At 30.6% G+C, this 101180-nt stretch overlaps 5 protein-coding genes across 8 annotated transcripts; 3 read left to right on the forward strand and 2 right to left on the reverse strand.

Annotated features, from left to right (window-relative positions):
- Positions 1 to 5732: 5732 nt before the first annotated feature.
- On the forward strand, positions 5733 to 19458 carry LOC112692388 (NADPH-dependent D-xylose reductase II,III-like; the record flags this gene model as incomplete). 2 transcript variants are annotated; one of them, XM_025567046.1, is given in 8 exon segments in its annotated part: positions 5733 to 6225; positions 6463 to 6486; positions 17409 to 17576; positions 17682 to 17867; positions 17973 to 18217; positions 18296 to 18455; positions 19090 to 19187; positions 19245 to 19458. In XM_025567046.1, coding segments are annotated over 8 exon segments (990 nt in total). In that variant the 3' UTR covers positions 19291 to 19458.
- An 8966-nt stretch (positions 19459 to 28424) lies between these two features.
- LOC112692468 lies at positions 28425 to 29204 on the forward strand. The gene has a single exon (XM_025567143.1). The coding sequence runs from the start codon at positions 28425 to 28427 to the stop codon at positions 29202 to 29204; it is 780 nt and encodes a 259-aa protein (XP_025422928.1).
- A 13833-nt stretch (positions 29205 to 43037) lies between these two features.
- LOC112692320 (3-hydroxyisobutyrate dehydrogenase, mitochondrial) lies at positions 43038 to 85525 on the forward strand. Of its 2 annotated transcripts, none has more exons than XM_025566950.1 (7): positions 43038 to 43267; positions 49196 to 49281; positions 68638 to 68810; positions 78959 to 79080; positions 79925 to 80135; positions 81698 to 81824; positions 83060 to 83268. In XM_025566950.1, exons 1-7 carry the CDS (start codon positions 43210 to 43212, stop codon positions 83060 to 83062), a joined length of 780 nt encoding a protein of 259 aa, XP_025422735.1. In that variant the 5' UTR covers positions 43038 to 43209; the 3' UTR covers positions 83063 to 83268. The 2 variants fall into 2 exon arrangements, with proteins under 2 accessions (XP_025422735.1, XP_025422734.1); XM_025566949.1 differs by lacking the exon at positions 83060 to 83268 and adding an exon at positions 85223 to 85525 and having other exon boundaries at positions 43039 to 43267.
- Positions 85526 to 85608: 83 nt separating this feature from the next.
- Positions 85609 to 93075, reverse strand: LOC112692319 (INO80 complex subunit D-like). Of its 2 annotated transcripts, none has more exons than XM_025566947.1 (8): positions 92725 to 93075; positions 91677 to 92407; positions 91287 to 91578; positions 90891 to 91125; positions 90568 to 90823; positions 90304 to 90471; positions 90013 to 90221; positions 85609 to 86313 (listed from the first exon to the last, which is right to left on the reverse strand). In XM_025566947.1, the coding sequence occupies exons 2-7, from the start codon at positions 92359 to 92361 to the stop codon at positions 90040 to 90042; spliced, it is 1818 nt and encodes a 605-aa protein (XP_025422732.1). In that variant the 5' UTR covers positions 92362 to 92407; positions 92725 to 93075; the 3' UTR covers positions 85609 to 86313; positions 90013 to 90039. The 2 variants fall into 2 exon arrangements, with proteins under 2 accessions (XP_025422732.1, XP_025422733.1); XM_025566948.1 differs by lacking the exon at positions 92725 to 93075 and adding an exon at positions 92468 to 92718.
- Positions 93076 to 95549: 2474 nt separating this feature from the next.
- On the reverse strand, positions 95550 to 98081 carry LOC112692352 (40S ribosomal protein S27). Its single transcript, XM_025566998.1, has 4 exons — positions 97972 to 98081; positions 97566 to 97618; positions 97273 to 97492; positions 95550 to 95652 (listed from the first exon to the last, which is right to left on the reverse strand). Exons 2-4 carry the CDS (start codon positions 97569 to 97571, stop codon positions 95624 to 95626), a joined length of 255 nt encoding a protein of 84 aa, XP_025422783.1. The 5' UTR covers positions 97572 to 97618; positions 97972 to 98081; the 3' UTR covers positions 95550 to 95623.
- Between the last annotated feature and the right edge of the window lie 3099 nt (positions 98082 to 101180).

Here is a 101180-nt window from a genome sequence, read left to right on the forward strand (position 1 = left end):
AATAGATATACGAACATTTATTTATATTATATATTCGGTTTACACGTGTACGTGCGTCGAAAAGTTGAACCGGAAATGAAACAATATACCGTCCGATGATAACCGATATCATAAGTCAATCGTCTATGAAACGATCGTTCGTCACGCCACATTTTCGTGAGATGACTATAAGGCGGACGAAAAAAAAAAACTATATTATTATGTACTCACATAGCGCACGACAACATTATTTGGCAAAATATGACCGAACAGATCATACACCGATTGACATAATAATATACAAAACACGTACGTGCGGCGGTGGTTTTGAAAACGAAATTTAATTGCCCTTTCGATTTTTGATTATTTATTTTTCGTTTTACTGTCTCAGATAACATTAAGCAGACTGTTCACGCAAACATGGTCAAAATGTAATGACCGGGTTACAGTTGGTAGCGCCGTATAGACAAATATGTTCGATCAGCCCATAGAGTAATATTACTCTATGGATCAGCCGAACGACCGTTAGGGGCGGTTGGCAATATTTAAAAATGTCGTTGTGACGCTGTGCTTCGACGAAAAACCGTCGCCGTTGTTCTTGTTTTTCTTGTTCTTTCTCTCACCTCCGTTACGAACGTTGTCATTTTTGGTGTGCGTCAGTGGCATAGCCAAGGGGGGGCTAAGGGGGCTATAGCCCCCCATGGGCCGTGTTTATATGTATAATGTATCTTGACTATTTAATAGAATCAATGGATGCTCGTTTTAATCAAAGGCTTATTGATGTTATGCCACTTGAAGGACTTATTCCGGCCAATTTAAATATGTATGACGATAAAAATATTATAAAAACTGCTAAAATATATGTCCAAGATCTCCATGATGATACCTCATCTACAATCAGAGCTAACCTGTTCATATGGAGGCAACAATGGAGTCAAAATACTATTCCAAAACCGAATTCTGCTCTTGATTCACTCTCTCATCACACCAATCTTCGACCTAACATTAAAATACTTTTACAATTATTCACTACGTTACCAGTTACTTCTTTCACTCCGGAAAGAACGTTTTCAGCACTTAATCGCTTAAAAAATTTTTTAAGAAGCACCATGTCGGAAAACAGACTGAATGGGTTAGCTATGGCTAATGTAAATAAAAAAGAGCAATTCGATGAAAGTGAAATAATAACTGAATTTGCCAGAAATTCGCCTAAGAGGATGCAGCTGTCAGAGTGGAGCAAGTGACTGAACACTGAAACTAAAATTATTATTATTATTATTATTATAAATTATATATTAATAAATATTTTTTAAAACTATACTAAAATGCTTGAATTACGTTTAGAAACTTGGTGGTAGATGGTGAGGGGGGGTAAGGCTGAATTCTCATATCCTCTCTTACCTTACTTATCCAAAAAAGTAGTTAGCCCCCCCCCCCCATTTTTAAATCCTAGCTACGCCACTGGTGTGCGTTGGTTGTTTTTCTTCACGGAGTTGTCGTGCGTTGTGGGTCCACGTAGTTGACGTACCGTTGTTCCACGTATGTTGACGAGGATGTAATATCTATTCTTACAACGGAAGTTGCCGCCCAAACCGTCGTTCCGGTCGCCGTCGGTTCCGGCCACGTTGTTCTTGATTCCGCCGTTTTGCGGTACGCCATCGCCGTTTGTGAGTCGCCGTCGTTCCGGCCAAGTTGTGCACCCGCGAATCCGCCGTTGGCGATTCACCGTCTTTATATCGACATTATCGGGTTTTGTTTATTATTTCCTTTATATATATATATTGACGAATATGTTTTAATTTATTATATTGTTCCCACGTGGTTTGTTTCTTGTTTTGTTGATATTTATTGAAATGTACTTATGTTATTATTATTATTATGTAAATACCAGATTAAGCCTTATTCAATCTCCAGACACTCTAATCACAGGGGCCAACTGCCTAGTAAAGAGCTTGTGTGGTGAACACAGACTAATCAAAAAAATTTGTAAACCCATAGAAATCCACGTATGAATTGAATAATTAATCGTGTAAACTTGTTTATCGGTAAATATTATAGCATAAAGTTTAAATGATATTGTTTTCTGTTACTGCATCAATTTGTATGTAAAAAGAAGAATGCACTTAAACACTAAAAATAGAAAGTACATTATTACTCAAAACAGCACTTAAATAGTCATTGTATTTCAACATAATTATATAAACTTATTGGAATAATTATAATCAAAGCCAACATTCAGTATTTAATAGATCCGTTAAGTATAAGTTATCTAACTACCACAGAGATACGGAGCCGACATTACTTTTTTACTTTTCCCGTCAGTGTGTTATAATAATAATATTATTTCCGTCGAACTAATTTCAGTAATGACCATAACGAGTTTAATTAAATTATCCGTTGAACATAAAAAAAAATCGCAACATTTGTTTCGTCTAAACAAATATCGTTTATAGCGTCATCGGTTAACGTGGAAAACAAATCTGTTATCGCAACGAAATTCGTGCGATCCAAAGAACAATCGGTACAATCATCGACATTATATGGTTGAACGTATTCGATACAACGACTTAATTTTTACGGGTCCCCTCTATTATCGTCATAAATCGTTTCTGCTGCAGTTTGGATGAGATTAAAACTATAACGTAAGAATACGAATATAATTTATCAGTAGGAACGAAATTTGAACAGCACGCTGGATAACACAACCATAATGCAATTATAAAGTATTTCATCCAATAAGCCGCGGCACCGTTCGTCTACTACAATTATACAAATAATAGTATTAATGTCATTATGAGTCGATCAGTCCCCATAGGTCGTCGGGCGACGGTGGATTATTATTAAGTAATAAGGCCCACGGCGTGTAATTAGGACACTTTTTTTATATCATATTTATAGCGTGTGATTCTCGGCCGACTTACATAATACGAACTAATTTAGTTGATTTAAGAGAGAAGAAATAAAGAAGATTAAATAAGAAATAAAAAAAAAATGATACTCTTGAATATATATTGCAAAATAAAATTATATTATCATGATTTCTTGACCTGTGTACCCGTTATACATCCGCAAAAAGCGTTCATATGTTATAATTGCCTTGTAATCCTTATTTTTTTTTTTTACTTAATCAGTCGAAAACTGTGTGAAAATGTTTTTCTTTTAAAACTATATTATGGTTTTCCATTAGAATCTTATCATGTAACTAACTATCAAGTTATATATAGGTATGGCTCTTATACGACTTATGGTAAAAATGTTCAACATGAACTCAGGAAACGGCTTAGAACACGGAAAGATTAATGTCGGTTTTATACGGTTTTTAATCACAATCGTTTAACAGTTTTAGATATATATATATATATTTAATTTCTTTTGTAGCAAAACACGAATATTTAGAAAAATTATATGAAAACCTCCAGTAGTGTACAAGATTAGTCATCATCATGAATCACTGATCAAAAATCAACCATCATTTTATTCCAGCTATTTGCTTGGATTATCAATGATAGATACAAATAATGAAGTATAATGCGAATTTCGAATTGTAGAAACATTACAGACTACTATGATTCCTATACCATTTTGTAAATACAATTATATTGAGCTTACGTTGCAATTATAGTATTGCTGGGACCCCGAGTAATTTACTATTATTTGAACTGTAGCCTTCAGTTCAATTAACAAAGTTATTATTAAAATTATTTTTAAAATCACACCAATGAAGTTCCCCGCAATATTTCAATGAATTAAAAATTATGGAATCTTAAGTAACGATATTTTTTCACACGAGTGTGATATTCACGTGTTAAATATGTATACCTTTTTTATATGGAAAGTTAAGTTCAAAATACATAATACATTTATCGAATATATTGTTATTTATAAGCCTACTCGTAAACCAATTATATTTGACCTCAAAAAATAGGCGACCAAGACAAAACCAATACAATTTAAATACTTTTTTAAAAATAAAAGTATTTCGTATTTTTAGTCAGAGGGAAAATAAAATGGGCGTTAACAAATAATTTATCGAAACTCAAAATTATAGGGTGTGTTGTCCTTATTTTAAATACGAATAATTGATTAAAATTCGGGTGGACAATAAATATTATTATGAACAGTATAGTTGAAAAAACTTGATTTTATGAAACTCGAAAAACGTAATTAAATAATAGTTTATTTAGAAAATGCAATAATAATTAGGGAAAACCAATTCAAATCAGCTCAATCAAATTTATATTAACGTTTATGCTAATATATTAATTAAATAAATTTAATGAATTTTTTTATAGTCATATTTCAAAAGCATTAAATTCATATCTACATTTAAAATTTAATTTGATTTAAGTATATATCATAATTGAAGTATTCATTAAGAGGACTTCACACCCGCATGTGTTGTCTCCATCTGACATACATACAACATAGCAAATTTGCGTTCAGTGATTCAAATGTAGTGATGTTAGTTTTAATATTAGAATAAGATGGCCCATAATCTAACTTTAAGGGAAGAACATTATCTATGTTTGTTGGTTGGTTTTTCCGATATTTTTATTTTTAAGTGTGTTATGATTATGTAAAATATAACAATTAAAAAAAATATCAAACCCAGTGTATCTAGCGTGGAAGACAAGATCACCGAAACGGTTGTAGCCGAATTAGTTCCCGTTTGTGTACAGGTAAAATAGTGACAATTTTAATTTTTAACACAATTTACCTACACTATTAAAAAATAAAATCCTGCGGGCCAATGCATAGAAAGAAAAAATATTATTTTAAAAGCTATATGTATGACATATAGACACAATTACTGTATATATAGTATAGAAATATAATACACTACAGATTACTAGAGGCTAGAAAATTATCGATATTAAGAAAACGACTGAATTTTAGCATTCGGACACTAAATTATATTAAATTTCGAAGTAATAATCAAAGGAAACTTACTAGCAAACAGGAAAGAAGTAACAAATATTTGGAAAATTGTATGACTGACTACATTAATAAAAAGATTACAATAATTGAATATTTAAAGAAAGTTAGCTTCAAATTTACAAATCAATTGTTTTAAATTGTATTTATTATATTTTATTAATTGTATTTAAAGTGATGACAATTGATTTCCAAATCAACGATTTAAAATTATAGATATTTTATCTTTTTTTTTTTTTTTTTTAACACATTAACGCACATTTTTAACCAAGCCTACTTTAAAGTTGATAGTCCTAAGACTGTAAAATTGAAAAGGAAAATGTTAGTAATTAAACGGGAACCAATTCGGCTATACCTAATAAAATACCTTTTTCAGACGGGGACCAATTCGGCATGTGGGTTTGGAGCTCAAAAACCAATTTGATACCAGCCACCGAAACATCATTGCGACTCTCTCGAATGATTTACCCGATGCAGTAGACCAGGGGTGAGCATCTGGCGGCCCGCGAGCCTTTTTTATCTGGCCCGTGCTATGTTTTCAAATTACCTACATCAAACAATTTTGAAGTTTATCGTCTATACTTTATCTTATCGATATATTAATTACTATCCGTTATTAAGCATTGTTAAATACCTAAATGTCATATGTATGTTTACGTACAGCTTTCAAACAGCTATTTGTACCGAACTATCAGTTTCTTTGTATCATTCGTGTTGTGCTGTCGTGTCGGTTAAATGTATTATTTCGGTGTACATAAATGCTAATTAAAATTCATATTTTAATTGGCCTTTATTTTTCCCTATGCTTTAGCCCGCTGGATTTTAATTTTCTAAAAATTGGCCCTCTAGTAACTTTGAGTTGCCCGTCCCTGCAGTATACCAACCGTGCACCGACGGTTGGCCGGAACGAAAACGGAAAACCTAATCGGAAACGTATCGAAAAAGAAAAATAACACGGCGTCGTCCGCGGGAAACGTTCGCGACGGACTGCGTAAACCCATCCGCCTCCTTAACGTGCCGACCATGGAGGTGGGTTAAACAGGTATAAAAACTGCGGTATAAGAATCGCGTTCGTCACGTGCGTGCGTGCGCTTTGTATCGACCTTGGACCGTGTATAGACGACGCGTTCGCCCGCTGAAGCCGAACGGTACGTGTACGCGCGCGACAACCTAACAGTCAACGTTCACTCGTACACCAGACACGACGACCAGCAGACGGACGACGCGTGACCAGCCGAATAGCCGACCATGAAGTGCTTGAAGTTGAACTCGGGCGGAAGCATGCCGATAGTGGGCTACGGGACGTGGCAGGTGAGTCCGTACAACATATACGCGCGTAATCGATACACTACCGATGTGTTACTGCCGTAATGGTGACGGTCACAATTTTGTTGACGACGATTTGTTTCCGCTGTTTTGCATACAATTGTCGGCTGCTGCCCGTACTGCGGTTCTTAATCCGTCTGCGAATCATCCTCGGACATGCCGGCTGACCGTATACCGCACACACGTATTGTTACCGTTGTTGTTGTGTTCTAACGGGACCAGGTGGAAAAATCCGAAGACTCAGACGTAGGTGGAAAAAATAACACGCACGGTAACATTGTACATACGTATACGATCACGAGCAGCAAAACAACAACAATTTATTCGCGTAGACAATTTCAAACATGTACGTGTAAATACACTGTCATCTCATGGCGCATTATAAAACACAAACCATCGAAACGATTCGTATTTTACACTTGTTAAGCGTGTGCGCAACGTGTCCCGACGACGATTTGTTACGACTTAACCCGATCTAATGGTTTTCGAACCGGTATGTCGTGAGCATTCGGTAGATGTGATATTTTTAAAATAACTAAACGATGATCTAAAAAGTTGTTCTGACGTGAGAGACATGTGCCGTGAAAATATCGAGAAAATCACGGAGTTTCGTATTTAAAAATAATTCAAAAACAACCGATAGCAAAATTAACAATATGCACATCTTCGTGTGGCACCCTATATAGTATATATTATACTACATGTCATATTATGTATGGTAAACGATGCCACGCCATATACGATTTTTTATGATATTATTGTATAATAGATCTGTATGTCTCGGTACGTCTCGGTGCGCAGAAACGACGCGCGGAAAAAAAACAATATTAACTCGTCCATTTGTATGCACCAGAACGAATTGGTAAAGATTTTTCAAACAGTTGTTTGTTTTTGTTTTTTTTTGACTGGCCATTATTTTATTTTTTATTATTTTTTTTTTTTTTTGTGAATTAACAGCAAATTAGTGCCGAAATTAAATTAAGGTGTTTTTAAAGGATTAGGTTTTAGTAAGAAATTTGCATTAAATATTACATAAGCCTCTATATGTATGCACTTTTTAAATTAATAAATCTTTGTGAAACAACCGGTAGTACGTGTCATGGTGGTGACTCCTATAGGGGATGTTATAGTTATTCCTATTTATAAATGAACAACTATAACGTCCTTGAAATTAAAATCAAGTTCATCGGTGGACCAAGTACGATTGATGTCTGACTGTAAAAAAAATGTGGAAGCACCAAAATATATTTAATCCTACTGGGTTCGTCTTTTTTTTTCGATTTTTAATGAATTTACTCACATTCAAATTATTAATATATTGTGAAAACAAATCAAGTAATTCATTTGAAATTCTGAACGTTTTACAGAAATCATTTCACATTTAGGTTAGTATATTATATAGGTTATCAAATATTACGAGTTTATTATAATTGGTGGTTTTCTGATGTTTTTCCTACATATCATCTTGTCGTTAAAACCGTTAGTAAAAAAATCTCTCACGACGAACTACTAATCAAACTATCTAATTTATATTTTAACAATTAAACACGTACATGAATTTTATCATTATTATAATATTTACTTATAGGAAAATAATACAATTTTTGATAAATATTATAAACTACAGATAACTCCGACGAATAAACCACGTCGTTGCAGGCGATGCGCTAAAAAACTTTACGACTGATATTACATTAATTTAACCGGTTATTCACATACATTTATAATATCACGAGAATACAAAATTTTAAGTTAATTTTTCTATAGGTTTTTCAATCATCTTCTATGTAAGTTTTCAAGGAAAAATGAGCTCAATCTAGATCTTACTTCCTTGGAAACTTGAGAACAAGTTATTTTTTCTAAAAACAATATTTGTGTTTCGTTCGTTGCGCACGAATCTATCCAAATCAAAAACAGGGAAAACATTTCTAGTAACCTTCAATTAAACCTTCAAATAAATTATATGTTTATTTCAGGGCTTCAAACCATAATGATTTTTTGTGGTTAATGGTTTTAGTTTATCTACTATTTTATTCGGTTTTTAAAAATAAAAACTGGTTTTTAATGTAATAAAACTGGTTAATTTTGTTTTTTTTAAAAAAATATATTTTTTATAATAATTTTGTACCTCAGACAATTCATTGCCATAATTATGAAATAATTAATTAGAAAATTCAACTATCGTGAGATATTCTTAAAATAAGTTCATAATTTATATATTTATAATATTTTTTTTTTCAGCTTTAGAGGACGTATATTAATAAACAATAAATATAAATATGATACACATTTTTAAGCTCTTATTACAATATTAAATATACAAACACTCATGTGTTTATGCATAAACGACATAACTGCAATATTTATTATCGAGTAGGACAAAAAAGAAAAACCATATTAATTCAAAATGTTGAATAAATTTATAGATATTTGAAACAATTTAAGATACACCATCGTCCATTAAAAGCGGTATTGTAACAATAAACAATGTGGTTTCTGGTTGTCATTAATCGTGTTCACGTATTATCTACAGTATTGTGGGGCTACAACGAGTAGTCCCACTTACCAACTGTTCAATTATTAATTTGCGAATTATTTTATATTTATCTAATAATTTTTATCTGTCTTTTTTCAAACAAAATAGGCTGACCAACTTAACAAAATGCGTAAAAACTAAAATTAAATATTAATTATTTTTCGTAATTAAAAATGTATTTATTTCCGTTCGAGAACGAAAAATATTTTTCTGGTTAACTATTTCGTTTTCGTTCTATAAAATTAGTAATTGTGGTTCCATTTTTGTTTTCGTTTATACACATTTTCCAATAAAACCGGTTAATAAAAAAAAACGGTTTTAACCGATTTGAAGCCCTGGTTTATTGTATCTACATATCATAGGTATATGCGGGATGAGTAGGTACTTGATATTTTTGATTTATTTAAAAATTTGATTCAAATATAATAAATCGAAGTTAATATATAGTATACCTACCATAATAGTGTATCGTGAAAATAAATTACATAAGCATTTTTTAAATAAATAACTACATAAGTCACGTAAAATATTCATACACCAATATCAAAATTGATTTCTAGTATTTTTTTTTTCATGTAACAATATATCTGATGAATAATAATTAAAAAATGAATTGCAATTATTATAATTTAGAGAAAATATTTATTGTACTGGGTTGTATTCGAACAAGGAAAAAACCCTATTGGAACAATTTTTTCTGCACACACCGAATAAAATTCCTACGCGCATTTACACTACGTCGTAACTTAGAGCTTGTCGCAATAATTACCGTCCTAAAAACAGAGCCTCCGTACATACCACTGGAAATGTAATGCGCAACGTATTACTACACAAATACAAGTTTTTCTACTTTTTTCTATCGAAAAGGGTATATTATGTACGGAAAAACATTATAATAATATAGTAGCATAATTAACAAATAATAACAATAATAAAATCGTGTGCTGCTTGAAATGATCGTAAATTGTTGTATTCTGAATCATGTATAAGAAAGGCGTATCGCGTATATACTATTATACGAATGATCTCGATAAAAACAATACAATATGCAACATGGGTTCCCTTTAATGACGTATGATTAGTGATCGTATAATCGTTTTGTGAAATCGAACGCGACCACATTGCTGGCCGTACGTTCGGACTCGCGTTCACTTCATTCATGTTTTACCGTCAATCGTATATTATTATTTTGTGAATTATTGATTACGATTTTATTTATTCGTCTAACAGAATAATATAACTGATTAAATAACCTAATTTATTTGTCACGCAAACGTAGTATCATTTTCAAATGCAACTAAAGGGCATTAAAACTATGTATTAAATGCTTTAAAATAATAATTATTCATTATTCACTTGTCATTTTTAATCAAAACCAATTAAACGGCAGAAGAAATTGTTTACAAAAAACACGTCATAATTATTCAATTGTTCTTATTAGAATATCGGTATATATATTTTTTAATTACTTGCATGTTTATTTCTCTTCAAACATACCTATCATGAGTTATTTTATATTTCGGCGAGAAATACATAAATATTATTATATTAGTATTATGATAACGAGTCAATCGATATAATTACGAGTGTCAAAGTTTCATTAAAAAATTTATATTGTTTACAATAGTATATAGACTTCTATATTGTACCAGGTGGAACCGTTAAGGAAAAAAGTGTTGTGCTCTAGTATACATTAAAAACGTGAAGAGCTTTAAAAAAAGCAGATAAAATTGAGTACTCAAATAAATTTTATAGTTTAATCAATAAATTTATTCAATTTTATCGTTTCCACACAGTATGTTTAATCTTCTGAGATTAAATTAGTTCATTTCTGAATGAACAATTTTTCAGAAATACCAATGAATGTCACGATACTGGATTAAAAAGTAACTTTCGGTAACAAATTAGGCAATACCGTTAATCGATATGAATAACATATTAATGGCATTCATATTTTTTTATTTATGATTTGTTCAACTAATTTTTGGGGACTTGGCTGATTGTTTCCATTATTTTACTCACTAGTCCAAGACCATTTCACTCGATCCGTGGTAAATTATTTCTACCTAATTATTATAAATCACCATATATAATTTTGACAAGGAAATTAAAAATGTTTATTACAGATTATTAATCGAATACAATTGTTTGTTATTTTCTATTTATTTTTTCAAAAAAAAAATATAGAGATGAGCCATATTGTTGTTTGGACCAATTTGCACGAAAAAAAATTTTGAATACGTGACATCTCGTATAAAGTGAAGTTTATAAATTATATTTTAATTAATTATGCATACTTTGGTTAATACCATTTACTAATGAACCATACAGACCAGGTATGAAAAAGATCCTGCACGTTATTTTTTAAATGTCTCAGCAGAGGAACTGTTTGTGCTTAAGCGTAAATATTAACTTTTTTCTTAATCCTGCACTGGAAATACAATTAATTTTCCAAATTATGTATAACATTTCAATTATATTTTAACAGAGTTAACTACAATAGTTAGTAATTAAAATCATTAATTATAGTTACTGATAGAATAAGTAAAAATAATTATTGAAAATTTCCGATATTATTAGCAAATATATTTCCACCAATCAATTTCCTGTCATAACAGTATATCAATATGCAAATCGATAAAAGAACATACTAATTAAAGTATTTAATATTTGAAAACTGAATAAGGCTAATAAGAATGTAGCCATTGAGAGATTTAAACCTCTTAATCCTGCTATTCTAGCGATCGTATTAGAATTTAATATTGAGAATATCAAGCTTATCAGGATCGCACACTATCTTTCAAAAGTCACCTCGAAATTACTATCCCCATACTTAGGTTCAGAAACAATATAATACATAAACTCTGCGGTACATCTTGGGGTGCCTCGGCTCTTGGTCTGGTCTATCCAGTAGCTGAATTCTGCGCATTCGTTTGGCTAAACAGCGCCCATGTGGCAAAAGTTGACACCCAACTTAATACTACCATGAGACTAGTATCTGAAACAATAAAATCGACACTTTCTCACTGACTTCCAAAATGAACAGAAATTGCCCGACACCAATTCGCCGAGTGAATGCCTAAATTAAAGAGTTCTCAAAAATAAATCTCAATCACGAATTGCCCATTAATATTTTATTGATGATGCGACCAAAATACGATTGAAGTTTAGAAACCCCTCATCAAAAACATCTAATTAATTAGATCTAAAGATCTAATCATTACAAACTTTGATATGATGATGAACTGAAAACAAACATGAGCAGCCACAGTAGAGAACGACAATATCCTAGATACGAGTAACATATCACCAGGACATATATCCACATGATTTGACTTACAGCACAATCTGTGGTACACACTTATTAGAATAAGAACTTCGCACGATAGATGTGCAGATTCCTATGTGGCATGAGAAACTCACCAGAATATGACTGTGAAGCGGAGAAGCAGACATCCACCACATAGCTTTTTTATATCCTATACACGCCTATCGAAGTCCCAGATTCGACTGTTTCACAGCCTCCTTCCATATTTATTAAATTGCTGAAGGAACTAGAACTTAAACTCTATTATCAAATATACTGTTTTGGTACTTTACCAATATTTATCTAATATTGTTCACTATTAAATATACTACTAAGTACCCTACTTTCGTTTTATTTTTTTTTATTCATCTGTTATACACTAATTCAATTTACTATACGTTACCATATAATATTTAATATAATGCATGTAACCACCATAAACCATACGCTAAATAAATAAATAGAGAATATAACAGATTTAGAATGACTTAGGTATAGTCCAATCAGTCACTGTTTAGTTGAGTACCTGTAGTTTTTGAATATTGGTAATATTATTGGTTACTTTTAATTTATTCATTTGTATAAAAATTATGATAGAGTGAAATATACACAAAAAAAAAAAAATAGAATTTTTCATATTTGATTTTTAATGATAATGTATGATATATCACCATAATTTTTGTCGATTAAATAATAAATAAAATTGTTTGTCACATTACAGTATATGTCATGCCATTAGTATCTACCGCGTTAAATCAATTAAATTAATTAAAAATATATTTTCACGTAATAATATGAAAATTAATGAATTACATACTTTATGAATAAACAATTTATAAAAATATCACATAATTTACTGGGAAATATAATTGTTGATACCTTTAATTGCTTGATTATAGTTACATGAATAAAATTAACTGTAGTGAACAATGTAATAACCTCGAAAAGCATTGAAAAATCGATAGAAAAATATTTTTTTTTTCAAACAAGTGATTTTTTATAAAATTAAAAGCATACAAGTTCAATATAATATATTTAACGTTAAATTAATGATTTACAAATTTTCACACAATAAACATTTGACCTAAATAATAATCTTCACAATATATTGTTACATGTTTATTAATTATTTATGTTTTTTTTCGGGCCACTCGGCATGATATTATTATGAATTTGGTAGTTCAAAGATATATGCATGTCATATATTTAGATAAAATATGATGATGCGCCAACAAAAACGTATTGTTGAGTTATAGTCCCACGTAGAGTAAGCCAACATAATAGCTATGGCTTACGTGTACAACAACAATGTGATCGGTACACTTTTATTATTCATCGGTTCCAACTATATATTATACTAATGAATTGGAAATAAATTACTTTTTTTTTTTTAGACTTGTCAGTACAAAATTACTTTAAGTATCGTTTTATTGTTAAAAAAAAAAACTGACAACACGTTTGCCCGGCCAATATAAAATATGATGACGAATGTAAGCCTATATAATATTATGTGTGCTACTCGTGAAAGGTCATCGAATTAATCTATTCATAGACTCATACTTTGGTGTATCTATATCTGGTATACTTAGATATGGAGGTTTAACCCCCCCTCCATTGCCAAAATCGCAGCTATTAAATAAATTGGTAATAACAAGAATAATTATTACTTAAATACATCAACCCCCCTCTCCATAAATAATCTTTACCTACACTCTTAGTACTATATATTACATTGCAATTAACTCGGTTGATCATATTGCATTTATCTGATTCCCTATTTTTTAGTCAAATAAAAAACTCGTAATTCCAGCTAAAATATATAAGCAACTATAAGAATTATTTTATTGTCCAGCTAGCGTTACTCAAATAACCATAAAACACATAAGGCCACAATGTTGTATGTATTCAGATAATATAATGTCGATAAATATACTTGAAATTATGAGAGTCTCTCTATGAAAATTTTACCTTACTCGCAGTTATCGTCGAATTTATAAAATAAAAATAATAAAAGAAGCGAATCTACAAAATAAAATATAGAAAGCCATATTGTAAATAATTATTATCTTAATTAGTTTTTCTTAAATTTACACTTTACTGTATATTTTATTATTCTCTAGTTTGTTTACACCTATACACGCCCATTATATTATACTACTAAGTCTCAAAAAGTAAATATCAATGTGAAAAAATTTGTAAAAATCTTAGTATTTAAGCGAAGATTCATGAGCCTTATTATATTATTAAATCTTGTGCTTTGAATGGTGCCTATGGTGCTGCTGGTTATTTAAAAAAAAAATAAAATATTTCATATAATATTTTCACCTTCAGTCTATAACTTTGCATACTTATTAAAGAACGAAATTTAAATATTTAAAGATGCTAAGTAAACATAGAATTAAAAATAACATTATATTATTATTAAAAATAATAAATGTTGAATTATTCTTTTAACCAGCTTAACGTGAACGAATGGTGTGATTCATAGATTATACACGTATACGACTAATTTAATTTGTTGATTGGTTGGCTTAAAAGCAAATTAAAATTGCTAAATATTTATTAAAAATTAAAAAATCAAAAAAGTTTAAATAATATTTCTTAATTCAAACGTTTTGGTTTGGATATCAGTTAGTATTAAATATTAAAAAGGAAATGGTATAATTATATCATATGTAACATATAGTTAAATTTCGAGTTGGTAAAATTCAATACTCGTATGACATGATGTTTAAACTTTTCATTTTTGTAAAATATTATGAAAATCCTAAATGTTCTGTCAGCAATGATAATGGTTTCATGTAATTCAAAAATGTAAAGTTGTATAATATGTTTATGTTAAACTTTAAAAATACAATTGATCACAGTGTGAACCAAAAAACAATAAATAAATTCAAATATAAATTGAAAATTAAGTTTGGTCGATAAATATTTTGTATTAAAATATATGACAGTTTATAAAATGTAATTATAAAATACGTTGTGTTAAAAGTAAAAACTGATTTTATTCCAGTGAATAAACAGAGAAAAATAAAAGTACATGCAAACGAATTAATATATTAACAACTGAATTATTTTTTATTCGACTAGGGAATATATATGTGGTCATTGAACATTGAATAAATTAGAACTTCATTATTTTTCCAATTATTTACATTTGTCTATTTCCTGAAAAATAATAGTGTTATGAAATCTGTGTGATTGGATATTTATATTTAAATTAATATTTTCCAAAATAACTTGTATATATTTCCCTCACATCTTGACAACATAAGGGTAAAAGGTGAAAAAATACAATTTATTGTTATAATAATGTGACAAATCATAACTTCCTTCAAATGTAACATATAAAACATATTTGAAAAAAAAAATATCTGGAACTTAAATAAAACGTTGGTATAAATAATATGAATGACAATTCAAGTTGCTAGATTTAAAAGAAAAAGTTTTAAAAGAGTCCGAAAAGTTTCCCTTAACCCCCGAATCCATGTGTTACCGTATAAGCGACTGTTTTTGAAATTTTCTATAAAACTTTAATGACAATCCAAAAATGACCTCTTCGAAGCAACATCTGTGTTGAATTCCTCACTTTAAGACGAACAGTATGACACTTTTGAAGAGTTCCTTTCATTCAAAACGGTATTTGCAAACGCTCGAATAAACTAATAATAAAAACGCATCTTTGTAAAACCAATATTTTCTAGTTTCCCGCAAAACCAAAAATGATTTCGGTAAAGTATATACAAAGTTAGGTTAGGTGTACACGCTTTATTCAATTGTTTTTTTTTTTATATATATATAAATAAGAATAGACACATTTTTTCTTATTTATTTAAAGTGTTATTGTATACATCCGTTCTATTACAATATTTTATTTAAAATATACATTTTGTTTTACTTTTTTCTTCATACATTTTTTTTTTTTTTTTTACTTTACGAACGAACAAAACAATTAATTTATATCATCATGATATGATATATATCAAAACAAATAATAACGATTTTTTTTAAATTTTGTTTAGTTTGAAAACTTAAATATATTAGTATTACACATCAAGTTGTATTTTTAGACATTTTTGATACTCACCAGTTTTTAATTAGAAATATTCTTTCAATAACTGTAATTGTGAAGTACAAACTTGTACAGTCAAAGGTGAGATCAAACATTTCAATTATTAGACTAGGGTAAACATATAACCATCATAAAAACCAATTATTTTAATAAGCATAGTAAATATAAAGATGACAGTTAAAGACGAGAAAATATTTATGTTACTCCCATTGTCTTGAATTTACATAGGTTTACAAAGAATTTTTTCTCATTCATATAAAAAGTATTTTAGGTATTAATTATTTTTCAACACCTTCAATTTAATTTCTATAACTAACGTACTATATTAATAATTTTGTTATTGAATTTTAACACAAATTAACATGAAAACAATGATAATAATATATTTTCCTTGTCTAATTAAAATATTAACATCTTATTCAAATCTTTAATTTTAGAAGAAGTTTTTAGATGAAAACGTAAACCTACAACTTGTTCTTGAACAATATAATCGAACATAAAAGTCCATGTATAGACACACAAAAATACGAATTTCATTTTTCATATCCTATTAAAAAGTTTAGTTTTGCTCAATATAATCGATGGCAATTTTCTATCAGTTTTTATTTAAATTTTCAAATTATTTTTCAAGTTTCTATATATTTATAATTTCTAATTGATTCTTATGTTGATTTCTCATTAATTGTAATTTAATTGATACTTTTATGGTTTCGTCATATTTACTGAATACAGTTATCAAAACAATATCACTTTATACAAAAGTGATAATATTATGTTATAATAAAAACATTGTTTTGATATTTTACATATTCATAGAAATAAATCAAATATAATATTCACAATTATTTCTTTTTATTACTTAGCAAATAATTTTAAGGTAAATTTCAAAGCGTACTCGCTGGTAAGTTAAAAAAAAAAATTATAAAAACATATTATAAATCTATGTTGCATGATTTAATATATTGTACATTAAAATGATTTGTAAACTATATATCATGTAAATTTAAGGTTAGACACATTTATTTTGATAAATTTTCTTTTATTGTTTTGAACGGTGTAAATAATGAAAAGTTTTTGCCATTGCGTAGATCAAGTATTTTACACGTTGAAATATTTACTGAAAATTAGACAATATACAGTAATAATACAAATAAAATGCTTGTATTTATTGCATGACCACCGTACATAAATGTATTAAAAATCAAATGAGTTGTTTGATATCAATTATAATATTTTTTATAATTATGTCACAGGCTTTAGACGACGTTTTGGAATCAGCGTTAAACGTTGCTCTGAAAAGTGGTTACAGGCATATCGACACGGCCGTTGCGTACAAGAACGAGCATGTCATTGGGAAGGTTATCAATGAATGGATCTCGTCGGGCAAAGTGACCAGGGACGAGTTGTTCATTGTCACCAAGGTATATGATCAGCGATTGGAATTGGGTATTCCGAACACTGATTGTTATTGTTGAACATAAGTACAAAGTGTAAGGCATATCTATAACCGCCGAACGTATTTGCAGCTTCCTCCTTTCTCGAACCGTGCCAGTGACGTCGATAGAGTTGTAGAGAAATCACTGAAAGACTTACAACTGGACTACATCGACTTGTTCCTGATACACACTCCGTTCACCGTGATTGCGGAAGACGAATCGAACTACGGCACCATGAAAATAGACCCCAGTACGGACAACTTGGCTACGTGGAAAGTAAATAACGGACCTATGCGATACCATAATTGATTTATCGTTATCTGTGTCGATCGTATAACGTGATCGACCGACGAATTTCATGACCACTATTCTTGTTTCTAGGAATTGGAGAAACAAGTGGACTGTGGTCGTATAAAGGCGATCGGCCTGTCGAACTTTAACATCAAACAGATACAAAACGTACTTGACAACTGCAGGATCAAGCCCGACAATCTGCAGATAGAGCATCATCTGTACCTTCAGCAGCCCGAACTTGTGGACTTCTGCAAGGACAACGGAATCGTCGTGACCGCGTACTCGTGCTTGGGATCGAAAAACAACCGGGAAAAGATGGCGATCAATTGGGCGTAATAACATTAGCAATTAAGCAGACGAGTTGCGTTGACTGTAGGACGTTCAATAACTACGAGGGTATATTGTTTCAGGAAAGAATTACCGGAAATGCTGGAAAACGAAGAGGTGTTAAGTATTTCAAAAAAACACGGCAAGACTCCATCCCAGGTGTTGTTGCGGTACATCGTCCAGCGGGATATCGTGGTCATACCAAAAAGCACAAACCCAGAACGCTTGGCGTTAAACATAAAGGTTCGAATAACTGATTATGATGTATGGACTGATGTATGACATTAATAACTAAATAGTCAACTCGTTTTAGTTATTGAAATGAGTTCTAACATATGTAAGCGAAACAAGAGCGATAGAGGAATACATAGACGTATCTGTATAATATCGATATTTCAATATCAATTATCGATAAAAAATAAAAATGTATTATAGCTTTCCACTATCGTTATTGTAACTCATTTTAAAACTACACTGTCCATTTAAGTTTTATTTCAACGTATTATACTGATATTGCCATCCAATTCATCATCATCATCATCATCTAAAGGCCTCGCCTTGTCGTGATAACCATAGGTCTCTGTCTTTTGCCATGTTTTTCAATTTTGAATATGTTGTGACCTCCATGAGATGTTTGAAGTCTTGGAAATATGATGTTCTTGGGCGTCCTCTAGATCTTTTTCCCAAGATCTTTCCTTCAAAGATATTTTTCATAAATGTGTTATGTCTGAATAGGTGCCCCATTAATTTCGTTTTCCTTCTTAATATGTGTTTTATTATATTCTAATTGTTAAATAATATTATAATAGCGGTTATAATATACTGCGTGTTAACTATGTACCACTGCAAATAGTTAATCGTTTTGTTTTCCTAAAAGCTTTTCGACTTTGAGTTGGACGCGGAAGATATGGAAACTCTAAAGAATCAAGATGCAGGAGAACCCGGGCGGATTATACGGTTTAACTTCTTCAACAAGTAAGATAATCCCATGACGAAATCCACTGTATAGTTAATCCATTATTTTGTTTCTAGCATTTTCGATCATCCAGAATATCCGTTCGAAAAGATTGACTGCTGATTGTGCTACGTGCAGACATTATAGTATATCATTGTAGTCGACAACAATCGGTTAACGGTCGAAAACGATTCGAGCGATACCGTGACACGAAACAACGAAGGTGTATGAGATTCTTAGAACATGTCTACGCACATTTTGGCACGCGATGACACAATTCGTCCAAATATACTCACGGTAAACACGGGGATTTCGTCAAAAATTTTAATATTTAATATAATATTTTATTTCATACAACTATATTAATAGAATATACGCGTATGTTTAACAAATTACTCTTTACATTTTATTTTGTAAACAATAAATCGCAAACAATAATAATTGTAAGAATTTGTTTGATTAGAAATTAGTTAAATATATTATAATTAAAGAACCATTGTATGTTATTCCAAACAAAGCCTTGATATTTTGTACTCTTTATTTGCAACCTCCAATGCTCCCAAAATCAAAAGGTAAGTAAACAACAAAATTCTATTTGACTAGATGAAAACGTTACCCCTTGTAATTATTTAAAACGGCTTCTGAAAATTTACGGATTACATTGTGATCGGTTATCCTACTGATGTGTCTCTCTTTAAAATTATACACACACTAAAATCCCGAAATTATTTTCAACTACTCCAAGCAAATATAACGTGAACCAAATTATACCATACTGTCGAACCGTTCGTGCGGTTTGTCTATGGTTTGTCTATCGGTTTTTGACTATAAATGTATTCAAATCGATTTCTCCATTGGATAGAGATGAACTGATTATGGCCACTATCGCTACGGTAGTGTATTAAAAAAAATTATAAAAATATTTTTGATTGTAACACATCAGATTATATAAATTAATGTCGAAAGCCAATAACTACATAATATGGATTGAATAGTAAATGAATAGCGTTATTGGCATTGTAAGTAGAACGCGTAATGTAGGGAACCATGTTGAGCAGTAGTGTCATCAAGTCATATAGGTACCCAACAAAAACTGTGGTAGGTACCTATACTCCGAAAGACATGCCGGAGTAGCTGAATATCGGTTCATTATATTCGATCGCTAAAAAATAAAAAACAAATGAAAACAATACAAATATAATTTGATAAATGGATATTCCGACAGTTATGTATTCTATCATAATTTGCCACTGTTTGAACGATTAGTTGATAGTTACAACGAAGTGTCATTAAAACTCGCTAAAAAGTCACACTGAGATTACATACATTTAATGTTGATTCGTTAAAGTAGACTTAACATAAAGTATGTAAACGGTACAGTACTGCGACGGTACAACAAGTGCTATGGTATATCCGCTACAATCGAAAACCGACAGTGAACAAAGCGATGCGGGTGGTGTTCATCGAATAACAGGTGAAGTGTCGCTAAGCTTAACGGTCCATTAAGGATCTGCGTTGCCACTATTAAGTCTCTCCATTTTTAAGTCTTATATCTTTTTTTATATACGTCTATATACGTCGAGAAAAACCCCTTGAAATTTTCGAAATAAAATATGTAGTTAATTAAAAAAAGCGAGTGGTGAGTTAAACTTGAAATAAATCGTTGGTGAATAAGTCGATTATGTTATCTCAAGATTGTAGATGGGTAACAAAAAGGTAGATGAGAAAAATAAATAAACACGATTGCGTATGAAATTGTATGCAACGTTGTCAAATTTACTAATTTCACCGTATTATATCTAAAAAATATAGAATATATATGTTATACCGAATTTATGAAATTGTTGATTTCATGAAATCAGCAACGTTGTCACGGAATACATGAAATCGATACTCAAAGTACATAATACTGCCGATTGCGTGAAATTATAAAGCATTATTTAATTTAAATAAATGTATAAAACGCTGGAAATATAATAAAATCAAATTGTAATAATACAATTTATTATTACAATATAATATATATATATTATTATATTATAATATTTTAATATTTAATATTAATTGTATAAATGTGTAAAATACCGGAAATATAAAAAAATAATAAATACATTTTAATGTGTATAAAAGGTAAATAAAAAAAAATTGTATTTTATTTAAATATTTTGGCAATTATGGCCTGGGTGACACGCCGAATTACACATTATATTATTTTTTTTACATGTGCACTTTTTAGATGTGCAATTCGTACAACAAATACGTCAATATATTGCCAATCAATAGCCTTGTTTGGTCTCAACTTACCCCAATCTAACAAGTTCCCGTAATTCGTGAATATTAATTTTGTTGAACGTCTGCAGTCTTCAGGGAACAGTACTTTGTAGCTGCAATAGTGTTCCGTTCCAGCCATATGCTTAAAATCCCTTCTTTAGGGATTCTTTTTCATCTTTTTCTTCTATGATAACTGCAAAAAGGTTGGCTGCATCACCTCGCCCTCGATCCACAAACGAGATTGACACCAGCACATTGTCACCAACTTTAAAAGGAGGGAGGAAATTTTCAATTACTGCCATACGCCACTATTTGTAATTATATCATAATAATGTGTTACCAAATTCGTGCAAACAGCAGAAATCAAATTTACGAAATCAGCAATCACAATTTCCCGACTTCGTGAATATGGTAGCCAAATTGCCCATTACACGTATTCTGCGATAACGTTGCTGATTCCATGAAATAAATTAATAAATAAATAAAAATAATAAAATAAAATAAATAAATAAATAAATTCGGTGTATTCATATATACAGTATAATACAAATAATAAAGTTAACATCTATAATCTATTACTTGTACTTAAACTCGGAAAATACCGTATAATATAACAAAGATAACGACATTTTGTTATATCTGATATATTTGATATCATATAAATCATATATCAATAAGCATTAGTAACAAAAGCAATAAAACACAAAATATTTATTAACTTTTTTAAGTTCTCTCGTATAGGCATGTGGTATATACCAATACTGGTATGGAAATTGGTATCGACGTTTATACCTTCGTACGCAATCGTGTAGCTTAAAAAGGTATCGCCGATATGGCGTTGAAACTTTTAACGAACTTGCGTCGAGCACGTCAATGTAGTAAATTCGTATTAATCGCCATTAACCGACTTTTTCATCGTTAAAGTTTAAAAACTTTTCGCTTCTGAATATACTGCGAACCCGGTTGAAATACCATGCGATGACGTAGTTTCGCTGCATGGACGAAGTAAATATTATCGTTTTCAAAGGTCATGATTAAGTCTGGCTGATATGATAATGTCGATGTAAAAGCTCGTTGACACGGCTTGTGTTATAGTCGTGAGTTATGGCAGAGGAGTTGCGAAAATGATCGACTAAAACCTTACTGAGTTCAATTCTTGGCGAATCTTTGTATGTATGTACATGCAACCGATCCAGTTTCAATTTAATCTTGTCGCATCGGATCGTCCGAGAACAGAATCTGCCGTTTTGTTGAATCGTAATTATAAAAATTAACAATCGACATGTCCACCATATGATAAAACAAACGCATGAATCATTTACGCGTCTCAGTCATATTTTATAACGACCTATAAGGCTTATCTAGTAAATCAACCCCTCTTGAATCGATTGTATTCTTTTATGAAATGAGGGCAATCAACTTCGATTTTGTTTTTTAACTTTTTTTTCGAATCTATGATTTTTTAACATAGGTAGTGAACCACAGTAAGTTGATAACATGGTTACAGACTTATTCTTTCCACCATGTTACTGATATCGGAGCATCTTGGTATGTAGATATACACGTATATTCAAATGATTTACCACAATTTTGAATTTTAGATTCTTTTTCATTTGGTAATTTATTATTAGTCAAACGATCTTTCCTTACGCTCCCAAGAGATATTATTCCATTTCCGTATAAATATGACAACAAAGGTGTACTTGCATAATAATTATCAAAATATAACTGGTGGTTTTTATTTTTGTCTACATTTCGAGGCAACCTCAAAACAATATTTCCACAAGCACCAAGATCAGGCTCGTTTGCCAAACGGAAACGTTGTTCATTTTCTTGTCAACTATAAATTTCAAATTGGAAGAAAACCCATTGACGTCACTAAGAACAAACAATTTGTATCCTCATTTGTAAGGTTTAGTAATTATGTATAATAGCTTTTACCTTTAGTAGCGCAAAATTGTTCATCAATAAATAAGTCTCTTATTTGCGGTATATAATTAAATTTATTATTTAGGTGATGAATATAGGGTATATAGGGTGGATTTTATGTAACCTGTCATAATTTGGGTCATTTCTCGATAGCATTGAGGTATTGTCGTTAAAATGAAAATGTCGTCTTATTTCTATAAATCATTTTTGACTAAGTGAATTATAAACATTCCCAGATGGTCACCCTAATAGTTTCTGATGTTTAGAATAATACACAAAGAATTGTAAATGCAAATACCTAAGTATCTTTTGAGCTCATTTGACACAAATGAACTGTTTATATTTATTTGTGAAGCATAAGGTTCACTTTCATGTTTTATTTTTGTTAGTATGTCTTCATCAAAAAAATAAGAAAAAACTGGTATAGTGTAGTCATTTGTGTAATATTATTATTTAGTTTTTTATCATTGTGACTTATAAGTGTAGGATAGTTCACTAAATTTCAGTAGATCATTGTGTTTTTTTTATAATTTTAGGAGAAGCACTTTTAGTAATGTTACTATATAAGTTCACTGAAGAACGTAAGAAAGTTGGTTTTATATTATTATTTGATGTTGATTTTAGAACTGTAGACATTTTTGGTATGTTTTGTTCTGATGGTATAGTCAGGGCCGTCCTGAAGAGGAGTCTTAGGGGGAGTGTTTCACCCCCCCCCCTCCCAACAAAAACACCGGTCGGCAGTCGGACTTGTTTTATTAATTTTACTTGCAGAAAGCAAATATTACATACTTTGTAATATAGTGTATACACGAATAAAATTTATATAACTACTTATTATACGTATACAATATAAAATATTATTATATATATATAATTAAACTGTCAATTTTAAAAACGTGCGGCATTGACACATATATATACATATTAAAAAGTAAAAATACGACTACTATAGTTAATTATACTACATACATTCAGTAAAAAAATTGTAGTCGGCATTTTTCATATTATTCACCCCTCTTCATTTTAATCTTCGGGACGGCCCTGGGTATAATGGGTGTAAACGAAGTAGGTGTGGATGTTTTTAAAGACAAATCCGGTATGGGCAATGGTGAATCTGACTAGGCTTCATCAGGTGTAGCATTGTTCGAATATAGTAGATGGAGGAATATTGTGGAAGAAATGAAAGTCCTTCAAAGACCGTAAAATCTTGAGAAGAATAAGAATAAATAGTAATAATTATTTTAATTGAATTTTATAAATGTTTATGTTTATAATTAGTAGGCTTAGGGACTTTGGGACTAGCATTTGCATACTTTTTTTAATTATTGTTAAATATAGCAGAATGCGAAATAAACTCGTATCTCGGTGCCATGATATCAGATCTAAAATTTGGATGAGCATATTTTTGCATATTTGATAGATTTTGCAGGAGAATGATTATTTTAACATTATTATGCTTATTTTGCATATTTTGATAAATTTCTCAAATTTTATTATTTAAAATTAAAAACTATAGACACATATAACTAGAGCGCGGATTTGTATGCACTTAAAAGTATCGAAATATGCCATATAATATGCAGTAAAAATCATGAAAATATGCAAAAAATATGCAAGAATTTTTTATTTATTTAAAATTTATAGTTCAACTTATAAAAATTAATTACTTAAATACTTAATATAAAAAAATTTAGAGAATTTTCTAAACTTAATTTATTTTTAAAATTTTATTTATTATTAAAATAAATAATCATATGCATTTCAAGTTTATCTTCTGTGAAGCTGTGTTATTTATCGGTTAACATATTTTTAAAGACTGAAAACGAATCCTCGATGTCAACCGAAGTTATTAGGGCATATTTGAAGCAAGTAGTATGTCGATAATCGACTGACACAGCAAGGGCGATTAAGTTTACGCCGTAATCGATTATTTATTTTATAACTAAATATATATATATAAATTATTATTTAGTGACTATGAAATTTATTTTTTATTTTTCTATTAGACAAAATATTATTTTATACATTTTTTTTTAAATTTTCACTCCAATATGCAATAAATTTTAAATTTTGCCAAAATATGCAAAAATATGCAATAACCTCTAAATATGCAGAAATATGCAAAAAAAAATTTCACCATTAACTTCAAATTATGATAATTCGTGGAGATAACTGACAAAAATCCAAAAATATTGAAAGGAAAAAATATGCGATTGCATAGAAATCCGCACTCTACATATAACTTTATACATATACATATTTCAACCGAACGAAAAAAAAATATACTAAGAGGACTTAATACTTCCAGTAATATGCTATCTGCAAACTACCTCTCATATCTCGTTATAATTTTTGTGTAAGTATAAATAATACTATAAACCCGTATCGACCGTATAACACGCTGGATATTGACCGGTTGTTGATAAAGATAATTATAGTAATAATAATAATAATAATAGTCGATATAGAGTAATAGATTATTTGTTTAGTGTTCAGTTCAGTTGATTATCCGTCGTTATTTTTGCATCTCTCAACCACACAACGTCGAATCATACGTAAAACGTCGTACGCGATAATTTGTATACATTGTGTTATGCCGAAAGTACAACAATTTACGAGTAGTCGACTACAAAGTTTTGTTTCAGAGTTTAAAAATATATTAAATCCGATGGACACGTTTTATTTTGTGTACTATCTGATCATTTTTTTTTCTTTAATGCACATAAATGCATATTATAATGCATATTTGTGTATTTTTTAGAACTATAAGTCCCTAAGCCTAGTAATTAGTAAACTTCTAATTTTTTAATTTTAGAAATGTTATTATGGAAGAAGTAATTGAAAAACATGTAACACAATTGTCTAAATAATTATGTTTATGTATGCTTTCTTATAAAGTTTATCCTGATTTAAGCATTTACCTATTACATTTAAATACATTTAGTTGTTATAAATAAAGATTTATTAATTAATTCATTTTTCTTGTATATTATGAACTAATTATTTCTCATTCTTACCCTATAGAGCGTATCGTTTTACCATTACAATTACTCGTTTTAATTATAATTACAAATGTACAATGTTAGTTGTTAATGTCTAATAAAAAAAACAGTTCATACTTGTATGAATAGTACTCACTGATTAGTCGGCTCGAATAGCGAGTCGTCCGAATCTCATGGCTTTGATATAGATTGTGGAAAATTCTATTCAACCCATGATATAACTTCGAATAAGGTTTGAGCGTAAATTTATCAATATAAATTCACTAAAGGACATACAATTAGTGTTCGAATTTCGATTTCACTGTTCAAAATTGTATAAATATAACCAGGTTCAACGTTTTGAAACAAATCAAATCACCAACCCAAAGCAAATAAAAGCACAGACTGCAAGAAAAACGCTTTAGTTTAAGTGGAAAACTCGCGGAACACCCTAACAATCATAACCGACAAATATAATGTAGTGTATAAGTATAATAAAATATAATTGTGTTTGATCGATATATCATAGTGAACTTTTGTTTTATGTCCGTAAATGGAAAACGATCTAGAGATGATTACGAATTTGAGTGCACGTGCATTATGTGTTTGGTCGCATGACATTTTATATTATAAGAATATTATATTGGGTTTCTCACTGGGATTCTTTCATTCCGATTTGGGATTAGTATACGCTAACGTCCGCCGGGACTCCTGGGTAATGCCCGTTACGGTTTACATCAATTTCAATAAAAGTTATCTTATAAAGACTCCCATTATTACACTGCGAGATATACGCGTATTTTTGCGGATAGTGAACGTGATCGATAAATCCGCTATAGTGATATCTAATTGAAGGGTACGTAGGACATAAACATAATAAAAAAGAAAGAAAAAGTAAAACGAATACCATGACAATACGTCTATAAAATAATATAATTATTGAACCGCATAAGATTTTGAAAAATCCTGTGCCCAAACGAACACACACAATACAGAGCAGTGGTGGTTCTCAATAGGTGGACTGCGAATCGATTTTACGTGGTTGCGTCCGAAGCGGAAATATCAAGCTTGCAGATAAAATTGGACTGAATTGTAAAAAAAAAAATAGTTTCGATTGTCTTAAAATATTCAAAAATCAATTCATTCTAATTCATTAATTCTAATTTGAATGAATCATAAAACTTCAATTACGTATACAATAATTGGATTCACAATCCGATTCTAGCTAAGGGCTTCATACTTATGGGAATCCTTGAGTACTCAATAACCCTTCTATATTTATAAATGTAACTACTCAGTAACTAAAAAATATGAATAACATTACCTTATAGAAATGCGTGTGGCGAGTGTACGTCTCCATCCCCTGTTATTATGTTATAACATCTGTACGTAATATATCATTGCATAGGACTCATGTCGTCAGTCTTGACACAAAGCAGTCGACGCTGTCTAATGAGTTATACATTAAAATATCAATAAATATTCGGTATATATTCGGGTTTCCGACTTTATAGTAACCACGGACCACGGACCACGGATATGGAGAACACATTACCCGCCTAGGGTACACGACACCGAATTTCTAATACTCTACCGAATTCATGACTTATACTCCGAAGAGACTTCTTGGATCGTACAACTGTCCCGGATAGATGTTTATATAATGGAAAAGATAGTGATTTTGACAACAGTTAATAAATAGAAGTTGTAAAGACCGATTAGTCTCATATTTCTAATTCCACACAATTACGTCGTAATAAATTGCACACTTCTTACTTTACTTTATCCATGTAAGTAAACAAAAATTATCGTTCCGATTTGGTACTTTCGAAATCTGTCAACCCTATAAACTATATAAAAGAAATTATGCACGTATGTAAATATATCCCATGACTAAAGAAATGAGAATACTATAACAACCTGTCCGATCGTGTCCAGTGGGTTAAAGTGCTTGGATCAAAATCTGCTGTCGTTCCTGTTCCATCTGGTGTTCCCCAAGGTGGTCACTTGTCTCCCCTGCTTTTTTCGTTATTTATAAATGGAATTACGAAGGCTGTTCCTAATTGTAGATTCCTTATGTTCGCTGACGACCTGAAACTTTTCCGAAAAATCGAATCTGAAGCTGACTGTCTCGCCCTTCAGAATGAGTTAGATTCCATTAGCTTATGGTTTAGCACTCTTGGCCTCCAATTTAATACTAATAAATTCAAAGCTATGTCCTTCACCAGGCGCCGGTTGGCAATCGATTATTCTTACACTATCAATGGTTCAGTGATTGATAGAGTTACAAGCAATAGCGACTTGGGCGTTCTTTTCACTGCCGACCTGAACTTCCGCCCTCACATTGACTCCATCTGCTGCCGAGCCCTCAAATCGCTTGGCTTCGTAATGCGCACCATGAATGAGTTCAAGCTGTCTGGATCTCTCAAGACTGTCTACTGCTCTTTAGTCCGAAGCATGCTAGAGTATGCGTCTGTGCTCTGGGACCCATTTGTGGTAATTGATTCTTGCCACTTAGAGCGAGTACAAAGGCGCTTTCTGTCGTCTGCAGCTTACATGCTAAAAATTGTCCATCCTCCTCATGACTATACTCCAGTATTGCGCGCACTTAGCCTTACATCTTTAGCAGATAGGCGCGTTAAAGCTAATCTGGTCTTTTTAAAAAAGTTAATCGATGGTTCATTAAATGCCCCTTCACTGCTCGTCCAAGTAAACTTTAAAGTTCCACATCGGGCCACAAGGTCTCGAGTTCCTTTTACTGTACCTCTCCACTGTACCAATTACGGTAAAAACAAACCAATTGACCGCATGATGCGGTTGGCTAACGAGGACCCCTCCTTTCTCAGTTTACCTTAAATTGTGTTATTTTTGTACATTTATTGTATGTAATTTTACTTGTGTCCTAATTATTTTATTTTATATTTACTGTACCTGTAATTCTGCTGTATTTTAGGCCATCGCCCCTTGTATATGTTAGCTATCTTATTTTACCGAATTATTATTGTGTACTGTACTAAATAAGGAACTTTTATTCCGTTAATTAATTAATAAATAATAATTAAATAAATAAATAAACATTTTAGAAATGCATACGAGTTGTACGGAGATTTTTTTATTCGGTATAACTTTATTCGTTTGTAAAATATTATTGTCGACGCTATCTTTAAACATCACATTATAATATGAGTATATTAAAGGTACGTAAATTATGTGCGTAAATGCGTTCGTAATAAAACGCTCTGTGTACGAATAGCACGTGAAAAAATCTAAATATCATGCTGATGCTGAAACATACATGTATACAATTTTAATACTCGAAAATGAAACACTCTCATCATTTGTGTACGAACACGCAGATGCCTCGACATTGAAACATTTATTCAGGTGCTGCTACAGTGAATTTGATCGAAAAAATATTGCGCTCGTATATCTATATAAAATGTGGCCGATTAAATACGAGTTTCATTTTGTTGAAAAACAAAAACAAAAAAAAAATAAAATAAAATATCAAACTCTGGATCGCAATATTTTTTGAATAAAAGTTCAAAAAATATTTATTTTCCTGGAGAAAAAAATCATATGCGAAAAGTAAAACCCCCGCCACACTATAAATGCTGCTGTTATGCAACAAAGTGGCGTATTTTAATATATTTTGTGAAGAGGGTTTAACATATTCTAAAACAATAAGTAATTTTATAATATATAATATACATTTAAAATATAAATTAGTAACTATATTATTCTATTATTATTATAAATACAAATTAAATTATTTACAACCACATGATAAAATTAATCCTTTCTGTGCCTTTGTAACAAGTCTTTTATGACTTTTAAACTTTTTTTTCTTCTGGAGAGAGGGTCAAGACTCGGAATTGAGATTCCTTTACTATACCTCTACCGAAAATATGCCATCCTATAAAGATAACAGGTAGTGTTCAATTTTTGATATCATTCTCCTCACATAACTATTTCAAGTTCACTAATGTCACATACATATTTTCATGCGTGGTCAATTGTTATCTCTATTTTTAGTTACTAGGAACATTATATATCTATTTTCGTTTTTAAAATAATTAATATCGCTATCATTTTACTCGGTGGCATAATTGATTATTGCTACATTTTTATTTTTGTAACTTATTTATTCCGTCCTTAAAATTATATTTTTTAGTTATTTCCGATACTAAATTATACTCTACTGGTACGTTCGTTAAATCTCCTATTGTTTCATTTACTTTTCTATTTACAATTAAGTGTGTTTTAATTTTATTAATAAAATTGAAATAATTGTCATCTTTAATTTCTAAAATTGTATACATTTGGTTTAATGCTTCTACATTTGAATTTTGTACTCCCAGTTTGTATCTAATCTCATAATCATATTATTCTAGTTGTATTTGCCAACGTGTTAATTTAGATAGTGGGTCTTTTAAATTAAATAACCATTTCAATGGTCTATGATCACTCAAAATAATAAATTTTCTTCCGTATAAATAAGGTCAAAATTGTTTTACACCATATACGATTGCTAAACATTCTAATTCAGTAATGCTTTAATTATTTTCACTTTTATTTTAAGTCCGCGACGCGTAAGCTATCGGTAAATATTTTTCTATTTCCTCTCGTGATAAAATTGCTCCTAATGCTTTATTATTTGCAGGGCCGGATTTAGGACTAGGCTACCTAGGCTATAGCCTAGGGGCACCACGACTAAGGAGGCGCTAAGCCATAGATGTTATAATTTTTTTTTTTTTTGAAGATACTAGGTAATATAATTATTATCTGCGAATTTAAGTTACTATTTACGAGAATTTATATAGTTGAACTTAAATATTAGTAATGAATAATGTTAATTATTATAAATTAGTTCGCTGTTGTAAATATATATATATACATAATCTGATTGTGCATGGTAAATGTGGCGTGACAATCACCGTATCAAAAGTGATACATTGAAAATTGCATAAAATATAAAAACAGGTTTTTTTTTGTGTCTATAAATCTAATTATTTCATAATTTGAGCGGCAGATTATAATACTTTCGACGTTGACGGCCGTTTTAGTTAAGTGGATTTATTTATAGCTTATTTATCATTTTGGGTTATATTTTTAAAAGTTTAACGCATTAAGTCCGATTCACACTGGTACGACACGTCACGACATGACATCAAAAATTTTCTGTCGGACATTTATAATCTATGACACTAAATAATTGATATTTACCCAATTGATCTAGTATTTCAGTGATATTAGAAAGTGGATGAAATTCGTTTAATGTTACTTTATTTAAAACTCGAAAATCTACAACTATTCTATACTTTTGTTTTCCCGTTGCATCTATTTTTTAGCTACTAATAAAAGTGGTGAGTTTCAAGGACTTCAAGAAGGTTCGATAATTCCGTCTAAATTTATTTGTTTAATTTGGTTTGCTATTTCTTCTTGGTGTGCGTGTGGTAATCTTTATGGTCGTTTATAAATCAGTCTTTGGTTATCATTTAATTTAATTTCATGCATTGCAGCATGTGTACAAGTTAATTTTTCTCCCTCTAAATGAAATATTTCAGAATATTGTTCGCAAATGTTATTTATGGATTGTCTTTCCTCATCGTTCATATGGTCAGATTTTATCTGTTTTTTTATACGACGTATCCGGTCATTATCGTTGTTAAATTTGTATATATTATATTCATCGTACTTTATTTTATTTAAATCATTTGTTTTAATTATTTTTTTATCTTCGGAAATATTTATTATGCTCACTACAATTTTACCATTTTTTACTATCCCTATTACATTAATACATTATATATCCTTGATAATTTCCTATTTTTGCAAAATTATATTTTTATTCTGGACACTCGTATCTGATATCGGTAATTCTACAATAGTTTCTGTTCTCGGATTTAATGAAATGTATTCTACATCATTATTTACTTTCACATTCTCGCTCTCGTTATTAATAATCATTGTTTTAGTTCATATGTCAGTTATCGCTTTATTTTCGGATAAAAACTTATGACCTAATACACCATCCTTTGGTATCAGAAATTCTGCTTTTACTACATTAAATTCTTCATTAAACTTATCATTATTAATTTCTATTACTAACTGTATAGTTCGTGATAGTTGTGTTATTGTGTGACTACTCAGGACGCGACATATTATTACTTATACCTTTCATATTGAGTATTGATTTGGTAGATGGCAATATTGCAGTTCATTCCCGACTGATCTACGAAAATATCAAAACAATCTTTATTAGCAAGTAAATCAAGTAGGAATTTTCATTAAAATAAAGTTATAACTTACGATTTACCATATTTTATATGGAATTAGTCAAAAGCTTGTATAGATACATTAATCCTTCTAAAAATACCTGTAAATGCAAATTTCAGTTTTATAAAAAGGCCTTAAATTTGAACTTAAAGTTGTTCTTTAAAGTTGCTTCAGTGGTAGCTAATTAATTTAATTAATTTGTCATTTTAACTTTTTTTTTTTTTTTAACTTAATTCTTTATTTAGCAATCTGTTACAAATTGGAACAATAAGCTTATTTGATATAATAATAAAAACAAAACAGGAATGACGGAGTGAAGAGACCTCCCAGTCATTATAACTTAAAGTATTAATATATATATTTGATGTTCTAAAAATTTAATAGTTGGCATTTCATCCAAGGTGAACATGAGTAAAAAAGCAAAGACAACTCCTAAAGAAAAATTACCCAGTGGAACTTTTTTGAAAGATATTAAAAATACTGTATGGGAAGTCAAAAACAATATTGGTAGTGGAAGATTTGGATATGTTTACTGTGGTTGGTATATTTTATGAACCGAAGTATGTCTCAAGACTAAAAATAATAAATTTATTTTTTTAAGAATTAAACATGGTAGTCTATCAAATATCGAATATGCAATAAAAACTGTAAGTAATTTTCTAATTATAATTCAAATATAATTATACTTATATTTTGTTAATAATAAAATCATTATTAAATTAATTACATAAATTACATTTATTAAAAAATTTTTTTTAAGTAGATATGGACAGATAGTATTATATTGTAATACGATAATATATATCATAACTAAGGCTGGGATTTGTATGTAAATACATATTTTTAATAAAACATGATAAATTAATTGTTGCAAATTATAAATTCTTTTCAGGTGATGTTATAATTACATGAGATCATAATGATAAATGAATACTCTCATGTAGGAGAGAAGTAAGTAAAACGAAACATAGAATTATATATATGAGTAAGAAACAGGATTGACTTTTTTGATAAGTTTTTGGCTATTTTATTTGTAACTTGGTCATGACCCAGTGATTTTTTAGACCGAACTTGTGGATTACTGAAACAATTTCAGCAGGAGAAATCGGTTTTGCGGGAAGAGACATGGGCAAAGGTGAGGACAAATATTAATTTACTAGATTGGCGTGATCTGGCGTAAAATGTAGATCAAGATGTTAAGAGAATATATAGGACAGGTAATTTTCAAAAAAATTTGCTATCAGAAATAGCTAATGATTTGTCAGGTCGTTCGAGTGGAGGTGTATTATCACGATGATTGATTAGACTTTTGGTTGTTTTCCAGAGGGAGCCATTGTTGGGAGTCAGAGTAATTAAATATTTGCTAAACTATTCGGATCTGTACTTTGCTAATTGAATTTTTTAATCGATTATGAGATGGTTGTAAATAGTTTTGTGTCTGGGATATTTTGTTCTTTGTCATAATGATCTAGCCTGACGTTTTGCTTTTATAGGATTAACTAAGAATGGAGGAAGTGAAGTATGATAGTATGGTAGTTTATTATTTGAGGTGTGGGAAGAAGAACTTGATACTGCATTTTGAATGTACTCGGTTAGTATGGAGATTGCGTTATCTATATCTAGAGGACACTTTAGTGGGAAAATGAGAGGCAGCGATTGGTCTAATTTTTGTTTGAAAGAGGCTGTCCAGGGAAGGAAACGGGTAGAGTTTCTAAGGCTAAATATATGAGGAAATGGTCACTTGATAGGGGATTTAGGTTTTTTTTAAATAGTATTTTAAACTAATTGGGATTTGGGTAGTGAAAAAAATCGAAAATATCGGGAGATGTTTTCATGTGTAGGCCAATAAGTTGGTTTATTAAGGAAAATAAAAGACAATTTATTTTTTAGTATTTTAGTATGAAATAATTTACTTCTTGTGTTAGAGTATCTACTACTCCACTGGATATGTTAAGCATAAAAATCTCCACCTATTATAAAAAAGCTACCGATACTTTGGAAAAATTATTGCAATTTGGATTCTGTTATTTATTAGCCTGAAGGAATTACCCATTAATTATATTCCTGGGAGCTAAAATTAAGGATGTTGACCAGTTGCCCCCCACGGCTGTTATCGGGATTTTTAAAATATACCAGTTGCCCTCACATGTTAATATATACACGATTACAATATATAGCCTGTAAAATAGGGGAGGTAAATATACAAATAATAAATAAAATTATTTATAAAAATTATGTAAAATAGTATAAAATGATAAAATCAAATTTTGATATTTGCAATTATATATGATATTGTATTTTGTAATAAATAATAAATATAATATATTATACAATATATTTTTACATTATTTTTATTTATAATTTGTATATTTACCTCCCCTATTTTACAGGCTATGTATTGTCATCATGTATATATTAACATTTGAGGGAAACTGGTACATTTTGCTCTAGGCAATTTGGGGGGAATTAGTATAAAAAAATGTACTTTTGGGGGCAACTGGTACATGCCCAAAATTAAGCGTGCACACATTACAAGTGCAGGACACCGAATGAACAATTTCTCAGAATTGTATTTTAATTTAAAACGTTTACATATTTTTGGTTTTTATTACATATAAATCCCAACTCTAGAAGTAACATAAAATACATAATATATAAATATAAATAAATTTATATATGACTTGCTGAATTACCTGTCGTTGCCGGGTTTAAGTATATAAATGTATGTAACCTGCCAAGATTAAATTTTGTTAAATCTATTGAAATTTAAATTAATTAAGATTTTTGAAATAATATTTTATACATATTAATTTAGTTATTATCATAACCTATTCGATAAGTTATAGCTTACAACTACCTGAACCTCTCTACAGTTTGGTATTCTGTTGAATACATATAGCATCTCACTTCTCCGAATATTTTACCTTTTGCCAATAAGTTCATGGTCTTTTTGACTTTTAACCGAAACACTCTTGCAATTATATCATGTCGATCATATGATCTTTGACCGGGAAGTAAGAGCTCTTTCAGCGAGGATTACATGTAAAAGTAATAAAAAGATCAGGACGACCGTAATGTCTAACGTAGGTCATAGCATCTTGTGTTCTTTCGTGCATGTACCTTGGCCCACCAGTAAAAGTTGACGGGAGTATAACCATTTGGCCTAACTGATTAGCTTCTATGTCTCGTCGTCCAATCGCATCTTTTAAATGAATATAACTATCTGCACGCAATTTGGCTTGGTTGTTTTTGATGTAATTTAGTCTTTCAGTTTCAATTTTGGCGTATTCATCTACCAAATATTGACTGAAAAGAGAACGATAATTAACTAAATAGTTGTCTTCCCCTTCTCTGGCCATTATTCTATATGAGTAAAAACTTGATGCAGAGACAGTTTTTTTAAGCGGTAACTTGGTTTTTGGATCGCGTTGTGGTATATTGATTGCATACCCATCATTCCCCAACAAAACATTAAAGGATACTACAGTGCGTCGTATGCTCGATATATCTCACTGATACGGTGAAGTGAGTTACTTCGGTTTTCGAGGATGATGTCTCTTCGATCAAACTGCTGATCTACTAACACTAAAGCAACTTCATTTGCCGTTGATGCATTATACCTGCCTCTATGTTCTTCTGGTGATTTTTTATCTGCATGTATTACAACTTTAAATGACTCTGAAGGAGGTATTTTATCGATGGTAAATTGTAATAATCAATTGTAAATTATGCGGTAGCAAGCATAGTAAATCCAATGAGTTTAAAAACTCTGTTGGATAATTTACAACTTCAGTAGAATCGCAAACTGTATCTAGATTTGTATGACACCAAGTTTTCTGGTAACAAATTTTGTATCTTGAGATTCAATTCGTTGACCTCCACATTTTTTGCTACTAAAATTGCTCTTTCTGCCAGCCACTCATGATTTGTGTATTGTCTGTGTACACTGGGACATATCTGGTCAATGAGAGCATCTTGCGAATAAGTGATTGTGCAGAAATCGTTCGGTAATTTTATACATCCCGTTTCATCTGTAGTAACTTTCCCATCTCCAATATCTAACAATTGTTTTGAGAATCTTTTGCACGCAGCTTTTTTTGATTGAATCGAAATCGAAGTATCGAAATCGTTCGCTATCTATCTTTATATATATTTCGACCATGAATTGTTGACAAAGCTTATGCATCGTAAAATAACTTAGTCCTGATCGCGTCTAATCATCAACCGATATGCATAATAATTTTTTGTACTAACATTCTTATTTGTTTTGGCACCTGTTGCGGGATCTTTTTGTTTAATATTTATGCAATACCCGTCATTTACTACCAAAAATAAAATTATTAGTTTTTAAATAGATCCGTCCAATGGTTTGAGCTGTGCGTTGATAGCAGTCAATCAGCTTACTGTTTTATATACACAGATTATTTATTACTTATTATTTAATATATTTACTATTTGTTCACATTTTTAGTTTATTTTCAAATATGTTGTTATTTTATTGGAAATCAGTTTCGTAATCGGTTTCTGAATCACATTCTTTATTTGTTTCTTTAGAAACATATAATAAATTTATTTTATCTATTGATGGTTCAGATATAGGATTTGTAGTTAAAGTTCTTTTTGATACAATTAGTGGATTAGAAGAAATAACAAGTACATTTAATAAGTCTAAATTTGTATTTATTCGTAAAGATTTTCTTGTGCGGTCTTCACGGTATCTTTTATAGCGTTTGTTTCTAATTTATTGTGCTTTTTCTTAAAGAATCCCGAATGGCAACAGAAAATATTTTATTACAAGAATTTCATGAATCAAAACTTTATATATGGATGGTGGCATTCTGTAACAATCGATAATAAATGTATTAACTATATAAATATATAGTAGTAAAAACTCACATTTATATCTATGTGTATAAACTCGATGGGAAAAATGTTCTAATTTTGACCAGCTTGTGTATAGTTTGGTATATTATTATTACAACCTATTTATTCAATACCATTGTGTTCCATTTATAACTGATATTTGCGAGTAAAGTAAATTCTTTTTAAGATTTTTAACATTTTTAAGTACACAAAAAGAAGTAAAGATAAAACACTAGTAGTTGTTGATACCTTGATTATCATATATAACTTGTAAATATCTAAAGTTTTAAAATACCTAATTAAAAATGTTCATTGTTATTATTATTATTAACAATTCCACTAGTAGTATTTTTGTGTATAATGAGTGAGTTATTCGACGAATAAACACTTTTTTCTCGGGTATGTTCACGATGTCCCTATGAAATATGCCAATGTTTTTAATGAAATTATCGAATACAACCTTATTTTGTAAGTAGTTTTTGTAAATATTTTAGATAGTTTTAATTGATCCGTTTGATGTATGTGTATTTAAATTGTTTACAACGTTTATTCGTTAACAATCCTAAGATTTTAAATGACGCGCTACAATTCGTCTTGTTTGCCTTGAACTGTAAACCGCATTTAAAAATGTTTTCAATAAAAATTCGGTATAACAATGCTGAACCGTTTCCACGAGTGTTTGAAGGATTATGCACTTTTCTTGGAAAGTATTTCCGCGATCTCGTACTCCAAAAACTTTCCCCGGTATTTAGACGAGTTTTTTATTAAAACATAAAAACTTATCAGCCATACTATAGTACACGTGTGTTCTTTATACATTATATTTACCTGCGGTTTCGGAACATCGTGTTATCGTAACGTTAAATTTTGTCGTATACATTTTCTTATAGGATTTAGAGCAATACATTTTTATATAAAATAAACATTAAAATTTCGACAACAGATTTTATTAAACTTTCTCAAAGATTGTAGATTTATCCATTCATAATTTGCTAATGGTCAATAATATTTTTTTGTTTTTTAATAACTATAATAAATGTTTGGACCGAAAAGTCCGTGGATAGTAAGTGTACTGAGAAGTATTGTGAAACTGTACAAACTACCGGGTTTGAAGTTGAATATTCAATATTACATTAAATAAATATTCAATTTGAGTTTCAATACGTTGTAAATCGTTAAATATTTGACCATGGGCAAGTTTTTTTTGAATAATTCAATATTGTTTACGTCTATTCCAACAAAAACCTAACTGTGAAAAAAGGGATATGTTCTAGATTCTCACTCAAAAAGTCAGTTAATTCAAATAACTGTAGTAATATTATTGTCAAGCCTGCTTTTTATTTATTTTTCTTTATGAGAAAAGACTTTGGCCGAAGGATTGCCATGTACTCAAATTTCTTATTAATGGTTACATATTTTAAATTACAGGATTTAAAACCTGACAGTTTTAACATCCAGAAAAAAGAACAGTAAAATATAAAATATAAATTATTTATTGTAATAATATTATTTGGGCATTATTTTTTTCTTTGTTCGTAATTTTTTTATATTTATTATCTGATTTGATCTACAGTGTGATTCAATGATTAGAAAACGATCATGTGATATAACCATGTGTAACTTCTTTATAAGAGGACACATGAAACCACAAGTTTACAAGATCGACCAAGGTAGTATTAATATCATAAGTATGACACTAATCACCATGTACTACATGTATTTATACCATGCCATTGATTAAGTAAGTCGATTAATTATAATTAATGCTATAATATTTAATAATTGAAACTTAATGATTATATGTCATTACACGATTCAAAATGTTCAAATTATAGGTAACGCATGATCGTATGACTACTTAAAAAATCATATCAATACGTACAATAAAACAATAGGTATACGATATGTAAATTATGTTCAAAAATCTTATCACGGAACGCTTTCTCGTTTAACTGACATCCATTGCTTACGCACAACATTTAGTCATTTACTCTTCTCAAAATACACGGTTACATCTGGAGTTGTTATTTTATACCAGTGGTGCCTAACCCGCGGCCTGCGAGCTTCATGTGACCCTCGAAGGTAATTAGGATGTCCGGGAATTGGGCCAAAATTAACCTTTTTTCAAAAAGTTATACAGTAATTGAGCCACTACAGTTTTACATTTATAATAGGTAGACCCGTTGATTGGGCCACTATTTTCAACTATTTTTTATTATTGTATCCGTTAATTGGGTCACTATTAAATTAATATTTCATGTATAAATATTGCTACAATACCTATCAATGCACACAAAACTTTAATCGAAGCGACCGGGTGTCTTATCAAAATATAATGAAATTATATAGAATTATCAGGGGCTGCCATAGTCTCATCGAATTAAATGGATAAAAATAGCTAAAAGTTTAATTTACAAAGATTATAGAACGTCGTGATTGTTTAGTTGATTGCAAACTATACGATCTACGTTTAGTAATATATGCTGATTCGGTAATATACGAGTAAAATGGAATTATTGGAATTTATAACGACGGAGACAGAAAAATAATTATTAATTTTTAATAATTATAAATTTTCTTCTCCTCACGAGAGTCAATGTGGCAAAATTCGTTAGCGATGTTGTTTATATTATTAAGTATTATATTATAATATATATTATATTATATATATATTATACATTATATTATATTATTATATTATTAGTATTTTACTTTTTATATTATATTCAATTTGTGAATCCTGCGTATGGCATTATTAAAAAAAAAAAATTGTATTTTATGCATTATAAAAATAATTATTAGTTAATAAACATTAGATAATTGTATATTTTTATAATGTTCATTTATGGCCCAATCTTTGGGTACACTTTAAAAATATAGATTTAATTTGTGGCCCAATCTCCGGGTAGTGAAATGGAAACAAATATTTTATATGAAGCAGGTAGGTACATAAAATGTAGCCCAATTACCGACCGCCCGGTAATCAATGCGGCCCGTTACAATTTTTTTAAAATGAAACAAAATATAAAAAAAATGTAAAAATAATTATAAAATACATCTATTTTTAAATGTAATAATTTGATTTTCGAGCATTTTCAAATAGAATTCAGCATCTACCTGCATGTATATTGTATATATACTATGTGTAACAAAATAACATTATTAGATTAATATTGATATCAATATTAATCTAATACGAATTATATATATAATTCGTACTTTTATATTTGGTGGCTTGCTCTAAAATAATTGTTTACCAAAGTGGCTCGCTGAAGAAAAAAGGTTAGACATCAATGTTTTATAGGATTGTGTATAGAACATAGGTGTGCGCGTGTATACATGGATAAGTGCTTATTATTATTTTTGGACAACGTTATTCTATATCCCGCACACAAAACGTCGTCGTCACGATTATTTTTTAACTTGTTACACTCGGAACGTATTAGAACCGATCCTTTATTACATACTCGTATATCCATATGGTACGATCAGTTTTCCTATCCTCGAAAACTTAGTGCAACGATTTATGCATATGAGTTCAATATCTAAAACCCGACCCTCTGATCTCTAAATATACTGTTTCAATAATACATTTACACATCAATTTTCGAGTGCAATACAATTATTGTCATTTGTGGCGATGCGTTCACGTCCGCGGATCATCTATAATATTCTATGCCATTTGGCAATAATGAAACATGACTCTTTCTGCAAATGACCAACACTAGGATGGCTACTCGTGTGTCAAAACCATAACTTTCATGATGAAATGTCGCCAAGATTGTAAAAAGAGCTAATCGCTCCTGAAGTAGAGCTATTCCATGGTAAGTAACGGATTTGTATGTAATAAAATGATAAAAGTATATAAATATTGATATAAAAATAAATATCATAAACGTGAAATATTTAACAGACATTTTTATCTTACATTATTTTTCAATTATTGATCAAATAATAAAAATTTTAAATTATATACAAAGCCATATAAGTTTATTGCATACATCCTTTTTTTATTTTTACTATAAACTAGACTGTCGAATGGATATGAAGATATATCAAAAATCAAAAAATATAATCTATATTATCTTATTTATTACAATATTATCTTATGATACAAGTATAATCATATCCTACATAATAATTGGTTGTTACCAATATGTCTATAAATCAGGTCCATGTACCTGACACCCACTATTTTGAAATTAGGGTACAAGACTATGGGCTCTCGTTTGTGCATCGTTGGTGCGTTAATGCATTTTTTCTCCCGTCGTTAGTGAATCATCCTTTCAAAAGTCATTTACGTTTCATACAGTGGGGTGCTGGAGAAATTTTAATTCCAATTTCGAATTTTCGAATCCAAAACGTTTTATTCGCATGTGTTTCGCAAGTATCCTAATTAAGAAATGATGGATGCCAGGGATATGGATCTCTTTAAATTGTAAAGTTTTCAACGTACGAAAACACGAAATATTAGTCGTAATATTAATTATATAATAATAATATATATATTAATATATTAATATAATAATATAATAATATAATAATATAATATTTATATATATATATTAATATATTTATTATATTAATTATTAGTCATACGATATATTTATATCAATATACGAGAGTAATTATCCTACAAACCAGAAATATTGGCCACTACTAGATAATTTAACTATTATTCAACTGTTAAATTATTATGTGTACATTTTTTATTTCCATTCCGAAAATAATATTCGTGGTGACGCGTCGGGAGAAGATCAAGTTTTTGGTCATTCGGAATTTACGATTCAATATTAGTACCGAGAGTCGATTCGAAGAGAAGTAATAATAATATTATTTTTCGTAAAAACCCGTGGATTAGTTCTTACGTCATGTTTACCGACTGACGTAGTCGACTCTAATAGTGTATTATTTAAAATACATGTACGAGTATACCCAGGCACATGTAAAATCGTATTTCAGTCATTCACGGTTGCACGGGAAAATTAACGTAAAAGCCCTTTGCAGGAGAACGTTATACGGATGAGTTCAAGGTATGATGACGTAGGTGTGTGGGCGCGTGCGTGCGTGCAACGATCGACTGAGCGTTATTCCAAAATCCTGGGATAAACCTTTTATTTTATTATTTTATTTTTACTGCAAACACGTGCTTTACCGTCGATGACTCCAGTACACCGTTTATTAGACGCATTTTATGTAAGTAGACCGGCTACCGTGTAACAATTTTCTCTGGCAAGAAACTGCGAAAGAAAAAGGATTTAAAGAAACGTGTACGTATACATTATATTATGAATCATACATATCGGTGTTACTTACACGCGAGAACAGTGCTTGGAGCCGTCTATCATTGAAACAGTGTGACGGCCGGGACGATAAGACAATAAGCCAACCGCGTGCCCCCCCCCCCCAACGTCCGGTTGATTTGTATACGAAAATTATCATAATCAATATTTAAATTAATTTTTCCAATAATGCCGATAACGCGCGTGCGTATTACAAAGCAATAAATCGATAACAATTATCACGGACACACCGCAGCGCGCAGTGATGTGATCGATATTAGTGCACATACCTTTACAATACTATAAAACAGTACGGTATATGTCCCCACACGTTGCACTCGCACGATTTTCTGTACAACAAGTACGCTAGTTTTTGACTTGAAAATCAATTTGAAAAACGAAATCGATACGCCGCGACACTACCAGCCTATTGCGCGATGGTTGGTCTTAACGCGTTCCGGCTAATGGCCAGCTGTAGACGATTGTCGATCTTGGGTAAGTTAATTATGATATACATCACTACAGGACGGATTCGAACCCGTAGAACATACTTTTAAGATTTTTCGTATACTACATTAACAATAATATCCCAAGTCTAACAAGGACATGTCTGTATACCTACCGATATTTATAAATGTATTATCGCATCACACTATAATACTGAACGGTAAAAACACTGACCAAAAGATGTGTATAATATATAAATATAAACGACGGTTACGTGATGTGATAAGTCGACGGTGAAATAATGTTAGGTATTGAATAATCGAAATTATCCACAGTACTTTTTACAAATTTAAACTAAGATCCGCTTTCAGAATGTCCAACGCCTATAAGGATAGATAATGAGACCGTCATAATGTAAGGAAAGTGTGTATATTAATTAGAAAACGATTTATTTGCAGTTTATTACGTAGTAAGTAATCAATCATTGACAATTTAAAACGTCGGTGCCCTACAAATTGGAATTTAAACTAAAAAAAATTAATAAATTAAAAAGTACCACCGTCTTATAATAAAACAAAATAAAAAAATTCGTCTTAGCCAGACAAAAACCACAAGTGAGTTTTTAAATAATGGAATTACACAAATATCTTAAATATCCAAAATGTAATCGAATGTGTAAACTATACTATCAGAAAGTTTCACTGAAACTAGTGTTAATTTTTTTCTTGTTTGCACTTCTGCACTTAAACTTTAAACTTAAATTTATCAAAAGAATAAAAAAAAATATTGAAACCTATTCACGAAGTAATGCAATTATTTTTACTTTTGTATATATACTGTTTCCAAATATTTTAAGCATTTTAATTTATTACATTTTAGCATATGATTACATACAGAACTACAGAGGGGGTCACTTTCCAAAACGAAAATTACTTAATTTGTTGACGATTGCCGACTATATAAATAGGTTATTCATGAGGTGTGAGGGGAGGGAGTATTTCACCACTTTAACTTCAGCTATGCGTGCGCAGTGCGTCGCGGTGCGTCTCGGTGCGATTTATCGAAAAACGTTCGTCGGTTGGTGTACTAAACCGCTGCGGGTTGTCATTCGCGCGGCTCGACTCGAGCCAAATCCGAAGTCACTCGCGAATCGTGATAATGACGTGCTCCACAACATATTTATCCGTGAAGGGTGTACAAGACAACACATTAACCATCACCAGTCCCTTTCCATCCGCGCGCAGCACGGGTTCAACGTTTTTAACAATGTTACACACGTTCAAGCACATCCATTGTATGGCACGGCTGGATAAATGAGAGTACATTATTATGCTCGCACATTTGATTAGTACCTGCGTGGGCGTAGTGAGATACAAGGAACGACACGGAGGAGTCCAAAGAGTTGTTCTCCTTCTGTCAATATTCTGCATCCTCCTGTAAGGTCTCAACATCAAAGTAGTTGGACAGTATTTGTTGTTAAACCCTCACAAAAATAACCAACAGGCTAACTGTGACACATACCTTAAGAGGGCTGGAGCTAAGCATATTTTTGTAACACATTCTACATGGTGAAAACTACCGATTTCCCGTCTACATCAGTACGATTGGTGTGTATTCTAGCGATAAAGATTTTGAAAATCAATGTCGACATGAAGGCTACTTGAGATACTTCATGCCCGTTTTCTAGATTCATATCCTCGATTTCTAAATGTTGAATTTTATAACTATAAACATCCCCTAATCATATATTCTTTGTTTAAAATAAAAATAAAATACAGCTAAAAATACTAGGTTGAACGATTTTCAGTACACCTCAAGACCGATACTGATTCTGTTTTTAGTATCCTTATAGCTTCAGTACATTATGGACTGATATAACGTACTGATGGAAAAAAATGGGTGATTTTTATTAAACGTTGCACGTGTGAAAGACAAAGATAACACAAATCGGTATCGAACCACTTGGAAACATAAGTTAAAATAAATGATTCAGAATGATATTGCAAATCGTATGATCCGGATCGAAAAAATATTAATCTGTTTAATCTTGAGTGATCAACAACCATATTAAAAAAAAAAAAACTACCTCGCAGATGTGTCCGCGTGATCGAAAAAAACGCAGCTATTTTAATATTTTTGTACTAAGTACTGCAATAATCGACAACAAAACAGCAGTTTTAAAACGATTTGGTGCGACTGCAGGGATTGCTGTTTTCGTCAAATGAAACGATACAATTAAAATAACAGGTAAAATACGTCAACATATATATAAATATATATGTATAACAGACATTACTATCTCAAGTCAATTGAAAATGATATATAAGTACTTATATGTGTGTGTATATATATATATATATTTGTTTTTACCTGCTATTTTTGCATTAAAATGTAAGTATCAAATTGTAATACTTTTCTATTACATCAATAAATACGAAATACGAGTATAAATCTTTTCGGATTGATTTTGATTTTGTTATATGCTTGTAAACCGAGTGCATTACTTATTTCTGTCACATGTTCGATTCGAAAAGATAGGTACACTTACCATTATTTTAACCCTAGTGTGATTCGAACATTTTGGTTCGATCGAGAACCATGTAATTTTTACTCATGTACCAGTAATGTATTTACTCATTTCGCTAGTAAAAAAAATAATAAAAAATTGCATCTAGGTACTCGTTTCTTAAAGAATAATGTAAAAATATTTTAAATATCAGTATCAAAAACGTATTATAACGCTATAAATACGTATACGATTTATCGGACCATAGTTAATGAATTTTCAACGGAATCCTGGTCCAGGTGCAGCCATCATTTAATCGCATTGGCGCCGGATTCCATGTTATTATCATTCCGATTATTAGCATCATTATATTAATATTATTACATTCGAACACACAAAAAGCTTTTCGACCTATTATAATTGAGAAGAATGACATTACCTCGCTTTTCACGACCCGCTCACTTATGCGTATAAAACCAAAGTACGCGCGTACCATCGATAATTGATAACCTTCCGGCCTGACCTATACAAAAGCGGTTGTCCGTGTATCGTATAGTTTACGTATTATATTTTACATATACAGCCAAGGCGTAAAGTGTGGAAGGACACAAGAGGGGACTGGCCTCTCGCAGAGCCCAAAAAGCATCCCCTTAAATGTTTCTCCGTAAAGTTCACTGAAAAGCTTAACTGTACGGTAAATATAATAGACCACGTTGAGAATTACTGATCGCTTTTTAAATTGATTGTAAATTGAAAATAAAAAATTGTTTTCATTCTATAACACTATCGACAATTACGTCACGTCCGGCGCTTGATCGTAGCCAATCGTTCTGAGAAACGGTGTTTTCCTTTTAGAGAAGGGGTATGAAATATTTTTAAGTTGTGTGTCTATCAACAATAATAAATATAGATTATTTGTAATAGGTAACTTCTACGTTACGCTTTAGATTACAACAATCGTTAATTTCCGATACGAAATGCAATATGTATCACAAGCGTTATCCCAGATTATTTGTACTTTTAAACAAATCGGTTTTGATTATCAAATTGATAAAATATAACGTACAATAGTGCATATATGTATTGTACAGTAAATACAAAAATTAACAATCACCGCTATTACTATTTACTTATTACTGTTAATAAATAAACTAAGATTTTTCATGCTCCTTATCTAGAAATTAAAATGGCCATTACTCAGAAAATATTCAACGGATAATTATGTATGTTACATTAAAGTTTTTAGAATAACATTTTATGCAATGCAACTATATTAAAATGTATATTAAGAGAACAGCTTGAAAGTTATTTCTTAATAGCGATTAAAGGGTGAAAATAAAAATATTATTAGTAGTTATACAGTGTGTTCAACAATACAGGTAACACGAAATATTTCGAACGCATGACCTTGTATGCAATTCAGATTTTTTTGTAATGCATAAAGGACATAAAAATTATATTTATTTTTCATAAATCTTAATTTTTAAAAAAAAAATTCTGGGCATGCACAATATAATAATTTTTTTTAAATGGCACCCCCCATTTTTGAGTACAAATTTGAATTATGTGAATTTTTTCAAGCAACTTAAACCTTTAAAGTTTTGCTCTATCTTCAAAATTGACTGATTGAAAATGAGTTAAATTTTCGATTTATAACATTTGTATGTATCGTATTTTTCAATAGTCTACTTAGAGTTTTACAAATTTATAAGTGATTTCGTATGAATTTTTCTGAATAATTAAGTGTACTGTCATAAGTACAAGTAATTTTAGTAAATTAACAAAAATTATACCATTTACGAGAAATTTGAGTTAAAATTTCTGTAGAAGTTGTGTAAAATGGCGCGCGTGCATGGCCGACTGAACGAGGTGCCGATATTTTGTAACGAGATTCTCGTGGCTCGAGTTAAGGCCGCCACGGTATTTTATTTCACATGTTCGCAATTAAAACATATAAAACATTTAATAATAAACATATGTTTATTATTATTAATATTTTTTTTTTTTTTAATATAAAACCATGTATAGATACCGAAAATGGTGATCGCTTCGTGACAATGAGTTAGAACATAAATTACCATGACGCAATAACAATACAATAAAACCGTAACTCTGAGTAAAACATTTATAGCATAAGAGATAAATATTTTTAAAAATAAAGAGTTAGATATGCAAAATATAACACGCACTAGGTACACAAGCCCCTAACATATGCATGATTGGCAAATTGGGTTTTTTTTTTCGATAATGGTGAACATTGGGTTGAATGTATATTAAGTTGTTCGAGAAATCGCGTACGCAATAATTTCAACGAACATAATAGTATCATAATACCGCTGCGTTATGCACTATGTACGAAACTTAAATTGTTTTAAGAACACATGCCGTTACAAAGATTTCAACGGCTTGTGGACTGATACGCAGAGTTTGGATTTTGTAATTCCAAAAAAACTTTTAAAATAAAATACATTTACCAAAGCGAAAGAACACCAAAAAAACTAAAAAAATAAAACAAATATTAAGAAAGGCGCATAGAGAACTTTTTTAAATCTTACAAAAGTATAATAATTTAAGGTATACGAGTAAGAGAGTTACCTAAAAATTCTTAATGAAAATTCTTAATTCTTAATTTCTTAATGACACATACAAATATAAGATATTTAAAAAACTTCATATTGATAATCAACAATTGCAAGCATCAATCTAAAAAATGGGTAGATGAAACTCTATGGTTTGTCTTGAATTTTAAAAGTAATTTTGTAAAATTGTTAATAATAACAGAAAAAAAAATAAACTCAAAAGCAGAACCGACCAAAAAGAGCTTTTTAAAATAAAATAGCTAAAACGGCAAGTTGAATAAGATTCGATACGTATTATACATCGTGGCGGTGATATAGAAATATAAAGCCCAGAAAACCACGGCTTTTACAGATCATTACAGTTGAATTTACTTATTACGTACAATGAAAAACATTAAGTAGCTTATTCGTAAAGTCTTGAAGTTCGAACGCACTAGCGCAAATTAATGTCTATGATTATAATATTGGCTGGGCGCTGTTCAAAGACAATTTCAATGGGCCATGGTCGTGTATTTCAAATACGGTTAACAAAATTAAGTTCGTGAAAACAATGCAATTGCCTTTTGTAATCGCGAACACGCATAGAACTTGTATGATATACGAGTATGACCCAAGGATAATATGGTCGAATAGGAAAAATTTGGTACATTATAAATGCAATGTTTAACTTAATTTTTCAAGCGAACCATTATAGTTTTAAAATGGACTAGTGAAATATATAAAAATCTCGCGTTGTTTAGGTTAGATTGGTTTAACTCACCCGTCGATCCCACCCTGAAACTCATGTCGAAAAATAACCATTTTATTAGATTTTATAAAAATATTGTATCGATTTTACAAATATAATAACCTTTAAAGTGGTTTGTGTTTTTTTTTTTGTGTGTATTTTAGAAGCGAGCAGACGATGGAAATCAAATATCGGCTTCGTCGGTCTGGGAAACATGGGAGTTCCGATGGTGAAAAACTTATTGAAAAACGTAAATATTATTCTTATTGATGCAAATTTTACGAGAAAAATACCTAGAAAAAAAAGGTCTGTGCAAATATGTTTTCACGCTGTTTATTTATACTACATAATATTATGTTTATAACACTGTGTTTGGTCATATACCTATAACATTCTCGTCGTCGTTACGCGTATACTCGTTTCGAGATGACTCAAAGAAGTGCTTGTTTTTTTCGAATACTACCGCTCACTCCTGCAAGGTAATTATAAATTAAGACTACGAGTATATTTCATTATGCCATAAAATGTTCTGTAAATGCAATAAGAAATCTGGAGAAAAAAACCAGGATAATTATAATACAATGTAACTTGAAAATATTGAAAAATAAGTTAATAAAAAAAAAAAAATAAGAAACACATACCTGATAAAAGTAATATATCAATCACATTACTCATAACACTCATACCTCCTATATTATATCCATTAAAATGAAAATGAAAAAAAATTACCTTAAAAATATATTCTTTAAATTACGAAATATCAAAGTAGGTATTATGTAAAAATATGCAAAACACATGTAAAAATGTAGTTTTAAAAAGTTTTATCTAAAGTGTATTTTTCGCTGATAAAATTATTTATTCAGATAACTGAAAATATAACTTCTTTAAATCCCTACCCTAAATTAGAACAATTAACAATCATAGACGCAAAATCATCCAAACCTAGTAGAACTCTGAAAATTCTCAACTCATTCTCCCACCATCAGTGGCGTATCCAGGATTCATTTAACGGGGGTGTTTTAAAATTTAATAGACTTATAGTAAGTGGGGGTTCTGTCCCCCCTACTCTTTACATTTATAAATACCATGTATTTATATAAATTATTATATTAATGAAAATGATTATATTTACATATACCTACGTTTAGTTAAATTATACTGTAATTAAGTTTGCAATTTGGTGAAATACTATAAAATACGGTCGATGAAGGGAGTTCCAACACCCATATCACCCCTCCTAAATACACCCCTGCCCATCATCCCAGACTTGTCTAATGATGTACTCTTGTATTTATTTTGCATTTTTATCTCGTTATGCAATCGTGTTTAAAATTATATTTAATCATCCATTCGTATTATTATTTTTAAAGAAAACAACGTACAACAGAAGTTCTGAATCGCTGATCACTTTAAATTTTATACCCAAATAAATTATACAGGTTTTTGCTAGTTATTGTTTCTTATAGGATTTTATAAAAGAAATATTTCAATTACCAATCTTAATAAAAAGAAAACAAAAAAATTCTACCAACATCGAATGTGGTTGATGTTCTTTATAATTGAGACAGAATTCGGAATAATTGCATTAAAATCCACTGAAAACTTAACCCGATTTATTAAATTTTCACTTGCAATACAATATTTATGTTTCAGACGATATGGAATACCAGGAAATGAACACATTGCTCGGCAATTTGATTCTACCCGAGTACTTTGTATCTCGAATAGAAATAAATAATTCTTAAACTTATAATAATACACTGTAAGATATTTTTCTGATAATTTCTTATAATTTTATCATAATAAAGAAATATCAATATAATATTTCTTACAAAATATCTATATTATTCGGTGTTATATTTATTGTTTTCCAATTTCACATTGATAATTTTCACACAGGTAATAATTATGCCCATACAATCAGACAATAATGTATGAACAATAATTGATATTTACAATTAAGCAGTCGAGTTTTGGTGCTTTTCAAGACACTTTGTACTTTGTAATTATTTATTTATATTCGAGGTTCAAACTACACGGCCAGAAACAATTTACCCAAGTAATGTGTACATTCTCCGGCATTCCATATCGCCCGTAACATATATATTAGTGACTTGGTTACGGTCAGTTATAACAATTTTTAGGAATAAAAACATTAAATTGTCCAAGTTTTAAATTTAATGTAGGAGTTCAAAAAATGATACTACTTAATTAAATGATGGGATTTTTATTTTTTATTTTAAAATTAATTTTTTATTTAACTGCGATAAGACTAGCCCAATAATCTAAATTACGTCAAAATGTGACATTGGTGCTCCTTGTATTATATATACTGTATTATAGTCACGAATAGGTTATAACTTATAACATTTATAAAACACAAATACTTGAAAAAAAACAAAAAAATTACACTTCCAGATATTTTAGATTTCAGTTATTGTTTTGTATTTAATACATTAATGATCTCAATAGTTAGCTGAAACTACTAAAACACTTATAATGAACCCCACTTAAAGTACAAGTAGATTTTTAAGTTATAGACATCACTCCGGTATTAGTAATAGTACACACAAGACGTTCAAACACTCGACACCGTCGCGTAAGTGCTGCGCGTCGTCGAAAACACTCAAACCGGAGGATAGGTCTTTTGCCGCCGTACGTGGTGTTTACCAACCATACGAATTTTCAACGCGAATTTCTGTTTAACGTGTACGACGGCGAAAACGCGGGGTACAATAACATGTTATAACATAACGACCATGGAGGCGGTGACGGCTGGCTGAAAAGCCGTAAGTACATTACAGTAAAGAGCAGAGCATTATTTGTGTATAACATTTTAATATTTTATTATATAGTTAAAAGAGAAAAAAAATACCTTTTATTTAAACGAATTTGATGGTAAAAAAAAATCTTACGCCTTAGAGGTCGTAACAATTTTACACGTTAAATTAAGAGGGCCACGATGTAAAAAAGTTTAAGAAACATTGATTTAAAACAGCCCAGGGTTGTGTTGTATCGCTATTATAAGGTTTCGACGTAAAATCGTCGACATTTCGCCCTGTATAGTATCGAACTATTATCGTTTATTATACATTGCTATAAATATTATAACGACGTGTGCTTCGAGTTGAGTAGTTAGATAAATAATAAGCCTCATGTGTTGCACCACTGCAGAATACCCGTCATCAATGTATGCATAGTATGTAACCGTGTCACTCGTCGTTAAAGTCAGAGAGTGGCTCTAGTATTCTAGCACATCGATCTGATCGTATCCAATGGTTGCTCAACCCCTTCTAAGATATTTAAAAAATAAAAATAGTTTTACCTCTCACGGTTGTAGTTGGCTAATAAAATATTATAATAAATCCCAATGCAGATTTTAACTATTTTAAATTTAAACTCCCAAACTCCACGACTTCTTGTGCGATATATTAAGACGAAATACAACAAAGTGGTTTGATTGCGTGTTTAGTATTTATTAAAAAATAAAAATAAATATTCCTTTTGTTATTAAATATGTACAATTTTGATATTATTCCGTAGCATTTGTTCGAATGACGTATAACAAATCGTTTTGATGTCATACGTTTAGACGACGTGAAAGTGAGTTGAAAAAATCATCATTGTTAAATAAAATACGCTTGGATCCGTTGACGTTGAAATTGACGTTTATCAAATCCCCTGATACTCCCCCTCCCTCCATTCTGGATTTAAAAAATATGAGAGACCACGTGGATCTGAAATCGTTTTAAACTCGTCGTGTAAATTAATACTGATTAACTGATGGATAATTAAACGTACTTCAGGGTATAATAGAAAGCACTGATTGGTAATAAACTACGAATTCGGATTGCGGATTGTATTTGTTCGTCGCGCAGCATCGGTACGAATTTAATTATGAGCTCTACAACGATTTTCCACGTGGTCATAAAATCAATTATCTTGCAACCGAATGGCAGGTGCGTTGTAGATGATTATCATTCTGTTCTGACGAGACGATATCGAACCGATCGAGTGAAAGAAGCAATGCAAATCGCTCGAGAAAAAAACCTCGACATAAATTATTTATTTATTAATTTTATTAATTTATTTAATTCATTATTTATAATAATTTTTATCATAATTATTATGAAACGCATGAGTATACAGTAGAAACTCGATTAGCTGTCAATTTCCGTTATCAATCATCGTTCTATCGTTTAAGAGGTAATTATGATAAACTCGTTGCGGCGACTATCAAGCATATAAAAATTTTTATATGCGATAAACATGACGTGAACGAACAAATGAAATTATTTTTAGTTAAATTTAATCAGTAACCGACAAGTAACCCGGTCTTGCGGCTACGTAAAATACAAAATATTGCTGCTAAAAAAGCGTCAAAAAAACAAATAACAAATTATTTTGTTTTAAATTATTAGTTTTAGTTTATTAGTGTTTATTATGGCATATAATATATAGCATATTATTTTTTTCTGAAAATACACACGTTGTGATATACGCTTATTGCAAAATTTCTGTTAACCACCTATTCGATAAACCGTCATTGTACCGGTCCCGACTGTCACTGTTGATCGAGTTTCTACTGTACTATTGTTCGTTAGCTTGTATGAATCGACCGTGTATTTGTATGTATGAAAAGTGTGTGGTGTATACCAAAACGATTTTACGAACGCTGTACGAGAAATTATAATGTTATAGATCAAATCGAAATAATGTGATTAGTGCAATATGCCTATGTATACTTTTATCTGTAATGGTGCACGGATTGTGCGTTGTTTATCTCTCATCATATAATATTAAATAACTGTGTATTGCAGGGAGAGAGATTGCCTACATTTCTGGACAAACACAGAAGAATAAATTAAATCGACATTTATCACTACATGCTCTTATGAAATATAAAATTGCATAATCTAAAATTGCATAATCTTGTTAAGCAGTATTTTATTTTAAATTTTCAATATGTCACATTGCAAAATATAATTTTAAAAGTTATCTTTAAAGGATTATATGGATCCATGTGACTTTCAATTATTTTTTTACCGGGAAGCAATTTCAATTGTCAAAAGAACAGTGGTATAAAATATAATTAGAAACAGGTATTTGGCACTCGTCCATTTATTATAAGTTAATTTTGTTATTATCTATTGTAAAATTAAAAACTCAAAACTTTTTTAATTCCCTACATGTCTTTAATTTTCAAATAAAATGTTCAAAAAATAATCTTTTAATTATAATTATATCCATGGATAAAAACACTGACTGTCTGCGTGTGAAGGCGCAGTCATGAAATGAGTTCCTATATATTGACTATTGTAAATTATTAATAAAAATACAATTCATTTTTCACTAATAGTGATTTTTTTTTACTTTCGTATAAAATTGTACGATATAGACAGAGTACCGTAATGCATTATAATTTACCAGTACCGTCGTAATCGTAATGGGCAGGCAACTCAGGCAATTGCCTAGGACTACGCACTTAAAATAAATTCGAGGCCCACAATTTATCGAGTTAGAATAGTTAGATATATTTAGGTGTAAGGAAATTGTACGGTTTTTGCCTAGGGCCTGGCAAAATCTCGCGATAGTATTCTGTAATTAGCATATGAAAAAAAATTTAACCATAACACATTTGTATGGGATTGTTAATTATTGTAACGGCTAATGGCATTGTGAAAATTCGGAAACGCGTAAACTTCCTTTAACATTGTCCAGGAGGTATTGGGATTGATTGGTTCCAGAGGCTGCACACTTAAAATCATTATTGAACGCGGTGTGGTTAAATCGAATGTTTATCATTATTTGACATTTTCAAAAATCCAGTCAACTCGCACGATAATATCATGGATATATAATATTGTATACAAATGTATAATGTCGACCCGCAACACGTGTTTTCCTTGCTGCTCCGCGTTCTGCCGCTGTTTACAATTGGTGAGATATATGGGAAAGGGTCAGTTATCCCGCAATGTGCACACTACATGTCGTGTGTAAAATTTTATTATTATGAATTTACGTATTTGAAACCTTCTCGTTGCACTCATAATGCAGTCCCGGGTGTACGGAGGAGTGTGCGCGATGAATTCCCATGAAATTTATTATTAATCAGACGATAAACGTCCGGTACAACCAGAACCCAAATACTGGGATAGATGAAATTATGTTATGATCAGCAACACTTAGAGACTACGCCCCCGCGCTCACGAATACCATACCTTAATTTATTAATCACAATAACGATTTATACGTATACGAGAGTTCGACCAAAATTATTGTTCCGATTATCATGACCATGAAAGGTTTCGTAAGAAATTTTGTTTAATTGACACTTTGAAAGAGGTTAATTTTATGACGTTCCCAACAGTTTTCATAATAAATGCAAAAAACTCACAAAAAGTAAAAAAAAAAAAAGCAACGCTTACGGCACACTGCATTTAATTGTTTACAGTAAAATTGATTTTATTTTAACCAAAAATAATAACCATGGAGACTTGACATTTTTATTGAATAACCATTCACTAGAGAGAGGTGGTATATTTTCAAACGATTTTTTTAAGCTATCAATAGATAGTTGACAATTACACGTTTTCTTACTTTTTTTTTTTTGAAAATGTCGAGGTAAAAATTTATTTTGAAAAAAGGTCTTGAAAATGTAATACAATGTCTCTCAAACATATTTTTTATCGATTGATGGAAAACAATTTTACGAGCAACAATATAATTTACTTACCTACAAATTCATATAGATATCCCCGAGCACTCTGGTCTCCTTATTTGTTACTATGAGACCACACTGCCAGTTTACTCGGATTGTGTGTCGTCGAAGTTTTATTGCTATATCTTGACAATATATACATTATAATGAATACCAAAAACTGTTAAAAACTACTTACCTACTTACCGATACGTATTACGCTTTACCTCTATCACAAAATACATTGCAATATACCTGTGTGCATTATTGGAGAATCAAAACAAATTTCAGTCACGGCGCATGAAGTCGAATGGTGTTGAATAGTGTGACCAGACTAGGCGCGTAGCAAGAAATTCCAAAAGTGGGGTGTTATTCAAAACCAATCGACAAAACCATACACATAAAATCAATAACTCTATGTTTACTTTATTGCATAATCGTACAAACACACATTATTGTCATCGTATACTTAATATTTCGTTAAGATGAATGTGTGTACATCATGATTTATGAAGAATCTTTACCTTCAATAAGTATAACACGATCAAGAGGGGTGATACTACACCTGTAAGCCGCCTCCTGGCTACGCGCCCGGACTAGACAATGCGACAATAATCGTTCACTACACTTGAGCAATCTTATTGTACGTTATAATATCGTTTTGAACAAGACATATGTACTCGTAAGTGGTAACGAACTATTTCACGAACATGGCGTATAATATATTAACGTTAAGTTTTATTTTTTCCCAGTATTCTGTATAATATCAATTGCACCCTTTGAGAGAACGCAACGAGACGTGTACATGTGTATATAGATGTGTAGAAGAGATACCGATTTTCATGTGACACCGCTTCCCACACTCGAATTGTACGTACGCTTTAAGATTTTCCCTGTCTGTATCAGCACAATATAATCTATGTTAATGATATTAGAAATACGAATTGGACTTGATCAAAGCGTTTTGATATCTACCATATCTGCGAGAATTATACAAACAGTATTGTTTAACACATTTATCAAACTATAAACATACCAAAATTGTTACACCCAAAGCATAATATGTGCCATCGAACAAAACCATGATTCAAACTTAATGTCAGAAATTGTAAAAATTAGCCAAGATGTACAGACTCACGGGAGTTTTGGCGCTTGTACCCCCAATGATGTGTAAACAATTATTATGATAGAAATGTGCTACTGTTTTTTATTAATATAAAATATTAATAAATATAAGAGCATATGTAATTATTTTTGCGTACCTACATAGACATGTATACTATGTACAATTCAAAAATTTGAGTTATAAGTTGTATTACTCGAATTGTTTCACACATCACATCGCAAACTTTTATTATGCATCACGTTTTATAATTTTATTTAATTCACATTATCTTATATCCGCAATAAAAACAATAAAAACATACAGAATATTAAAAGTGTTATTGTTTCGCAGTTCATTAAAAAAAAAAAAAAAATCGCCAACAAAAAAGTGGCAATGGTTGCATATTATCATTTTACATTATAATAGTCTTGACTACTTTGAATATTTTGCGACTAATGTTGTATACATGCCGTATTAACGCCGATCGCAGTTTTAGGTAAAAATGATCATTGGAATGTGATAAATTTCATTATTACAATTCGTGAAGAATAAATACGTATTCCACGGTTATCTCATAATAACCGCAAAAACTTGGTGAAAAACAAAAGCGAACATTCCTCGCGGCACTCGGTTACGGGACAAACCGTAACCTGCGCCTGGGCTGGGGCGACGAATGTGTATTATCATATTAAATTTAAAACGATCGTCGCCGGATGCTGTTCTATGAAAACGATTTTGGGTACAGTTGTCTTTCCCGAGACCGTAGGTAATATCTTCCCGCCGCGGTCTTTCGTGATGAGAAATAATGAAAACGTTGTGAACTCGCGCAAACTTTAGCACGCGTAAATGCATCATTAATATTCAATTAAAACACCGAATGTGCAACTTTATAATGCCCGGGGATTATAATAATAAGTGTCGTCGTGGAGCGATTCGTCGAAAAATCGTGATAGTACGTACGAAACGTACGGTACAGTTAAACCGTAACAGGTAAATCGTTCGCAAACCCGTGGCAATTATTTGGCCAATAATATTGTATACGAATATATTATTGCACTATTAACTGTTTACGTGTAGTTGTACAGAAAATTTGCGCGTTATGTGCGTATGCTACGCCAACAAAAACACCAACTCCGTGTGAAAAAAACACAAGAATTATCACCTCAAAAGACGTGGTGATATGAAGCGGAAACTATACCTAATCCTAATTTAGTTTATTCGGTTGAAATATTTATTCCAAAATAAAAACTACCGAATCGAATAATTGTGCAGTTAAGTACCAAAACGACATGAACTGCGTAACAAGGTAATAAAGACCCAACATAAATTAATGTATAATCAGGGGCGCAATGTCAATGAAAAACTGGGGTTCTTCTGAAGTCCTTCTATCTTTTTCATGTTCCTTAATGGTTATAGACACCCGAAAACCGTACAATTCAACAGTTATTAAAATATTTGGTAAATATATAAATATTTCTAAACTTAAATTGTTCGCTTTAATTTTATATTTTTATTGCACGTATTACGAATTACCTGTCTGTAAACACAAGTGTTTTATCACATGATCACTTTTAGATTCTGACTGAAATTAAGGATATTATGATTTTATAATGATGTTTGTATTTTATTTGTTTAACACTTTTTTGGATAGAAATACTGGTCCAAAAGTTTTTTCTAGGACTATTTAAATTTTAAATTGGCATATGGTGGTACTTTAGATAGGTCATTTTTTTTAAAATTATAATAGTTTTTCTAGACGTAGGAAAAAACTGTCCTGAAATGGTAAAAATACGCTGTAAATAAGACTTTCACATTTCAAATTTTAGTTATTTAATCATAATTCCAAAAATAATATGGCTAGAAACTTGAAACTTTTACTCTATAGCAAAGATATTTTTTTTTCGTATTGCGAAATATTTTTGTATTGTTTAAAAATTTATATATTTATAGAAAAAAACTCAAAAACTATTATGTTTTTCTATACATAATGAGTAATGAGTATTTAAATACAAATTAAAATAAATATATTTAAGGGTGCTAATTTCGAAAATGGAGGTGCTAAGCACACCCAAGCCCCCCCTCCAAATTGCGTCTATGTGTATAATATCAAGTGTCTGCTTCCGGCCAAGTAAACTAAAATCGAATTGATCTCAATAGAAAAATTAGATATACGAAATTAGAACGGAGTAGATGCACCGCTATAGTATTAGTATTGCACGGTTTTTTCCAGCAGAAAATTATGAGTAGATGCTATATAGTCTCCGCGCGAAAAATTAAACAAGTCACGAATATAAATCGTACATTTGCATTAGGATCGGTAATTGATTTTCCTACGGATAATCAAATTTCTACCTAACTAGTGTGCATGCGTTAAGCAACAATAATTTCGACTGTACACTAACAATTATATCACGGAGACAGAAGTCAATGAAAACGATTACAAGAAGAAAAGAACAAAATATTTGTGTTTCTTTCGCTACCTTTCCTCAGTCCTCTAGGATATAACACATTATATGGCTTTACTACCGTCCTAATTCACGGTATTTTCATCTAATACAAATTCCTTGAAAGATCTTTTTTTCCAAAATGAAAACCAAAATCTCATATTCACAATAACTTAATTGATTTATAAAATTATTTAACTTAGTAAAACACTAAGACTCAGTAATTCTGGCTTTTAAAATAATCGCTAGTTTGTAGAAAAATTTATGGACACATTGTACAACTTGATAAAATTATCACTCGTAACAATAACATCAATGGCCACCAATAAAAATGTCCTAGTAATCTCTAAATAGTACTTATTTAGAAATTATTTCTTTTCCTATTTGCTTTTTACTACAGATAAACTGCAGTTTCGGCAATGTGATACTTTTTGAAACGTTTCCGACATGTTTGTTTGCTGAATTCACTGGGCTATTTTCATTGTGGTACTTATAGTATTTAAGTAAAACTGAAGTTATCTCAGAACATATGCGACAATGTGTGGTTGTATGTATGTAATTCTGTTTTGTATTCCCATCATTATAATATTATGAATATTATCATATTATGATATTATCGTTCAACGGTAATGCAGTTTTATTTCATAATCTCTGTAAGATCTATTTTTGTTTGACATGTTCTTGTTACAAATAATTATTTTTAGTATAATTAAAATAATTTTTTTTTTTTTCGGAAAAAATGTCGTTCGGGAATTTTGATTCGGGAAAAAGGGTTTCAGGCTTATAGACTTTCGAGAAAAACACTATTCTAGAATTACGATTCGGAAAAAAAGAGCCGGTCATTTAATACATTTATACATTTGCTATGGTAATGTGGACGATGAAAGATTTTATTTTTCATATTAATGTATTCTATGTAGACATTGCGTTGTGTTTCGAGAACAAAAACCTAAATATAATATATATATATATATATCCGTTACTCACCCAGTGATTTATAGATATGCTATTTGTATAATATTAATATCAACGAACGACTGTCTGTTAGTAGGCATCTGGGTTAAGTACGCGTGGCAGTGGTTAAGACGTCATTGTCGCCTCGAAATTTGATCAGTACTATTCAACGCTAATGAAAGTGATCGACATAGATTTGATCCGTAGGACATTCTGTAACAAAAGATTCCATCCAATGATCATTGGACGCAGTAAAGTTACCAGTGGACTTAATTCTTCAAGAACTAATTTTTTTTAAAAATATCTGTTTATGTGTACGGCCAGCTATTTTTGTTCAAACCGATACCGAGTCGCGGGCCCAGGGTATGCGAACACATTATATAACATCCCTATAACAACACGACTAACGTAAGTTCTCTCACTGCGTAAAAGATTTCAAAATTATTACCATGCAATTAGCATGTAATTACATGAACGGAAATCAACACCACGCTCCTTCAAAAACTACTTCAAACTACATAACCTAACCCTCGTGGAACCTGTTGCGATATAAGAACAGATCATCTAAAATGCTAGTAAAAAATCGTTAAGTGCGAGGTGTATGCATCTTTTAGGTTTTAAAAAAAACATCAAGTGTTTAATATATTGCTATTGTCGTTGGTTAAGCAATTGATGGCTAGTATACTTTTATTCTAAAAAAAAAAATAATAAATTATGTTTAGTTAATTCTGAAGGATTCTATCATTGAATATATCGTTTTTTTGTACATGTTTTTATTATTACTAATTGTGTTTTGCAGATAATACATTTTTCAATAAAAATATTTATATATATATATATATATACTTTTGAAAAGTGATGGAAACATCTTTATATAAAATTTACCTATACGTATATATTTGTAAAAAAAATAGAATGTATCTTGTAGTATCACAAAGAATACGATTGAAATTAATTAGATAAATATGTATATGTATTCGAAAATTGTAAAATGTAGTCTACAAAATATAATTATTCATACAAACATATAATATTTTCTTTATTTATTTTTTTTGACAAAGGATTTATTTGTTTTATTGAAGCAATTTGAAATAGGAGAAAATCAATCGAAAAATAAGAATTTTATCTAATAGTTCTATCAATATTTGAACGACAATGGGAACAATTTCTTGTATTTTATTAGATTATTACTATTAATTTTTCTAACCATTAATACATAATGTTAAAATGATAATTTTACTCTCTCAGAATTTATCAAAACAATTTATTAAAATTATCTCGCTCTAAAAGAAAAAGAAAAATACCAAAAAAATTAACCACTAAAAATCAAACGCAAGATATAAATAGGAACTTTTTAAAAATATTTTTTATTTTTGCTTCAGCAAATAGAGGTACATAAAACGTTAGAAACAAATTTATTATTAATATATATAAATATAACCTTTGAAAACGATTTACTTAAAAACATATCAATATCGATTAGAACAACAAAATAAATAAAGTGGTTTCGGTCAAAGATCGGTTTATTAAATATACTATGTAATATTATTGATTAACATATATATAGTATACGAGTACATTTAATTAATGATGATTTATTAGTATATATTAGTATATACCTACGATTAGAACGCTCGAAAACCGAACTGTGTTGTTGTTCTTGATTTATTGTCGACATCAAATAAATCCTATTGATAGTATATAATGATTACGTGACAATACTAACCACGTGTGTGTATACACTGAATAATATTACACTAGCATAAACATTTGCATAATTCGTAAATGTACTTACATTGTGCTGTGTGTAGTCGGCCGTTTCGTCATGTTCTAATCCTAATTACTTCCAGTTTTTGCTAACCTTTCTCAGGGTCACATTCAATTGTAGATGGATAAGGAGGGGACTGGAATGATTATTTTTTTGTAACTAACGACACGAATAAGTTTAAACATAAGCCCAATGAACAATGTACATGTTAATAATCATAATTGATAATAATTGTTCATTGGAACACGATAGCAGACATTGTTCGACTACGGTTTTTTTTCAGTTTTTCACTTTATAATAATAATTAGTAATGTATATGTACAACGGAAAATATTAAAATATTCCTCCGTACCGAAAAATGATCTCGCTTAAATCATTTACATCGTATATATATATATATATATAGGCACAGAACATTATTGTATCTATTTACTAATATGTATTATGTATATAAACGAAATCTTTTTCGAATCGAAAACAATTTCAATTTAGGCCAGGTCAATCATTTTTAACGCACAATAAAAAATCTGTTTGGAATAATAATTTGAGGTGTCTTAAAAAAAGTTATTTTTTTCTCTCGATTTAGTCGATAGTTTTAGCCTGATAATGTTATTTAATTCTATAAAAAATTTCAAATCATTGTTCGCGGTCGATTTTACCTTTTATCCAGTCTATTTTAGAGCCAACGCCGATAGCCTTTTAATATTATATAAATGTATTAGTTATCTTCGTATCATTTTCTTTTTTGGTCTGAACTAAAATAAAATAAACAGCCGTTTTCGTGTGATCTGTCACAAATCAAACACCCAAAAATGAATTATCGGTTATCATACCCGTAAAAGCGGTCGTTGTCGAACGTGTGCAGTTTCTATTTCGCCTTTTGACAAGGCTCGACCTACCTACACTGACTTACGTCCTATAGCTGACCAAATACATATGTGTATTTAAATTCCGACCTTACGCCGAAAGTTGTTGTAACATGCTTTGAATCAACAACGTGTCCCCATGAAAAGGCCAAGTTAAGAGTGAACCCCCATATAGTTAACCGTTTCACGTCACGTTTCCGTACAAATAAACCACTACATAATTTACATTTTTAATTTTATTCACTCAGATTAATCTTTTCGTTCTCATATATCCCGACTGCAAACAAGCAATTCGGTTAATACGCCAAGCACTATAAGCCTTTTCGTAAAAATTGTCGTCACAACGTTGTTTTTGTAACACTAAGCAAATTTTCTCGGCCTAATCCATATTTCAACACAACTATTTCGTAGTATTCTAATCCCAACAGAAATTTCACGACATTTTCGTGAGAATCGAACTCCAAGCATTAGATCGAGCCACGGCTAGTGGGGTGTCGGTAGTGATCCCATTCAAATATGGTAAGCGAGACGAAATCTAGACGCGAATAATATATTATTGTGATGCACAACGCATTCGTTTTATTATTAATAATCGTTGTTAGTAAAATGCAGAAAATATAATATGACGATGATATAATATTGTGAAACCACTGAGAGCGCAACATGCAGTCTCATCCATAATTTATCCGAAAATTCCACATTCAACGCGACTCGTTACTGTGTGGAATTTATAATCGTATGTAATGTTATAAATAACATTGAAAAATGTTCAACTCTAATTTGATGGGGAATGAGCATACTAGAGAAACGTTTAATATTTCACGTGAAAGTCTATATGCATATATGTATCATAATAATAAATGTATAATATTACAATACGCACGTGAATGCATTATTGCGACGGGAAAACGTCAACTAAAGTCCATGGACTGACTGCGCGATGGACGATGAATACACATATATTATGGGTGATCTTGTACACTTTTACAGGGGCGTTGAACAAAATATTTTTTGAAAAATAACCGGGATAGATAAATTTGCATATATACATATGGATATTTATATAACCTGATCCTTATTAGAGTTAGTAGGGCCAAACTAAAAGCTTATAAAATTTTCGATTAGAAAAAATATATTTTCCAATCTATTACGAATATTAATCAGGATGTAGTATTAAAATCTTGATCAAATTCTTTCCTCATTGTATTAATTAAGTGCTCGATTGGACAGAATTGGCTATAGCACTAATTTAAATGGCATTTAAAGTATCAAATCTAGGCAATTTTACGCCCGAAGCTAATAAAAATGCAGCGCTCTTACATAAGTGGAAGTACGGAGGTATATTCTTGACTTCTTTAGTTTTCATAAACTTAATAACACTCTTATATTTATTGGTGTAAGAAAACTGATACTTAGGACAAGCATATTTACTAGCCGCTTTTCTATATCCGGCACTAGAAAAACAGTCCCTTTGACATATCCGGTCATGTAAGGGTTATTTATGTTCAGTTCACGTGGGTTTTCACGGCTTTTTTTTTTTTTTGTGCGAGAATAAATTGACAATGACCGAAGAAAAACGTTTGCACTTCAAAAGTTGTATTAAACCCTCGAATCGAACAATATAGTCGATTTCAATTTGAGTATATTTTTACATCTCATCTGTACTCTATACAATTGAATAAATCGTGAACAATGTTCTTACTTACCACCGGAAGGACGTTTAATACAAGTTATAAAATTAAAATATTGCTTCGGGAATTCGATAACAGGAGTAGTCATAACAATAATAATAATATAAACAAATTTTATTCTTAAATATGAAATAGTACGTAATATATCGAAAGTTGGTACCGAATTGTTTCCCGTTTAATTTTAGATGGTCGTTGTGATATGTTCTTCAAATTTTCTTTTTAATGAATTTGTCAATTGATGTCGCTCTAGTGAAAAATCATCCTCGTTTTCATGGTTATGTGTTAAGACTTCTTCACATAAACAATTTCACGTACAACCTACCAACTATTAAAAATTTTAATTGTAAATATTTGACCTGAGAACAAATGAAAACCAATTTGGCTCAACTTAATCAAATACCTTTATCAAACAGGAACCAATTCGGTTACTCACATATCCAAGACAACAATATTATTGGATACTGTTTTTCTTTTCTGATCGGGTACAAAAAAAATTAATTTATAATATGATTTTTGAAATACATTAAAATCATATTTATCTACCATGTTAGAAAATGCTAAACATTTTACACTTAAGTACATATTTATTAGATTAGATTATTTTATAAGTCAAAATATGTATATATATATATATATTGTATTTTATTATATACCTATTGTGTTTTGTTTTATACAATATATTATAAAATTATGATATATTATAAAATTATTATATGCAATGTCATAAAGGCGTTTGTACGGGTGAACTTGTGATAAGTTTCAATCGAAAATTATAGTTTCGTCAACCACATTTATCAGTACCAGTACGGCGACGTGCATCCTTTCTTCTTCGGCCGCCAAACTTTGAAGTATAATACGATTGGACCGAGTAAACTTGGAATTAGTCCGTATTGAATACACGCGCATAGGGATGACCTCACGCGAATGACGGGTAAACATCTCTTGCACTTGATGATATTTGTCACGGGGGCCAAACGACGTCTCCGCGGGCTATTATATCATGGATACCGCACCGGAATTGTGTGATTATAATATTATTACAATACAAAAGTCAGGGACCGTATACGCGTTCGCAGGCAAATGCAGCTCTAATCGACTAGTCATTGCGAGCGCGCATTGTTTACAATGTCAATAAATCATGTAGTCAGCAGTGCTTATGATACCGCACCACTGCGACTATAATGAATTAACGATGCACGAGTCAAATGCTTGACTTTTTCAGATAATAACAATTATTTTTGTATCTCTTGTTACGTCCCTAGTTAAAGAGATAACACTCTAAACGCTGTTCATGTATGTCTTACGCGTACTAGTGTCGGTATAGGCATTAGTGCTCTTGATACCCGGATACCCGGGTTTTACGGGTATTACCCGATTTACGAAATTTCGAGTACAAGTATAAAATATGTAAATACATATTTTTTTTAAAACATGATAAATTTCGTTATCTTTTTTTTCGTTGCACAGATAAATAACTGCTATAAATAGATATTATTTTATACAACTTTTTACAACAATTTACTGTTTACTTTTATATTACAGTAAATTAGTAGGTATAGGAATATAAAAACAACATAGTTAACAAAACTTTTCAAACACCTATCAATATTATTCAATTATTATAATTTTTGTATAGTTATATATTTTAAGTTCAAAGCGTAACAATGAAACTATGAATATATTACACGTCATTAATAATATCACAATTATCTTTTTTTTGGCCCTGGGAGTGGGTTTAAACGCTACCTCCCCTCGTATGTAGGCCACTGATTGAAATTACTTATTATGATCTGCGCAGCTATACACATAAAAGGTAACGAATAAGGCCACTATATCCATTATCTGCAAGATTTAAATATAGGTTTTATAATAGCTTTTAACATTTAATTCGACATTATACTTGAATGAACTAATTATTGAAATATAATATTACTAATAACACTCACATAAAATACTAAAGATTTTATTTTTAAAACGTTATTTTGTTAATTTAAAAGAGGAAATATTTTAATATTTTTTATTCGAATAATTGTGTAATGTATAATTTAATACTGATTATCTCTTAGCATTTAAGACTTAGCTAAACCGTTTACGTATATCAAAAACCATCGGGTACCCGAAAATTTTGGGTAATGGGTATCCACTACCCGAAAATGTTGACTACCCACAAAATCGGGCATTGGCGTGTCTACGTGGGAGGCAGGGTGGGCACCGGCTTCCCCAGCGACGTTCTTGACCTCTTGGCTTATAATAGTAAAACCACGAATATATAGTATCTATATACATGACTGAAACAGTAACAGTAGGTAATTTTAGGTAGAAGGTGAATTTAAATTTTAAATTTATTGAATTTTATTATTTGTAATATTTTAATAAATTAATTGTTTAACCAAACTGATAAATAATTGTTTATTTTGTAATAATTGTAATAAGATATGTATAGAAGGTAGATGTATAGTTGATAAAATATTTATAAAAAATAAATAAGTAGCACATTAGTTAATAGACCTTATTTATTAGTTCATAGTTGTAATAGCATAGGAAACCAATTTTAAGATCAAGAAAATCTTTAATTTGACAGGGTGAAAAAATTCCAGGTGCTGTATAATTTCCATACAACAAAAATAAGTCACAAATATAGATATAGATCGCTGCAGTAAGTAAAAAATTTAAATTGTATAACTGACATCCCCCGTACGTACGTATATGATGTATAGGATGTAGGAAACCGATAGTAATGTGGGATTTAAGTAATAAAAATCACTCACAATTTAATTTAATTAAAATAGACACTATATTATATAAATATGTATATACAAATATCGATACACGTTACAATTGCGGAGGAATTGCCGAATATATCGCGGAGTGTAATTCACGGTGCGTCACGGATTGTACTCACGGACTGATTGAATGAGCGTCTGACCAGCCGGTATATGTATATCGGCGTCGATTGTCTAGAACATTCTCGAAATTACCATAACGAGATAATCATCGTATATTCTAGAACATGGGATTTCCCCTTATCCACTGACAATATTGTAAACAACTTGGACGATTCGCGGTGCGTTGTTTACGTCACCACAGTAAAATGTTCATCAACTCCAATTTTGAACCGCCAGATAGTTCTATTTTCTAATCTAAATCGTGCCTATTTATCATAAAGAATTGTTTTCAACAAAGACTTAAACTAATTGTATGTACCTTGCTGATTACAAGTATAATTACCTACCTCTCTAAAATTATCTAATTTTGCTATCAGGCTATCATTTTCCCGATCTCATCTATAAGACAGTATAAATTGTGAATAAATATACATTACACGCATTACGTGATCTATAAATTTATTGTTTACAACGGTTAACTTAAATTTAAAAAAAAAATCACCCACCGTCCAAAGTGAATATCGTACTATTTATTTTAACAATACACGGTCGAATACTTTTTTGCAACAACAACGGGTAGGTACTCGTTTTGTAGATCAATGTTTCCGTTAACCAAAATTAGTACACGTTAGAGATCGTGTGTTACTAATGTTACTTCAACTCGACAAGCTATCAACAATGATGAAATCGTAGTGATTAATATGCCAACAGTCGAAATAATAATATTATCTAGAAATAAAAATTAGTCATCATTTGTTTTGTAAAATTAAAACTGTCGTGGAGGTGCGTTGAACTATTATAAGAAATCCGTCTTCCTCGATTGATATTATAAAAACAATTTTTCATAACTATTACACCTCGGTCCCCAAAAAAGTAAGTAGGTACCTACTCTTCTTCAGCGTTTTCACGAGTAGTTCTCGTTGAATAATTATATCACTTTTGATGTCATAACGGCCATGTGCTAATAATTGTTAACTTTTTGCAATTGTAATGCTCGACCACAAGAGTTTCTAGTTCAAGTATAAAATCATAACACTAACTCGGTTACCCGGTACTTCGCCGCCCTAAAGTCTAGGGTTTTATTTTCGTTAATATACATAACGTAAATGAACGCAAGTGAAATGTGCAGATACCTATTGTGTTATAATTATTGAATTCGTAGTAATGATATTATCGTTCGTTTGTCGTCGCAGGGCTACGGAGTGGTGGGCAACGACGTGTCGGCAGATCGGATGGACTTGTTGCGAGGCCTGGACGGAGCCAAGACGGCGGACACGTTACAGGAAGTGGCAGCGTCCTCAGACGCGGTGGTCACCATGTTGCCGGAGAGCGAACACGTGCTTTCGGCGTACACGGCTCTGCTCGAGTAAGCATGAAGAATAACAGTGAATGTATAATAACGCACTCGTTCGCACGGTGTTCTCTAACCATTGCATGATTCTGGAAAAAAATAGTAGAGGTACTCTGGTGACACATACAAACTGTGCCGTCCCTACCTAATTGAAAACTGAACATTACCGTGTTCACTCCTTTATGACGCCCTCAATCATGTTACTACAAACCGAAAATATAATTTGAACCATTACCTCAATACATATATAAATATATATTGAGTAGGCATGTTTTTTGTCTAAAGAGGCTAAGATCAGTCCGAAATTCTTATAATAACAAAATAATAAGAATAAAAACTATAAGAGTACTATTTAATAGCAATAAGTATGTGATTAAAGGTTGGTGTGGGCCGTTTTATCTGAAACGACTGTAGTCTTCACGTTTAACGATTAGAACAATTAATTAAACCAACAATTGCACGGTGGCAACTTGTTTGCGCACAATTCATAATTTTTACCTGAAAAATTGGAACTCGTTTGCACACACGGTTATATTAAATGTATAACTGGTTTGCGCACACGAAAATAATTATATTTTTGTCACGCCTGTATCGGCTAGTCGCGCAATATAAAACCCGGTGTATGTTATCAACCTTATCGTGGTTAACGACTATCATAGTGTTATACAAACGATATAATATAGACCTAACACAGTACGCCTCGAGAACTTATAGTGTGCATATATAGAATTATTATGACTAACCTATATTTACTGAACATGGATTTAGAAATTAGTGAAGTTTTTAAATCGCGACGAGGAATAACTCACTAAATATCGTGTTTTAAGAAGCGGTGATTTTTATTTTCGTTATACCAATAAAAAATGCAATGGTTTGTATGTTGTAAATAAATTATACACCAAAGTATTTCATGTTATAAATGATCATAGTTAACATAATGAGTATTCGGCAAATTAAATTGAAAAAGAGATGATTCGCAGTGTTGTGAAACGTAAAGCTGAAACAGAGCTACACATTCAACCGAGTAAGATAATAAGATAAATACTTCATTTAAACTAAGATAATAATCTTAAACATAGTGATATTCATTTACTAAGAAATTCTATGTTCGCCGCCAGAAAAAAACAGTTTCCAACACTTCCAAAAAATATAAATTAAGCAATTAATCAGATTAGGGAAATGCAAGAAAATTTGTTATTTATAGGTGAACAGTTTATTAATTTAAGTAAAGACGAAAATGTAGTAATTTGAACTTTTCCGAAAAAGTGTTTTATGCAATGCTCAACACGTTTTTGGAGATGGCACATTTGATTATTGTCCAAAATTGTTTAACCAGTTATACACGATCCATATTTATCAAAATCATTTTTATGTGCCATTATTTTTTTGTTTTTTAAGAGTAAGTCAATTTCATCATATAATACAATGTGGATAACAATTCAGGATCTTTGTGTTCATACGCTTAACCAAGAACTAAATACTAAGTTACAAAAATACTAAAACTAAGTTACATGTAGATTTTGAGATATCCGCACACAATGCTTTACTAAATCTTTATCCCGATTGTAAAATCGTGGCTTGTACTTTTCATTTAGCTCAAAGTGGGTTTCGGCACATTCAAAGTAACAAACAATTATTACTTGAGTATAATAACAAAAATTCCAATATTGGCAATTGGCTTAAAAGTTTTTTTGGTTTGCCGTATTTACCTCCAGAAGAAGTAAAAGTTGCCTTTACACAATTAATATCAGATCGCCAAACGTCAGATTTTTCATTTTCCGACTTCATTCTTGAAACATATATAATTCCCGATTCAAAATTTAATCCTACGTTATGGACAGGACATACAAAAGACGAACCTCGAACTAAGAACGGTGTAGAAGCATTTCATAGACATTTTAACCAACAATTTTACACTCCACATCCCCACATATACTAGGTAATAAGCGTAATTCTTAAAATACAAAGCGAAACAGAATTAAAAATAACATCAATCAACAAAAATATAAATAATTATCGCCGTAAGGAGTCAATAGAATCAATTGAACATCGCATAAACTTATGGACAAAATATACATCTGGCGAAATAGACCAAATTAAATACATTCAAATAATGGGAAACTTATGTTACAAAAAAAAAATAGACATGTATATATTATCCTATACGTATATATACCAATCATATTATATTAATGTCTTCTTAATGTCTATTTGTCATACTACTCTCTTGGTTACTTGTGATCGCTCCAATTTTTTCCGATATTATGAAAAAAAAACTCACTGAACAGTTGAATAATGGTAACAAAGAAATTCGATAAAAAAATAATCGAAATTTTCGTAGATGTTGTCGCGGTTGATAATGCGATCTCACGGCAGCTTTCGTCTGTATTCGTGGTCTTAATAATCGGTTCCAGCCCCGCAATACCCATAAAAAAAGGCTCTCTCAAAAATATTATAGTAACATTTTCATATAATTTGGAGGAAAACGGAACATAATATTTGACGGAAAATGGACGTGGTGATAATAATCGAGGGATAATATGACGGAAACGGTGACACCTCCAATGATATCCGCAGAAGTTAAACTCAAAGAAACGTATATTGCTCGATAATTTCGTAAAATCGAAACGTTAAGGTACGCAATGGTAGAAAAAACGGATTTTATGACAAATAATAAACATAGTGATATACCAACTTTATTTTTTATAAAATATTTTTTTAATTTCTTTTCATTTGATTAACATAACAATGAATTGTTTTTCCTTGGGCTTGATTGAGCACCATATTATACTGCAGCGGATCTCGACCGTTGTTAACAATAATGCGTATATATTATCAAACGGTTGGCCGAGGATGCTATTATATGCGTAGAAATAAAACACCCACGGGTATATTATGGACATTAGCTTTGTCCCTTTGAATCGAAAATTTAAGCTACGGTTACGACTAGATATAAGTTAGTGTAACGGAACGATATATCGTCTTTAAGGGACATTTTCCCGCTTCTGTTTCAGCGATATTTCGATTTGACGCACAGTGTTTTTTCATAATACCGTATCAAACTCCATGGGCGTAGCTAGTAGTAACTAGGATTTCAATCAGTGGCGCAGCCAACTTTTAATCATTAAAACTCGATTTTTTTTTTTTAAAGTATTATTTATTTATTTATTATTAAAAAATCTTTATTAAATTAATTCTTTACAATCTGTACTATAAGTGCACAATAAGTATTTTTTTTTTTTTACATTAAAAAAAGGTGATGAGTGGCTTGTAGACGCTTCACATTAGAAACGCCTGAGTTTGTGGTTTAGGTCTCTAGGCCATTTACGTTTAAGGCGTCTTTCCAGGTTACCTGGTTGCTGATTGGTGTGAAGTTGAGCGATGAGGTTATTTGAATGATTGGCCATTTTGGAGTGGAAACGATTGTAGAATGTAGCAGCTGTTTGTTCGGTAGTAGCTATTTTTAGCTCGTTGTGAAGACTGACGTTGGATACGTACCAAGGTACGTATAAGTAGTCTAAGTAGTCCAAGTAGTCTAAGGACATGTAGGCGGCTGTTCAGTTGTTTGCATTTAGTTTTTAGGTGCAAGCTCCAGGTAAGCCTTTGTCAAGCACAAGACCTAGGTATTTGACTTCATTAGTTTGGGGTATATTTTCGTTGTTAAACGAAATGGGTGGGTAGATTTCCGGGTGGAGGGTGAATGTGATATGAGCTGATTTGGAGTCATTTATTTTGATTTTTCATGAATTGAACCAATGGATTAGGTTGTTTAGATGGTTGTGCAGTTGAAAGTTTGCTTTATGAAGGTTGTGTCTGGAAGAAAGTACTGCGGTGTCGTCGGCATAGGTCCCGATTAAGGTGGTGGCAGAGGTAGGGATGTCCGCTGTGAATAGTGTATATAGAAATGGAGCGATTTCGCTTCCTTGCGGGACACTTGTTGAGATAAACAGTGAGCTGGAAATTGTTGTTCCTAGTTTCACTTTAAAACTTCTGACGTTTAAGTAAGATTTGAAAAGTAGTATGTTGCCGGGAAAATGTTTTTCAGTTTGAATAGTAAACCGTTATGCCATACCGTGTTGAATGCCTGCGCTACGTCTAGGAAGTGACCTAAGCAGTATTTTTTTGTTTCGAGTGTTGAAGCAATATAGTCTACAACTCTGTTTAGTTAATGGAACGTTGCATGTTTGGCACGGAAGCCGAATTGGAATTCGGGAAGGGAATTTTTCTTTTGTGCAATGACAGTGAGTCTCTTGAGAAGAATTTTCTCGAATAATTTACCAAATGTGGGAAGGAGACTGATTGGTCTGTAGGACTCGTGTATATTAGGTGGTTTAACAGGTTTTTGTATGATTATTGTAAGGGCTGCTTTCCAGGTAGTTGGGAAGTAGGATAGACGGAAAATAGCATTAAAGATATATGTGAGAAGGATATTGGTTTTTGGTGGTAGGTTTTTAATTATTGTGTTGTTTTATGCGATAATGACCAGGTGATTTACCTTTTTTTAATTTTTTAATTACCGATAGGACTTCTCCGGGTGAGGCTGGTAACGCCACTGGTAGTGGTAATGAAACGAATTCTTCCACTTGATGTAGGTGAAGAGCGTTAGGTTGGATGTTGTGATGTTTGAAGATGTTGGCTAAATGGCTGGCCAGAAGTTCTGATTTTTCTTGAGGAGTGGTAGCGAAATTGTTATTTTGGTAGCGAAGAAGGGAATGACCGTTTTGTGTTTTAAAAGTGATTTAGTTTTTTTCCATAGCGAACCATTTAAAGGAGAGAGTAATTAGAGATGAGTGGTGAATAAGTAAATTTTGTGCTTCTTTAGAGTAGATTTGAGTCTGTTGGTGTAATAGTTGTAACGTTGCTTGTCGATTAGATAGTAAGTCAAGTGCCGTGCCCGACGTTTGAGCATAATGAGTTCTTTTATTTCAGGAGTTGTATTTTCGTTAGGATTTTCTTGAACTAGATGAGTGTTTGTAGAAATTTGGATGATGTCTTGAATATTCTTTTTCATGGTGTTTATGGCATAGTCAATATCAACAGAGTTTTTTAATTTTAAATTAAAAGAGGAATTTGTTGTCATAATATTGCGGAACTTGTTCCAGTCTATTCGTTTTTTAGGATTGGATTAATGTCGATTTGACTTGAATTTTTAGAATGACTGGTGTGTGATCTGATGCTGGATCATTTAGATTTCTGATATTTGTGTACAGATGGTTTGGTAGATTATAAAGAAAGAAGTCGAGGAAGTCGGGATGTTTGTTTGAATGGGTCGGCCAGTAGGTTGGAGAGGGTGGAGAAATGACTTTAAATCGTTTTTTTTTTGTGATAAGATTGAACAAAATACGGTCTCTCGAGCTTTTTTGAGCGACAGCCCCAGGCTTCGTGTTTGGCATTGAAGTCCGCACCGATGATATATATGTTATTTAGCGATTGAAGATATAGAGATAAGTTTGCTGATGGAATAGGGCCTCCAGAGTGAAAGTATGCTTATATTATTGAAGTTGGTATGGAGTTAATATTTTTAGATGTAGCGGCTATTTGCATGTTTGGGTTTGATTTAGGAGAGAAAGGTGTGTGAGGAATTTTGGTAGAAATTAGTAGAGCGGCACCAGTATGGGCTGAATCGTCGGGGTGATTTGCTTGAAGGCAGTCGTAACCAAATATTTTAAATGTTGAGATGGTAGTGAGATGTGTTTCCGTAATGAGAGCTATGTCTACATTGTTTTCTTTTAGGACGATTCATTTATATTAGTTCATTTATATTATTGGTGATTCCACTAGCGTTCCATAGAAGAATGGTTAGAGAGGAATATTTATGGGCAGTCATTGGTATTGATGAGTTTTTCGATGACTGTTGTGAGAAGTGATATTAATAGATTAATTAGTAGTTTAAATTCATTTATGAAAGAGGTAAGTTGATCATTTATATTGCTTAAGGCAGTATGAGTGGAGGGGGGTTTAATATGTGGGTTATTCGTGTGTTCTGCATTGTTTTGTGGAAGAGGAGGGAATTCAGCTTAGCTTGCATTTTGTAGATTGGGTGTGATGTTTAGTTCTTGGGAATTAAAGGTGTGTTTGCGCCAGGGGTTTGAAGGTTGAAGTTTACGATTTTTGTTGAGGTTCTTATGGACTGTGCAACCATTGTAAGTTGCTGGGTGCGAGCCACTGCATAGAGCGCGTTTTGCGGGTTCGTTTCGGTTTTTGATACATAGAGATGAGTCATGCGGGTCGTCGCAACCGAACGCATCTAAGTAGGTGGTTACAATATGTACGAATGTGGCCATATGATTAACAACGAAGGCATTGAGTAATATCTTTTTTTACATATGGGGCTTCGACTTTTATTTTATTGAAGCATAGTGAGGTTAATTGAAATATATCAGAATTGTTTGATTCTGGCTCCAAGTCAATGAAAAATACCGGGAGAGGCATTTTGGATTGTCCATAGCGTAGGTACATTATTAATATTTTTTACTCAAAAACCTAGGGATGACAGTTCGTTTTTTATGTATGATGTATCAGTTGTGGGGTGAAGATTTTTAATAACTTCTCTATATGGTTTATTTTTTTTTGTTCTGGAAAGAGTGATAAGGTACCTCGTTTTTTTTTTTAAGGTATTTTACAATGGCTCTGTATGAATCCGAGTTAAAAGTTTGAAGTTTTTGGCCTTTGGTAGTGGCTTTACGTTCAAAACCGGTGGAATTGGTTAGTTCGTTCATTTTAATAATAAAATTATTGAAGTTTAGCTCCTGTGCGATAAATATTAGTGGCGGGATTGGAGGTTTAGTATCATTAGCTGTTTGCGTATGATCATTAGCGTCTGTGACCATTTGTGAATCATCGTCAAGCGGAGTTATTGGAGAATAACGGTTTGGAGATATTAAAATATTTGTGTCTTTTTTTTAATGTGGATATGTGGCATTATTTGGAGATCTTATGCGTTTGTTTGACTCTGTTGGGACTGTTTGCCAGTTGTATTCATTACCTAAGAGATCAGATAAGGAGTTGTGACCCATTTGATTTGATAATGGTTTTGATATAATTAACGGTGTTGATGTTTTTTGGCAGCGTATTTGTTTTTATAAGTTGGACTTGTGGTTTTATGATTATTAGAACTCATAATGACAACGATAGGGTATCGATGTTGATAGGGAATTTATGAATAATAATTAAAATAAAATTGAATAATAAAAATCCTAGGAAGATTAATTTTTGCTCATATAGTTGTTATGTTTGCAACAGTTAAGAGTTTTTGAATTTCTGTTTCAACGTCTTCATGATGATTTATCATTATGTCTACTATTTTTTTTTTTTAATGTAATTTGAGCATTTCGGACAATCCAGATTTTTCGGTTGTAGAGCATTCACGACAAGCTATAATAATTTAGAGTATTTTGCTATGAGGATAACGCTCAATATAAAAATACTTTTATTTGTAACAGAATACAATTGAAAAGCAACTTTTTTTGTTGCAGTGTTCCCATCTTTTTACAATTTGTCTAAAGCATGTACAATATTATCTCAAAATTTTCTTTGAAAATTGAAATGCTTCTATATTTTGGAGACAATCGTGTCTCATAGAATGCTGATATGGTTGAGATATATGTTTTACGTAAAAAAGATTCGTGAAAGAAGTTTATAATATCATTTAGCAATGAAATTGTGTTACGTATTTCTGAAACACAAATTAAACTATTGACCACCAAGTTTAATTTATGCACAGTGAAAAAAATGAAGTATGTGAATATTTTTCTCATAAAATTTTTTGCATTCCGTTGGTCTTCCCTGCCATGGTTGCGCAACCATCATAGCCTTATCCAACTAGCTTCATTCCATTGAGACTTTCGTTATGAATAAAATTATCTATTACGCTAACTATGTTGATAACAACCATGGCATGTAGTTCAATGAAGCCTAAAAGTTTTTTTTCTGATAGCCCTTTTTACGGGCGGTACTCCTTTCGCCCTAAAATGACCTTCCTCTTTTTGCCCACGTCCTCTTTTCGAACAAAAATAATTGTATTCTTTTCGCCCATGGTTTCACGTTTTTCATTTTGGAAACCACTGTCTCAAAATTAATAATTTTTAAAAAAATCATATAATAATCAAATAAAAAAATAGAAAAATATATAATTATTAATAATAATTAATAATAATTTAATAAGAGTTAAAAATATGTATTTAAAATAGTTTTATCGATGTAAAATAACTAATAAGTAATTTGATCAGGTTACTACTTAAATAAATAGTTTGTTTTGTTGTTGTAAAATAATACAAATATTCATATTAATTATGACTTTTAAGTAATTATAACGTTTATTGAAGTGTTTTAAACTATATATTTCGATAGAAGAGTCGGCACCTTTATACACTTTTCTCGACTGACTATATTAATAACAATCAAAAACGTGATTTTATCGAATATCAAATATGATTTTTTAAAAATTATTAATTTTGAAAAAGTGGTTTCCAAAATGTAAAACGTGAAACCATGAGCGAAAAGAATACAATTATTTTTGGGTGAAAAGAGGAAACTGTTTTTTTCATTTTTGGTCGAAAAGAGGACGTGGGCAAAAAAAGGAAGGTCATTTTTGGGCGAAAAGAGTTCCGCCCCTTTTTACATTATCAAAAAATCTAATCCCAATATACAATTTCTTTTTTGACATCATTTATAATATCATCTTTGATTACTGTCCCACTTATATTGATGATTTCGTTTTGAATCTGTGGACATGTATAGATAGCATTTCGCTTGCCTTTTCAATACGGTTTTGGAGACAATGATCACCAGCTTCAATTCGTCAAAAAATAATCAAAAAAACATTATTTAAACAATCCTTTTTTTTATAAATTTAATTATTTCATTCAATAACCTTCACTTTGACGCGTTTAATTTAAATAATTAATATATTAATAAATAAATTAATAAATAATTTTATTCAAATAATCTGAAGATAAACTAATCGATGGAATATAAAACGATTACACGTGAAGATTACACTCGGTCTCACTAAACTATTTTTAGACTTCATGTATTTATATCTTATTTAATATTTCGATTTTAACGTAAAACTTACATGTGCGGCATAAGAAATTTAATTTTGTTTGAAGTGAAAGGGGAAGGCACTTGCCCCTGCCCTCCTACCCCACCCTCACTATGTCCATACCGCACTCAGAATATTAAATTGTCGCGTGGGTTACCAATGGAAAATTAACAACGCACGCGCGAATTTCGAGCATTTTTCACCGGGTACTAAACAAATGAGTTTGTCAGGATGTAATGTATAGTATTGCGCGCTGTGGGTATTTATTATTAACTAGATACTTGAACAATGCGACATTGGATTTTCTCGATCCCAACTAGCAGCTATATATATATATATATATATATATATCGTAGTTATACATAATATTTAATGCAGAACCGTATTTATGGTAAGGAGGGGGAGGGGGTCATTTGCAAAATGCGGCCAAATTTTTTATCCATTTAGGATGGCGGCCAGGCATCGCTGTATATCGGTGTAATATTGTATTAATAAATATTATATGGTAAATATTGAATTATAAATAATAATTAAAAATTCTTAATAGCATTATCTACGTAATTAACAAATTAAGGCTGAATAAAAAATTATATCGAAAAATGTATTAAAAAAATTAATCTATTTTTTCTGGGAAAGAGATGTGCAAATGTGGCAGACTTGGGGCGTAAAATTTGTAAACATGGTTCTGATTCAACGTCAGAACAGAGTAATGATTACGTAACTTATCGCCATGCGAAGTACACAAAATATTGATGACATCATCATTGGTTTTATAATATACGCACACGTGCTAAATTATCGTTAAAACTGATTGTGGCTACCAGAAATCTCTGTAATCGTAAGCATTTTGCTTGATAAAAACAGTCGTTTTCAACCATACGATTTAATTACTAATAATCGTTTCAATTGTTGAAAGCCAATGTCTAAAAATTGTTGAATACAAACGATTACTACGACGTTTGTTTGCTGCGCCCGCTACACCGCGACCAAATTATTTTTATGTAACAGATAGATGAAGTGTTTCCTGGCTGTGGTGGTGATGTGTTACACTTAACTACGCGTCCAATACGCATTTATTGTACAACCGTAACTTTTTGGTTTTGTTTTCGCTTACATACAGGTCCTCGAAAACGGATCAGATATTCGTGGACTGCAGCACGATCAGTCCTGAGAGTTCAAAGAAAGTGTCTGACATGGCCGAGCGGAAAGGATGCAAGTTCCTAGGAGCCCCAGTGTCAGGAGGTACGTAGCGCAAAACCGCGAATTACGCGCGTACAATACTTTACTCAACACATTTTTTGGGATTATCGTTTGATAATAAATGATATACGGATAAAATATAACGAAGGTTTAAAAAGGCGACGAAATCGTTGAAAAAAATTCCGTTTAAAATTCCGCTATCGCGATCACTATGATGTTTAGAAACACCAGTATGGCAGTATGTTTTACCAAGTCCAGAGCTCGAATTGGAAAAATAAAAGTAAATTGCAGTTATTAAATAAAAAAATAAATGTGGAGTCATTATTGAACATTATATTTGGAGTCAAGCAGTATGCGGTGAAATTTTCGAAAAATGTATTTAAAAAATAGTTTCATACAGTTATCATTTGTACAAATTAAATTTATTAATTGAATCATTAATACCATGGAAAGTGTGTTCAGTGTCATTCAGAAGGGGGGGGGACAACGGAACCATTTTGCTCCAGGCCCCATTGTTGGAATATTTTTTAAGGGACCCTCATAAAATCTTGATGTATAATAATTAATTATATGGCCTCGATTACACTGAGCAATTTTACACGCTGCGTGTAACAACTTGTCTTTATATTGAGTGATTAAATTATAAATAATAGGAATAATATTCAATTATATAAGTATGTAATGCAGTACATGAATTAAAATGAGCTTGATTGTATAAGGTTTGGACAAATATGTTTACAAGAATTTTGTTATTCTTAGTGAGTATTTTCATTAACATATCTTATAATTATGGCCGAGGGCCCCAAAATTAATTTGCCCTTGGCCCCGAAAAACCTTGGAACGTCCCTGAATCTATTACTACTAACAATCGTTTTTGTTGTCGCAGGAGTGGTGGGCGCGGAGAATGGTACACTGACGTTCATGGTAGGCGGCGATGAGAGCACGCTGAAAGAAGCCGAGCAGCTATTCGCGTCCATGGGGTCCAGGTGCGTGTACTGCGGTCCGGCTGGATCGGGGCTAATCGCCAAGATCAGCAACAACATGATCCTCGGCATGACCATGGTGGCTGTGGCCGAAGCGATGAATCTGGGCGTGAAGTGCGTACTAACTATTAACCTAATTTAACCGGAAACGAATTAACGCCGCCACCATTTCCTCGTCTACTGGCCACCCCTTTCTCTCTCCGGGTCATCCCTTTTTCACTATCTTACATGCCATGGCGTTACTTCGGTTACCGAACAACCGACACCAGTCACAAACCACTTGACCCTCCTACCCCTCATGTCATTCTCTTTACCATGTCCTTTGTCCCAAATTCTTGTTTCCTAACAATGATTTGTAATCGTCTCTTCCCAACGCTCCCAAACTCTGTGTCGACTTGAACGACTAATTATATTATTACCGTTGAGCGACAACGTTTTATAAATATAGACACTAATAAAACAGCAAATAAAAAGGGAATAAATGAGTGCTGGTCAACGAACGGTGGGCCCTTTTGACCAAAACGAGCCGTTTCCCTTTCGGCTATCCCTTTTCAGCCAGTACACTTTAATTTAATCACCAATTTAGGAATTTTTTTTTTTGATTTTTAATAACAATGGATCTATTCTCTAGGCTTAGACTTATAAAAATTAAAATTAAAATTATTGATGGAAAATATCACATTTTTCATTTTTATTGTAATTATTTTTATAATACCACTACATAAGTTTCTTCAGCAAACATTTTCTAGCAAAATTATGCAAGTAATTTTCTTCAAGAATGAAAAATATACTTTTATTACCATCAAGTCAGCTTGTAGATGTTGGATTCCCAGATGGTAATAATAGCATAAAAAAATATTATTAATAATAAATAATTATAGTAAATAAAGACAGCATTCACGCTTGGTGAATGAATCATATTCCAGTAGCGGTCGTATATGATGATCATGGGGCGGGGGGTGAAAATAAAGTCAACCTTCCCCCCCATAGCATTTTTATATACATATAATATCGAAGAGTCTCGCTAGAGACTCCTTTCTGTGCGTAAGAAACACCGAGAAGAAACACCACACAAATATTAAACAACTTGATCCGATAGCGTGACTATTATACATTAAGTTTGTATGGTTGAACATCTTGAAATTTTTGTGAATTTATATTTTTTCAAGTTGAGGCACAGAATTTGAGTATTGATTTAATTTATTTATTAAGCTCCAAATTCTACTTTTTCAACCACGGGCTTTTTTGATACAGCATTTTTAGTTTGATTTCGCTTCCTTATTAACATAAAAATTCCATCTTTTCTCCCAATAGCTTCAACCTACGCAGAGAAAGCCTTTTTTACGTCTCCGAAGTACTTTTTTGTTGATATAATGTACATACCGGTACGTACTATAGGTATAAATGTAAAATAATGTTTATATTTTAATAATATTAATGTGTTAAAAAAAATATATAATTCTATTGACTTATAAAATTTCTCATAATAATTATTAGTATTACAATTATATTAGTTGTGCGCGACCCAGACATAGAATATAATATATTATCCGTAGTTAAACGGATCTAAACTTCATTTTTGTTTTTTTTTTACGCATCGTGCCCGTGCTTGTCCAACAAACTTTACATTGTGTTGCATGAGTTAGCGTAGAATTTGTAATATTGTGCGTTTTCAGGTTAGGTATGGATCCGAAGATATTGGCGTCCGTGATCAACACGAGCTCCGGTAGGTGTTGGGCGTCAGAGATCAACAATCCCGTGCCCGGAGCAATCGAGAAGAGTCCCAGCAACGACAATTATCAGGTACGCGACGACAATTCGTCTCGAATACATTATAAAAACAAAGATTTTGTTGAAACGATTAAAATTTAATAATTAAGAAAAAAACAATTCGTCTTAGGGCACATCGTACGTCGGAATATTATCGTTTAATCGTACTCGAGGAGCACGATGCCGCAAATAACGGAAGGGATGATCGGAGGTGCTCAGCACCTTCGAGGGGCTTGTGTTTAGAAAAATGTAGTACCTCGAAAGTTATAGAATTCTAGAGTGTTAATTTGAGAGCAGGCAGTATACAATTAGATACAGGAATGGAAAAATAAAAGACAACGAAAATTCTCATTACATACTATGTTCAGCCACATAGTGTACACAGGGCCGGATTAACCTAGGTGAAAAAGGAGTATTTACTCCAGGGCGGCAAATTTAGTGGGGTGGCATTAGATAAAATAGCCTAAAAAAATTATTTAACATCATCATTAATACAAGAAAAAATGTCCAATTTATCAATTTTATGCATATAATCTGATTTGATTGAGGAAATGAAATGAGAAAAACATAAAAACTTACAACTATTAAATCTATAAAAAAATATAATTAAAGAAAAATAAATAATATTATAAAAAAAAAAATAATATTTAATATATACATAGTTATATGATTATAGTTTTTTTTTTTTTTAATTGATGTTAATATTAAAAATTACTTTAATTATTATCTGTATATTTTGAACTAATTTATTAATATTATAATTATATTTTGTTGGTATTTTAGTTTAAAAAAATTCTTCTCAAAACAATTTTGTGATATTAAACATATACCTATTTATACTTTTTAGTTATGTAAATTAATTATTATATTAGGTACCTATATTTTATAATAGTATTATATTTTTTCAATTTATACATAGAAACTAGGAACTTTTTTTTTTTGGGTTTCACTTAAACTTTATTTATTTGAGGGGGAGGGGGGCAAAAATTATTTTCTCCAGGGCAACATCAACCCTTAATCCGGTACTATGTGTACATATAGTATCATAGTACGGCACTACGACAGTATTTTTTGTAGTACCTAAACAATTACAATTGATTAATTCTAACCTTTATAATGATTGTGAATGATTACAATCAGCTATTTCAATAATTGAAAATTTGAAGGAGTAATATTAAGTAACTGGTCACTTCAGCAACACATTTTTGTGATAATTAGAAAATAATATTCAACGGCGTGGAATACATTCAAAGATTTTTTTTTTTTAGTGATTTAGATGGCGACAAAATACGAGGTATAAATGAAGAAAATTGATATTATAGTACACAATTATTACTGTAAAAAGCAAATCAATTTCTATTTACTTGACTTTGTACAGCAGTGTGTTTAAAAAAGAACCGTTTGAATAATGTAAATAAACATATTTCAATATGTAACAAAGTAAAAGTGGCAAATAAACACTTGATTTTTGCAAAAACTTTGAATTTATTTATTACATTGTTTGCTATTTTTTTAACTCTAAATATAGTTATAAAATCACTAGGTAACAATAACAAGTTCAGTTATTAAGGCTCGCACAGGAATCTATGAGCCATTTAAAAATAGTAGTGTATATCAAGGAAATTTATATACGCAGACGACGTAGGTCTAATAGCCTAAGCGGGAACATTCGAAGAGGTGGAATATTTATTGAACAAAGACCTTTCTAGAGTACACAATTTCTTTAAATCCTGGCATATCACTCTTAACCCGAGTAAGTCAACCTCCATGGTTTTCCACCTAAGCAATAGAGAAGCGAACAGGAAATCAAATCTAGTTGTGGATGGTAATTTTATACCGACAAAAAATGCACCAGAGTACCTATGCATTAAGCTTAACAGATCATTAACTTTTAAATAACACCTAGAAGGGGTAAAAGACAAGTTAAAAACACAAAATAATATCATCAATAAACTGGCCGGAACAAGCTGGGGATGTAGGGCAAACGTCCTTCGAATTTCATCCTTGGCATTAGTTTACAGCGTTGCAAAATACTGCGCCCCAGTATGGGCTAGGAATTATATCAGGATGTGTCAGATCAACTAAGTTAGAATGGCTACCAGTAATCTCACATATAACCCCATCAGAAGTGCGTAGGCACAGAGCAGCAGCTTAAGATGGTTGAGAAAATACAAAACTTTCCAAGCCTTCCAATCCATGATGACTTGTATAACGCACCAAACAAAAGACTAAAATCTAGGAAGCTTATATGGACGTTAAAAAAAAGTACTAACACAGAAGGGGACTTATGGAATTCACATTGGAAGGATTGAGTAGTACCAAATAACAATCTCATAAGTGATCCGACCCAATTGGTTCCAGGTTTCGAATTTTCCCGTGTAGCATAGACTGCCTTAAACGGCATAAGAACTGGACAGGGAAGGTGCAATTATTTGATGCACAAATGGGGAATGTTGGACTCCCCGCTCTGTAACTGTAGTCAGATCCAAACTATTAGGCACATTGTTGAAGAATGTCCGGAAACAAAATTCAGAGGAGGAACATCAGGTTTACACAAAGGCGATAAGGAAACGCTAGATTGGATGCGTAACCTTACCATATACGCTTATAGCATTTTATAGTTGTTACATTGTAGCTTGTTTATTTATTTATTAGTTTATCTATATTAATCCGTTATCACTTTTCTTTTATTTTATTTTATTCTATTTCGTCATTACTTTTTGTTTTATTTTGTACACCAATACTATGCCGTATGCAATAAAAAATAAAAAAATTAAAAAAAATAGTAGTGTAAGAAATCTTCCGTTTTATATCATACGATGTGCAGATTATGCTCTGTTACATCTCTCACGCCAGGCAGTGGCGTATTTAAGTTTTTTTCATAGGGGGATATGACTTTATAATGTAATTAAAAACTTGAGGGGGGATACGCCCCCCCTAAGTTTCATAAATAGTAATGTATATTTTAAACCGTGGTGATTAGGTACTATGGTATCTATATCCGCCATACACATAAATAATATAAGAATAGATATGCCATTACGTCCTTGTTCTATAATACGGACCGCATAAACCCGGTGTGATCACTGACAGACCAGTGACCAGCGATACCGATGAGAATATTATACAATATATAGTAATATTTTAATTTTTGCAAATGTAATCAATAATTATTATTGATAAATATATAAAATACAAATATTTAATATAAATACAAATACAAATAATTATAGTCATATATATTTATATAAATATATATTTTAGATAACATGATGACTATAATTATTTGCATGTATACATCCTATGAGGGGAGGATTGATCCCTTTGATCCCCCCCGTAAAAACCCCACTGGTACCAGGGTCACGCGAAACTGTACAGCGAAGGGGAGAACACAAGTTATTCATCTATATATTTTTTTCTCATCCGCACAGAACGGTTTCAAGTCCAACTTGCTGCTGAAAGATATGAACTTGGGCAAGTCACTCGCCGAAGCGTCCCACGCGCCCACGCCGTTGACGAAGCAGACCGTAGATCTGTACCAGCGGATAGCGGAAAAGGGTTGGGGCGATAGGGATTTTTCAATCGCCTACAAATATTTCAAAGAGCTGGAACAATGAGCGGATCCTGCGACAACGACAACAAGGAGAATGTTTACTACTGGAGACGTGTGAAAACCGTGCATACAGTGCAAATATCGTAACAAAAATAAAATAAGTATACGCATAAGTACATAATTAATGTTTTTTTTAATTTTTATTGTACATACATATTACAAATAAAAACAAAGTTATGTCCTACTAGTTAAAATGTTTGTTCACAAATATATATAATATATATATATGTAAAAAAAAAAAAAGAACATACACAAAGAAGAAAATAAAATGCAAAAGTTACCACGTTCCAATATTTACAAGATTGTGGAAGAGTTCACTTAAACGATACAAAATATAAATAATAGTAATAAATTATGTTAAGTATTGACAATTATAAAAAAAAAAAAAAAATAATGTACAGTCGCAAGTGGAATGTGCAACTGGTATAAACGAAATATTTGCATTAATTATTGATTATTATTACACATAGAATAATTAAAGAAATTAAACAATATTAATTGCAAAAAATAAAGTTTAATATCGGCTGCCAGTTTGTTAAGTCTTGCGAAATTGTTGAGTAAAAAAATTATTATCATTTCAGATACATTACATTTTTAAATATACAATGTATAACACTTGTAGTATAATTATTAGTCGTTAAATTAATTTATGAAGGTTTTTCTTATATAAAAATGTAACACGACTTCTATAATCTACAAAGCCATTTAGCAACTTTTTACTTGTGTAAAATTGGATATTGCTCACTTACCAGTCAGTTGTCAAAATATTATTTTATAATTATACACTAACACTGCCTCGTCATAAGTAAATAACTAATTTTTTTAACATTTTCATTTATTTAATTATTAATATTATTAATTAATTTTAATTATCTTCTCACTAATCTGTGCACCTGTGAAGTCTCTTATCTGAAAAAATAAATAATAGTTTAATTTTTTTTAACAATCAGTGGAAAGTAATAAATTATTTTTCAAATCTTTATGTACACAGCCAATATATTTTTGTAACACAATGACAATACATAACAATTTAAACAACTTAACTCTTTATTAATAAGACTAATTTATTACAAATATTAATACAAAATTACTGTTTTTAAAATTTGAAAACACATATGAAATGGATTTTCCTAATCATTATCTTATAATTAAAGAGCGGATTTAATCGATATTGCAATTTTTTATTGATACCCAGTAAATCAAATCTAATCAAATATATATATGAGTCAGATTAACTATAGTCTTCCTATTTAATTTAATTATGCAATTTTTTACAATTATTTGTATTTTGTATACTTCACGTGATAAAATATACAAATTATTATTTCCAAAGTGATTTTACAAAAAAAAATATAACTACGACGTAAATTTTTTTAAGTAGTTAAATGCAGTTTAGGATTTTTAAAATTATATTTATCTGAATTATCCACAAAACTCACAAGTTTAGAAGAATAAAATAGTCAATTACTTAATAGTATAAACATAATTAGTATAAGTATTAAATCAATAAATAAATAAATACTAAACAAATACTAACTAAATAAAAAAAATTTAGTATAAATATTTCTATAAATATTCCTGGTCTCAATGGAAAACTAGTTAAAGATAAATTAAAATATGTATTAGAAAAAAATGAAAGATATAAAACTATACTCTGAAATACTGACAGGAAATCAAAATGTTTATTTAGATATAACACCCAATTTTTTAAACTATTTTTAAATATGCATTGATAACAAGTATTGACATTGAACGTACTTTTTCATTATATAAACATATTTTAAGTAACAGACGATACAATTTTCAAGAACACAATTTAGAGATGTATATAATTAAAGAAAATACTTGTATAAATGATAAGGTTATTTTTTTTTAAACATTATTATTTTCAATTTAGATAATTTTTTAAATTGTACAAAAATATAGTCATAAGCTTTATTTCTGTTACAAATAAATATTACTAAAACATTTATTTAATATTTAAATACATTTTTTTCATAAATTAATACAAAAAAATATTTAACAGTTTAAAATTATAAAATTATTTTATAGTTAAATAAAAAGCAGTTCCATTTGAAATTAAATTAACCAAACAATAAATTATGTATAATTTAATTTGTATATGAGTAAAGGTTTAGATTAAAAAAAAATTAATGGTTTTAATCTTTACCTATACAAATTCATTATAGTTTTGTTTTAAACAATTAGCGTTACATAATAATAAATTATTATTAAACTGGAACCTATACAAAAATTATAAAATAGTTATTCATAAATTCATATTTTCTTAATATCATATAAATATAAAATAATCTTTTTAGTACTTAGTAAATACAATGTAAAATATTAAATAAATTATGCTTAATAATGCTATAAAATAAAAATTTGCACACCATGAATGTTAATTAAATTATTTAAGCAGACTCAATGAAATATTAAAATGGTAAACAATACCTTTAAGTAAAAATATATTGTCAGATTAATGTATGAATCAGTGTAAATCATAAATGATGACAGTGTTGTTATTGAAAATGTAAAAATACAACATATTTTATTGTGTTTCATTAAAATAATAAATTAGAATAATTGATTCTTAAATTATGATAATACACATTAAAATTCAATTCCTAATTGAAATAAAATTTAGAATGTTAATAATATTTTAACAAGAATACCCGTATACCTTTAAGTTACCAAAGTAAAAATAAGTGTTCATAAATAGGCACAAATAGCATCTACATTTAGATGAATTTAAATAAATTATGAACAATATATACAATTCAAAGTGTTTTTAATGTATGTAATTATTTTCAGATAAGAAAATTTACAGTTTTAGGAGGACTTAGCTCTCAACAGTTTAAATATATGATGCATAAAATCAGTGGTTCCTACAATTTTTTGGATCACGCATCCCAAAAACAAAAAAATTTAATTGCACCTCCCATGAATAATAAAACAACATATTTTTATTTAAAATAAAACAAACTATTGTTAATCTAAAAATAAAAATATGATAGTGTAATATATATTATAAATATTTGCCTTGCCTAATAAGTGTTTGTGTGTCCCAAAGGCAGTGAGACTCACTGTTTGAAAACTGCTGCCCTATATAATGACATAAATTATCTTATATGTAAAGATTATTGGAACATCAGAAATAATAAATATGTAATTTTTGATTAAAAAAAAAAGTATTAACATTTATAACAGTTATAACAGTTGGACCATTTGTTATATAATATTATGAATACAATGGTTGAAGTTAATTACTTTAATTTGTAGTTAAATTGTTTTAATTAAAAATAGGAGAATGTAAAAACTAGGGTCATCACTTAATACATTTTCTTTGATATTGTACTTTTAATTTTAAGATCTATAACAGTTATGGGCAACTCAAAGTTACTAGTGAATCAATTTTTAGAAAATTAAAATCTAGCGGACCAGAACATAAAAAATAAAATAAAGATCATTCAGAATATGAATTTTAATTAGCATTTATATACACGGTAATAATAAATTTAATAAATTTACCTACACGATAGCACGATAGGAATGATAAGAAGAAACTAAATAGTTCGATACGAATAGCTATACAAAAAACTATACTTATACATACATATGACATTTAGACATTTAACAATGTTTAATACTATATAACAATTATTATATCAATAAGTAAGAGTATAGACGATAAACTTTAAAATTGTATGATGTAATTTAAAAATATAGCACGAGCCAAATAAAAAAAGCTTGCAGGCCGCCAGTTATCCACCCTGACATATAAAACATATTAACAATGTATAATTTAATATTAATTGTAAATTAATAATTTAACTATAAAATAATAAATACTATATAATAAACACTGTAAGGTAAAAAACAGGTCAATAGTTAATTTCTTGTGAATTATATTACTTTAGTGAAAGCCGGTTGTAAGATTAACTTAAGAACCAACATATAAGAGTATATTAGTTGTTTTTTTTTTTCTTTACTATTGATTATTGCAGTGTGCTTGTACTCATACTTATATTAGAACCACATTGGTGATATACAGTACTCCTCAACACTTCTAGAAGAGCCTTTGGAACGTCTTTTTAAAAATTATATAGAAAATGACTGTATTTTCTAACAATTTTTTTGAGAAATTAGAAGGGTTCTTAATTAAAATTTAATTCTTATAACAGATTTTCTTTTAATGATTTTGAATACTTCTGGACTGTTCAGGGAGATTCTTAAAAGCAACTGAACATTTTAAGTTAGTCTTATAGGTCTTATACTCTAATAAGTGGCACCCACATTTTTTTCATTTAATGTTCTTTTATTTAATTTGTAAAATATACAATCAATCATAAATTAATTATTCACATAAATAATGGCATTTCACCTAGAATACCAAATGTTTGTTTATACATTAAAATAATTACTGGCATGTTTATAAAAACATTAATAAAGAATCTTTAGATAAAAGGTACGAGAACAAATTAATTCTAAAAGGCAAATAATCTATGATATTTTTTTAATAAATATTTGTGTAAAAATAATATATTGTTAATTTTCAGAATAATTAATAACGGTAATAGTAATTAAACTCTTAGCTGTAAGCTTTACCTTATTTTTCCTAATATTTTGAATTTGCTATGAGCTGGAAAAAGGAGGTATCGGTAAATCTGCTAGTAGAGAAGCAGGATCTAAGATATTGGCCATGTGGGATTGTGACAATCTTTCCAATGATCGAACATCCATATCAACAGCCTCTAAAGCTCGTTCTAATTCTTCTGTTTCTTCACGAGATGGTACATACTGACCATTTTTATCAACTTTACAGAAAAAAAAATATACAATTATATAAAATTATAAATCAACATAAATAATTATGCCAAATTATTCATAGTAACTTACTAGTAAAGAGATCATTGAAAGCATCTACGGGTATTTGACTGAAAACACTTGTTATATCATCGTGATCTTCAAGTAACCGCGATGCATGACTTCCTAAATCAACTGTATCTAAGCCAGCAAGTACTTCATCACCAACTTCAACCTCACTGTTTATAATATTGCCACCAACTATAAAAACAATTTATTGTTAATATTTAAGACTAAAATTTAATATTTTAATGAATTATTTCAATTGTATAAGTTTACAATGAAATAAAATGTTACCAGGGTGAAGATAAATATCAGGATTAGCTACAGATGAATAAAGTGATGTAACATCACAATTTATATTTTGTGGCAACTCGTTCGTACAAGTAATTGGCTCAATAGTATTAGGTTGAATTGCCTCTGTGTATGGTGGGGGTTCAAGAGGGTGTTTAGGCAGTTGTTTTTTCTTTTTATTGCGTTTTGATAGTTTGTTAAATGGCGCATTTTTAGGCCTTTTGCGAGGTTTTGACTTAGTAGCAGGTATTTCTTCGGCCTACAATTAATTGTATAAATAATAGATATAGATATATTAGTGATCTGTATTTTTTATCTCCACTCACTTGAATTACTGTTTCTTTTGAGTATAAATGTTCAAAGCATAAAGGTTGCACATTACAAACATTAAATACAGCATTTGTACACCGACCTTGATTAGTTCGAGCAGAACAATGTTCAAAAAGGAGTTGATCAACGTTCCTTAGAATATGTCTAAAACAATGACGCGTACATGGAATAGCAGGGTATGGACATATTTCCAAACAGCATTTCTGTTGTACCGTAACTATACCATCGTTTCTATAAAGAAAAAATAAATAATTACTAACATTGTTAAACTGGTTTATAAAATTATGATAAGTTAATGTAACAATTCAATGATAGATAATTTAGGCATATGTAAAAATATAAAAAATAAGAAAATATACACATTAAATATAACTGTAATACAAATGACTAACCTCTTGAGTTTAGATTTAGAACTAGATTCTGGACAAATTAAATTGTTAATTAAAACAGTATCATGCCTTGCAGCGTCTGTCAATGCCAATACTAAATCAGGTGATGGTGAGTTATCAGGAAGATTAGATAGTTGATGAAACCTTCGTCGAAGTATTGATCGCAAATTTTTAACTTTGGCATCTCGATCAGTAGGTTCAATTCGATCGGAAGGTAACCAGAATCGTTGATATGGAGCATCCTCAAACTCCAAATTTAATGGGTTATCAGTGTCCTCATCAGATGATAGTAAATCTATAAAATAAAAAATTCAAACAAACAAATTTATACTGAAACAATAGTTTTAAAACATAAATTATTAAAAAAAAAAATTGTTTGTTTATATATATTACCAAAATGATAAAGATCTTCTCTTAACTTGGCTTCTTTTTCAAATTCCTTTAGTATCCTTTGCAATGTTTCATGTCGGGTGCCACAATCTTTTTGCCAATTAGTCAACTTGGCATACTTTCTTTTAGGTGGAATAGTAATTACATTACAACTTAACTGATTCTTATCATTAATACAAGAAGGATCTATTTTATCAGGTATTTTATTCACACTCAAACCATTTTTTTCAGCCTTATTTTTATTTCGTTTTTTGGCTGTAATTTTTTTGGGTGTAACTTCAGTCATGGTAGGCAAACGATCTTCAACTTTTTCTTGGACATCAATTGAAGGTAGTGTTGGAGATGTACTACTGTACACGAGCTCTTTAAACATCTTCACATCTTCTTTAAGATTCTGTTTATTAACCGCAGAATCTAAAGACATGTTTTCTTCTGATTCACTAATAATCTGCCTAATGACTTGGTTTTTAGTTTTTAGATTCATTTTAGATGATTTAAGCGAAGGTGTTTTATTAGATTTCGGAGAAGTAATCAGCCGATTCTTCAATACAGTTTCAATTTTTTCCTTTTTACACCCCTTGCGGTCTTTTTTTGTCGTACGTCCAGGCAACTGAACATGTCCATTACATTTGACTCCACCGTCAAATGGACCCATAGAAAACATGTCCCGGGAAAATACATTCTGCATTGCTTTCACGATTTGGTTATTTTACCTGGTTACCGCATTCCGTTGTCTGTGAACAAACAATACAATTAATGTGACGACTAGCTCATTGTCACACGGTAGACCGTACGAAACAATGGGATGTGTGCTTGAACAATAGAATGATGGAGCCGATGGTGGTGAATGATCGATGTACAGGGCAGTCAGTCGGTTGAACACGAACATGAGAAAGAATTTAGAAAAAAGGAAATGCACGAGGCAGAAGTGCAAGTGCAACACACAGTGATAAGGTTTTGTCCGCGGATTCAAAAACGATGTGCCTGAACCAGGACCGACGGACAGCTACTGTGCCAACGGATGGCGAAAAGCGCGTGACGCCGTACTCACCACCAATTATGATTTAGTCGACGGTCGAACGTAGTCGGCATAGAAATACGATATCCGCAGCGCACACGGATCCCGTTCACTGTACATCAACTGTCGGCGCGATCACCACTTTCAGCAGTCGGTGCTCGGCGGTGCCCGGACGATGCTCAACATCGGTTGAGGGCGATGGTGTGCCGTTGCGTGTCACTGGCCGACGTTATTGACGGTTAAAGCGGAACTGCAACGCTGGACGGAATCCGCGATTTTTTGTGACCGAAAATTGTGTACATGTATGCATATATATTATTTATATGTAAAAATATATACATATATTGTAATATCAACTATCAAGTTAACATTTGTAATTTATTATTTTTATTTTTTTATCAGCGCGAAAAATTGATACGGAAAAACGTAAACAAAGCGCGTTATCAGCGTGGCGTACGAATACGGTCGGCCACTGTGTTCGGGTCTACGGTGCGCCCCGTAGGGCTTTACGACCGGACCGCGCTCGCAGTTGGTGGCACTGTCTCCTTGACCGAACTCGTCCGGCGCCCGCGGGGTAACTACTCGCTTGGGACCGTGAGCACAAGGACGTGAATCCTTACGTATGTGATTCGTTGTCCCCCCCCTATCATCCGTCCAAGAATATAAAGGATTTCGTGGGGCTCATCGTCCGGCCGCTCAATTTCGAATTATTTTCAAACGTTCTCCAGACGTTGTACCCCTAAAACAGATACGATGCATCCGACCGCCTCAACGAACTACCGTCCGGCTGTTCACAGTTCGAAAAACTTAACGGTTGTTTGGTGAACGATTTACTACATGCTCGATGTTATTAATAAAGACTTTTACGTGTGCTCGAATATTAAATTAAAGCCGTTGAGTTTCATGAGTAAGATTAGTGGCTTTTAACGATTTAGGTATACCTTTCAACGTTAATAGGAAATTAATGAACTTCCCAACAACTAATTCTCATATAGTATATCAATGAAAAAGTGTTATACCTTAAGGGATCAATGTACGAGTTCATGTGTAAAATGTATATTTATTCCAGTTCAGTTATTTTTTAAATGAAAAATTATGGCTGTGAAATAATAACTAAAGTGCATACATTTAGTGGTTTTTTTTTCCAATTCATAACTCTACCAAAATAAATTGTGTGTACAATAAAAGCAAAAATAAATACATTGACATGAGGTTTTAATCAAGGGAAAATTGTTGTATACCAAATAGTTCGTTTCACACCTAAGAGGGTTTTAAAGTAGTAAGAACTAATAAAAATGTGCTGTCAGTAAAATAATAATTTGGTTTGGTCAAATACAGTACATGTGGATGATATTCATTACACATTTTAGATAAAATATATTCTTTTCTCATTACTAATATAGGTAATTTACATACTTGATGTTTATATAAGTTGGAAACTAATCTTAAATTTTTTTTTAAAACTACTACATATCATTAAAACATTACTATGAGAATTAATTCTTAGACTAAATAAAAATAATTAATTCACTAGATAATGAATAATTAGTCAAAACTTCTTAAATAATTTGTCTTATTTTTTTTAAAAAGAAAAATATGAAAATATTATTAATGAGATTAATAAATTATTTATTTCAAATACACTTCATATACTAAAAATGTTATTCGTCTAATTAAACTTGGCTAGGGGTGATAGTATAGATAATATGCCAATTTTTAATGAGAGATAAAAGAAAAGACACTATTAAAGATATTTTTACAAAAACTTTGTAATTTTAAATTGATTAACTACAGTAGTCTTGATATTCTAACATATATAGAACCATTGTACTAGATCAGTGCTTCTCAACCTAGGGATAGTGGTTATATAATTGGTGGGCTGTGAAATATTCATTAAATTTAACTCTTGAAACCGAATTTAATGAAAAAGAACTTACATTTTGGTTAAGACAACAACAAGAGTATCCTGTAATTACGAAAGCAGTTATACTTATATTAATACCTTTCACATGGACATATCTTTGTGAAACAGCATTTTCACAAATTCAAATTATAAAAAAGCATAGATCATGAATTTCACAAGTCTTTAGAAGCAAACTTCTGTATTTCAGTTTCAAATATCACATCTGACATAAATATTTGATGTGAAAATGTTATGTAAGCCTAACCATCACATTAATAATTATAAATTTTTTTTTATACAAATATAAGATTACATTTCAAAAACATATTGAAAAACATCTTCTTTACATTTTAATAATTTATTTGTGTGAATTAGTGCATGGAAATTTAGTATATAATTAACAATAAGTAATTAATGATTATGATTGAGGGGAGCCTTAACAGTTTTAAATTAAATTTAAGGGACCCTATAGCAAAAAAGGTTGAGAAACACTGTACTAGATTATCAAAAAAAAATAAATAGATATTTAAACAGATATAGGATAAAAATTAAAATCCATTTTCAATACAATTGATATCAAGTATTAATACACAAATTATAAAACATGAATGTATGACAAAATGTTCCAAAAAACATGTATAAATAGATAATTAAAAATTAAGTTATAGTTAGATTACTAATAGAACGAGATTATCAAGACTTTACTGTATACTTACTAATTTGAAAACTATTTTTATTTTAAACTTGTCTAAGATATGATTATAAATTCGTCTTCAAAGGAATCCAGATATTTCATTTAAACACACTACAAACTTCAACTTTCCAATACACAATTGTTTACAGAAGTTAACATTAATGAAATGTGTATTCTAAGTTATTTTTATTAAACAATAAATGCATATATATATTATCTTTATCAAAAAGGTTTCAATGAATAAAAAAATAATAATTTGAGTAAAAATTAAATTTTTTTTTATGGTTTTATTATTCAACGCATATATTGTACATTAAAATACGGGAGCCTGGATCTTAGTAAGCTTTCTTCCTGAAAGAACAACCTGAAACATAAAATTATAATTAATGAAAATGACTATTCTATAAGATAAATAACAATATATGTAATAAACGGTAAACTTAGAACTTAAATAAGTATTAAAAAATAATTATGTAAATATAAATAAAATAGAGAAACAATTATTTGAAATTATTCAGCTTTCAGTCGAAAGATTATCTAATGTATAATTTGATACATAAATTGTTAATAAGATCATTTGCATAAGTATTAACAGTTAATACTTACATACAAAATGATTATTTTTATAAAAAGCACCACATTATTTGAATAAATTAATGATATTTCAAATTATATTAATTTTTAAAGATTGACTATTTTCAGATTTTTTAAATTTAATTTCAAACAATTTGTTTAAGTATGTATATATTAAAATGAATAGATTCAACTAATGAATAATGCAACATTAGATATAGTATATTACTTAATGTCTATAAAAATATTACTTCATCGCTAAAAATTATGAATACCATTGTCAATTAATAATAAATATATAATAAAACATTTATTTATCGATAACTAGCTATATGGCCAAGAAAGTTCTGATAAACTTAGTTATGATTTATTTGTTAATTACGGCTTATTCAGATATTGAAAAGCTGATTATTTTAGTTTTTTTCTTATGTGTCAAATAACTCATACTATCTATAGTAATATTAGATTGAAAAACTGGCTTTAATAAAAAAAAAAAAAAAAGTGTCAATTGTATGTAGAATACACCAAATTTTAATTAATAAAACAGATAAAAAACAAATTTTCATTCATTATATCAAAATCTTTCTCCTAGGTATTCTCATTTTAGATGTTTAAAAATACAAATTCTTTATTATAAAAATGACATTAGAAAGCTATGACTTTAAAAGTTTGTTTGAAGATAGTAAAGTATTTCATTCATGAGAATTATAATTTAAACATAAATTCTTTTATCAACTAAAAAAAATATTTTTACTAAGAAATGTTTGTATAAAATGTAAATTAATAAATATCTTTGAATTCATAAATACTATGATAACAACAACCATGTCTTATTGAAATTAATTTATGGTAAAATACAACCTAATATTAAAAAATAATATTCATATTCCAATCATAACGAACATCAACTAAGAAATTCTTAAAAAATAGTTATTTAAAGAAAAATTTCAAAATTTTGAAAACTATTATGTAGACAGAAACTTTTGAATATATATTAGAATAATAATAATTATTATAACAAGACTTATAAAATCAATAATTTACAACTCAAATGAGTGAAAGTTATTATTTTTGTAATAGATGTTTCAAATAACTCAAAAAAAGTAACAAGCATGATAAACATAATAAGCATAAGCATGATGAACATCAATCAAAATTAGATAACAAATTGAACATAAAAAATATATATAATTTACCAAATAAAATAATTAATTTATGATTAAAAAATTTAACATTAATAAAATGCTTTATATATGACTAAGAATTAGGTAGAAGTTAGAATAAATTTTTGAAATTAAATTCACCATACTCCGGTCAATAAAATATTACTAACTTGAAAAATATACCTATACATAGATGAATAGTTTAGGTAAATAATGTCATAAACTAATGATTAAGAAAATTAGATTACCTTCAGTTAATCTAGCTCGTCCTCCTGTGGGCTGACATAAAATTGTGGAACATCCGGTACATATTACTACGCTTTGAGCGTGACTGAATACAGTTGTAATTTTATAACATCCAGGGCATTTAACATCCATAAAGAAAGAATTTGGGTGTTGGACAAGTCGCTTTAACTTGTGTTTCCTACGCTCTTCAATAGCAGTAGGATGAAGCAAGTCTTTAGCTAACTATATGTAGAAAAGAAATACAATATTTTAGTAATTTACTAACTTCTTTGCATAACTTATGATAAATACTTACAGGCATTTTGTCTTTCTAATTCGACGAAACAACACGAATTCAAGAGTTTGTACCTAAAACAGTACAAGATATTGATGTTATGTAGGAAATTCAAAATACACTTAATTAAATTTTGACAATCACAATACGATTTTTCACACAAACAGATTCAAACACAGATCTTAAGTACGAGCAGTAGTTGTACAAACAGTACGACATTCAAGAAATTAATAAAACAGTTTGAAAACCACGGCGTCAAAACACTCATAACCTAAAGAACTGTCTCGCACAGACGTGGTTCATGATAAGCTGGGACTCGTTTAATTTTGAACAGAACAACGTCACGGTGGGATAGCACGTCGAACGGCATCGCTTGTTAGCCCGTAGCCCCAGCTTGAATTTAGAAAACAAATCAAATTTCACTTACCAGTGGCCAAAAAAATTGGTCTTGAAGCACGTTTTCATGTGTGGACAGACCGAAACGTTAACAGAGAGAGAATGATGGTGAGGACGGAACAGTCGACGCCGAGTATCATGGAATAACAAACCACGGCGAGACTACCGTCTGAAAAGAATAAATGTTGTCACGCATACGCCACTGTGCACGCACGTTTTCCGGCGGCATTTTAATTTTTTGCGTTAGGATTTACGGTTTATCCGTAGTTGTACTTTGACTACAACTATAAATACTTTTATTTTACTGTTAATTATACATTGTCGTTCGACTTAAATCCTCATATCTCGTCGTTGACACTAAGCCATACACACGATAATATGACGTTCACACACAGTCTTCTCGAAGTTAACGATTAGTTCATAATACCACGAAAACCGGAGTGGTTTGTTGATTTTTTCAAATGAAGGTTCAAAAATAAACAGTCCCGAACGCAAGAGGGAGGGGGTTAGAGATTCAACCCTCTCCCCTGAAATAGCAAACAATTCATGCTCAAGGATCATTTTCATGAAAAGTCATTACTCATTATTAAGTATTATTGTGTATTAAAATCGTTTTAGTAAATAATCATTATTTCCAAAAGTATTAAATTAAATAATAATTTTTGTGATGGAACAGTTTTATCTGTAATTGAGTCAATAGTTTTATTAATTTCAATACGTTTAACAGTAATTAATTTTACATTCATAGAAATATTATACAGACGAAAATGGTTTTTTTTATTATTCACAAAATATTTTTAAATGTGTATAGATTACATCGTTTGAGTCAAAAGTAAACGATTGTCACTTCAAACATATCGTTAACCATCCTCAACAATTTACCGGTTTACGTGGAGAAATGAAACATAATATTTTTTAAATCAAGACAATTTGATTATGATTATGCTTTAAACAATATTAACTTAACATAAAGATTTTTGATGTTTTTAACATATTTGTATTATGAATTTAGCAACTGGAAGAGTTGATTCATTCCAGTTGATTTCTTTATCACATATCATGTATCAGATTTTTCTATTCGTTAAGGCAAACAAGCTCTTTGTTGTAGAATAACTTCCACGTTGAGTGAAAATTCATATTTCGAGAGAAGGATACGAAAACGTAGCTGGACAAAAAAGAAAGAATAGAGTCAAAGAAATGTTAAGGTAGGTAATGTTAATGTGAGCTTTTATTTTCCAAGGAGAAAGTATAACCCTACCTCAATAACGACCGCAAATAGGATATCGATCCAATATGCGACCTACAAATGTTACTCGACCTATCGACAAGATTGTGTTGATCTACATGTTTCATTACCGCGGTTAATGTCGTTATGGGCATTTTATTCTATTTATGGGAATATTATTTATGTATTTTGGGACCATAAAACTCTTACAAATTATTAAAAATGAAGTAAAACTTGAACGATGATTTAAAGTGACCAATGGGGAGCGTACTCATCATTAAATCATCATGAACATATTCATCAAACAGTTAACCATTTAGAATTTTTATTGACCCGGAAACAGGAGCACACACTCAACAAATTGAAAGCTTATGGAGAGTTAAAATATCCAAATATAATATTAAAAAGAATGGGACCTCTCCTTTACTAGATAGACAACTCTAAGAAGAGTGGTGAAGATCGAATCAAACTTTTTGATCGATATAAAAAAGACATTTTATAACAATACATTTATTGACGACACTGAGAAGAGGAATGAAAAAAGGTTAGTTAAAATTATTTGTATTCTATATTTATGACGTAGTCGCGTATTGGACCGTAAATCAGGGTATAGGTCGCATATTGGACCATAACTGCAAATAGTGCTGTTGATTGTCATCGTCCTGTATTTTATGTGATTGGTAAATATTAATATTTTTAATCAATAACCCATTTATTTTTACATATTAATACGTCAATTAAATAGATAATTAACAAATTGCATTGGAAATCACAACATTGTAATAATGTAATATTTAATATGTAATCATAATGTTTTAAAGAGTGTGAACAAATACCAACATTTAAAAAAAATTTTTGCGAGTAAATACATCTGTTTTCTTAACTTGTATAATATACAATGTGTATATATATTTTTAATTTTAAATTCATTTCAAGTCTAAATTGCGTAACACTGTAGCAATATGGAACAGTTTTTAAACACATGTTCACTGTGTAGTATCCTTAAATATATCAGGCGTATTTATTAATTTATTATTTAAGGCTGTTGAAGCATAGCATGTTTTAAGGAGTAATATTTAGGCATTTTATATGATTAGTACATTTGGACTGTGTCGTGTGAGTAGTAAATGGACATTAGTGTGTGTATTCCGTTATCGCGTTGCCGCGCCCATCGATTACGAATTCTTGGAACTACGATAGTAATCAAAATTTACATTGTACAATATTTTATCATTTATTAACACCTACACATGTAATGATATTTCAAATAATTCTAGTTGAACACTTGAAAATTAAGCACAAATTATTAATAATTCTTGCGTAATTTATTTAATTTAAATAATAAAATATATAAATTAAATAATAAAAAAGATATATTTTATGCATTGGAGTTATAAACCATTTCTAATGGGCAATTCACGGTCATATCTTGAATTAATTATTTCTAGTATCAAATTATTCATATAGAATGATGTTAATTGGGACTCCATGGAATTGGCCCAAAAGTCATCGTCTCCCAATATTTTTTCAAATAAAAATACCTATATTTGTGAAAATAATTATAATTATAAATATTATTTTAAAATGTATAAAAAAACTAGAAATTGAATTTATCTTTTTGAGTCCAAATACAAAAATAACAATAATCTCTCTGTGCATATGTAATGCACCTTGAACTCGATAATAATAATTTGCATTTGTTTTTAAATGTAAATCATTATTTTTTAATTCATAATAAATTATTATATTGTTATCTTTTGTTTTTTTTTGGAGACACATTTTTGGCACTTGGACATTTTATTTCTACTAATCCTCTACTAATCCATCATCTCCGATGTGTCCATCTGGTTAGGCAGCTAAGTAAAATTTTTCAATATCTACCATCAATCCAGATGGTTCAATATTGACATCCAATATATTTGCCAACTGTTCTTTTGCTACTTCTTCATGTTCAACAATTTAGTAATTTAGTTGATAGATTTCCTTGAAATTTTCTGTACAATATCGTTTCTATA

The sequence above is a fragment of the Sipha flava genome, unplaced genomic scaffold (assembly GCF_003268045.1).
Source record: "Sipha flava isolate LNK unplaced genomic scaffold, YSA_version1 73_pilon_pilon, whole genome shotgun sequence".
Lineage (NCBI taxonomy): Eukaryota > Metazoa > Arthropoda > Insecta > Hemiptera > Aphididae > Sipha > Sipha flava.

What these genes read in the sequence shown, in the direction of transcription:
- LOC112692468 (XM_025567143.1), top strand. Translation starts at nt 28,425, where the DNA reads ATGTTCGCTGACGACCTGAAACTTTTCCGAAAAATCGAATCTGAAGCT.
- LOC112692320 (XM_025566949.1), top strand. Translation starts at nt 43,210, where the DNA reads ATGGTTGGTCTTAACGCGTTCCGGCTAATGGCCAGCTGTAGACGATTG. An exon ending in GCGATGAATCTGGGCGTGAA is followed by an intron (nt 80,136 to 81,697) that starts GTGCGTACTAAC and finishes GTGCGTTTTCAG; the next exon opens with GTTAGGTATGGATCCGAAGA. An exon ending in CCAGCAACGACAATTATCAG is followed by an intron (nt 81,825 to 85,222) that starts GTACGCGACGAC and finishes TCATCCGCACAG; the next exon opens with AACGGTTTCAAGTCCAACTT.
- LOC112692319 (XM_025566947.1), bottom strand. Translation starts at nt 92,361, where the DNA reads ATGCAGAATGTATTTTCCCGGGACATGTTTTCTATGGGTCCATTTGAC. An exon ending in TGATATTTATCTTCACCCTG is followed by an intron (nt 90,472 to 90,567) that starts GTAACATTTTAT and finishes TTGTTTTTATAG; the next exon opens with TTGGTGGCAATATTATAAAC. An exon ending in TTTCAATGATCTCTTTACTA is followed by an intron (nt 90,222 to 90,303) that starts GTAAGTTACTAT and finishes TTTTCTGTAAAG; the next exon opens with TTGATAAAAATGGTCAGTAT.
- LOC112692352 (XM_025566998.1), bottom strand. An exon ending in ACGAGCTAGATTAACTGAAG is followed by an intron (nt 95,653 to 97,272) that starts GTAATCTAATTT and finishes TTTATGTTTCAG; the next exon opens with GTTGTTCTTTCAGGAAGAAA.